Genomic DNA, 125,367 nt, shown 5'->3' on the forward strand with positions numbered 1-125,367 from the left:
CTATACCAGAGTCTTAATTTTTAAACAGTTCTGTTTTAGTTTTGAACATTTCAAGCACCACAAGCTGGCCTCCGACTCACCGCCATCTTTGTCTCTCTGCCTCCTAGGTGCTGAGAGGACCGGTGTGAGCAACCACACCCCAACTCTACACCTTTTTAGACTCATTAATGGTTTTATTTTCAGAAAGGCTAATCAATTGCCTTCCTATCCAGGGGTAAACCTTCGAGAACTGTTTTCTAAAATAAACGTTTCTCAAAATGATTGACAGAATAATATTAAAGTTGTTCCTTTCCCCCCATCATTTAATCAAAGATGGCCGTCATTCACATTTTCTTGGCCCCCTGTGTTTTTGAGGCATCTGTGCATGTCTCTCACCTGTCTCTGTAGAAAACAACTCCCTTTTTTTTTTTTTCCTTTTCCTTAGATGAGACCTTGGTTTAGGATGCGGTTTGCAGAGCTCCAGAAAAGCTGCTTGCAGACCCTGTTGGCTTGGCTTCAGGTTTACAGATCAAAGAGCAGCAGGCAGCACAGGGTTTGGCAAATGGTCCTGCAAATACTGGCGCTGACGCAGAAACTGCAGGGCAGAGGGAGCAAGTGAAGGGGAGCCAGGGCAGCTGCATCATCAGGTCAATGCCACGGACACACCTTCGGCCGTGCTTGGGAGCCAACATCAGAGGTAAGAGGGGAAACAGGCAGAGCAAACAAGTTCTGGTACTACCTGCCTCTGGTAGGTGATGCTTTCCCTCAGCGGGGAAAACAGCAGGCAGGGAGGGAGAGTGTGGGGGAGGACCCAGAGCTATATAGGAAGTTTCCATGACACCAGATAAACTAGACCACGAGTCAAGGCCCAACACGCTTTGACAATCACTAAAGGTTACACCACCAGGCACAGGGAAGTCCTTCCATTGAAAAACTACAGTCTGGGGTGTCTCAAAACAAAACACATAAATTGAATTAATACTTAAGTAAAAGCTAATATTAAAATAAAAGCCAAATGACTTCTAGTGAACTTTCCTAAGTGGAAGGCATCACTTTTGCCGCGAGAAGTGGGTTGTTTGTTCTGGGTCTGTTGTTCTTGTTGCTTATCTTTGGGGGTAGAGACCCTCAGACTCACAATGAAGCCTATCCTATGATGACCCTGAACCTCCTGTTTTTGCCTGTACCTCCCATGTTCTGGCTTTACAGATGCGAGCCTCCGTGCCTGGCATACAAAAGCATATTTAAAATAATTCTACCCCCAGGCGGCTGGAGAGATGGCTCAGCTGTTAAGAGCTTGCAGAGGAAGGGGATTTGGTTTCCAGCACCTACAGAGTTGGCTCACAACCAACTGTAACTTCAGTCCAGGCGATCTGACACCCTCCAAGAACAGACACGTACGTAGTATGCTCAAATACGTACAGGCAAAACACTCCTTACACATAAGATTAAAAAAAAAAAAAACTTTAAAAGTTCTTCAATAATTCTACCAGCTGCAGACAACCATTATCAATCATTGCCTCCCATAGTTAACATTTTGAAATGTGTCTATTGTTCCAGGCGTACATTCCATATCCTTCCTCTCTCGGCGTGGGTCTCATTTGGGGATATTTTATAAGACGTTTTCCTGAGACAATGAAGTTCTTGCTAGTCTGCTTTTTCAAGGTCACCTTCGACCTCGAGGTCTTCATTTTCTAAGTCTGTTCCCACACCTTTCCTCCCTCTGCTGGTGCAATTGGACAGTTGTCTCAAGCAAAGCACTGCAAGCTGTACAAGAGCCGAGTCAGTACACAGTAGTCCTGAGGGATATCTTTGCTTCGCTACCTTCACCTCAGTCGAAGGTAAACACCAAAACGCGTCAGTGGAAGATGGACTTCAAGCCTCAAAATCTGTCTCCAAACTGAAATCTTCTCGTTAGGGGCTAAGTGGGCTGAGATGCGTCTCAATCCCTATGGAAAGCAGAATAGTAGACCCCACAGAGACAGACAACCAGGGAAACCCTAAAGAAAATAACGAACTGGGGCTGGAGAGATGGCACAGCGCACCAGCTGGTTCAATTCATAGCACCCGCCTGGCAGCTCCGTACCGTGTGCAACGTCAGCTCCAGGGGATCTGGCGCCCTCTTCTGACCTTCTTGAGCACTGCACACATGTAGTGCGCAGACAAGATTCAGGCAACGCACTCATACATAAACAAAAATATATTTTTAAAGAAAAAAATAGCCAACTAACTCTGCAGCTGATGCAGGAACCATCCACCCTCCTTTTTCATCTCCCCCCACTAAGTACGTTGTTCTCTTTGCATCCGGAATAATCACCAGTATTACTTGGGTACTGGCTGCATAGGATCATACACATTCTAACTTCCTCAGTGAACTATAATCTCAATTCCTTGTTCTCCATTTATGTCCTTCTTGTCTTACAATGATGCTCTGTATAAGCCACAGTCGGGACATGCACACTGGTTGGCAATAAATAGCACATAAGAGAGAGAGAAATGACCAAAGGAAGATCTGCTGTTTTGTTCATGGTTTGAAGGAATGGGTTTTCAAAGGGCTGCTCACCCTTTAAAGGTTGTGACTTTTCTCTCTACTTCAGGGCTCTAACGTTTAAACGCTAAATAAAATCTTCATCTGTTTGCAGACTGAGGTGCCTGCTGGGTGCCCCAGCTCCTGGAGTTGAGCAAATAACACCACCTTATTTGTTTTGCGTTTTGCATAACTGTGGCAGCCATTTGTCTCCAGGCTGAACTCCGAGTTCTTTTATTTGTGGCTGCATCTGCAATCCAGTCCTCATCCTGCGCATTTTATCAGGGAATAAATTCACCATGACTGGGCTGACAGATGCGAGCCAGAGGAGTAATTCTGAGTGTTCTGAACACAGGCCAGTTCATTATCAGACCTCTCTTGGTACCCTTAGCTTTCAGGAAAGAAATCCAGTGTGCACTTCAGCCAGGGAAGCAGATCAGTGCCTTCCTCAGCCCTCATCAGAGAGGCTTCCTCCTGCAGATGGGACAAATACGGAGACCCACAGCCAGACATTGGGATATCCAGTCTTAAATGGAAAGTCGCTATCAAACCCCTCCCCTCAGGGCTCCACGAACCCTGCAGAAGAGGAAGCAGAAAGAGTGTAAGAGCCAGAGGAGATGGAAGACACCAGGAAAGGAGGCCATCTAAATCAACAGGACTGGTGCACACAGGAACTCACCGTGATTGGGAGTATGCCCAGGGCCGGCACAGGTCTACATCAGATGAGGTCCTAGAGCTGAAAGAAGTGGGCACATGCCCCCATCCCTAACCCAGAAGTTATCACCTCTTGATAAACACTAGCAAATAAAATTTTTGTTTTCTCCAAGGGAGTCTCCATGGAGAAACAAACTACTCTTAGGGGTGGGTAGCATGCCCAGCCAACAGGATACCAACTCAACACTGGAGGTGCCTTGTTTCATAGTGTCATGCCAGGCCTATGATTTTTGTATTTTATTATTTTATTCGTGTTTTTCTCTCCTTTTACCCTACAGGTCCTTTGCATCTATATTATGGCTTCCAGTTTAGTGTTTTTGCGGGATTCCTAAGTGCGTGATCTAGTGGTCTCTGTATTTGTGTCTGTCTCTTGTGCGTTTTCTTGTGTTCCTTCCTTCTGTTAATTTTGTCCTATTCCAGTGTATCAAACTTGTTTTCTTGTGTTATGTTATATTTCACTATTATCCCTTAGAAGCCTGTTTGTTTCCTAATGAGAAAAAGAAAGGGAGTGGATCTGGATAGGAGGAGAGGTAGGGAAAACCTGAGAAGGGTAGAAGGAGGAGAAACCACAATCAGGATATCATATGCGGGGAAACAAGCTGTATGGGAATATAAATAAAGGGGGGGGGGAAGAACTAATAAGATGAAACAATATAAGGGTAAAATTAAAGATAAAAGAAAGTGTGTTTTGCCAAAGAGGGGACACAAAACTATTGGGGTGCTGAACACATAAAGAAGCCATCTTGGATGGCCAGCCCATCTGAGCCCGTTGCTGGCTTTGGACCAAGATGTCTATGACCGCATGCGAACCCCAAGCGAACTCCATGAAAACATTCCCAGTCGCTGCTCAGAAGCACAAGAGGCCACAGACAAGTCCTCTCACAGTCACAAGTGAGAGTCTCTTGTCAAAGTGTCAGGAGGTTGCCTGCGCCATCTGTTTCCTGCTGAGCACCCACAAATCACAGCCCAGAGCTCTAAGAGCCCGCCTCTCGCTTCTCGCTGCAACTGTGAGCATCCCAGCCCTGTGGCTTAGTGGGTACCCGGTCTGCCATCCAGACAAGGCAGGGGCTGATCTGTATGAAATCGTGGAGCACACACTTGGCCAAGAAACATGGAATGTTCCAGAGTTTCGCTGCTGACCTACCCCAGTGAAACCTCGGGGTCACTCGTTCCCTACCCTGCCTGGTAACAAACGCCAGCGATTATGCAAGTTCACAATCTTTATCCAGACTCACTGTGGAACCTACGGAGGGGAGAGAACCATCAATGGGGGCCAAACCACAGTGAATTACTCAAATCTAGGACATCAAGTTCCCTGCCACAGGACTACAAGCAAAACAAAGTCAGAGAGAGGGTTCTGGGGTCTCGTTACTCAAAGGATATTAGTTTTACCAGAGGAAAGTGCCTACACATCATCTCCGTGTACCTTCCAGCAAGGGGGCGGGTGGGTGAGACTATATCTAACTGCCAACTGTCCAGCATCAAAACTAAGAGGCTATTAACACATTTGTTGTCTTGGTCTATTATTATTTTGTTTTGATTTTTGTTCAAAAGAAAAGATGCTGGTCAGTCAGTGTGAGATGAATGTCAGTTATGAGGATTTTTTTTTTTTTTTTTTAGATAAGGTTGTGGCTGACCTGTCTTGGAACTCACTATGTAGCCAGATGACTTTAAACTTCTGACCCTCCTGCCTCCACCACCTGGGTGCCACCAGACCCAGTTTTATGCAGTACTGAAGATCAAACTCAGGATCTAATATATGCTTAGGTAAGCATTCTACCAACCAAGTCACATAATCCCCAGCCCTGAGAATTTTTTTTTTTTAACTGAAGCAAGGTCTTGCAATGAGCTTAGGCTAGCCTTGAACCTGCAACCTTCTGCCTCGGCCTCCTGAATACTAGAATTACAAATGTTTTAACATCTGGAAAAATGGATATTTTTAAATCAGTAAAAAATATAGTACACATTTTACATGTTGTAATTATTATTTATTTACCCCCGATAGAATATTAATTCCATGAGAGCAGAACATTTATTTATCACTGTTTTGTGATATAGCCTTGCTGTCCAGCATACAGCAGATGCTCAAAAATATGTCTGAATGAATAAGTGGCTGATGATGAGATATAGTAAATCTTTATTGGACACCTATGATGAGCACTTTTCTTTCTTTTTTTTTAAATACTTTTTATTAGGTATTTTCCTCATTTACATTTCCAATGCTATCCCAAAAGTCCCCCATACCCTCCCACCCACTCCCACTTTTTGGCCCTGGTGTTCCCCTGTACTGGAGCATATAAAGTTTGCAAGTCCAATGGGCCTCTCTTTCCAGTGATGGCCAACTAGGCCATCTTTTGATACATATGCAGCTAGAGTCAAGAGCTCCGGGGTACTGGTTAGTTCATCATGTTGTTCCAACTATAGGGTTGCAGATCCCTTTAGCTCCTTGGGTACTTTCTCTAGCTCCTCCATTGGGGGCCCTGTGATCCATCCAATAGCAGACTGTGAGCATCCACTTCTGTGTTTGCTAGGCCCCGGCATAGTCTCACAAGAGACAGCTATATCTGGGTCCTTTCAGCAAAATCTTGCTAATATATGCAATGGTGTCAGCGTTTGGAAGTTGATTATGGGATGGAACCCTGGATATGGCAGGTGATGAGCACTTTTCGAAGAGCTTGTATTAACTCCTTAAATGGTGTTGAATATTGTATGAGAATGAGAAGTTAAGCTTCTGTGTTCTTGGCACTTGGCAATTCTAAGTCTGTATTGCTTTGATCCCCACCATGTGGTAGGTATTATAATAATCACATTTGAAAAATGCAGAAACCCAAGCATAGGAGGGTTAAATAACTTTGCCCAAATGCCACACAGCTACTAAGGAACCAAACCCCAGGCCAAAGTGTTCTCCTCTGACAGCTGTAGTTAAACTCTGGGCCACTCTGCCTCATTTGCAGAAAACCAGGAGGCCCTATGTTTGATTAACTGTTACTTAAATCAGTTAAGCAACCAGGATCATTAACTTTTATAACCAGAGATCCTCTGGGCCCCATATGATTGGGCTACTCAGTGGTCTGCCTGTTGAATAGGAGGCAACTAGAACCAGGAAAATGTTAATCTCAACTACACGAAGACTTCGCTTCATCCTGGCCATGCGTGATGGCATCGCCAAGAAAGAGAAAGCCATAAATGGGCTGGGAATGTTGACTGAAGAGTAAAAGAGCTTTCCTAGCAGACTTGAGGCAGAGAGAGACAGACAGAGACAGAGACAGAAAGAAAATATAAATATACAGGCAGAATGGAACCTTCATATATTATTGGTGGGAATGTAAATTAATATACCCAAACGGAAATTATTATAGGTTCTAAAAATAGAATCACCTTGCGATCTAGCTATACCACTCTCAGGTATGTCCTGGGAGGAGCCGAAGTCAGCATACCGCTGAGATTTCTGCACATCTGTGTTGCTGTATTCATAATAGGCAGACTGTGCAATTAGCCTAAGTCTCCATCCACAGAGAAATGGATAAAGAAGATGTGACACACATACACAGTGGAGTTCTGTTCAACACTAAAGGATGGAATGACAGCATTCGCAGGAAAATGGACAGAGCGTTTTGTTAAGTAAGAGAAGACAGACTGAGGAAGACCAGCATCTCATGTTTTCACTCAGAGGCAGAATCTCGATTTAGAGAAAAGAAAAGGGCACGACGGCAGAAGAGTAGCTATTTCAGAAGAGGAAGGAGAAAAATGGGACCACGATGTAATGGAGAAAGAATATCATCAAAGCACATTACAGAGGGCTGGGGATGTAGGTCAGTGGTGGAGCATTTGCCTTAGTATACACAGGCTCTGAGTTCAATAGCCAGTACTGTAAAAATGATTTCATGATGAAGATATGGAAATTTCATAATGGAAACCTATTATTCTCTAAAATTAATATGTGTTTTTTTAAGGAAGCAAATCTCAGCTCTGGGGAAGCTGTGGCAAAAATAAATACAAGTTTAGGAAGAGCCTAGGACTGCATAGCAAGACTGTATCCAACACACACACACACACAACTTAGAGGATAAGTAAATAAATAAAGTAAGTAAGCCAGGTTCAGTGGTACACTCATTTAATCTCAGCACTCAGGAGGTACATAGCCAGATGATCCTTGTGAGTTTGAGGCCAACCTGCTCAAAGAAAGAAAGTTCCAAGCCAGCCAAGGCTACATAGACATACTCTATCTCAAGTTGGCCCCATTGCGTTGACACCCATCGGGTGTCTTCCTGGACACCACTCTGCTGACTCCTGGGAATGGATGGACACGGCCAGGGCTCCACATGGAGAGGCGAGAGGCTTATAGATCAGTGTTCACCTGGTACAGAGATCTATAAGAAGTTCAGGAGGAGCCGCAAAGCAGAGGGGGCTTCATCTAACTCTGAGCTGACACCTGAACGAGGAATCCCCATTTGCCAAGTGGTCTAGCACTATAAATGGCTGAGCCTGCTGCCCAGTAGACCTCGTGCCCTGCAGACCCAGTGCTGGCTCCACCCACTCCCCTTAGATTTCCAGAAGAGTTTCAGTCCCTTAGAACAAAAGACCGGCTCTCCCTCCCTCCCTCCCTCCCTCCCTCTGCCAGAGCAAACATTGGGAAACACCTGGTTCAGTGACTTCACTCTTGCACTTGGTTGCGTGTCTCACAGCAACAGATCCACTCTCCTCACCTGCCCTACCTCGCCCACTGCAAACGAGCATCAGGTGACTGAGGCAAGACCTAGCCCTGGGGATAACGAAGGGAAAGAGGGGACTCTCCTGGACACAGTTCCCTGTCCAGAGTACACACAGATGATGACAGAATGCTGCCTCATGTCAGAGCAGTCATCAGAAACTCCAAGCAATGGGTATACCAGTTCTCCTGGGGGGGGGGGTGCCCCATCTCCTTTCTTTGAGAAAGCACTACATAAAGTAATGGTTAGAGGAACATATGTGCATGCGCAAATCAGTGCTTCCTCAAATTTTAGTGACCCATCCTCCAAAATGACCTATGGATTTTTTTGTTTTGGTTTGGGGTTTTTTTTTGGTTTTTTTGGGGGGGGGGTTTTGGGGGGGTTGTTTTTTGGTTTTTGAGACAGGGTTTCTCTGTATAGTCCTGGCTGTCCTGGAACTCACTCTGTAGACCAGGTGGGTATCGAAATCAGAAATCCACCTGCATCTGCCTCCCGAGTGCTGGGATTAAAGGCGTGTGCCACCACGCCCTGCTTATTTTTTTTTAAGTAGCTGCTTTTGCTGCTCTGTTGATTCAACTGCCACTCACATGTCGGTGAGTCCCAACATGAAAATTATTAACTGTGATGCTTAGGGGGTCTTGTAAATATTTGATCATTGTCCCTAGCTTGTGGTTTCACCAAAGTGCGTACCAAGAAAGCGGAAGTCTGTTTCATTTCGTGTGTGTGTGTGCATTTCTGAGGGCAAGGGTCATATTTATTTAACTTGTTTTATGTGATGTTAAAGAGTGTCGTGTACAATGGTGTGTTTAAAAAATAAGTCTATCGACTCAGGAGGTAAATGTTTATCTCCTAGAAAGGGTTAAAATGCAAGCACATCACCCATCATTTTTTTTTAAATCAGAAGACAAATATAATGTTGCAATGTTGACTTGCAAGTGTCAAATAAGCCAACCAAAATAGACAACTTGATTAAATGTGGTATTTTGAACAAGCTCACCTATTCTACCTGGCTGGCAGTGAATGGGATCTAGTCCTAGAGAAAGGATTAGAATCTGATGTAGAAAAAAAACACAAACCAAAAAAACAAAAAAACCATCTGATATAGAAGTGTCTGAAGGAATTTCTAGCATAGGACCGGGAGAGATACTTCAGTGCAAAAAACACTTGACTCACATACACAAGGACCTGAGTTTAACCCCACAGCACAGATTTTAAAAGACAAAAAGGGAAAACAAAAAATACTGGGCATGGTGGTGTGGGAGTCTGGGATGGTGATGCCAGCACTGGGGACGGAGAGACAAGCAGAGGTCTGGATTCACTGGCCAGTCAGCCAGCCTCCTTGGCTGCCCCCAGGGGAAGACAGACCCTATCAACATCAACAACAGTATTTATGGCCCGTGTAATGACATCTGACGTTGTCCACACACAGCCGCATGTACTTGCACATGTGTGAACAAGCACACACGTGGAGAGAAGTTTCCAGCATGGCTGTGGTCTATCAGCCTCCAGTCACCCTTTGTCATGGTTTTGCCTCATCTGTGAGACACCTGCTTGCAACTTGGCATAACTGAGAAGTAAACATTAATTGTATTAGGTCAATTTAATTTTTAAAAAAATTTTTTTGCCTTCACCTCCTGTGCAAAACATGAGGGAGTTGAGGTATTAACTGACAAAGGAGAAAATAGACATGACACTTGACACTAACAACCCCAATTTAAAATGTTTTAAATATATTAAATCACACAAAATTTTACAACTACCCTATAAGGTCAGTTTCACCACTGTGCACAATTTCAGTGAAGAACTTTTCATCAGAGGAAAATTAGGTCCAAAATAATTAAATATCCTTAGGTGCCCAAATCAGTCACACACACACACACACACAAACCCAAATGACATACTAAAAAAAAAAAAAAGGAATAAGCAGCCAAAATCTCGGACGAGACCTGAGCTCTTTCTCCAGTCTCGTCTAATCTTCTAGCTCTTGCAAATCCTCTTTTCATTACTGATGGCTCCAGAGGAACTTAAGGGAACATTGCAGAAGAGGAGGCAGGAAGACCATAAGAGCCAGGGGTAGAGAAGGACCATGGTAAAATATGTTTCCAGGACATGACAGAGCTGTGGCACTCATGAGCTCACAGAAGCTCTGGCTGTCTATACAACACCTACACAAGATCCAACAATATCAATATGGATGGATGAAGGTCAAGAGTCCCCACCCCAAGCTAAGAGCAATTGGCCACTGATGCTACTGGAGAACGAAGAATCCGTTTCCTTCAGAGATATGGCCTGTCCAAGGTTGCCCATGAGTCCTTGGATGGCCCTTTATCCATGCATGAAGAGGCAACACTGACTGGACTCAGTAGGTTATAAATAAAAAAATAAACAAGACAATATGACATATGATCTTGGAGGAGCGGGAGTTGGGGAGATCAAAATGCATTGTATACATGAAATTCTCAATGAGTAGATAAATAAATCTTAAAAATGTAAAGTTACTTTGTAACATATCCATATGTTTAAGCCTATTAGCATTAGCTAATGTAGCAGTCTCCAGTGTCAGTGAATTGATAGAACTAATGCTTACTTCTAAGTCACATAGAGTCAAGAGTAAGTCTTCATGACAGTGCTGCCCTGGGAGACTTTCTTCCAAGCAGTGATTGTCCCAGGCCCCTCTTGTGTGATGTATATTTGTTACTTTGGAGTAGCTCTGACTAAGGTACCTGAGAGAGCTTAAAGGGGGAAGAGTTTATTTTGCTCATGGTTTTGGAGGATTCAGTCCATGGTCGATTAGCCTCATGCCAAATGTTTTGTAAACAAGAATGTTGTGGCAAAGGTTCCTTACTTCATGATGGAAGAAATAGGGAAGAGGTAATTGGAAACTCTTACATACCTATTTCCTCCAATATCCTGAAGTTTCCAGAACCTCTCAAAGTAGCACAATTCCCTGGAGATCCAGTATCCAATATTTGACCATGTGTGAGTCATTTCATATTCAACGCATAACAGTGTGGTTCATCTGTTTTTCAGTATCAAATGAAAAATGTTTGTCATCTCAATGACATTCTGGTCTTGGGGAAATAGAGAAGTTAGAGACTATAGAGAAAGAAGATGAAACCATTTGTTTTTATAAGACAAGGTCTCATTATGTTTCCCAGGCTGGCTTTGAACTTCTGTGTTACCAGGTGGGTGAGACTATGAGTGAACATCACAGCACTCAACTAGCAATTTCCTTCTGAAGTGTCTCCTTTGATAGTTCTTGTAAGGCAAAATTGCTAGCAGAAGTATCTTAATCACTAGGTACGTTATTAGTACCTGTCAGTAATTACTGAGGCAGAAGTATCATGAGTTTAAAACCAGACTGGGCTATGTAGTTAAATCCTTCCAAAACAAATCAGACAGACAGACAGACAGACAGACAGACAGACAGGGACAGACAGACAGGGACAGACAGATAGACAGAGACAGACTATCTATAAAGTCTTTACTTTCATCTTTAAAGACTAGTTTTACTAGGTATAAAATTCATTCTTTCTTTTCTTTAGTATTCCCAATATGGTGCCCCAGATTCTTGTGGGCTAACACTGTTTCAAGTGAGAAATCTGTCATTGATCTTATTGTTGTTCTTTTAACTTGATATGACATTTTCCTTTAGAACATTCAAGATTTTTTCTCATTATTTTTGGCCTTCGCTTGACCGCGTTGTGTCTAAGTGTCTTACTCAACATTTGATTGTAATGTTGCCCATCAGATTTGAGATTGCTTTGAGCCTCTTTTGTCAAAAGTTTCCTACCTCTTTCTCAGTCTCTTTTTCTATGACTCTTCTGGATATACCAAAATTTCGTATTCAGCCAGGGACAAGCTTCTACACGGGGCTTGTGAGACCCCCGACTGTACATGGGCTCATCAAAACTCACTATGAATCTCTGTCTCATTTTCTGTCTTGCCCGTCAAATTCTGGCTAACTTGTCGATCTGTTTCCCACTCTAGCCCTTAGGACAACAAACATGTTTGTTACTAAGGTCACTACTATTTTTTTTTCTCACATTCCTGTGCTCTGTTAACTACATACCCCACCAGCAGGGAAACCAATGGTTTTCTAGTTTACTCTCTCAGATGAAATTATTAACCAAGGATGAAGAGATGAGAATAGTCTCAGTAAGACCACCATGACCTTTCACGCCTGAGATATTAGCAGTTTTCTTTCCTAGGAGTACCACAACAAAGCCCCCCAAACTTGACAGCTTAAACAACAGAAACACATTGTTTCTTAGCCCAGGGGAGATGTCCAAAGTCAAGGTGTCAACCTTGGTTCCTTCTGGAGAAAGAGGAAGGACCTGTTCTGTGCCTCTCTATACCCAGCTCCTGCCCCAACCATCTTTGATGTTCTTTGGTGTGGACCAGCATCACCCCGACCTCTGTCTTCATCTTATCATGGAGTTCTCTCCAAGTCCTCTTTTTTTTCTTTTTTTTTTTTAAAGGGAAATCAGTCCTAAAGAAGTAGATTAGACTAGTGACCACATGCACTTCAGTAGCATCTCATCTCAACTAGTTATAATGTTTCCAAATATAGTCACGTTCCCAGGTACAGGAAGCTGAGGCTCCAGTGTATGAATTTGAGAAGATACCGTTCAGCTTACACTAGGGAGCAAACAGCAGTATTGGTTTGATGAAATGGAAAGAAACGAAAGAGAATTCCTCAGGTCCCAGGATCTGTCGACCTTGAGCAACCGAGCTCTGTTTCCCTATCCGCAAAATAGGGAGATGTCTGAGAATAACATCAGGGCATCCCACCTCAACCATTCTTAAAATACCACTTCTGAGACAAGTCTTAAGGTGCAAGCTTTAAAGTCTTGGCTTTGAAAAATACCTTTGGATTCTGTCTTTAAAAAGAAAAACAAAAAATCTCAGGATGACAAGGTGGCTCAGCAGGTAAAGGCAACTGGCTACCAACTCTGACAGCCTGAGCTCAATCCTTGAGAGAAGCACTTGGTGGAAAGAAAGAACTGACCACTAAGAGTTGTCCTCTGACCTGCACAGTTGTGCCATGGTATACATATGCACACATACACAGAGATGATAGATAGATAGATAGATAGATAGATAGATAGATAGATAGATAGATAGATAAACTTCTTTATAAAATCTTAGGAAAGTCCTCCTCTGCAGGCACTGTAACCATCCAGACGAGGAAGTTCATGACCAACCGTCTGCTTCAGAGGAAACAGATGGTCATTGATGTCCTTCATCCTGGGAAGGAAAACAGCACCAAAGACGGAAATTCGGGAACAGCTGGTCAATATGTACAAAACTTCACCAGATGTTATCCTTGTATTTAGATTCAGAACTCACTTCGGTGGTGGCAAGACAACTACTGGCTTTGGCATGATCTGTGATTCTTTAGATTATACAAAGAAGAATGAGCCTACACACAGACTTGCAAGACACAGTACCTCTATGAGAAGAAAAAAAAGACCTCCCCAGAACAGCGAAAAGAACACAAGATCAGAATGAAGAAGGTCGGGGGGACTGCAAAGGCCAACGTTGGTCCTGGGAAAAAGCCAAAGGAGTAGATCTGTGGTGACTTGATCTGCTGTGATGTGCAGATTTCTGAGAGGACAAATAAACTAAAAAGTTTCTCTCTCTCTCTCTCACACACATACACACACACACACACACACACACACACACACACACCCTTCAGGGAAGGACCTTGCTGGCTTGATGTCTTTTTTGTTTGTTTGTTTGTTTGTTTGTTTTGTTTTTCGAGACAGGGTTTCTCTGTGTAGCCCTGGCTGTCCTGAAACTCACTCTGTAGACCAGGCTGGCCTCAAACTCAGAGATCCACCTGCCTCTGCCTCCCAAGTGCTGGGATTAAAGGCGTGTACCACCACTGCCCGGCATTGATGTCATTTTAATGTGTTCCCAAATGGCCCACATCCTAGAAAATTGGTCTCCTGTGTGGTGGTGCTGATGGGGTGAAGCCTTTAAGAGGTGGGACCTGGTATGAGGTCACCACACTCAAAGATTTCATGAGGTTCTCACAGGTTCTCACATGGCTTTGGCCCTTCCGTGGGTGATTCTCCACCATGTAATCATGTTGCTGGGTAGGGAAGGGTTTACCAGGGCTGGCTCCGTGCTCGTTGGACTTTTGAGCCACCAGAATTGTGAGCCAAATACTGGGTTTTTGTTTTCATTCTTGTTCTTTTTATTACCTGGTTTAAGGCTTTGGTGCAACCAGCTAAGGCAGACCTTTGCTAGGACTGATGTCTAAAGAGTTTCTGCCCAGAAGAAGCAGGGTGTCCAGCTCTGATTTGCCAGATGGTCTGTCCTCACACCTGTGTCATGGTGACCCTGCCTTGGGCATGGGAGTTTCGAAACCCACTGCATTTGTGTGTGTTTGCTTGGTGCTGCAGTTAGCTTCTCTGAGAGCTGGAGGAACTGCCAAGCATAGATTTACTTTTAAAAATTAATTTGGTTTTGCAAAGTTCACCACATTCTAAGATAACACTCTCTGAGGCTGAGGGAAGAGGGAGCAGGTGGCCTCTGGGCCCTGGAAGAGCTGGAGGTACAAACACCTAAAAACCACCCCCAAGGGCTCTGTTTAGGAAATTATAAACCATTATTTTTTATTTTTGCACCTTACATCAGCTGAAAGTCCTTCGTAATACCAGATATATAGATTAGAAGTCAGTTACTCGGGAAAAAAAAATGTTATTTAGAATAAGGACTAGTAGATTGATGAATGGGTATTTTTTATTAAACTAATAAAATTTCTTTTAAAATATGCAACTCAGTTATCGACAATTTTTTTTATGTATATGTGCTTGCTCTGGTCAACCCCACTTGCTCCTGTTGGCCTTGCTCGCTCAGGCCCAAAGATTTATTTATTTATTATTATAATTAAGTACATTGTAGCTGTCTTCAGACTCACCAGAAGAGGGTGTCAGATCTCATTATGGGTGGTTGTGAGCCACCCTGTGGTTGCTGGGATTTGAACTCAGGACCTTCGGTAGAACAGTCAGTGCTCTTAACCGCTGAGCCATCTTGCAGCCCCCAGAATTGACATTTTTTTTAAGTCATCAAAATAACTTATAATAGTTAAATGCCTCTTAAATATACATGATATCTTTATCTGAAGCTAAAAGTAATATGCACTCAACCAGTTTTTTTTAACTTTTTTTTCAAAGATTTATTCATTATATGTAAGTACACTGTAGCTGTCTTCAGACACACAAGAAGAGGGCATCAAGCCGGGCGTGGTGGCACACGCCTTTAATCCCAGCCCTCGGGAGGCAGAGGCAGGCGGATTTCTGAGTTCGAGGCCAGCCTGGTCTACAAAGTGAGTTCCAGGACAGCCAGGGCTATACAGAGAAACCCTGTCTCAAAAACAAACAAACAAACAAACAAAACCCAAAAAAAGAAGAGGGCATCAGATCCCATTACAGATGGTTGTAAGCCACCATGTGGTTGCTGGGATTTGAACTCTGGACCTCTGGAAGAGCAGTCAGTGCTCTTAACAGCTGAGCCATCTCTCCAGCCCCCTCACCCAGTTTTTAAAATCTATTTGAAACATTAAACATGATAGAAGTAGAAAAAAATCTCTTATGAAGTCCTCTCTGAAAGGAAATTGTGAAAAAGTTCCTGATTAGACAGAAACTGTTCCATCTCCAAGGGAGAATACGCAGCGTAAGTGTGGCAATGAATGGTGATTTAACGGGTGATTTTAATTTCTTCTCTAGTTTTTGTGGGAAAACTCTGCTAGTTAAGGTTGAAGTCTACCATGACCGGACAGCCTCTGAGCTCCGTGCAAAATGGAGACTCCCTGGTTAGCAGATTTTCTCTGACCTTGTCTGGGGGATGCTAAGCCCCCACACTCACCTGAGGAATATCAGGTAGTCTTAGAGGATCAAGTCCCTTTCTCCTGACAAAACCTGTTCGGCCAGGACCTGAGATTCCTGACTTGCTTCCCATGCTAATGAGGTGTGCCAGGTACCCTAAGCCCCCAGCCGGTGACCTTTACCCATCCTGGGTGTCCCTGCCCTCAGTGCCCCAAAACTTTATAAGCCTTCAATCACCCTATGTAAAGTTGATCTGCCTCCTGACGAGTTGTCCCGGTGTGGTCTTCACTGTACATACACACAGGGGTTCCAACCCCACCCCACCCCGTCACCATTTCTGTTCCCTCTGCCCTCGTGGACTAAGGTTAGTTCCATTATCAGAAGTTTCTATGGTAAAATTGTTGTTAATCTAAAACAATGATAAAATATTGAATTGTGTGTTTGTAGCTTAATGTGTATGCTTTGTGTGTGTGTGTATTTGTGCATGTGTGTGCATGTGCCTGTGCGTGTGTGTGGGTGGGTGTGTGTGTGTGTGTACATGAATGCCAAGCCAGAGGCCAATGCCGTCTCTCTCTACCTTGTTTTGAGACGGAGCCTCTTACTGAAACTAGAGCTCACCAATCTTGCTGGCTATAAGGTCCCAGGGATACTTTTGTCTCTCCGCCCCAGTACTAGTTCTTCAGCCTAAGACACCACACCGGACTTCTTTATGTGGATTCTGGGAATTCAAATTTGGGTCCTCCTGCTTGCAAAGATGCCTACAGAGCCTTTATCTGCCGCGCCAAATCACAGGCCTTGATTTCTCTTATCCTCGATCTTTATTATCTTAATTAGCACAGATAGTTCTTGGCCACCTTTTGCTTACCTTTCCTAACCGCATCTGCAACTAACTGAATTCTGGGTATCTTGTCTATCACTATGGCTCGGAGGAGGAAAGGAAATGGAGAAGGATCTTTACCTTACTTAGACCTGCGCGACATCTAGTGGTAGAAAAGTAGAATTGCAAGTTTTCCCTTTAATGTCCCTAGCCTGTTTGTTATAAGCAATTGGGCCCTTGTTACCCACTAAGCCCTGTGAATGGTGTAGCTCGCCGAGCATTTGACCCAGGGTCAGGTTGTTCTTCAGCGTTTCATACTATTGGTTATTCACCCTCTCTGTTCTCAATAGCTCTCAATGCCAGAGTTTGGGTTAGGGCTTGCTCTCCTTCCAGAATATTCTAGAATTTCCCCCTGTAACAACTTTAAAGCACTTCTCTCCTTAAAAGTCCCCTCTGGAAGGGGCCTGGCATAGCTCAGCGGCAGAGTGCTTGCATAGCAAACACAATGCCCTCATTCAATTCCAGTTTAAAAAAAAAAAAAAGTCCCCTCTGGGGCCAGCGAGGGGGCTCAGTGGATGCATGTACTTGCTGCAAAAACCCGATGACCTGAGTTCAATCCCCAGGACCCACTGTGAAAGGAGAGAACTGACACGCAAAAGTTGTTCTCTGACCTCTACCTGTGCACAGAGGTACCGCCCACACAACATGCATACTAATAGTAATAATAATTAACAAATGTTTTAAAAGTTTAAAGCTGTCTCTGGTGGCTCTATGAAGTCTCTAGACTCAAGCCCAACGTGCAAGCCCACGTGCAAACATTTATCCATACATGACATGCTCGCACCACTACACTAGAAGATCAGTAACACCATAAATTCGAGTCAGGAAAAAAAAAAAAAAACTAACAACATTCATAGATTGAGTAAAAGCACCAACGAGTCTCCTCTGTACCATAGTAGAGGTTGTGGCACTGTTTGGGGACAATGGGCTACCGTAGTAAGTGGTATGGCGAATGCCTAGCCAGGAAAGCTTCTTGGGACCCGTCCTCGCCCATCTTTTCAACCTCCGTTCCCCTCACTTCCTGTCTCGCTCCCAGCCCTGCTCTCCAAATGGAACATTTGGACTCGAAGGTCTCCTCTAACGTTCTTCCCCGCCTTGGCTTCCCCGATTCCAAAGCTTTCCATCTTCCCAAACCCTTTCCTAACCATCATCCTAGTCGGGAAGCTGTTTTGCGTTACTTCTGCCTCCACACCCCACGTCCATCTTTTTCATCTCAGCCTTTCCTAGCTGCCTTCTGCTGAGTCTGCAAGCTCTGAGGGCACAGGGCTATCTTAATTCGTGTCGTAATTTTGTGCGGTGTGAGCGGTAAACACAGGAGCAACGCAGGAAAGGGGCGGGTAATTCGGCGTCACGTGTGACAGCCTGCTCTTTGGGCTTACCTCAGTTTCTCTTCCTGCTCCTGTGGCAAAAGCAGTTTAAAGGAGTAAGGAAGTGCTTTATTTGTCTGGTCTTTATGAAGTTGGTGCCATCGCCGCTTCTCAGATGAGGACACTTGTTGCCCGGAGCTTGGGTGACTTCCCAAGCTCATCCAGGGACGAAATGAAGGTCGGGAAATTGAGTGCGCTGACCTGAACTTCTGGTATTTTAGTCTAAACTACAACAGGTGGATCTAGGTGAGGGCACGCAGTTGTGTTCTGGCACAGATAGTGGAGCCTGAGCTGCCCTCTGCTGGTTGGCTCTGCCTTCCTAGGACTGTCTATCCCTTCTAAGGCCCCTGCCTGGAAAGAGGGGCCTCCAGAAGCTCTTTCTGACCCCACAGCTTGAAGATGGGAACATTCAGCAAGCAAAGGGTGCTCTAAGGGATAAAGAGCCAGCAGATCATGGGAGAATATTCAAGGACCAGAGAGAGCAACTTGTGGCTCAGTGAAACTGCTCAAAGAATCAAATCGGGAAAATAAACTCTTTGCCTAGGAATGCCATAGATTGCACTAAAATAAAAATACCTGTTTTTAAAAGTATTTAAGTATTTGGATCCTCCCTGGCACTGAGTCCTCCTTTAGGGTGGAAAGGTGCAAGGTTTATTTATTGCTATACTTCATAAGTGCACTTCATGTGTTAGGGATTTGTTCTCCGGTGTGATGGTAGCATCGAAGAGATGCAGGTCAGGGAAAGTAATGAGGCTCTAGCCCACCGGTTAGATTGGTGCAGGACTCGTGGGAATGGATTGGTTCCCACAGGAGCAGGCTGCTTTAAAAAGAGCAGCCTGTCTTCCCTCTCCCTTCCCCTCATTTCGTGCTTCCCCTAGTGGATACCAGCCCTACACTCGAAAACCTTCAGAACTGTGACCCAAATGAATCTATCTTCCTCATGAAGTTCCAAGTGTTGGGTGTTTTGTTATCACAACACAAAATAGACCGTGACTCATGTTCGACACGCTAGTTCTTAGAGAGGTGCCTTGTGGAACCATTTCAAAGTGCGGGTGTCAGGGCTGGGGAGATGGTTTGGTGGGTAAAGTGCTCAACATGAAAGCGTGGGGTCCTGAGTTTGAATCTCCAACTCTCTTGTAAAACCCACATAGCGTCTGTGGTCCCAGCACAGAGGAGGTAGAGACAGGGGAATTCTCAGGATTCATGTGTTGACTGCAAGCTTCAGGTTCAGGAAAGAGACCCTCAAGATGGAGCTGGACGCCTTTGATCTCAGCACTTGAGAGGCAGAGGCAGGTGGATCACTGTGAGTTTGAGACCAGCCTGGTCTACATAGTAAGTTCTAGGACAGCCAGGGCTATGTAGAGAGACCATGTCTCAAAAAAGAGGAGGAAGAAGAAGAGGAGGAGGAGGAGGAGGAAGAGGGAGAAGAAGAAGAAGAAGAAGAAGAAGAAGAAGAACAAGAACAAGAACAAGAACAAGAAGAACAAGAAGAACAAGAACAAGAACAAGAAGAACAAGAAGAAGAAGAAGAACAAGAAGAAGAAGAAGAAGAAGAAGAAGAACAAGAGGAAGAACAAGAACAAGAACAAGAAGAAAGAAGAAGAAGGAGGAGGAGGAGGAAGAGGAGGAGGGGGGAGGGGGAGGAGGAAGAGGGAGAAGATGAAGAAGAAGAAGAAGAAGAAGAAGAAGAAGAAGAAGAAGAAGAAGAAGAAGAAGAAGAAGAAGAAAGAAGAAGGAGGAGGAGGGGGAGGGGGAGGAGGAAGAGGAAAAGGGAGAAGATGAAGAAGAAGAAGAAGAAGATGAAGAAGAAGAAGAAGAAGAAGAATCAGAATCAGATGGAGAGTGTTAGAGGGAGACACCCCAACCCCCAACATTAACTTGTGCCTCCCACGCATGTCCACACATCAACACAAGTGAAAAGACTTTTTTTTTAAAAAGCAGATATCTAGGCCTTAATCACTTGAAACAATCCCACTAAAATCAGGGACTAGACAAGGCTGCCCACTTTCTCCCTATCTATTCAATATAGTACTTGAAGTCCTAGCCAGAACAATTAGACAACAAAAGGAGATCAAAGGGATACAAATTGGAAAGGAAGAAGTCAAAATATCACTATTTGCAGATGATATGATAGTATATATAAGTGACCCCAAAAATTCCACCAGAGAATTCCTAAACCCAATAAACAACTTCAGTGAAGTAGCTGGATATAAAATTAACTCAAACAAATCAGTAGCCTTTCTCTACACAAAGGATAAACGGGCTGAGAAAGGAAGTAGGGAAACAACACCCTTCACAATAGTCACAAATAATATAAAATACCTTGGTGTGACTCTAACTAAGGAAGAGAAAGATCTGTAAAAAAAACTTCAAGTCTCTGAAGAAAGAAATCGAAGATCTCAGAAGATGGAAAAAAATCTCCCATGCTCATGGATTGGCAGGATTAATATAGTCAAAATGGCTATCTTGCCAAAACCAATCTACAGACTCAATGCAATCCCCATCAAAATTCCAACTCAATTCTTCACAGAGTTAGAAAGGGCAATTTGCAAATTCATCTAGAATAACAAAAAATCTAGGATAACAAAAACTATTCTCAACAATAAAAGAACTCTGGTGGAATCACTATGCCTGACCTCAAGCTGTACTACAGAGCAATTGTGATAAAAACTGCATGGTACTGGTGCAGTGACAGACAGGTAGATCAATGGAATAGAACTGAAGACCCAGAAATGAACCCACACACCTATGGTCACTTGATCTTTGACAAAGGAGCTAAATCCATCCAGTGGAAAGAAGACAGCATCTTCAACAAATGGTGCTGGCTCAACTGGCAGTTACCATGTAGAAGAATGTGAATTGATCCATTCTTATCTCCTTGTACAAAGCTCAGATCTAAGTGGATCAAGGAATTCCACATAAAACCAGAGACACTGAAACTTATAGAGGAGAAAGTGGGGAAGAGCCTTGAAGATATGACCACAGAGGAAAGATTCCTGAACAGAACAGCAATGACTTGTGCTATAAGATCAAGAATCGACAAATGGGACCTCATAAAAATTGCAAAGCTTCTGAAAGGCAAAGGACACCGTCAATAAGACAAAAAGGCCACCAACAGATTGGAAAAAGATCTTCACCACTCCTAAATCTGATAGGGGGCTAATATCCAATATATATAAAGAACTCAAGAAATTGGACTCCAGAAAACCAAATAACCCTATTAAAAATGGGGTACAGAGCTAAACAAAGAATTCTCAACTGAGGAATACCAAATGGCTGAGAAGCACCTGGAAAAATGTTCAACATCCTTAATCATCAGGGAAATGCACATCAAAACAACCTTGAGATTCCACCTCACACCAGTCAGAATGGCTAAGACCAAAAACTCAGATGACAGCAAATGCTGGCAAGGATGTTGAGAAAGATGTATACTCCTCCATTGCTGGTGGGATTGCAAGCTGGTACAACCACTCTGGAAATCAGTTTGGACAACCACTCTGGAAATCAGTTTGGTGGTTCCTCAGAAAATTGGATATAGTTCTACAGGAAGATCCAGCAATACCTCTCCTGGGCATATACCCAGAAGATGTTCCAACTTGTAATAAGGACACATGTTCCACTATGTTTATAGCAGCTTTATTTATAATAGCCAGAAGCTGGAAAGAACCCAGATGTCCCTCAACAGAGGAATGGATACAGAAAATACGGTACATTTCCACAATAGAATACGTCACAGCTATTAAAAACAATGAATTTATGAAATTCTTAGACAAATGGATGGATTTGGAGGGTATCATCCTAAGTGAGGTAACCCAATCACAAAAGAACACACATGATATGCACTCACTGATAAGTGGATATTGGCCCAGAAACTCAGAATCCTTCTTAGAAGGGGGAACAAAATACCCATGGAAGGAGTTACAGAGACAAAGTTTGGAGCAGAGACTGAAGGAACAACCATCCAGAGACTGCCTCACTTAGGGATCCATCCCATAAACAACCACCAAAACCCAGACACTATGGTAGATGCCAACAAGAGCTTGCTGACAGGAGCCTGATATAGCAGTCTTCTGAGAAGCTCTGCCAGTTCCTGGCTAATACAGAAGTGGATGCTCACAGTCATCCTTTGGACGGAGCACAGGATCCCCAATGAAGGAGCTAGAGAAAGTTCCCAAGGAGCTGAAGGGGTTTGCAGCCCCATCGGAGGAACATCAATATGAACTAACCAGTATCCCAGAGCTCCCAGGGACTAAACCACCAATCAAAGAAAACACATGGAGGGACTCATGGCTCTAGATGCATATATAGCAGAGGATGGTCTAATTGGTCATCAATGGGAGGAAAGGCCCTTGGTTCTGTGAAGGTTCTATGCCCCAGTATAGGGGAATGCCAGGGCCAGGAATGGGAGTGGGTGAGTTGGGGACCAGGGGGAGGGGGAGGGGATGGGGATTTTTGGAGGGGAAACTAGGAAAGGGGATAACATTTGAAATGTAAATAAAGAAAATATCTAATTTTAAAAAGTGAGAAAAAAAGATGTGAGAGAGAAAAAAAGAAAAGATAATTAAATCAAAGTCACCAGTAGACACTTCTCAGCACTAGCCTCAGAGAAAAGCCCCCTGACCCAACAGCTAAGAGTTTTTAACATCCCCATTTTCTGGATGAAGTGGGCCTTTCCACTTCAGTGAGAAGCGGCCACAGGTGGAAGGCACACTCAGGTCATCTGACGCATATTTTTTTCTTGACTAGTGGCAATTTTAACAACTCAGCAAATTGTAGGTAACTAGTAGTGATATAAAACAAAACAAAAAAGGTTCTTGTCTATAGACATGCAAATTACATGTTGCTTTTGAAAACTGATTTTTTTTCCTTTTTGGAGGGGAAAAGGTTCTTTGTGTGTTCACTTCATTTCATTATCCCCGATGACCTATAAATGAGTCTGTTCTACAAAGTTCTCACTGCATACCCTTGACTGGCCTGAAACTTGATGTGGCCATGAATTTGACTAGCCAACAGCTGAGACTAACCATGTGCCACCATAGCTGGACTTCATAGTTTGTTTTTTTAGGTCCTGTTGTTACATGTGCCTAGTTCCCTAAATGATCATTGAGTTAAATAAAATTCTGAACACAAGTTCCATGTTCTTTTCTTTTTTTTTCTTTCTTAAAAAAAAAAAAATCAACTTGAGCATGTCAATGGTGTTTCCTTCTTTTTCTCTTAAGCGCTGCATCGCCCCAGAGAATTTTCTGAGAAAAGAATTCCCACCTGTGCTGCCCTTCCACCCTGCCCCAAACATCTGACCAGAAGCGCCTAGAGAACAGAAGAACAAGCAGAGATGCTGTTTACTTTGTTTGATTTTTCTTACGTGCATGTGTGTGCTTGCCCACGTGTATGTCTGGGCTCCACATGAGTGTCTGGTGCCTACAGAGGTATCAAATCCCCTGGGACTGGAGTCACAGACAGCTGTGGGCCACATACAGATGCAGGAGATTGAACATGGATCCTCTGGAAAAAGCTGGCCATGGCTCTTTAACACCAGGGCCACCTCTCCAGCCCTGGGGCTGTATTTGTAATTAGACGAAGGCAATAAAATAACATAAGATAGAAATGAGGAACCCCCTTTCCTCTGGCGGCGGCCATCAGGTGAGCCAAGATGGGTGCATACAAATACATCCAGGAGCTATGGAGGAAGAAGCAGTCCGACATGATGCGCTTTCTTCTGAGGGTCCGCTGCTGGCAATACCGCCAGCTCTCTGCCTGCACAGGGCTCCCCGCCCCACCCAGCCTGATAAAGCTCGAAGACTGGGGTACAAGGCTAAGCAAGGCTGTCATTTACAGGATTCGTGTCCGCTGTGGTGGTCATAAACGCCCAGTTCCTAAGGGTGCAACTTACGGCAAGCCTGTCCACCATGATGTTAACCAGCTGAAATTTGCCCGAAGCCTTCAGTCTGTTGCTGAGGAGAGAGCTGGGCGCCATTGTGGGGCTTTGAGAGTCCTGAATTCCTACTGGGTTGGTGAAGATTCCACATATAAATTTTTTGAGGTTATCCTCATTGATCCGTTCCATAAAGCTATCAGAAGAAATCCTGACACCCAGTGGATCACCAAACCAGTCCACAAACACAGAGAGATGCGTGGGCTGACATCTGCTGGCCGAAAGAGCCGTGGCCTTGGAAAGGGCCACAAGTTCCACCACACTATTGGTGGTTCCCGCCGTGCAGCCTGGAGAAGGCGCAATATTCTCCAGCTCCACCTTTACGCTAATAAACGTGATATTTGTAAAATTCATATCCAATAAACAATTTAGGACAGTCAAAAAAAAAAAGAAGAAGAAGAAGAAATGAGGAAACCCCTGGCTGCATATTGGACCTCCATCCACTCTTAGTTCTTCCTCCTTTGAGTATCTGGCAGTTCATGAAAGCCTCCACATTCTAGGATCGTCCGTTTTACTTTTTAAAAGTTTTTTTTTAATTACATTTTTACCTATCAAAAGGTGGGGGGGAGCAGGGGTCAGAGTGGGTCTCCAAGCAGGCACTTCCTTAGAACTCCATTACTTTGAAAACCACGAAGCGTAGCCCACTCTGACCCCTTCCAGTGTCGAACTTACACGGAGATCACAGGCTGGAATTGCAGGTGTGATCACGGGCGATACCTGGCTGGGGTTTTACTCTTGATTTCGGGCTGGAAAGGGATTTCAGAGAGTAGTGTTCGGCGTGATGGTGATGGAGCCATGGAGCGGGTGCCGGGGTGAGGAGGGGCAGCCACTGGGAGTTTGTGGGGCTCCAGCTCTGCATCTTGTACCCTCGGTGGTGACGTTGACAGAACTTGGCATAGAGCCAGGCAGCAAAGCCTCTGCAGAAGTGGCCAGAGGCCAGTTTATAACATTCTCAAAGTGAGGTAACTGCACGGAGGGGCCAAAGACAGTTACAGCTCTTTTGCCAACGCCCATTCTCCATGGATGGGAGCCTCAGAGGGCGATACTTCCAGCTTCCATAAGAAATGAAATGCCAAGAGCTTTATACAAAGCTCAGGAAAGGCATTGCCTATGGCCATGACCCTTCCTTAGAGCTCACCAGAGGGTCACCTCTCTGCCCTGCTGGAACATGAGCATCCAGGCACCACGGTGAGGGCTGTAGACACAGGAGGTGTCACCAGATTCACATACGTGGGGATACAGGGGTCAGTTTCAGTCTCCAACTCGGCCCATTCTCCCTGATTCTACTCAGGGATGTGTGGCTATCTGACTGTGTGGGTGAATGGCTGAGAAGAAGGGTGAATGATGAGTACGCTCTGGGGAAGCAAACTCAAGACGCTTTGTAAGTTGGTCGACAGGAAATCACCACTACTGGCTTCAGTTAGGGGAACTCATCATAGCAGCTAGGAGTGAGGTCACCCCACCCAAGTTTAGATCAGTGGAGTTACCAACTCCTCCCCCTAATGAGCTCTCTATCGAAAGGCTCAAATCCATGCCCGGAACTGTATTAGTGAGTTTAATGATCTTCGTTTGGGGCTGGGAATATAGCTCAGTGGTACCATGCTCACCTATACATGCAAGGCCCTGGGATTCAAACCCAGTACCATGAAAGTAAAGAAATAAATGATTGGTCTGGCGTCCTAATAGCTCTAGCAAGAGACAGCCTTTGAAGGCTGAGCTGATTTGGTCACATCCTTTTGCCTGCTCCCTGGGCCATTTCCCTTTGATAATCCTATAAAACCTAGGACTGACAGCTATTTCAGCAAGAATCCACCTCCCACTCTCCACCCCTCGCCCACCCCACTCCCACCCCCATCCCCTCTGCCCGCACCACGACTGCCCCCTGGCGGCCAGGGGCAGGTGCGCCCTCTCCGGGCCGCTGGAGGGCAAGTGCGCGTGCGCACAGGTGAGCTACTACCGCCCGGTCCTTGAGCTTGGCCACCTGCCTGAGAAACTTGTGGTTGGTTGTCGCCCTCGGATCGTTTCCGGGCCGGGACAGGAATCCGGCCATGAAAAATACTTCGGGACACCGTGAGCCCCGGACCCGTCCGAGAGAAAGAGACCCGGACCGGCGCCCGCACCCGGACCGAGACCGCCACGTCGAGCGGTCGCGGGACCGAGGCGGGGACAGGCACAGGGAGAGGAACGGTGACGTGAGAGGAAACGGGGACCGTCAGGCGGGCCGAGAACAGAGAAGGGACCGAGACCAGCGCCAGGACAGACACAGGGACGCGAGCCATCGCGCATCCGAACAAAGAGCCTTGGAGAAGTCCCGTCAAAGCCGTGCGCCGCCCGAGCCCTGGGGACCCAGTTGGGACGCAGCCCCGACTCCGGGACCCGCACCCTGGGGGCCCCCAGAGCTGTCGCAGAAGCATGGCCTCGGGCGCCGCGGGTTGGAGAGGTGAGGGGTGCACCTGCTAGGGATCAGGGACCGCCGGGGGTGGAGGAGAGATGACATTACGACGTCCCAACCCTATGTTTGAACTTGGTTACCAAAGAAAAAGTGGGAAAGCCTGAGAACCAGAGGAAGGAGGAGAGTTTCAGGACCGAAACTGGAACGGTTTAGAAGGCTAGGTAGGTGGGGCTAGCCTGAGGGCCACAGACTCTTAAGTCTTGTTCCCTAGTTTTCCCTCTATACCTTTCAAAGTCCAGCTTCCAGGTATCGGGGGACTGAATAAAGTTAGCCCAACGAAGAGTTAATAGTTGGACTCGCTCTTCCTGACAAGGCTATATACACGCAGCAGACTGCTAGCAGAAGCTGAAGTTTTAAACGCGAAACTAAGCCCACCTAAAAGTTCTCAGGTGATGTGTAACAAAGTCAGTGAGGTCTTTCTCAGCAGCTTGTTTCAGACCGTAGGTTTGTTTAAACCCCACCTCATGAATGGACGAACTTGGTCTGTAGGTCCCGAAATTCCCCTGTGTCTTGGAAGGTTTTGCGAATGAGGGTAGAAAGGACTAGCAGGGGACCGGTCGCCATACCCCCTCCTAGAGACTTAGGGCACCATCCAGTTCCGCAGATGTGGAACCAGGCTCTGGGGAGTGAGTAAATAGAATAAAAGAGGTGTCCCTGAGGGCAAAAAGTGTGTGTGTGTGTGTGTAGTTGTCAAAACGGTGCATTCTTTTCCCTGGAGACAACTCTTCTAGCTGATGATCCCCAGCCTCTGCCATTAGACTTCCACACATCAGGGAAAGCTGCTATCATGAGTTTATGTTACATTACCTAAAGCCAACTCACCTCGCGAAAGCTGCGCTCAAATTTGGGCTGCTCTTTCAGTCTTTGACACTAGCTATTGTTTCCCTGGCTGCACCCATCTTGGACTGCAACCACAGGAGTAGAAAAACAAGAGGTACATTTGTGCATTTCCTCTTAAAACCAGAGTCCTCATTACCCTGCCTCACCCCAGAGTGAATAAAAGACATGCAATTGCTCGTGGCTTATTTAAAGGTTTAAGGCCAAAGGGCAGCTTCTCTCTGTCTGCTCTCCTTCTAAGCATTTATTGGAGGGAGGGAATGCAGGGACCCACATGCAGTAACTTACTGTCAGCGTTCAGAGACTGACTGGCAGTGAAAACAGCCACCAGAGGCTCAGGATGCCAAGGAAGGTGACCTAGAGCTGAGTTCTGTGGAAGGAAGACAGAAGACAGTAGAAGGCGATTCAAGTAGAAAAACAGCTTCTTCCGTGCCCCAGAAGCCTGGGTTGTTTAGGGGTGGAGGGCAGCTCACTGCGGCTGGCTCGGTACGCCTAGGTCGTAAGTGTGCACAGTACCAGAGTCTCCTGTGTGCTGATGAAAGGTTTAAAGATTTCAAACCAAAGAGAGACAGGGTGGCTTCTATGTCCCCAAAGCAGAATGCAGCCTCTTGTTGAATCTTGGGCAGAGCCTGGCATATGTTAGGCAAATGGAAACAGAAGGTGCCGGGGTGGCCAAAGGAGAGATATCAGTAAGATATCAAAAGTAGATGGCTGGATGTGGTAGTACATGACTATAATCTCAGCTAGTGGAGGTTAGAGGCAAGAGAATCAGGGGCCAAAGGTCAAGCTCGTTATTGAGAGTTCCAATACCACTGGCCATGGCAGCACACACGACTGTGACCTAGCTCTTGGGAAGCTGAAGCAGGAGGATCACATGTTTGAGGCAAGCCTAGGCTTCATTCTGTGAAATTTTTCAAAAAAAAAAATAAATGAAGGCCTAATATTAAACAAACCGTTGAGTTACAGGCCTGTCCCTAATGTCTCTGCGCTCCTTGGTTGCAGCGAACGGGCTTTGGAAAGATACGTGCCAACCTACTCCGTGCCTGCTCTCCAGAAAGAGGAATATTACCAGTCGGAAGCGGAGGGACTCCTGGATTGCCACAAATGCAGATACTTGTGCACAGGGAGAGGTGAGCCTTGGGGGACCCTGTCGAACCATTTCTATTGCAAATGGCTTGAGGAGAGGCAAGGTGGCAGGTGGAGGGATGAGCGCTGGTGAGTTGGCAGATCGTTCAGTTTTTCCTCTTAGGTTCCATTTCCATGTTGCATGGAGTTCTTGCTCAAGAAAGAAAGAAAGAAAGAAAGAAAGAGAGAGAGAGAGAGAGAGAGAGAGAGAGAGAGAGAGAGAGAGAAAGAAAGAGACAGAGACAGAAAGAAAAGAAAGAAGGAGGGAAAGAAGGAAAGGGAGGAAGGGGAAAAAAGAAAGAACAGAAGAGAAGAAAGAATACAGGAAGGTCTGAACTCTGCCATGAGGCTCTCCCCACACTTATCCAATGTGCATGCGTAGCTCTGAGCTTGGCTCAAGCTCGCTTCCCCTTCCCAGCCGGCTGGTGAAACTTTGTACTTTCAATGTGCTGTAAGCTGCCTGTGGTGGCCACTGGCTCCTCTTCCATAGCCAGCTGAGGCCACAGAGGGAACATGACCCCAGCAGGGTTCATCCTCAAACCAAACGTACAGGCAGGGTGGTCTTCTCAGAGAGCTGACGCCCAATCAGTCACTGGCTTTCACTCTTCATTGCCTGAGATGCATAGTAAGAACATATATTACATTAAGAACAAGTTCACAGCCTAGCATGGTGTCTTACGTGCCCATAATCCCAGCCGAGGCAAGATTGCTGTGAGTTCTCCACCATCGTGGGCGGCAGAGGAAGACCCTGTCTCAAATAATAAACAACACATCAAGTCACAGAGAAAAACAAAAATCTCATGAAACTACTCAGCCCTTATGCACACCCAGTGCATTAATATTTTCTCTTTCAGTAAAAGCAAAAGCCAGGGACCAGTGTGATGGCTAAGGGGTGCCTGCAGCCAAGCCTGTCAGCCTGAGTTCAATCCTTGGGACCTACTTGGTAAAAGGAGAGAACCAGCTTCCCCAAGTTGTCCTCTGACCTCCACACACATGCCATATAGACAAGCCAAATTTAAAAAGGAGTAAAACTCAAGCGTGTGGTCAGTGGGTGTAGGAGGGCCAGGAGTTCAAGGCCAGCCGGAGCTGTAGGAGACTGTGTCTCAACTTAAACAAAACCCAACAAAACAAAATCAACATACTGAGCATTTAAAACTTACAGTTAAAACTTACTCCCAGGTTCTCAGCTCAGCCCAGGTCCAGGCCTTGCCAGCCAGGAGGAAACTCTGGTTTGTCAGGGTGAACTCCTCGCAGGCAGGCTGCCCATGACTAAGAGAAGAAACATCCCAGCCTGGGGGGGGGAGGGGTGGGAGGGGAGGCGGGGATCACGGACCCACAGCTGAAGCTGTGTCACAGGGAGGAAGGAGTAGCAATTATAAGATTATGAAGAGCTCTGCTGAAAGGCCTCTCTGCCACCTGAGCGCGGGAATCTTCATCACCTACTTTACATACCGTTCTGCCACAGAGATGCCTTTAACAACCCCTGAGGCTCAGAGAGGCCCAGCAAGTTACCCAGGTCCCACAGCCATTAAGTAAAGGCCCTGGAACTGAAACTTGGAGCCCCAGCCTAAGGCATCGAAGTGTTTCCTGGCAGAACGTTCTTCTCTTGGTACTGTAAATAACAGGAACAAGCCAGAGGCTGCTGGCTAACAGGTTTCTTTCTAGGCTTTCTTTTTCTTTTCTTTTCTTTTCTTTTTTTTTTTCTGCGATTGATTTACCAAGAGGAAAAAACAGGGCCTGTACTTCTTACCAAAACACACCTATATTTAGGCTTGATTGCTTCTGGCTTTTTGGCTTTGAGCCTAGCGGTTGGGAATGGAAGTCCCGGATTGGAGAGCTTGGAGATGGGGGATGGGGAGGGGTGGGGTTTGAGAACAGAGGAGGCGGGGCAGGGGTGTGTGTGAAGTTCAGAGCTCCAGGCAGGTGCACAGAGGAGCACTGTTCGGAGAGACACAGCCCTGTGCATCAGGGCTGGCTAGAGCAGGAAAGATGAACCTGGACGCAGGTCAGCTGATGGCTTTTGAGTCCACATTAGAGTGGATCCTTTGTGGCTTTTTCTTTGTCGGTGAAACCACCACGTCATCTCCCCACCCCTACCCCCACCCCAATCCCTCCCAGCAAACAAGTCACCCCGCAGTCCTCTGGGGACTGTGGTTCAGCCCTATAAAGTTCAATGAGATCCTGAGACCAACAGAAAGAGATAGGCCCTAACCACTTTTGCCAGAAAGAAATCTCAGATTGAAACATCTTCAGGGACTGGAACTAAAGATGAGATTGACAGACAGCAGGTGCTTTCAATCACCACCCGCTCGAGGCTTCCCTTGACCCCGCCCCTAGCCTGCGTGGGTGTGGGTTCTGTTTATTCGCAGTATGGAGGGCCCCGTGTAGAGTAGAGCTAGTTCCGGATTAGAAGATGTGAGTCTCAGCTCATTTGCATATGGAACACTCCTCCCTCCCCACTCCTCTTGTCCTTACCCTCTGGGTTCTAGAAGCTTAGTCCTTAAACCACAGCGGTTTGTATTTACTAAGAGCTTTCTGGCCATTATTGCTAAGTGTCTCTGAAAGTCTAATTTTACAGTCAGGCATGGAGGCACACAGCAGCAGTCCCAGCTGGTTCCGCTACACAGGAGGCTGAGGTTGGAGGTCATTTGAGTCCATGATTTAGATGAACCAATGACAACATAGTGAGACCGAGACCAGTAGTCGCAAAACAACAGACAAGGATGCTGGGTGGGAACATACTTGAAATTCTAGCACTTGGAGAGGCTGAGATGGGAGAGTTAACAAGTTTCAGGGGAGCCTAGAAGATGCTTTCTCAAAAGACTAAACTAAAATTTTAAAAAAAAATTTTTTTCCTCCCAATTTAAACTGTTACCCCCTCCCTCCCCACTCCCCATTCCCCCTCCCTCTTGTATATGAGTGTGTGCAACTCAACGCCAGCATCATTCCTCAAGTGCAGTCCACCTTGGGTTTTGAGGCAGGGTCTCTCATTGACCTGAGACTTACCCACAGGTGCAGCCAGGATATTACATGCGGCGGATCTCTCCAGTGCCTGGAATTGGGTCTTCTGTAGTCCAGAGTGCTGGTCTTTGGCTCGGAACCTCCTCCCGGGTGTCGTTGTTGAGGGTATTTTGGGTTTGCATTTCAAAGGGACAGTTTCATAAGAGGAATTTGATCCCGCCCCCGTCCATGTTGTGTAGCTTTGTCTACATACATACAACAAGAAATGGTGCTGTGGTTTAAAACATAATAACTGAACAAAACAGCCCCGGGGAGTGGAGATCAAGGGTCATGGTCTCGGAGGTTTTAGCCATGAAGATGGGGAGTCTGTGGGATCAGTTCATTTCCTGGCTGCGGGGAAGCAGAGGCAGGGGAGGGGACAGGGATGAGGAGACTTTCTGCAGTGGAGTTCCTCCCTTCCATTTTTTTGTTCCATCTAGCATATTGGTTGGCGCTGCCAGCATTAGGTGGGGAGGGGAGAGTTTTAAGCTTCTGACCTCTCTGGAAAGGTCACAGACACCCTCAGAAGCTCATTGTCCTAGCCTCCGAGGTTCTTGTCAGCTCAGGTTGACAGTCACCACCAACCATCATACTCTCCCCAGCCAAGAGGGGAAGGACAGGGACCATGTTGACAGTGCATTAGTTTCTGATCTCCTGAGAGGGTCACGGTAGAAACTTGTGTGGGCGCTTTTTCTAATTTATATTCTCAAGCTCTTCTTTTTAATAACTAATGCCTTGATATAGTACCGGTTGGATCTGAACTGGGGTTAATTCGAAAGGGGATCCAGGGACTTGCCTGAGCCAGAGGTTGGACGACTGCCCTGGGAAGAATGAGTGTCAGGGAAGGCCTGTGAGCCTGGTGCTTTTGTTTTAAGGATGACAATTGATCTACATAGCCCTGCTTATTTTGTGAACCTACTAAGTCTAACAGAGGAGGAAGGAACTCCATAGGACTCTAGGCCTTCTGCTGTTTCACTAGGAAATGTTCTCTGGCAGGAGGTGAGGCCCTGATTTCCCATCCCTTGTAACACACACACACACACACACACACACACACAAATTATCACATCACAATGTACTGGAGAAACCTAAATGTCCCTTTGTCCCACTGAAGTTGTTAAATTCACTGCCGTGCCAGGAATACTGGCTTGCACTTGTAACCCCAGAATGGAAGGATCAAGAGTTTCAGGCTAGCCTGTGCTACATGGTGAAACTACTTTGAATACTTTTTACATTTTTTAATGTTCTGAAGCAGGGCTGGAGAGATGTCCCGGGGGTTGACAGTGCTTGCTACTGTGTCATAAGGACCGGCACCACATCAAGTGGCCCAGAAATGGCTGAAACTCAGCTCCTTCTGTTTTTTTGTGGGTTTTTTTTGGGGGGGGGGGGACTTTCACACACATGCATATACAATCACACACACACAAATAATAAAAATTAGAAATAAATCTATATGGTAGATCTATGTTTACTGACATATAAAAATATATTTAGAATTGAAATTTAGATTTACTGAGATAGAAAAAGTATGTGTATCTATAGAGGAGGGTGGCTCTCATATAATCCAGGCTAATTTCAAGTTTACTATGTAGTTGAGGCTAGCCAAGAACTCCTGACCTTCCTGCCTCTGCCTCCCAAGTACTAGGATAGCAACCGTGTACCACCATGCCTGTTATTTTATGTGGGTGCTGGGAACTGGTTCTCGTGCTTACAAGGTGAACACTTTACTGACAGCCATCCCCACTTGGCTTATTTGAACGTTATGCTTTTCAGTCAAAAGGATTTGAAGAAAGCACAGGTCCCCACTGCCATCTAACACTAACTGGGCAGCCCCTTTACTGCCCACTGGGGCAGAGAAAGGAAGCAGTGGGCTGAGAGCTTCCTGGGAAGGATGAACCTTGAGATGAAAGCGTCTCCTAGCAACCGCAGCATCTCCAAACAGTAACGCCCTTTTCTTGCAGCCTGCTGCCAGATGCTGGAGGCTCTGCTGAACTTGCTGATCTTGGCCTGCAGCTCTGTCTCTTACAATTCCACGGGGGGCTACACGGGCATCACCAGCCTGGGGGGGATTTACTACTACCAGTATGGAGGGGCCTATAGTGGCTTTGACGGTGCGGACGGGGAGAGAGCCCAGCAGTTGGACGTCCAGTTTTACCAGCTCAAGCTGCCTACGGTCACTGCAGCCATGGCCTACAGCGGAGCCCTCATGACCTTCTCCTGTCTCACCCTCCTCGCGGGTGCCTTGCGGGTCCCTTGGCACTGTCCACTATGGCTGGTGATTGAGGGCTTAATGGATGCACTCATTGCTGGGGCCTATGTTCCAGGCTTGTACTTCTTCTTCCAACACCTCTCTGCCGCCTATAGCTCAGATGTGTGCAAGGAGAGGGAGACCCTGTACCAGAGCAAAGGTTATAGTGGCTTCAACTGTGGTGTCCATGGGGGAGATATAGGAGCAGGAGTCTTTGCAGCCATGGCCATTGGGGTCTTTGCCGTGGGAGCTGTCCTGGCCTTTAGGGGTTACCGAAAAGTCAAGAAGCTGAAGGAGAAGCCCACAGAAATGCTTGAGTTTTAGACTTCTAGAATGTTCTGCCACTTATACGTGATAGACGTCACTTTCAACCACAATCATTCATAAGAATTCTTCAATGTGGAACTCACTAATGCTTCCAAAATACCAAGCCAGTGTGGGTATGCCGGGCTTAGCTCCTGGTTGCATGGAGCAGTAAATATTCTCTGTGATAACAAGCTCTGGTTTCTGCAATCCTCTGTGGATGTGGAACTAACAAACAGCATATCAAAACGCCAAACACTGGAGCCAGCCAGGTGGTACAGACTTAGAACCCTATAATCCTAGCACCGAGGCTGAGACAGGAGAATCTTGAGTTCCAGGCTAGCATGGACTGACTACATAGCAAGACTCCGGCTCCAAAGCAGATAATCAGCAACAATGAAGGACTGTAGTAGAGGCTGGGACTCCCAGGAGCAAGGCAAAGTATACTTCATGATCAGGGCAGAAACAATTGCACTGGAAAAGCTACATCAACAGAAGACAGCTCAGTCTCAACTCTCCTAAACTCAGCCCTCTTCAGCAGACACATGGGGCATCTCCAGACTGCGTATCCAAGCCCTACACCCCATTAACTGTATGAATTCTGGGGGATTTCCCCAGAAAAACTTAAGTTTGAGTGGGTGTGTGGTAAGGAAAAGAGAATCAGATTAAGCTTGCTGAGCTGCAAAGAAACCCTTCTACTGGCCCCTGGGAGCGCTCAGTAAGCATTTGTACCTCCCGTAAATGTGCCATTGTATGAAGAATCCAACCCCACAGCTGGTTCAGGATCTGCTCCAAGGAAAAGAATGTGAAGCCCCTTTCCCAACAGAAGAACGTTACTTTTGGCCAGACAACTTCACAGGCTAGATGACCTGTTGAATCATGGCTTGGGACCATCACTGTATATTCTGGTACAAATGACTATGTTCTTTGTTTGATGCAAATCCAAGCATCCCAAAGAAAAAGCTTAACTTGGAGGCAGAGTTCTTCTTTATGTTCATGATACTTTATTCACTTAAACTCCGTCGACTGATGTAGAAGACTTCAGCCTTAGGGACAGAACTGTATACCCGTGTCGTACATGGTTAGAAATTCTCTTGAACACTGTGAGAAGTTTTGCGCAAAGAAAAGGGGGGTGGGGTAAATTTTTCACTCTATAGAGACTATGACTGCACATATTCATTTTATTTTCACAAAAATAAAAAAGATCAAACTGACTTCCTTGCCTTGGATTTTTTTCCCTCCTCAGGATAGTTATGTACAGTGCAAAGACAGAGGTAGATATAGATTTAAACTGGGTGCTATATGGTCAACCAAAAAAAAAAATCAGCTTCCCTCAGAAAGGTGCTGAGGATCCAGTAGGCTGCTGCTTCCACAGACCTTTGTGTGACATCTTTCTGGGGACCTGACCCACACCAACTTGGAAATAAAGTGCAACATCTGCCTTTTCTTCCTTCCCTCTGATGTTCATCTTTGTGCATTAACAGCATGCTTAAAGACAGCTGTCACTTTGAGTAGCTTCACTAAGGCAACTCAGGCTAGCTAGTGCCCGGAATAACACCCTGCAGCCATTCCCTCAACAGACCCAGGATCACTGGATCTAGCAGAAGGCACAGAAGGCTAGATTTCTTCCACTTCAGCCCAGAGATGCATGCTGTGTGTACCAGAAGGAAAGGGCTCCTACTTCCCATCTCTTGTATCAGTACAGTGTTTCTGTTTCTATCGCTGATGGAAGAAAAATCGGGCTTGGGAAAGATGTAGAGTGTGGGAGATAGCCGTCCCCCCACCCCCATGACATCTGGGCTGGTTCGTCGTTTGCTGTACTTACAGAGCCTGGTTGAGGAGTGGGCAGTTAGAATCTAATGTTGAATTTCAAATTAGAGCGATACAGTTTCTCGGCTCTCTGATCCCCACGCTGTCGTGTCCCCTGGATTTTCAGGAATTCATGTGGGCATGCAGAAGACGGGCTCTGCTAGCTGGGTCTGGGGATAGAACTGGCTGCTGTCCCTTGACTGCCTCAATGATAAAGATCACACCATTAGTGTAATGGATAGTTGTGCGCTAATCTCTGGGAAACAGCACGCTTTCAAAGTTCTCTCCATTTCTTCTTGCATTTCATACTACTCTCCGGGAAGCCTTACTGTACATTTATGATTTTCAAGAAATTTTAGTCATGTATTAGTGTCTACAGGAATTGGCCCCAGAATCCCTCCCAATGCAGAAATCTGAGAGTGCTGTGGTCTTCCATATAAAATGGCATGAATGCTATTTGTGTATAACATAACCTCCTGTATACTCTATCTCAGGATTACTTACTCCTACCATAATATAAATGCTATGCAAACAGTTGCTAGGCTGTATTGTTTAGGAGACACTCCTGTCTTTGTTCCATGGTCAGATGCAGTTCAGTCCTCAATGGATTCTCCCAGTGCAGGCGCTGTAAAGGAAGGGCTGGCTGTTCTCCCTTCCTTTTTATCCTTTCCACAGGACTGTGTGGGAGGGAGGCAGAGTGGGTCTGGAGGCTTTAACTTCATTCATCAGATAAAATATCTAAAGCTTAGGAGGACTTTGGAAAACAGGGAAAGAGCAGATACTGGAATCCGGTATTTGAATTTGGGGTTCATTTGCATTCCTCTATGTCTCTCAAAATTCTCATCTCTGCACCCCGAGGATCTGAGGATGATAACCGAACTTTCAGAAGTGCAGCCTGAAGTTTCTGTCGGGAGCCGACGGCAGGGGATCTTAGGCACAAGGTGTTTGGCCTCGACCCACCTGTTGGGTCTCACTGCCTTGTGGAATCTGCAGATCTTTCAGACTTCTAAGAAACTCTCTCCAAGTGAACAGTCCAAGTATCTATTTGTAGAAACCCGGTTGAGCGAACTGGTCCATCCATACAACCAAACTGGAAGTCTCATGATAAGTGATGTAGCCACGCTGCAGACTCATCTAGAGTTGGTGTATAGTAAATGAAACCAGCAAGATGCTTGGTGGTATATGTGCTATATTTAGGGGTGTGTGTGTGTGTGTGTGTGTGTGTGGAGAGAGAGAGAGAGAGAGAGAGAGAGAGAGAGAGAGAGAGAGAGAGAGAGAAGCACGAAGCTGAATGCTTAAAGAAAGAAGCAGGTGAGCAGATGGCCCAGTGGATAATGTGTTTGCCTCACAACCATGAGGACCTGAGTCCAGAGACTCAGAATGTGTGTCAAAAGCCAGGCTCGGTGGTGAATGCCTGTATCCAGTGCTGGTGAGATGGGGGTGGGGGTGGGGGGCAGAGACTGGTGGGTCCTTGGAACTCACTGGTAGGTAGCTAGCTATTCCAGCCTTTTTGGTGAAGTACCAGATCTGAGACAGACCTGCCTCAAACAGAAGGTGGAAAATACCTGAGGAATGAATGTCACCTGAGGCTGTCCTCTGAACTACCACAAGCATGCAGAGAGACAGAGACAGAGACAGAGACAGAGACAAGGAAGCAGGAGGAGCCTATTAGAAACTTAAAAAACTGCTTGGAGTCCCGGTGACTGGGTCAGAGTCTAAGGCCATCTGGGACACACAGAGAGACTGTACTTTGGGTGTGAGAGATGGAGGACATCGATGAAAATGTTCAGTTTATACTTCATTAGTCTTTGGGTTTGTTTTGTCTTGTTTTTTCACCAACCTTAAATTTGAAATTTCACAAGAAGTCACAAGGGCGGCGTAGCGCAATCTTTTGGGCCCTTCTGCAGCTTTCTGCAGCTGTCGTCTCAAACAAGGATCTCAGATCCAGGAAAACGGCGATCTCCGAGTTGTCACAGATCTCATTTGCTGGCGCACACTCCTCTGTGCAGGATTCCGCGAGGTTTTGTGATTGGTAGATTCTTGTGATCTCCGCAACGGAACCGGAAGCGTTCCATCCCAGCAGACGCCCCTATTGCTTCCTCTTTAAAGCCACATACACCCTCTTCACCCTCTCATCCCATGTAGCCCTGTCCCCGGTCACCACCTGTGTGCCACATCTCCAGAACTCTGTTCCACTGAGACTACTCCACAGATGGAGTCACGCATTATGTCACCCTTTGAGACCAGAACTTCTTTCTCACAATCACCTTGAAACTCACCCAGATCGCTCCCTGTCCATTCCGCTGACCCAGTCACAGACAAGTTCTCCCTGCATTTGGCTCTTACAAATAAAGCTACTACTGTCAAGACTCACCAACGTGTTTTTTGTGTGGACATAAAGCTCTCTTTCTTTTTTTAAATTTTGAAGCTGGCTCTCAGTATGTAGCCCAGGCAGGCCTCCTCCTCAAGGTTCTCCTCAAACTGCCAAGTAGCTTTTTATTTCTTTAGGGTTAATGCCTAAGAGTACAATTGTGGAGCCACACGGTACACACATGTTTAACTGTCTTAACTTCTCTAAGGCAGTTACAGCACTGCATGCTTGTAATCCTAATACTTTGGAGACTGGGGCAGGTAGATAGTGATTTTCTTTTCTTTCTTTCTTTCTTTTTTTTTTTTTTAAAGATTTATTTATTGTTCTATGTAAGTACACTGTAGCTATCTTCAGACACACCAGAAGAGGGCATCAGATCCCATTACAGATGGTTGTGAGCCACCATGTGGTTGCTGGGAATTGAACTCAGGATCTTTGGAAGAGCAGCCAGTGCTCTCAACCGCTGAGCCCGGCATTGATTTTTCTATGTGAATATTTATTTTATGTATATGAGAGTTTTTTGTGTGCACTGTTTGTATATCTGATGCCTGTGGAGATCAGAAGAGGGCACTGGATTCCCTGGAACCAGAATTAAATAGGCCTAAGAGCTGGCGCATGGGTACTGGGAACCCAACCCAGGTCCTCTGTAAGGGCAACAATTACACTTACTGCTGAGCCAACACTCCACCCACCCAGTCAGCAATGATATTTTAAAGTACGTTTTAGAAACAGAACACCTGGGCTGGGGTTGTTCAGCTCATATGTAGAGCACTTCATGCTTGCATCCTGGGTCCCACCACAAGCACTGGGACTTTTTAAAATGACATAGGGTGTTTTGTTTTGTTTTTTAAAGACAAAACCAGGGGGCTGGAGTGATAGCTCAGTGGGATAAGAGCACTGACTGTTCTTCCAGAGGTCCTAAGTTCAATTCCTAGCAACCACATGGTGGCTCACAAGCATCCTCATGGGATCTGATGCTCTCTTCTGGTGTGCATGAAGACAGCTACAGTGTGCTCACATACATGAAATAAATAGATCTTAAAAAAAATAAAAAAGACAAAACCAAGAATGTTGACAATGTTGCTGAGTCAGATCATTTATTTTAAGGATCCTGGGAACCCCTACCTTGATCAGGTGAGTGATCCAACCTTAAACCGGACTCTCTCTTCCCCTAGGTGTGGTGCAGATAATGGAGGTGATTTTGAATGCCATGGTTCTCATATGCATCGTGGCTTCCTATTTTGTCCTGGCCGGATTCAGCGCCAGCTTTGCCAGCGGCAGCGGCTTCGGGAATAACTATTACTCACCTTTTGAGGGCACCGAGTTGGAGCAGGTTCGGCAGCTGGACCAGCAGTACACGATCCTGCGGTCGCCCCTGATCTATGGCGGCGTGGCTGTCTCCCTGGGGCTGGGCGTCCTCACTATGGGCGTTTTACTGCAGGGAGCTAAGAGTCTAAGGAAGCTGCCCGGGAGATGGCTGCTGCTGGAGGCCGCCTTCAGCCTCCTGGCCGCAGTGGGCTACTGCGTCGCCATTGGCTTTTACCTATACGCGGCGTTGCGCATCAATTCCACCGACACTTGCAAAACCAGAGAAAGAGTCTACGCCCGCAAGGGCCTCACCTGGATGAACTGCCAGCTGGCGGGCACCGATGGGGCAGCAGCTACCTTCGCTTGTCTTCTAGTGATTTTATACGCGGCCAGCGTGGTGCTGGCCCTGCGGGCCTACCGAGAACAGAAGCACTACAAAGACAGCCAGGAACAACACAGAAATTACCGTGATGTTCCAGAATACCTGTGGTCCGGGACGCTCTAAGGAGAGCTGGAACCTCCTTTGTTTCTCCCCTACAAGCACAATGTGATTTCCCATACTTGATTCCTAAGCTCCCTCAGGCACCTGAGCAGAGTAAAGTTGTGAAAGGAGACCAATCAGTCTGCTGGACCACTCCAATGAAAGCTTAGGGGGCGGAGGTGGGGCGGGGCGAGACCATTCGTTGAAAATAGGGCTCTTGCCTTGTGGTAAGGCTATAGTGTTAATTAAGTAGGAGACCAGCCACATCAGAGGGTAGGTAGCATGTGCCGTGCTACAGTAGAACTCAAACTGTAAATAACGGTAGTGGTAAACGCATAAAGGCAATGGGGAGGAGGGGCTGGAGAGATGGCTCAGCTGTTAGGGGCACTGGCTGCTCTTGCAGAAGACCCAGGTACCCTTCCCAGTACCCACCGTGTCTCACAATGGTCCTCAAGTCCAGTCTGGGAAAGGAGGGATCCATCGCCCTCTTCTGGACTTCAAGGGCACTGCATGAATGCCGTGTACCTATACGCAAGCACTCATGCATACATACAATTTTACACTTTTTCTTCTTTTTCTTTCTTTTTTTTGGGGGGGGGCAACAGCACACTACTAGGCAGTTGTGGGGCTGGGTTCAAATGAGTAACTCGCAGTGTCCAGGGGAAAATATTTTCCACTAGCTGTGCCATGGTCGTTTGTGGGGAGGAAGGTTATACTGTTGGAATTACCTTTTGATTTTTCTCTTTTAAAATATAAGTCCTTGATGGCCAGAGGGATGGCTCAGCAGGTGAAGGTGCCTGCTGCCAAGCCAGATAGACGGTCTGAGTCTGACCCCTGGGGCCCACATGGTGGAGAATGGACTCCCTCAGGCTGTTCTCCAAGCTGACACCCTGACATCTGCACTCACACCCCATGTAGAAATCGGAAGACAGGGGCTGGAGAGAGATGGCTAGCTGGTGGAGAGCCCTTTACTGCTCTTGCAGAGGACTCTAGGTTCAGTTCCCAGCCCCTAACATAGCAGCTCACAACCATCTGTAACTCCGGCTCCAAGGATCCAAGCTGCCTGAGGGCACAGGCACACAGATCATGCACATGCAGGCAGGCAGGCGAACATCCAAACATAAAATAAAAACGAAGAGATACTTAAGAAATGAGGCAAAGCTCAGGGAGAATTAATCAGGGAAATCTCTATTGTCACCCTTGGCCTGATAGTGACTAGTGTCCCACACTAAGACTTGATAAGTGACAAAGAAACTTTGACAATCGCCAAATCACATGTGTGCCCTACAGCAAAAGACTGGCACCCCCAGGGCACTATTGATTTCTCCGTGTTCCTATATTGTTATCTCTGCCCACCTTGGATCTTTCACTGGATAAGGGAAACTGACTATGTGACCCCAGCCCTGTGTCCTGTTGGCTCCTGGGTGGCAGCTCCTCTTCTGATTAGAACCCATCAGGGAGTAAACTAGCCACACTGCCACACACAAGTCCAGAGTTCAGTGCTAGAAACCCTCTAGCAAACCCGATGGGATTCACTATTTGTCGGGTTACGCTGACTTGTCATCCGTGTGCTACAAATGAGGAGGCAAGGTCCAAGAAGGGCAAGGGCTGATGTTCCTTACCAGCGACTCACTGCAGAACATTATTGTTCAGAGGTGTAGAAATACTTCCTATCTACCATTTTGGCACAGATGACCGAAGCTGTGACTTCTGTTCAATGTTAAACTGCTTTAAACGGGTTAACTTTCCCACAGTCACAAAACCTGTAAGCAGCGGAGATAAGACTTGGACACAGACTAGAGGGATGGCTTAGCAGTTATGAGGATGCTTTCCCCAGCATCCAATCAGGTGGCTCCCAACCTCCTATAACTAAACCTCCAGGGGACCTGCTATCTTCCTCTGGAGTCCACAAGCACACATGCACACAAACGCGCGCGCAGGCGCGCGCACACACACACACACATAATTAAAAAGAAAAATAGATCTTACACACACACACACACCACCACCACCACCACCACCACCACCACCACCACCCCCCCCCCACGGCCCTCTGAGTCAGACTAGAGGTGTGTTACAAGTAACAGACAAGTCCTTGTGGCCTTCAGGACACCGTGGAATATCACTGGCACTGGAAAAAGAACTTGAGAGTACCACTTGTGCCACCTCAGCCCATATATCACATGGGACAGAGGTATCAAGAAGTGGGGGTACAGTGTTTGCCTGGCAGGCACACTGAAAGAGCTTAGTGTGCTGCCAAGAAATCAAGTGTTTAAAATGTTAACTCCGGATGAAGAAGAAGCCTGAAAGATGACTTCAACATGGCCTTTACTTGGAGTGAGAGATAGCTGATCTTGTTTGAAATCCACAGACTAGAAGACACTCGGTGAGAGCAGAGATAGCACCAAGTTGGAGGCTTAACTGGATGCTAATTCTCTTGGAAACCAACACTCACCAAGTCTTGGAGTCCTAATGCTCCACTTTAACCTTATGGAAAGAATGCTGACCAGGACTGGTTAGCTACCTGACTCCTGTGTTGCCAACAGCTGTGATATACTTAAGGAACTGTAATGGCTCATAAACCGTTTTCCTCAGCCCTCATTTGACAACTATGCTGCCTATAGTGACGTTTTTTTAAAGTGTCTTACTCGCCCCAAGCCATGGCTGGCTTCAGACTTCTGAGCCTCCTGCCTCCACCTCCTAAGTGCATTTCTTCAACCATAAACTTTAGTGAGTCATATCTGTTGCCATTCCAGCAAAAACGGTGCTATGGATTGGGTGTGGTCTGTGTTCTCTACTGTCACTGAAGCCTTGGCCCGTAAGATGCCTGGTGCTCTTAGAAACATGACTCACTGGTTACGAGGGTTGACCAGGTCTATCTGGCTGAGCGGTGACCCCTTCCTTCTCCACTCTTCCCTGCGTCACTCCAGAAACAAGTCTGCTAGAACTCCCAAGTCAGCTCTTAACCCTGTGAGGCAAACCAGCACCTTCCTCTTCACGAGCTGCCTGGGTCAGACGCTCTGTTATAAGGACACAATGCTGACTCGCAGAAAAAACATATGCGCTATTTTCATTCATTTTGGAGGTCTCCCACGCTCTGGGCCCACACCCACGAAGGATGGGCAGCAGTAACTGGACCTAACAGGAAGTTATAAAGCAAAATGAGGTTGAGAGGGGTAAACTGGAGGGCAAAAGTGGGGAACAGCCACGATCATATTTCCTTGTATACCTGTATGAGGTGCTTAACAATAAAGCAAGCATTTTTTTCACTGCCTTCATGGTGTCAGAAAATAGGTCTTCCATGTTCTTTTTCCCCCGAAGTAGAAAAATGCTAAACATACTTTTAGTAAATAACCTAGTTATATATAATTACAGTTCCTCATAAAAATATTCATAAAGCACAGGCATGGAAAAGATATCCCATTGTATTTTATTTATTGTTTATTATTATTTTTTACAAACAATAGATTTGCTGCAACATGCTCTGGCTCATATTATTGAATTAAAAAATTTAACACATTTCAAAAATATCAAAAATACACTATAATGAGTCTTAGGACTACAATACGACAATGATTGCACAAAAACCATAAGATATGAGCCCACTGTTTGGATGACATCCACTGGCAACAGTGAGAAGACCCGATACAGCATCTGGGAGAGGTGCTTGAGAGTTAGACACAGGGAGTGAATGCTGACTGGCTCATCACCAATGACAGAACACAGCAGATGTGACGCAGCCGCTTCTCTCAGTCTGGGGAGTGCTTGCCCAACCTCGGGGCCAAGTTACTACCTGGAGAGAAAGATTAGCCTGCCTTGGGGAGTCTAAAAGGCTCCACCCAAAGGGAAGTGAAGAGTGACACGGGACAGTTTACAGTGATGCTGCACACATCACCGGATGGCTTGGAGACGGGTTCTTTAGTAGTTGGTACATTTATCAGTAACAGCCAAGTGCTCCCTTATGGAGGTCTCTTCATTAGTAATTATTGAATAGATAGAGAAGGTGAACCTGTGGTTTCCAAGTACCTGCTTTTGCTGAAGGTCTACACAGAAAGAAGAGCACGGTTTGATAGTCACAAGGTTAGCCCAACCTAACTGCCTGGAAACAGCACTCGTGAAACGCACTGTGATAGCACCCAGAGATCACACGCTGCTCGGGCGGCTCTTCTGTCCACCAGGGATCGAGTTCACTGATTATTGCACGTGTATACTCCACAGTAGTGTAGTCAAGCCTCGCTGGTGTCAGGAGTGGCCAGGGATGACTCCATGGTGGCACCACACTTTATTTCCTATCAACACTGTCATTTCCAGTTATCTGTCACTGGGTTAAAACCTTGACTGGGGCCACAGACATTCTGCCAGTGAGCTTCCTGAACTGCACCCAACAGCCGAGTGCTCTTTCTTCAGAAACCCTGTTTGTTTGGTTTTGAGGCTGGGACTCACGTATACCAGACTGGATTTGAACTCTCTGTAGCCAAGGCTAACCCTCATTCCTGATTCTCCTGCTTTAATCTCCCAGGTGCGTGCAGATTTGCAGGTGTGAGCCACTGTGCCACCACACCTGGCCTCAGAGATTTGTTTAAATTAACTGAACGGGAGATGTGGGCAGAGACCAAGAATCATATAGAGGGAGGGTAGGTTCTCTGTGTAAGAAGTAACCTGTCCTCTGACCACCTGGAGAACGTACCCTCTGGGTATGGGGAAGGAATCACACTCACCTGACAGCCTACTCAGATAAAAACATCAGCAAATCACCTCACTGCTACAAGAGGTGTGTATTATGTTTTGGGGAATGGACTATGGCCTTTTAACCCTCTGTTTTTTAATACAGAGTATAATAGGACATGAAAGAAAGACAATTACAAAACCAGAACCATCCATTTTGGTCTGGCCTACAGTGAGGTTTCTCAACACAACCTAAGGAGCCCTGAAAACTCCCCCACAAAGGACACTGGACCCCAGAGTTCCGCTCGCTAACCAGAAGGTAATGTTTATGTTTGTCAAGATCCGTGTAGAACTGAGTTTTGAGGCGACTTTAGTGAATGGGGCGGTAAACAAACAGAGGATAAGAAAACAGTTCACATATAATAAAAAGACAATTGTTCTAAGACTAGACTACCGAAGTGCTGCTTTTCCACATAACTGGTTTCTCATAATCACCACCTCTCGTTCTTCAGCTCAAAGACTCTGCTGAGCAGGAGGCTCTCTGCAGCATCCTCACCTTGTGTTTTTCCTTCACTCTCATTTTCTTTCTTTTTTGTCAAGTTTCCCATATAAAAATAAGGTGGGAACACAAGATGGTGCAATGGTCTCTCCTCCCTGCAGCACACCTACAATCTGTGTAAGTCTCTGGGTCCCCACCTCAAATCAAGCACCTGAGTTCTAACGTTTCCCAGTGACTGACAGAAGGAAGCTGAGTGTCCCGGCCTGGGGGCTCACGTTCAGATTCTTGAGAACTGAATTATTAGGCAGATGCTGCAGTGATAGAGCATCCTCCACCCCCACCCCACCCCCAGTGTAACCACTAACGTGCACATGAGCACAGGGCCTCTGAGGACAGAATTATCTGTCTGCTTTTTAGTATTGCTTTAAACAAAAACTTCCTCCTCAAAAACAAAGGAAAAATAGACATTTTCAATCTTATATTTAACAATTTGTTTCTATAAAGGAAAAATTTTAAAAATGCTCCAATCTATTTTTTTAGTTGTGCAACATTCTAAAAATTCAAAGCACATTTTTCAACTGAGTAAAATCAAGCAACGCCAAAATTTACATCAATAAATAGGAATTAGTTTCCTTAGTAATCTAACGGAAAGAGCAACAGAAATATACAAGAAATGGTCATTTGCTAGAGTTAAGAGGAATGTGAAAAAAAAATTACAGGTTTTCTGTAAGTTTAGCAATCGCTCAGTTGAATACTCTTTCTTCCTCTGTGTTGAGGCCAGCACTTTGAACCATGTCACCATGTCAGGGGACTCAGCAATATTCAGAAGGGCACAGTGCCAAACAACACAGGGTGAGCATTCAACTCAACTACAACATTCTAGAAACATCCTGAGAGAAGGAGGGAGGGAGGGAGAGAGAGAGAGAGAGAGAGAAGAAAGAAAGAAAGAAAGAGAGAAAGAGAGGAGAGGAGAGGAGAGGAGAGGAGAGGAGAGGAGAGAAGAGAAGAGAAGAGAAGAGAAGAGAAGAGAAGAGAAGAGAAGAGAAGAGAAGAGAAGAGAAGAGAAGAGAAGAGAAGAGAAGAGAAGAGAAGAGAAGAGAAGAGAAGAGGAGCAAGTCTAACTTGTGAGATCTGGTTGCCCATATATGTTCCCAGCTGGTCTCCTGTTGTACTCACTTGCTATAATTCAAGGAGTCAGCCCACCTGTCAAGAGGCTGGCTAGCTGCCAAGTCTACCACATTGAGGAAAAGAGGCAAATCCACAAGTCCCTGCCTTGGGATCCTAGTTCCTAGCAGGGGTCAGCTTACTCAGGGCTGAGTCTCTGACTTGACTTTCGGGAAGAAGCCTTAGTTCTCACTCCTCCCCCATCTTATAAATCCCCACCCACCCACCCCAAGTTTCTCAGGAGCTTTCCCAGTCTGACATCCAACACATCAATTTCCAGGACCCTCCCAAGCACCTTCAAAGAGGCTCCAACGCTCAATGACTTCTACCTAGGGACAAAGGAGCTGGGCTGCCTCTAAGAAGATTGGCTCCGAGTGCAGATTCAAAAATAAAAGGTTCACAGTCAATGAAAAGTGCTCTCGTTACATAACATGACATACATAAGTCACCTGCTTGATTGGTTCTGTATCTCCAGTAGACATTTGATAGGCTGTATTCTCCTAGAGAATAAAAAGCCATGTGACTAGTCACATCACATCCCACTAGTTAGTCTGAGAGATAAGGTGATTTCTCTTGTCACAGAGATCCATCAGCAGCAATTAGTAAAGGGAATCAACCTTCAGTTACTTCCTCCACAGAAATAGTCCCTTTCCTGCCCAGGCAGGCAATTTCTCAAATGATCCTAGGAGAGAAAGGGTTAATGGCAGGTGGCAGGACTGACACAGAACATCTGCTGTCTCCCAGCAACGCTGGGAGTCCAACCAAAGTCCAATGTGAAGCTTAACACTGATGGCGGTCTGAGCCCATCAAGAGCCAGACCCTGCTAGTGCTCAACTTTTTGGCTCCAAATTCTACTCCACATTATCTATGGTTTGAAACACTGAGGCAAATATCTCCTGAAGGTCCCTTCCCCAATACCACACAGCCCTCCCTCAGGCTGTGTCCACACGAGGTACAATCACAGTGCTGTATCAAACTCCTCCAGGGGCTCTGTCCGCTCCTCTCCCCGGGGCTCGGACTCAGGCCTGCCCTCCTGGTGCTGCTTCATCTGCTCCTTCACTTCATCTTCCAGGTCGCGAGGGACGACAAACTGATCCTCTGGTTCCAGCTGAGTGGGGGCAGCAAAGTAGCCAGTTTTCCTTTTGGGTGCTTCTGTGGCCACCTCAATGAGGTTCAGGCTGTCCTCTAGGGGCACAATGGAGCCATTGGAGAGTTTCTTTCCATACAGACAAGAAGTGGAGGGAGACTTCTGCAACTCCATTTTGTCTCTGTTTGCTGGCACAAGTATACCACTGTTCACACTGTTCTGTCTTCTGATCCCAAACCCCGCCCCCCTAGCATGCTCCTCTGAATAGGGGTTGGAAGAGTTCTTTGGGAGCAGAGGGGAACTCTCAGGCTCTCTGCCTCGGCAGCAATGGATGTCTACCTCTACTTCAACCCTGCTGCCGTTGGTTATGACTCCTTCAACAGGCTGGTCATCGTCACTGTCCAGGCCATTGTCAGACTGATTGCTGGAAAAAGTAGCACAAGAAGGCTGGCGCTGGAACACCCCTGCGGAGGGCGCTGGGTGCAGACTGCAGCGCCTCTCTGGCCTGGGCAGCAAGCTCGCCTCCAGGCCCACAGTGTTGTGCTCATCCGAGGCCGTGGAGCCCACTTCACTGCTCACCTCTGAGGTGGACATTTCACTGCTGAACTCGGAGGCAATCCCACTACTGGAGGAAGGAGTGGTTGGCTTGGGAGCATCCTTGAGGGTTGCAGTTGAAGCAAATCCCACAGGGCCTGGAAGGGTGAGCCCATTCATTTCACAGGTACAGCCTTCTTCACCAATGTTCAAATAAACCACCATTGCCCCCACGTTGTCCTGACAACCGTAGCTCTGCGCTAATGTGCACAGCTTCTTAGCAGCAGCTAATGGGTCTTGTACGTGACGTACTGCATTGACAGCTTCGAGATATGACAAGTGTTCCCAAAGTGCTTTGTTTCCCAAAATCAGCAATTCATCTTGAATGGTGAGTGGAGTGGAAGCTATGTGGGGCTTGGGGAGGATCCATGGGTAGAGGTATGTGCACCCCAGCAGCCGGGTGCAGCAGGTTACTCCGTTCACCTTGTTGTCCTAGAGGTGAGAAAAAAGCAACAGTGATAGGCAACTGGGGCTTTTTCTACATCACAGTGTTTAGGGGGAGAACTGGGCCTTGCATGGGTTTTTCTAACCTCAAATCCCACTCAATAAACACACCTCCTCCAACAAGGCCACACCTAGTACTCCTCAACTAGTGCCACTCTCTCATGACTAAGCATGGGGCTCAAACCACCACAGGAATGTATCATAAAATCAAATTTAGCTGGGTAGTGGTGGCGCACGCCTTTAATCCCAGCACTTGGGAGGCAGGGGCAGACGGATCTCTGAGTTCGAGGCCAGCCTGGTCTACAGAGTGAGTTCCAGGACAGCCAGGGCTACATATACAGACCCTGTCTCAAGCAAAAGCAAACAAACAAAACCCATCAGGCCTCTGAGCTGGGGAGTGCTAAGAGCACTTGCTATGCAAGACTGACTACTTGAGTTGGGTTCTCAGAACCTATGGAAGAAAAAGAGACTCCCAAAAGCTGTCCTCTTACATACATGGCCATATGGAGCTGTACACCCATATTCACGTATCTTACACACACACACACACACACACACACACACACACACGTAGAACAGTAACTGATTTAAGAAGAGGTCATGAATTTGAGGGGGAGAAAACACAGGAAGGGTTAGGGGACAGAGGAATAGAAATAATGTATAATACTCGTGAATAAAATTCTCAAAAAATAAATTGAAAATTAACTTTAGAAACTGAGAAAAAAATTTAATTACAAAAGCAAAACAAAGACTCAAGAGTTTGTGCTTTCTGGAAACTAATTCAAATTAGACCACAGATCCAAATGTTTTATAGCTTCTACAGAGCTATAAAACTTCTAGAAGATAAAGTAGACAAAAACAAGTAATCTTGGGTTTGTTGGTGTAGTTTCATGTTATCACTATGAAACAAAAAGCAGACAGAATTTTAGTCATTAAAACTACTCAGGACAGCCAGGTAGTGGTAGTACATGCCAGTAATCCAAGCACTTAGGAGGCAGAGGCAGGGAGTTCAAGGCTAGCCTGATTTACAGAGTAATTTCCAGGATAGTCAGAACTACAAAGTAAGACCCTGCCTTGAAACAAAACAAAACAAAACGAAACAAACAAAACAAACAAAACAAACAAAACAAAACAAAACAAAACAAAACAAAACACACCTCAGGTCTACAAGTTCAACCTCAACAAGAAAGGTGCATGCTGTGAGGCCAGGAGCCCTGAGCTGGATCCCTAGACCCCACACAAAGGAGAAAGGAGAGAACTGACCTCAGGAGTAGCCCTCTGCCCTCCAAACACAGGCTGTGGCTGTTCGTCCACCCACTCCTAATTCACAACATACATACACATGTAATAATAAATAAAGGAGACAAATTAAAATTCCCTTTTTGCTAAGGCAGTGGTTCCCAACCTTCCTAATGCTGCAACCCTTTAACACCATTCCTCATGTTGTGGTGACTCCAACTATAAAATTATTTTTGTTGCTACTTCATAACTGTAATTTTGCTACTATTATGAATCATAATGCACATATTTGTGTTTTCCAAAGGTCTTGGGTGAACCCTCTGAAAGGGTCACAACCAATAAAGGCACTGTTTCGAGAATGGAAAGATAAACTAGAGACTGAGAAATATTTGTTGAGCAAATATCTAATAAAAGACTTTTTTCTAAAATACACAAAGAAATCTCTTAATACTCAACCATAAACAAAGTACCAATCCACTTTAAAATGGACATAAGACATGAATTTTTTGCAGTAAACAAATATTCATATATAACTAATTGCAGAAGCAAAAGGTTATGCTAATTTCTTTTTTTTTAAGATTTATTTATTTGTTTTATGTAAGTACACTGTCACTTAAGGCACACTTAAGGGCATCAGATTCTACTACAGATGGTTGTAAGCCACCATGTGGTTGCTGGTAATTGAACTCATGATCTCTGGAAGAGTAGTCAGTGCTCTTAACCATTGAGCCATCTCTCTAGCCCCAGCTAAAAATTTCTAAAAGAGAAGAAAAACTATAAATAGCTGCTTAACACAACATATAAATAGCTGTTACAAAGACACAACACAAGTGCAGTAAACTGTGCAATGAACGTAGGAACAAGATGGAGACTCTGCACCTCAGCAGGTTTGCTGAGGATAACAAAGCCGGATGAGCTGGTGACGCGCTAAGGCAACTGCAACCTTCATTACCCGCCAGCCATCATCCACACCTTCTCAGCTTTGCTCTCTGCTAGCCACTAACTGCTCAGCAGATTTTGTTTCATTCTGAGACATGGTCACACTGTGTAGCCCAGCCTTAACCTTGGAGATCCACCTGTCTCTCCCTTCCAAGTGCTGGGATTCACAGCATTCGCCACATCAGCCTATACATTTCTTTTTTTTTTTTTTTTTTTTTTTTTGGTTTTTCGAGACAGGGTTTTTCTGTGTAGCCCTGGCTGTCCTGGCACTCACTTTGTAGACCAGGCTGGCCTCGAACTCAGAAATCCGCCTGCCTCTGCCTCCCGAGTGCTGGGATTAAAGGCGTGCGCCACCACGCCCGGCTATACATTTCTTTTAATGCTGACCTTGAAGCCATATGAACTAAAGGAGATGGACACAATTTACAAGTCATGAGAGGAAGAAAACAGACCCTCTCTACTTCTATTCAAACAGCTTTCAGTAGATCTGGGGAGGGGATGTGACTGCCAGAGAGCAAGAGGTACCTCTGTTATGATGGCTTTCTGGTCTTTCACCCTCTGAGCCTCCTCTGGGTCATGCTCCAAGCTGAAGACTTTAGAAAGAGGTACTGGCTTCCCACCTCGGCACAGGACAGCTTGGCACATGCCAACATTGGCTACAGTCAAGCTAAAGCTACTTGTTGGGTCGGCAGTGTCAGGTCGAATATAGCACAGGAGAGCTGAAGAACCCAGCTTCTGGCCAGCCATTCCTAATTTCCTGTGTAGAAAGAAAAGAAAATGAAGACACGGCAAAGTTTTATAGTGAACTACTCACCCGTATCCAACCATGGCAGATACTTGCAGTGGTAGTGGTGGTGGTGGGAAGAGGAGGAGGAGGAGGAGGAGGAGGAGGAAGCGTTGTCTAGCCTACCACTTTCAGCTACGAAGACTTTAAAGGGGGTTCCAAGGCAAATAGGGGCATCTTGCTCCACTGCTTCTGTGCCTGTCCAGAGACATCCTCATTCTAGAGCTTTCAGACTTCAGCGCATCAGTGCACACAGTGCACAGTGCACACAGCGCATCAGTGCACACAGAGGGCCTGATCACAGATCACAGTTAGAGCAGAATGTGGGCCTGGCTCCAACCATAGAGCTTCTGATCTGGGGCGAGAAGCCGGCCCTGCATGGCTAACAAGTTTCTAGTACGCATGCTGAGAATGCTGGGAAACACTGTGAGAAGCACCTTGGCTGTAAATTCTGAGAGAGAGAGAGAGAGAGACAGAGACAGAGACAGAGACAGACAGACACCATGTATTCAGCAACCTGGAGGCAATGGAACACACACTAGATACCACCAGAAGAATTTCATTCCAAATTTCCCTTTCATATTTGTTAACTGTAAAATCTCAGCAAGTTCTTTCTGTAAGAAATCAAACTGATAAAATTTCTACCTATTTGACTGTTTTGAAAGATAAGGATGAAAACTGTATGGTATAGTTCTTGGTCCTTGGTAGATACAATCTTCAGAGTTCCCTCTTTCAAACTGTTACTCTGCCAAGTCTCTAGCTTAATTCTACTGAAAAAACGAACTCTTTCCCCAATACCCTGCTTTTGAACATGTGAAATTAAGACCAGATCCAGCTACAAGTTGTTCCAGTCTTGGCTGTTCACGTTTATGATCTCAGCACTCTGCATCCTTTAGGCTGCCTACCCGAGGTACAGGGCACTCTCTGCTACTTAGAGAGCTTCAGGAGTTGGGATGCAAAGGTTTTGCTTGAAAATGGCTGAAATGTTAATGAGGAAGAGGAGTTGGATAAATCCCAGTACTAATTCTTCTAACACACAAATCTGACGAGTGCTGTGCTGGCCTTCTGTAGGCCGAGAGCTAAGTGATAATCTGAGGAAAGCAGGCAGCCTTCTTCCCCTGCCTGCTCACACAGCCAGGCACATAACCTTTAGCCTTATGGCGCTAGTCTTCCCGGAGTAGGCGAGAGCAGGCAGAGGACGCCACCACTTCTTCACACTCTGCTGATGCCAAGAGAATGTGCTACAGGAAGCTGTAACAGCTCTCTGTCCTGAATCTGTAAGCAATGGCCTTCAATTTCTGGGATCTACTTTCTAGAAGCAAAGTGGAGCTAGGGATTATTCAACCCACCTGCTTACCTGTGAGATACCAAGAAGGTATTGGTCATGAAGACTGTGTCATTTGTTGAGTGCTGTACTTCTTCCAAAAGCACATCTGCCATTGTACACTGCAGCAGACGAGGGAGTTCTTCATTCCGGTCCCCATCAAACATGCCGTACACAGCTCCCACACCCTCTGCAAAGTTATCCATAGCCAGGGCAGACACACAGAGTCTGGAACAAAGATGAGAAACATAATCACAAGAGAAGGTTACTGGCAAAGATTATTCTTCAGGAAGTTTTTTTTTTTTTTTTTAAAGTATTAACTGAAGATGGACAGTCATCATGGTAAGTCTATGTCCAAAAGAAGGCGACTCCTAGACAAGATAGTCAGGCAGCAGCTAACAGAGACAGCCTCCTAAGGCAAGGGGAGTCAGCAATATTCACAGGCAGTACACAGTAATTTTGCAATGCTACCAAAATCTGGAAAAATGCATTTTTTTTTCTGTTCATGGTGATCAAGAACTGATGTTGTCAATGTCTTTCAGCAAGAGACCATTAGAGCACACCTGCTGATAAACGTGGGTTTATTCTCCTTGCTCGCCACAGAACAGTGTATAGAGAAAATCTTAGTATAGACTTGGGCTTTGGCTGGACCATTCGGAGGAAGTCTACAGGAGCAGAGGATCAGATTGGGGGCAGCTGAAAATCAGTGCGATATATGACTGGGCCTTGCTATAAATTTCACTCATAGGAAAGGAGGAAATATATCCATAAGGAAACATTGGAGGTATTTAGTACTTTGTGGGCTGCGTGTCTATTTTATCCTTTCTCTATCATGGCTTTAGAAGGACTTTATCTCATGCTGAAGCTCTGAGCCTTATGATGGTGGGCAGCAGAGCTGGCCTAGGAGGCCATTGCATGCCTTTCTCGCAGGCTCCAGGCCAACAGACTCACTTATTCCTCTGCCCTGCCATCTCGGCCAGGCCATGGCTCCAAAAGGTTGATGTGACTGTGGAGTCTGTGGCTGGCAAAGGCTTCTGATCAATCTTCAGGGCTGTGATGTGGCTGTGGGAGGGAACAAGGCAAGGTTAAATCAGTCGCTTCTGTCGGTCATCACAACTATCATAATCATAACGCGCTTTACAAAGTCATCTTCTGACAGACGAAGACACGTTTCCAGGAAGAATGAATCCAAGTGGGATGGCGAGCCTGTGGCTCTGATGTCGGAGAACAGAAAGTATAAGAGAGACAGCAGCTAAGTAAGTGCAGGCTCAACTGAGGCGTCACAATGGTCTCTAAGCTGTGTAAGTGCCTACTTTTTAAGCAATACAAAAGACCTTGAAACAATACCTAGGCATTGTCACTTAGAGGTCACTTTGTAGACCAGGCTGGCCTCAAACTCAGAAATCCTCCTGCCTCTGCCTCCTGAGTGCTGGGATTAAAGGCGTGTGCCACTACTGCCTGGCTCACGTTTTTTTTCCTTACCTAAACATGTCCAAAGTCTTGTGTTCCAGGACCAGATTTGTATTTCCTGTCAGATCAAGGTCTTGTAAAGTAGCAGGCAGAGCTTCTGGAATTAGGATTTCTGTCAAGTCGTTGCAACTCAGGTCTACAAACTGAGAAGAAATAGAGAAATCAAAAAAGAATACATTATATTACAACCTCTATTCCCAAACATTCAATCTTCCCTTATAGCCTCAACTGGGAACTTATTTCTTTCCAGGAATGAATTAAGTATAGCCAGATTTTAAATTGAGCATACGACAAGAGAGCAAGACCCACTCTTTATCTCTGAAGAAAAGGGGGATTCAGCCATATTCATGGGCAGTACATATTAGCTTTGCAAAGCTACAAAGATGTCTGGTCATGCTGTTTTAGCAGTAGTTTTGTCAATATTCTTCAGCCAAACACCTCTCGGGCACACCTGTGGTTAAAGTTGGTTGATTCTCGTCATAGTAATAGAAAATGCTCACCTTTGGGGTGTATAGGGAAGAAACCTAATCTAGGATTGGGGTTTTGACTTGGCCATTTGAGGGAGATCTAAGAAAGTAGAGGACTGTACCCTATTTGGGGCTATCAGAAAGCAGCACAGCTACACAGTTCTCTCCCTCAGTGAATCTTCCTGGTAGGGAGGAAAATGTGCTCAGGAGAAAGTCGTGAGGGGAAGCAATCTCATTCACACTCCTTGCTTCCGTCCTTTAAAAGAGGCACCTGACTCTCACCCTTGCCGCTCGGCGGCAGTGGATAGCAGGCTGCCTCACCCAAGTACCTGAATCTGAGGCAGCTGCAGGATCTCTGGGAAAATGCTGATGTTGTTGGCGTGGGCGACAAGGGTGTGCAGCCTTTTGCAGTTGGCTATGGTTGTGGGAATAGCTGTAAGTTTGTTCCCACTTAGATTCAGCTCTTCCAGCTGCTCCAGTTTATTTAGCTTGCTGAAAAAAGAGACATCACAACATCATGGTGCATCAGAAAAGAGCAGCTGCCAAGCTGCACTATTTTATAGCAGCAACAGAGTAAAGACAACTTGATTTACTGCAGAGAACCTCGTGTGTAGGGAATAATCAGCCATGCTCAGTTTACCGTCGCAACCAAACCTGCTACCTGTCCGCATGACAGACAGCCTCTCAGCACTCAGGGTTTCGAGGCTGGCCCTGTGTTCCTTACAGAGGTGAAATAAGTATCTTGCTTGACTTACAGGAAGTCTCTGAAAAAGTACTGGCCAGGCCGGGCAGTGATGGCGTATGCCTTTAATCCCAGCACTCAGGAAGCAGAGACAGGAGGATTTCTGAGTTCGAGGCCAGCCTGGTCTACAGAGTGAGTAGAAAGCAGCACGATGTCCTTGCTGCAGCCCTGATAAGGCTGCAGAATCCTATGTAAGCAAACAGCAGTGGATCTTGACTGTGTGCTATAAACTGAAGACGCTGAACCAAGTCTCGCTGCAGTTTTACACGTCTATAGGTGCCAACTGGCGGCACCCCCACCACTAACCACCAAGTTCTTGTACATAGCACCCTGCTCGGCACAAGGCAACTATTTACACCACTCCGATTATAAAGCTTTTTATATGTTAACCAAAATATCCTAAGCCTAATGTCTCCATTAACAAACATCTCTTAATTTCTTTGGAAACAATAAATGTATAAAGTTTAGAAAATAAATCACCAATAGTACTAGCAATCTGAAGGAATTACTGTTACACAAAACTTCCCACCAGACTTCTCATGATGGTTTTTAGACTCTCTCTCTCTCTCTCTCTCTCTCTTCACACATATTTGTGTTTGCCTGCATGGCCCATGGAGGCCAGAGAGGCCAGATGTTTACAGCTGAGAGGCATAGACTAGAAACTGATCCCAGGTCCTCTGCTTTCAACTGGTAAGCCATCTTCAGTTCCTTACATTACGACTTTGTATGAATTTTCCACCATACTTTTCTTTTCTTTTTTTTTTTAGTTTTTCGAGACAGGGTTTCTCTGTGTAGCCCTGGCTGTCCTGGAACTCACTCTGTAGACCAGGCTGGCCTCGAACTCAGAAATCCGCCTGCCTCTGCCTCCCGAGTGCTGGGATTAAAGGTATGCGCCACCACCACCACGCCTGGCTCCACCATACTTTTCTAATACATCACAGTTTCAACTGCTAGGAAATTCCTACTTTGCGAGTGCACCTCATCACAAGATACACACCTATATTACACAGAAAAAAAAAACCTCACACATTTAATAAGTAAGCTTAGAAAATTGTTCTTTTGTACTGTGTGATAATACATGTACACTTAAAGGAACTGGAAATAAAGACAAATAGAAACATTATTTGTGTGTGTGCGTTTGTACAACTTTATGTGCACATTCAGGTGTGTGTGCACAAATAGAAGCCAGGAGTCAACCCTGGGTATCATCTTGTTTTGAGACAGGGGCCCAACTTAACCTGAAGCTCACTGACTTGCCTGAACTAGCTGGCCTGCAAGCCCCAGAGAGCCTCCTGTTTCTACTTCCCCTGCGCTGGGATCAGTAACACACTGCCCTTTATGTGGGTTCTAGTGATCTGAACTTAGTATGCACACAAGCTTTGCCACAACTCCCCCAAAACCTTTTAACCCAACCACGATAAATAATCACATAATGAGGACTATTTGATGAAATGTCAGTCATGTTAAAGGCATTTAGGAAGACTTGGGAACAATGACAAATGCGTAATGGAGGGTAACACAGCATCATGAGTGTCTACTTGGACCCCATGGTGACATGCACCACCACAACCCAGCTTTTTAAATAATTTTTTTATTATGCATTGGTGTTTACCTGCATGTGTGTCTGTGTGAGGGTAACAGGTCCCCTGGAAGTAGAGTTGCAGACAGTTGTGAGCTGCCATGTGGGCACTGGGAATTAAGCCTGAGTCCTCTGGACAAGCAGCCAGTACTCGTAACCACTGAGCCCTATTCTCTTTTCCTCTCTTCCCAGCCTAGGCTCACTACCCACGTCCTAAGTCAGCTGCTTAGTGACTGCGTATACAACTGTGCCTAGATTCTAAAGCCAGGCTGATAGGTCTGTGGATAAAGGAAGACATCTGATGCCAAGCTTGACTACCTGACTTTGATCCGTAGGACCCACCTGGTAGAAAGAAGAAGCCAATTCCTACAAGATGGTCAGCAGACCTACAATAAGAAACTGTAGAATGACCTGCCCTAAATGGGACATACATATCATATGCCTGTCACCAAGACCTGGGGAATCTTTGCAGAAGAGAGGGCAGAGATAGGAGCCAGACAGAGTAGGAACATCAAGGAAACAATGTCTTCTAGACAAAACATATGATCTCACAACAACTACCATGCTATGCATAAGACTTGCACAGGCTCAAGCTAGGTAAAACCCCCAGTATGGAAAGGGCAAGGTGGGCAGGAAATTCTGCCACTAACTGAAGAACTACTGGCATTTGGTAGCCACTGGGAGAGTCAATTTGCTTTAAAGATGTGACCCATGTTAGGACAAAAACACTCACCAGGCAGGCCTCCCTCCCTAAGACTATTTGGGCGTTACAGACTGAAGTTGAGAGGGATTAAAAACGAACTCACAGAACTGGGTGAGAGGCGGCTGGGAGTGGCGAGAGTAGTTATGGCACATTGTATTAAAGAATAAAAATACCATAAAGCCAGCATAGCGCCCCAGGCCTTCACTCTCGGCATTTTGGAAATAGAGGCAGGCAGATCTCTGTGGTCTACATATTGAGCTCCAGAATATCTAGGGCTACAATATTTATATATACACATTATTTTTTGAAGACAATAGGAAGAGAAAATGAATGATAACAAATGTAATGACACATATTTGTGAAGATGCTATAACAAAACCCATAAGCTAACCTAAAAAACTTAACAAAGAAAAAATATTTTGTTTTTTTAATTTGCTTATTGATTAATTTATTAAACATGTATTTTATGTGCATTGGTGTTTTGTCTGCACAGTTAACTGTGTGAAGGTATCAAAACCCTTGACCTAGAGTTACAGACAGTGGTGAGCTGTCATGTGGATTCTGGGAACTTAATCCAGGTCTTCTGGGAGAAGAGTCAGTGCTCTTAACTGCTGAGCCATCTTTCCAGCCTCAGAAATGTTATATATTTTTTAATGATAGAATCTTGGGAATGGGTATAGGGAGCAGGGTCTTGTGTATTCCAGGTTGATTTCGAACTTGCTACGTGGTTGAAAATGGCCTTTATTTCTGACCCTCCTGCTTCTATCTCTCCAGTGCTGGGGTTACAGGTGTGTGCTACCATAGTTGTCCTATGCAGGGCTGGGGACGGAGCACGGGGCTTGTGAACACCAGGCAAGAACCCTAGCAACTGAGTTACATTACCAGGCCCAAGTCTCTTTTTAAGTCAAATTTATTTTGAAATATATTAATTCTTCCATGGTCACTGTTTCCATTTTGACTTCTTGTAGTTACAGAATGTTAACTATTATTCCTCACTCCTCCAGGCCTAACGCCGAGCTGGCAACCTTCTTTTAAAATTTCCGTTTGCTTATATGTCTGTGTGGGTGTATGCCAGAAGAGAGAATTAGATCTCTCCTCAGAGCTGATTGAGCCACGCATATGAGTGCTGGGAACTGGACTTGGCCTTCTGGAAGAGAGGCGAGCACTCTTGACTAAGTCATCTTTCCAGCTCCTAAACTGGAATCTTTAATGTCTTGGACTTCTTACGCTACATGGAAACTGCCTAGACCAGAGGTTCTTAATCTATGATTTACAACACCTTTGGCAAACCTTTCATCTCCAAAAATATTTACATTAGGATTCATAACAGTAGCAAAATTAAAGTTATGAATGAAGTAGCAATGAAAATACTTTTATGGCTTGGGGTCCCCACAACATGAGGAACTGTATTAAAGGGTCGCAGCGTTAGAAAAGTGAGAACCGCTCCAAGATGCTTATCTATCCCAATCTGATTGTAGGTTCAAGGACAGAGGCACATAACACAGTATGTGACACATATCTCGCATTTTATAGAAGTACACATAAAGAGATTTAAATTTTATTTCATAACCTTGTACTTTTCTGGGTAGAATATTCTCAGATTATTATTAAATAATTAAAACAAAATAAAACACATTTCAACTGCAATTTGTCTAGTTATTCCCCACCTAACCAGGCACAAACTAAGCAAGGCCTTCCTGTGGAGGTGATGAAGTCCAATGTGTCACGGTTAGACAGCTGAGACGTCACGCAGAGTCTGGGTTTACTCTGAAAGGACCAGCCCTGTGCTCACTCACTCACCTTGCAGGAAAGGTCTGGAGCTGGTTGTTTGCAAGGTGCAGAACTCGCAGGTGTGGGTGCCCGACCAAAACTGGTATGCACTGATCCGTCAGAAGGTTGCTGGTCAGGTACAGCAGCTGCAGCACACTCAGACTCTCCTCTCCAGCACTCGCAGAAGGCAAAGACCCCAGACTATTTGCAGATGCATTCAAGTACCTGAGACTGACAGAACATCACTCCCTATGAGTCTGTGACCTTCTTAAGTAGAAACCTTCATGCCCGTGCAACAGGGAATGAGGCTGCCAAGCTCCCAAAGTCAAGAATAAGTTCCCCCAGGAAGTCTTCTCTATCTATGTAACTCAAAACCAGATGACAAGAAGGAACACAGGCATGGCTATTTTTCTAGCATTCTGTAATGGCTGCATGCAAAACCACCTGTTCCCATTGCCAAGGACACCGTAGAATACCACCATAACATACATCTGAGCTATAAAGGTAACCTCACAACATTCTGTTTCTCTGTAACAAATCATAATGTATTTAACGAACCCCATGATACTGATGGTACATCTAGAGTATTTACACTTTCATACATATATCAGTATAGACACTCAATGACAATCTTGTATTATTAGCCAACTGTTTTCCTAGTGTACAGTTCTAAAAACAGAATTTATGGGATCAAGGGAATACATGGTTTTTAATGGCTTTTAAAAATATACTGCCTGTTTAACTTAAGGCCCAGAAAAGCTATATCAAATAGCAATTGTGTTGTTTCTTGGCATTTTGGCTAAGATTAAGTCCAAATTGCACTTATACAAGAAGAATGCAACCACATTTTTATCTACAGTATCGTATGTCAATTTAATCTTTGTCAATCTAGCAAACCATGGTATAATTTTAATAATGGGCCAAATACAATGTTTATAAACATAGAATATCCTCAATGAAAGGAAGCATCACATTAAACTTGTGTTTCATGTATGTGTGTGTGTAGACAAGAGGATGATCCTGAGTGTCATCTTCAGAAATGCCACCCTTAGGATGGTGACATGACCTAGCAGGTAAAGGCTCTTTCTATCAACACTGATAACCTGTTTAATCCCCAGAACCCACAAGGCAGGAAAGAACTGACTCCACAAAACAGTATCTGACCTTCACATGTATGCTATAGTACATGCATAGGCACACGTGTACACATACACACACAGAATAAATGTAATTTTAAAAAATGCTGCCTACGTTCTCTGAGGTAGGAATCTCTCATTGGCCTCAGGGCTACCAATTAGACTAAAGTGGCTGGCCAAGCCCCAGGGGTCCACATGTCTCCACCACATGTGCACCAGAGCAATTGCACACACTACCATGCCCTGCAGTTTGACGGAGTTGTAGGTAACTGACCTCAAGTCCGTGAGCCTGGGAGGGAAGCACTCTACCTACCATCCGAGCTCCCTACTCACCGCGTGCCGTTAAACGGCGGGCGACGTGCTTCCTGCTCAGCACCCCAGTGAGCTTGGAAGTTTGTGAGGACAATGTGTGTCAGTTCTGACAGCACTGCGTTAGCTCTCTTCAGTCACTTAGGATTCCATTCTAGGTTATGGTAGGCAAGACTACATGCTTGTTAATAACTTCAACACGTCACAGAAACTTGAAGATTCCTCCCAAACAATGTCATTTCATATGTTTTTAACTGCTGTTGTTTTTCGCTTCCTAAAGATTTTATTTTGAGGAATATCCAGCTAAGAATATTATGATAAGAGATGCATAAGCTGGAAATCAGGAAACAAGAAACCTGTGCACTCCTGCTGGGGGTCTCAAACTGTGAGCCTGGGTCAACGGCCGCTCCTCGCCTGTTTCTCTGGCTCTACACTCCCTTCTTACTGTAAAGACTGCCATTAAAACCAGCCTTCCTGGGCTAGGACTGGTGAACTGTAGAGCAGTGCTTACTAAGAGTAATACTCTGAACTTAATCCCTAGCACCACACACACACACACACACACACACACACACACGCACACGCACACGCGCACACGCGCACACGCACACACGCACACGCGCACACGCACGCACACACAATCTACTTTTTCTTTAAAGATGACATTCAGGAAACCTGATTATAAATATTAGAACAGGAAGACATACCGTGTACTTACTAATTTACAAGATGGCAAACAATATCCTCTAGAAGGATATTATGTGTAAATTCATGTTTTTATTATTTTTTTATTTTTTAAATTCATGTTTTTCAAAGCAAGTAACTACGTTCTGGAAGTCAGGAAAACATCACTCAAAGACTACTTGATCAAGCTAAAATAAAATTGACTTTAGTAGTGTGTCCTTTTTTTCTCAGTGCAAAGCTGAAATTCATTAAAGGCTTCACCTGACGCTATTTCTCTCTGAACACAGTGAAGCCCTGAGTGTGCCCAGCCGGCTGAAATCATCTACCACATACATAATTAAGTACTGGATAGTTACTTCAACTCAGAGCTGGAGTGTGAGGAAAACTATAAACACAGAGATGACTCAGGCGGGGTGGGCAGGTGGGGAGGCGATGACCCCTCCTCTGCAGCACTCACTTTAAGGCCTTGGAGAAGAGCGTGTCCGGCAGCCTGGAGAGAGTGTTGTGCTGGATATCCAGTACCTCGAGGGGAATGTGCTCCACCAGAGCGGGAAGGACATGGATGTGATTGTGTCCTACCATCAGTTTCCGAAGACTCAGACTACTCAGAATTCTAAGAGGAAACAAAGGAAACAAAAGCTCACTCCAACCCTTTTTAGTCTGTTATAGGCCAGAGTTAATTAAAATCAATCAACAAACCTACTTTTAAAATATGCAACCATTGACAAGTGACTGAGCCAAGAAAATTGTCATAAGAACACATGCTCCACTATGTTCATAGCAGCCTTATTTATAATAGCCAGAAGCTGGAAAGAACCCAGATGCCCCTCAACAGAGGAATGGATACAGAAAATGTGGTACATTTACAGAATGGAGTACTACTCAGCTATTAAAAAGAATGAATTTATGAAATTCCTAGTCAAATGGATGGATCTGGAGGGCATCATCCTGAGTGAGGTAACCCAATCACAAAAGAACTCAAATGATATGTACTCACTAATAAGTGGATATTAGCCCAGAAACTTAGTATATCCAAGATACAACTTGCAAAACACATGAAACTCAAGAAGAAGGAAGAGCAAAGTGTAGACAATTCGCCCCTTCTTAGAATTGGGAACAAAACATCCATGGAAGGAGTTACAGAGACAAAGTCTGGAGCTGAGACAAAAGGATGGACCATCCAGAGACTGCCCCACCTGGGGACCCATCCCATAACCAGCCACCAAACGCAGACACTATTGCATACGTCAGCAAGATTTTGCTGAAGGGACCCTGAGATAGCTGTCTCTTGTGAGGCTAAGCCAGTGCCTGGCAAACACAGAAGTGGATGCTCACAGTCAGCTATTGGATAGAACACAGGGCCCCCAATGGAGGAGCTAGAGAAAGTACCCAAGGAGCTGAAGGGGTCTGCAACCCTATAGGTGGAACAACAATATGAACTAACCAGTACCCCGGAGCTCATGTCTCTAGCTGCATATGTATCAAAAGATGGCCTATTCGGCCATCACTGGAAAGAGAGGCCCCTTGGTCTTGCAAACTTTATATGCCCCAGTACAGGGGAACCCAGTCAGGAATAAGAAGTGGGAATGGGTGGGTAGGGGAGCGGGGGGGGGGGGGTGGGGGGTATAGGGGACTTTCGGGATAGCATTTGAAATGTAAATGAAGAAAATATCTAATAAAAAATTGGAAGAGAAAAAAAAAGAAAAAGAAAATTGTCACATACATCACCTAGCACCCACCCAGGAGTCACAATGAGATCTTTAGTATAAGTGGCGCAGAGTCTAATCCTGGGGGTCAAATGACCCTTTCACAGGAGTCACCTAAGACCATCGGAAAACACAAATATTTACATTATGATTCATAACAGCAGCAAAGTTATAGCTATGAAGTGTTGGGATAATCTTGTGCACTGTGAAAAAGCTGTCTTTGTATTATTCAAATGTTGATTTCTGTGCCAGCAGAGAGCTGAGTACTGTCTGGACTTTGGTATTGTTATCTTTATGAAGCATCACCTGTCTCAATTTTGTAAACTTTCTTCTCCATCACCTGAAAGGTTTAATAAAGAGCTGAACAGCCTATAACTGCGGCAGGAGAGGACAGGCAGAAGAGCTGAGAAGAAATAGGAACTGTGGGAAAGAATCAAGTGTGTTGAAGGGAGGGCGAGAGGATTCGCCAGCCAGCCACAGAGGAAGGAACAGGTGCCCGGGTTGAAGAGAGGTAACAGGCTGCATGGCAGAAGGTAGATTATAATAAACGAGTTAATTAAGCTATGCGAGCTAGCTGGAAACAAGCCTAAGCTCTAAGACCTAAGCATCATAAACAAATATAAGTCTCTGTGTCATTACTGGAAACTGGCAGGTCAAGACAGTCTGGCGATAATGAAGTAACAACAAAAATAATTTTATGGTGGGGGTCACCACAACATGAGGAACTGTATTAAAGGGTCGAAGCATTACGAAGGTTGAAAATCACTGGTAAAGGAGCTTCTAGAATCTATTTTAACTTAAGTCTAGGCAGAAATGAAGTCTGGACAGCATTTATCTATACTAATAACTCAAGTCTGTTTCTTAATATAATTCCATAATGAAAATTTTATCACAATAAAATTATTAAGAGTTTAAAATATACTATGACTAGGCTGTTACCAATAAAATCCAAAAAGTGTTAATGACTTTCCAAAGATGTAGTGATCTGTCGAAGATTCCCACTGAACTGATAACATCGTCTGGGTGTGAAGATCAGAGGCTTGGTGCAGACCTACTGTGCTACAAAGCCTCTATTTTAATTTTTAAAACTCCAAAGCACACGTTTTACATTTAAGTACTTTGGAATATATAGTATAACATCCTCACCTATCTCCTTCCTCAAGTTAGGTAAATCTCACCATCTGGTAATGGTGAACTCAAATGCCATCTTACCACAAAGCACTCTCTGATTATTTAAAGTTCTCCTGACATTCAGAAACAACTGATCAATGTCGTGTTTAAGAGTAAGCCTCAGCCGGGCGTGGTGGCGCACGCCTTTAATCCCAGCACTCGGGAGGCAGAGGCAGGCGGATTTCTGAGTTCGAGGCCAGCCTGGTCTACAAAGTGAGTGCCAGGACAGCCAGGGCTATACAGAGAAACCCTGTCTCGAAAAAAAAAAAAAAAAAAAAAAAAAAGAGTAAGCCTCCAGAGGAAGATGGCTACATTTAACTGATAGCTCCCTGGTGAACTGTCGCCTCGGACAGGCTCCCTGACTGTTCTTAGTTTCCTCATTCGAATCTAAGGTGAGGCTGACAGCACTACAGACGAGGGATGAAAGGATGAGTTAGATCACAGGACTTAAGCCCTCAGGACAGTTCCAGCTCACTGTAAGTCACCCTACCATAGCACTAACCATGCCAGAGGCTGACAGCACACACTAGCAATTCTCTGCATATACGTCAGAGTCTTACTGCGTTTCCTGTAGGCTGAGGCCATGCACGTCTCATCGCTAGTCCCTTACAGGACCTCCTACTCAGCAGGCCCCTCCTCAACAGTCGCCAACAATGAAAGGCAACCCAAATCTAGAGAATCACTTAAACACATGTATCATGCATGCATGTATCCACATACCTCATGGGAACCTCTGTAAGAAGATTGTGGCTTATATCTAGTATTTCCAGCTTTTTTGCTTCACAGGCCCAGTCAGGGACACACTCCAGCAAGTTTCTGCAGAAAATAAGAATCATCACTTAAGGGAAGAAGTCACATGGCTTGGATATTAAATGTCTCCCTTACAGACAATACTACTGCAGTTGTTCTAGTAGCCTGCGGTGTACTACAAATTGGTGAGATGGAGAGTGGATTAGTGGTATAGAGCACTGGCTGCTCTTCCAGAGGACCAAGGTTCAATTCCTAGCATCTACATATCAGCTTACAACCATCTCTGCAGTCTCCGGGCACCAGGCATACATGTGGTATTAGAGACATACACACAGGCAAAATATCCACACACAGAAATTTTTTTGAAAGTTAATTAAAAACAAATTAACTGATGGGATTAAGCCAGGGTGACAGTTCATACTGTAATCCTAGCACTTGGGAGGCTAAGGCAAGCATGAGGATCATAAGTTTAAGGCCAGCCTGGGTTAAATATGGAAGCTATCTTAAAAAACAAACAGAAGAAAGATAAAAAGGGTAAGGAAAATGAGGGAGCAAAAAAGTGAGAAGGAAGGAAGAGCTCAAAGGAGATCTGGCCTTTTCTCAGTTGTCATGAAGTAAGCCACTATGAGCTGCCACCATATAACTATTGTACTGGCTATTTTTGTGTCAACTTGACACAGCTGGAGTTATCACAGAGAAAGGAGCTTCAGTTGAGGAAATGCCTCCATGAGATCCAGCTGTAAGGCATTTTCTCAATTAGTGATCAAGGGGGAAAGGCCCCTTGTGGGTGGGACCATCCCTGGGCTGGTAGTCTTGGGTTCTATAAGAGAGCAGGCTGAGCAAACCAGGGGAGGCAAGCCAGTAAAGAACATCCCTCCATGGCTTCTGCATCAGCTCCTGCTTTCTGACCTGTTTGAGTTCCAGTCCTGACTTCCTTTGGTGATGAACAGCAGCATGGAAGTGTAAGCCGAATAAACCCTTTCCTCCCCAACTTGCTTCTTGGTCATGATGTTTGTGCAGGAATAGAAACCCTGACTAAGACAACTATATACTTCCCCAAAGGCCCAAGGTGACATGGTTAAGTGGCCAAGGATCTGAAATTGCAAGCTAAAAATAGACTTTACTTCTTTTAAATTGCTTATTTCAGGTATTTTGTCATAGTTATGAAAATCTAAATAACAAACAATGGAACTCATTTCAGTAGACTCTAGTGTGTATATTAAGTCACCTATAAGAACCTTAGGGCAGGGACACCATTTCTAAGGAAGAATCTGGGATGCTGCCAGAAATCCAGGCATCAATCAGAGAATGCTGTTAAAGTAGAAAGGGAGAGACCAGTACTCAAATGTGCACAGCAATGTGGACCAACTGTGTTACATCACACGTTCAGAGAAGACTTCAAACAGAAGCAACAGGATGCAGTGAGACATGATGAGGAGAGATTTGGGAGAAGTGGCATCAAAGATAACCAGGGATCCCATAGGTAATGACGGAGAGAAAAGAAGCAAATTCTCAGAGAAACAGAAGGAGTGACCGTGAGAAAGTAGACGCAACAGGCAATCAGCAGCAGGGCAAAGGTTCCAGCCACTGGAAAACAAACCCGAAATAGTTATACAGCTCCGCCCGCACCGCACAGACTTCTGTTGTCAGAGGTCACCTACCCCTTCCAGATCCCAAGGTGTTTATCAGTTAGGTGGCAGGCTGAAGTGAGAGCTATATAGGAGAAACAGACTTTGCTGTGACAAGTTTGTGAAAAGAAAACTTGGCCTGAAATAGCCAAGGCCAGTGGTGCTCAAAAACATGACATCTGGGCTGGAGAGATGGCTCAGTGGTTAAGAGCACTGACTGCTCTTCCAGAGGTCCTAAGTTCAATTCCCAGCAACCACATAATGGCTCACAACCATCTGCAATGAGATCTGACGCCCTCTTCTGGTGTGCCTGAAGACAGTGATAGTGTACTCACATAACATAAAATAAATAAAATCTTAAAAACAAAAAAAATGACATGACACCTGGGTTAGATTCTGTGACCTTACATGAAAATACTTAAGCAGCAGAGATGCCAACTTGAGTCACAGCACAGAGATATGGCAAGGATGGGAGGCCAAGCATGGAGTGACTGCAAACAGGGAAAGTTAGGCTGGAACCAGGTCTAACCCACGTCTGCAAAGTTCTTACTCGATCCTATATGTGTAGGGCCTACCTCAAGCGTTTATAAACAGTATACAGATGATGTCAGCTATGTGCTTTAAATACATTGCTGGTAGATGCAGCCCAATAAAGATGATTCTGCCGAGAAGAAAGAGAAGAAAGAAGAAGAAGGAAGGAAGGGAGGAGGAGAGAAGAATGAGAGTCAGGGATGACTCGGGCCTGAGTGAGCAGTCATTCAGCTGAAGGAGAGGCAGGAATTCCAGCACTGCCCAGGGCCAGCAATGACGATGACTCAGAGAAGGATTAGATAAAGGAAGGAGGACAGAATAAAAGATGGAAGGAAGCTACTGTCAGGCCCCGGCCTGGCTGACCAGGCCATGACGGTGCTGAGTTATGAACGGACGCAGGAAACAAGTCCCAAGCAGTGGAAGATGAGTTAACTTTACAGAGGTTTGAGGCTCCTGGGGTGTGGGTAGCAAAACCAACTGGTGAAGAACTGGATACACAAGCCTAACCCGAGAGGAGAGGCTCAGTCTAGAAAACTGTGGATGGCAACGCTCAGTGACTCAAATCACTGGACTCAATGAGACTGCATCTGCAACAGGGCAGTGTGCCAATTCAGAACTGGGGGGTGACTGCCTGCAGGAGAACACAACAGAACCAAAGACACAGAAGCAGCGACTGACATGGCATTACAAAGAACATGGACAGTTTGAAAGCTGCCTTTTAAAAAAAAAAAAAGGAGTAAGTGTCATCAGGGAAAAGTGCACTAGAGATGGTCAAAAGTGAGCTGCTGATGAGATAAGTAAACGGCAAGTAAGCCAACAGCTCTCCTGAGAAATTGAGACAGAAAGGTGAAGACAGTGGAATTAAGCAACACTTTGTTTATTCAGACAGCAGAGATCTAATTCCCCTTACCCTCCTTCCTTTAGCCACGAAATAGTATCTCTCCCCCTCCCCTGAAACAGCACCCCCTCCCCAATCAAAACAAGCTCCACCTTTATGAAGAGACTCACTGGGAGAGCTCCAAAGACGTGAGCAGGCTGGGCACTGGATACACATTCACCGCTGTCAGCCCTGTGAGAAAACAGACAACATGCTAGCAATGGTCTCCGACAAAGAGAGCAAGAACTAGAGAGGGTTAGAGAGCTGGCTCAGTGGTTAAGAATATCTACTGCTCTTCCAGAGGACCCACGTTCAGGTTCCAGCACTACAGCGGGTAGTTCATGACAGCCTGTTAATTCCCATTTCCCGGGGCTGGGATGCTGCCGGCCTCCATGGGCACCTGCACGTTCCCACACACGTATACACAGGTTTTAAAGGAATAGCTGGTAAACAAGCAACAGTGGTTTTGTAGAGATGACGAAAGATAAAAACTCCTGGCAGCTCACTCTGACTGACATTCAACCCTAGTCTGTCTTTGCAAACATACACAACTACTAACTTTGGGGTCTTTCGCATTTACACTACATCACTAATGTTAACAGTACCACTTAGTTTATAACTTGAAAAATGAATACTTAGGTTTTTAAAAAGCATTTCTTTTTAATTACATGTATGAGTGTGGCATGAACATACCGTGCAGGAGTCCCCAGAGAGCAGAGAAACTGGATGTCCCCGGGGGTGGGGTTAGCAGGTAACTCTGAGAGCCTCCCCGGGTGCTAGAGACCTAACTCAGGTCCTCTTCAGGAGCACCTAGAACTCTTAACCACTGAGCCATCTCTCCAGGACAATAGCTACATTTTTGGTAAAAATAATGTCACTTTTAATTGAAGTATAATGCAGCTAGAGAACCAATCTTAAGTGTATTGATCAGTGAAATGGAACAGCAGTGAGCCAACGCTCAGACCATCCACAAGGTATTACCACCTCCTGAGCATTTCCTCATCTCCTCTTCTAGCCACCACACACTCAAACGTACCCTTTTCTACCCTGGTTACAAACAGCAGACAACACTTGCCAGTTATAAAACCAAACTGTCCTCCATGCCCCACCCAACAGGAGGTTTCTGGGTAGCCCAGGTGGCTTTGAACTCATAATCTTGCTTTACGTTCCCAAATACTGGGAGATAATTGGGTCCATGATGGCTGGAGAGGCAGCTCGGTCGGCCACATGCTGCTGACCCAGCACGGAGGAAGCCCTGTGCTCTAACCCAGCACTGCATGAATCAAGCACGGTGGTGCACATTTTTAATCCCAGACATACTTTGCTATCTTCTGTTTCATTTTGAGGCAAGGTCTCATGTAGCCCAGGCTGGCCCTGAACTTACTATGTACCCGAGGATGGCCTTGGACTCCTGATTCTCTTCTTTCGCCTTCCTACATATGCTTTGGTCTGACTCCACATTATGCTCTGTTCACACCATTGCATGTGGTCATATCTTTTGAATGTTCTTTTTGTGTGTGTGAATACGAAACACATCTGAGAGATTCATTCTTTCATAAGGCTCTGAACAGGTTTTGAACTTTGTTAAAGTGTTATAATACCTGGCAAAAATCACTACTAGTATTAATGATGTTACTTAAATTCTTACTGTAAGCATCCCTTCTAATATTTGTTTTCTTGTAAAAAGGGAAAGGTGTTGGGAGATAAAGCAATTTGGTGTCTTAACTGGCAGATGCTGGACTCTCCCTTGCTGCCCCCGACTGTGTTAAGCAAAATGATTATCAGTTAGTCAAATGACTTTAGGCCAGCACCGACCTTTATAACCATACCAAGAAACCTACAAGAAATATATGACAACTGTGCGGCTATTTACTGCAGCTTTTAAAGGGGCTCCTGAGGTGAATCCTCAAGCCAGGGCTGTTTCAAACAGTTTACATGCGACTTTTTCCTGTCACAAGTCTTAATGAATCCTAGATGTCTCTATAACCACTCCCACCCGAAGCCAGAGACTCTTAACCCTAGCGGCCTAGCAGAGGGACCATTAAGAGTGGTATAGATACAAACCTTCCTTCGCATGAGAGGTTTGCTGTGACTGGAGCCACAACAATTAGCTCTAATACAAGATTTCTCTCAAGTTATTTTTTCTTGCCTCCCTTACCAGAAGCGGCTAAGCTGGTTACAGAGAAAGCAGCAGCAGGGACAGTGGAGCAGCAGTGGTAGCTGGGGCAGCACATCAGGACAGTGGAGCATGCTAAGCTTAAAGATGACAAAGCTGTCTTCTTGAGAACTGAGGAAGAAGCTCAGGAGAGCCACAAGCTTGGCAGCCCAGTGGTTTCCTGGGACGCTAACTAACAAGAGGCAGCTGAGGAGCAAGCCAGGCCAGGGACAAGGATGGCAGAGGAGCAAGCCAGGCCAGGGACAAGGATGGCAGAGGAAGTACAGAGAAGGCAAAAGAGGGTAGAGAGCTGATCTGGAACAAAGCAGGGGCTATAAAGAGGCAGAAAAAAGCACCTGCAAGCTCTAGTTGCTGGAAGAATAGCAGCAAGCTATTAAGTCTTCAGACATCCCAGGTCTGGAAGCTATAACAGTGGCTGCTATCAAGGGATGAGGACTCCTGACATTTAGGTCTGTCTAGAAGCTACAATGCCAACTGCTGCTGCAGGCCGAGGAATCCTGACTTCCTAGGCAGTGCTTCACCTGCAGGGCTAAGGGCTCTACGACAAAGACCTATGTAGGAGTTGTAACACTAGAGGGAGCCACCAGGCCTGGCTACCCAACTCACTGCCATGTCATGGGGTACAAAAGTTGCTGAAGCCAGCACTCCTCCTTGTCTAGAGGTGGCTTCTAGGTTGGTAGAACGTAAGGACCCTGACAGCCGACTGATGGCAAATACTCCATGACTACTTAATGTAGAGCTGCTGGGCACGTAGGTAGGGCTGCTCCAATTCAGAGTGACTATGAATCTATCATCCACACACATGTGAACTGATCTATGCATAGATGATGAATATGAACCAAGAGAGGAACCTCAGGCATATCAATAAACAGTGCCAGTTAGCACTCAAGACATTGCTGTTGTTGTTGTTTTGGCTTTTCTAGGGTAGTGGTAGGCTGAAGTAGAATTTGACTCTGTGTCTCAAGCTAGCCCGAAACCCCTGATCCTCCCAACTACTGGGGTTACAAGTGTGGCCACAGCACACAGTTTCTACTCAACAAGCTCTTTGTTATTATCACACTTCCTTATCTCTGCATGCATGTATGTCTGTGTCTGTATGCAGGTGCCATATGGTGGCCAGAGGACAACTTGTGGAAACTGGTTCTCTCTTTCCACCCTGTAGGTCCAAGGGACAGAACTCAGGTCGTCAGGCTTGGCTGTGATAAGTTCTTTTACCTACAGAGTCACCCCGCAGTCCTGCTCAACAGCTAGATCTTCTGATTCAGGAGACTCATCTGAGCCATGAGTGAACCTCCATAACATGATGCAAGACAATAAAACGGAAGTCTCTAGCAACATATTCCAACACAGAAAAACAAAGAAAAAAAAGCAGCTTTCCGCCATCATCAGTTAGCTCTTAACACACTGATGCCTGCCTTGTATGCTCTGCCTTAGCACCAAGAAGCAAATATTTCCCTGAATGTATCATTTGTGGTACAGTTTTAACCCAGAAAATGCTGTTTCTGTGTTTAGGCTTTGGTATAACTTATACAGTACACTATGATCATGCAATTTTGTTTCTTAGTCAAAAACTGCTTCCAAGATTTATTTGCACCAGTAGGCAAAGCTTTAGTCCATCCATTTCCACTATTGTACAAAATCTACCATGTAAATCTATCATTGCTGATTTAGCCATTTTCCTGTTAACAGTCCTACGTTTTCACCACAACACAACACTGTGACAATCCTTCTGTGTGTAGGTAGCTCTGTGATAAATGGCAGCAGGAAATCACTGTTCACACAACTCTGCCACTTCTCTGACATGGTCACCTTCTCCTGAGGTGGTTTCATGTCAAATTCTCACTGGCTATAGCGAGGACTCCAGGAGAGAGATACCAAGTCTAGTCTCTGGTCACACTTAGCACGTCCCCTTTCAAACTGAGGATGATAAAGTAGTTAAATCGTCATTTCTGTCAGTTAGCGAAAGTGAACATGTGCTTTTGCTTCCCTTCCTTAAACACAGAAAACTGCCAAGCATGGTAAGTACACCTACACTCTCAGTACTTGGAGGCAACCTGGGTGGTACAGTGAAACTTCCTTAAAACACCAAAACCTAAACAAAATACATAACAAGCCTAACTGGTAAAGAACTCTCCATAAAAATGGCTTCAACATCATGAGACTGTCTCAAATAGACAAAACAGTGGTCTCTATAAACACAAGGCCTTTTACCCTGAAAAGCATTCCCACAGACCATCTCTAGTTACTGATGAAGCTAATCTCTGCTCTAAGTCATCCCACGCTGTATGAAGAAGAGTGGTTTTTCAGGCTGTGAACAGCAGCTCTGACTCCATTTTGAGGAAGAAGGATGACTCCAACCCCTGGGTAACCCAGGTATCAGCCACCACCAATCCAGCACAGACTGATAAATGACTTATTCCTGGGGACCAAAAGGGAGCTACCCTGTTAAGTTTATTGGGATTAATTGAGACTGTAGGGGCATATGGACATATTAAAATCACATCAAGAAAACCAGGCCCAATAACTTATTGGACATGTCAGGCCAAGAAAAGGGTATGACTCACTTATCTGGAACCCATAAAGGTGACAGACATTAAACACTGTGATGGTACGGGCTTCATACCAACCTACCATCTGATTCCTGGTGTGTGTGTGTGTGTGTGTGTGTGTGTGTATTTGTGTGTAGAACAAATGCCTCCCCTAGTACTCCTTGACCTTCAGCTCAGGTAGACCCCATTCCTTTTTTTTTTTTTTAAGATTTATTTATTTATTATATGTAAGTACACTGTAGCTGTCCTCAGACACACCAGAAGAGGGCGTCAGATCTCATTTTGGGTGGTTGTGAGCCACCATGTGGTTGCTGGGATTTGAACTCTGGACCTTCGGAAGAGCAGTTGGGTGCTCTTACCCACTGAGCCATCTCACCAGCCCCCTAGACCCCAATTCTTTATGTAGTCTGTGACTACCTGTTTGCCTTTCTGGACCTGGACCTGCCTGACATGCTGTTTCCTGCTCTTAATCTGTTCCCGACTCTCTGTCTATGATTTTGCTTAGCCTTTCACCTTGCAGCTGAAGTCTGTCGCTTTGCTCTCAAACCTAACTACAGCAGGTCTCTCCTGGCATTCGTCTGGTTCATTACCATTAATACAGACTCTCTGAAACCTCTTAAATTCTGCAGCAGCCTCTTTAACTTATATTCATTCTATAAACCACATATGTATATGCATATATACATATATACTGCCTACTGTATGGCATGAGAGTTTGTATTAGTAATTAAGACTGGAATAAAAGAACTTGCATTCACTGCAGCCAGACTACCAAGGTAGGCAGGATATATAATGTTTCTGTCCTTGCGGATTTACTGTTACTATGTCAATTGCTACACTCACTGTAGAAAGCACAGTCATGTCTGTTTCTGGCATGTGTGCTCCCTACACTACTGGAACAGGGTCTATTCATTCACACTAGAACTCAGGAAACGTGTGCTTCTCCATGAGGGCTGAAAGCAATCCTTTGTGGTTTGTAGACTGGAACAGTGTCTTGCTCCTATAATTTTGACACAGCAACATGAAAACAGTGATACAAAAATGCAAACCTATTAGTGTGTACTAATAACACTTGGTTTATGAATATGAAAGCTTAAATTTCATGTAATTTTCAAGTCACAAATATTATTCCAATTTTTAACCCAACTTTTTAAAAATATAAAAACCATTTGTACTGGCTGGTTTTGCATGTCAACTTGACACAACTGAAGTTATCACAGAGAAAGGAGCTTTAGTTGAGAAAATGCCTCCATGAGATCCAGCTGTAAGGCATTTTCTCAATTAGTAATCAAAGTGGGAGAGCCCACTGTAGGTGGTGCCATCCCTGGGCTGGTGGCCCTGGGTTCTATAAAAAGGCAAGCTGAGCAAGCCAGGGAAAGCAATCCAGTAAGCAGCACCCTCCATGGCCTCTGTATCAGCTCCTGCCTCCAGGTTCCTGCCCTGTGTGAGCTCCTGTCCTGACTTTCTTCAGTGATGAACCACAATGTGGAAGTGTATGCTGAATAAACCCTTTCCTCCCTGACTTGCTCTTTGATCATGGTGTTGGTTGCAGTAATAGAAACTCTTAACTAAGAAACCATTCTTTACAGACTATACAAAAAGCAGGGGTGGGACCTATTTAGCCCTAGGCTGTAAGGATCCAACATGTACTTCCTAACAGAGACTCTGGTCTGAACAGGCTCAGCCACCTAAGCAAGCCTATGATTCTGTAAGGCCTCTTCCTGTACACAGTGAATCTCAGGGTACCCAGCCATGTCTTTTTATGTATATATCCATTGCTTCAGGGCTAACATCAAAGAAAAAAAGAAGCTCAAGGAGCCACAACTCTCTTCTGCAGAGTGGCTGAAGACCACAGGCACCACCCTTCTTAGAAGGCTCAGATGAGAGGAAGAGCTAAAACAGGAGGTTGGATAGAGAACTCACTGTTCCAACTGGCGTAGAGGGTTCGAAGGGAGAAGCCGCTGAGTGTCAGCTCCCTCAGCTGGTTCCGCTCACAGTGCAGCTGCTCCAAGCTACATAAGGAGCTAAGGTCCAAATCAGTCAACTGATTGTCCCGCAAATCCATGTGCGTGATATGTTTATTTCCTTCCATATTTTCAATAATCACCGTTTTCAAGTGGTTCATCCTTAATATTCAGAAATAGGAAAATAAATGAAGAGAATTTCTCTTACGGGCTTAGGAACGTTGTAGAGAGGGCTGATCCTTTCCTCTCTTTACCAAGCGTGAGAATTTCACTACTTGCTTCATTTTTCAAGATACTACATAGAGAAAACAACCAGTTAATTCTTAGAAAAAGAAGCCATGATCGAGCTAAGTTAGAACCAGTAAATGCATACACAAACTAGACAGAAAAAAGGCAATATTCACTAAGAGGTAAGTGCTTCTATCCAAGCACCTCAGAAGGTCAGGTGGGGCATGGGAGGACAAGAAAATGGGCAGGCTCTGCGGTGAGCAGGACACTAAGGCAGGAGCAGCTTCCCTTCCCTGGGGTTACGCCTCCTTTTAATCTAGTGCTAAGACTCGCATGTACTAAGGAGAAAACAGACTGAATGCATAGGAATGGTTCAGACACAAACTTCATACAATGTTTCTGCCTCTTGTCTCCTCACCTACATGACTTAGCACAAACCAGCCCTGTTCTCGTCCTCGTGTGTGCTCCTAAATCCCAGTCTGTGTCTTTACAGGGCTCAGCATCACCTTCCTGAAATGTCAGAACATGTAGGTAGGTAACTTTGACCACCTTTCTTTAGAGAGAGATGGTCACTATAAAGTAAAACTCATGAGGTCTTAGTAGTGACGCCTTGAATAGCTCAACTACAACACAATGTTATTAAGAAAAAAATAAGTGACTCAACAGAAAAATTGCCAAATTTATAGAAAACTAAAGACCGCTAGTCCACATACAAAATGATGTTCAACATCACTCATAAATAAGCCAATGCTCATCAAAACAATGAACTGCAATGGTGAACCTTCTACTGCCAGTAAAGGAAAGAAAGACTGCTGAATCCAGTACAATAAAGGTTCAAGGGGATGGAAATTCTCATAAATATTGCTGAAAGAGTAAGTCAAGACAACCTTGGGCAATTTAAGTCTGTCACTGACAAACCCACCAGATCCTTTCTCTCTCTGCTACTGGATGAGTAACGAAGTTTTACTGCAGATCTGAGAACATCTACTGCTCTAAATTCCTAATGTTCTAAAGAAACATTATGAGGAGAAGACATCAAGGCCCATCCCAGCAAAGCTAAACAAGCCCACAGAGCGCCTCACCTCAGGTCCACGTGCTTAACCTGGCTCATCCTGGTCAGCACGCCTAGGTTCAGGACTTCCAAATGGTTTCCTGCCATAACCACTTTATCTAACATGGTGAGTTTCTCCAAAACTTCAGGAATTTGACTAAAATTGTTGAAGGAAATTCCCAGAGAAGTGAGCTGCTGCAGGTTTCCCAACTCATCTGGCAGAGCCGTGAGGACGTTGCCATCGAGGCTGAGGGTCTGAAGACTGGAAAACAAACAAGCCCGTACTGTGGAACAGCTCACGCACACAGAGCCAACAAAAGAAGTTGTAACTCATTACTAAGCCTGGACAGTAATTATTAACAATTCAAACATTACAAAACTCCCCCACATCTTGGCCCATGGAGAGTAAACAGAAATTAGACATAATTTCTAAGGTTGGGCCTTCAGACACTACATAAAGATCCAGGGTCTCTGCTGCTGATATGAAAAGAATGGGTCACTGCTTGGTGGCATGGTCACGTCTGGTATCAAGAGCCATTACTTAACAGAATCTTGATAAGAATGTGACTTATCTCACTGTGAAAGTTCAAAGTGCTAACTGCATTCTGAGACTAGAGGAAGTCTCCTGCAAAAGAAGAATCTAGAAAAAGCCGACACTTACTTTAGCAGTTTACCAATCTGACTTGGCAAGTCATGAAATCCATTACAAGAAAGGTTGAGTTCAGTCAGGGTAGAAATCTCACACAGCAACACAGGAAACAGTCCAAGTTTATTATGGGACAAGTTCAGGCCCTTCAGTTGAGAAAATCTAAAGAACAAAGGCACAATACAGACTATATTTCCATAAACCCACTGTGATGGTGTGAATAACTAAGACATCCACTGTATGTCTTTACAGGGACCATCAATGGACTGTGACAATATATATATATATATATATATATATATTTTTTTTTTTTTTTTTTTTACTGTTTTATTATTGCTGTTGGAGACCTTCTATGTAGCCCCAGCTGGCCTAGAACTCACAACACAGCATAGACTGGTCTCAAACTCAAAATATTGCCTCAATTTGCAAAGTGGTGGGATTATGGACATGTGTTACCACAACCAGCTAAATGATCTATATAGAAAATGATCTATATAACATACATATAATTTGTTCTAAAAACATGTTTTCACTATGTGCTAGCAAATGCTGTGTGGACACAGGACAGCAAAGTGGTTAAAACACAGAGCATGCTGCCAATGGGTCAAGAGAGTTCTAAAATGAGGCAGGAAATGCACATGGGGGCTCATGCTGTCACGGTGCCTTTCTATTCATCAAGTCACACTTGATCCCTTTAAACTCATTTTACTAAATGTCTACATGGAATATATAGAAGTTAATCGACTCAGATACCACAAGAGCTAACAAATACACAGCACGTTAAAAGCTACTCTTTCTGTACTGCAATTATAGTGGCTTGACTGTCCCAATAAAGGGACCACAGGTGAGCTTGAAAATGGGGGCAGCCTTGTGCTATGAAGTGTGTGAGCCACATGAAGCCTATGCTGTTGCCATCTGTGCAGTCACAGCTTCTATATTATCTGACGTCGAGATAGCGTGGCCATAGGATGGGTGTGTGGAACATCAGGGTTTATATCATACAAACGAAATGATAAGCCAAAGGCACTGTTCTCCTGCTTTGAAAATGGAACCCATGGAACCTAACACTAAGGCTCCTCTCTGAAACCTTCCCTTCTGACTTCCAGGTGGCCTGAGTCTCAGCACTTCCTATCCTTTGCCTCGGTGCCTTGACTTCAGAGTCTCTGGCAAGCTCTCTAACTGGATCAATGCTAAAGACTGACTTCCTTAATATTATACCTTATCATAATTTACTATTCAAATATAAGTCAAATGCTTGTATCATTGCTAAATATCTTAATATTACTTGTATCTGTAAAAGATGAAGTTGTAAATACCCGTGCTTTCTGAATATTACACTCGGATTATGAGAATTACATTATTAGCATGAGTAAACAAAACGTCGTTTTAATGTGTTATTTCTCATTCACCATGCAATGCACAACACTTCGCTTTGATTTTCAATTTCTCCCCAGCAGAAGCCACAATCACACCTTGCCATTATTCATGGGTATTCAGTTTTGTTTTGTTTTGTTTTGTTTTGTTTTTCGAGACAGGAATTCTCTGTGTAGCCCTGGCTAGCCTGGAACTCACTCTGTAGACCAGGCTGGCCTTGAACTCAGAAATCTGCCTGCCTCTGCCTCCCAAGTGCTGGGTTTAAAGGCTTGCGCCACCAACTGCCTGGTGGGTATCAAGTTTCTGTCTTGGGTAGTTTCTTGAGACAGGGTGTCATTTAACATAGCCCAGGCTAGTCTCTCAGTCATTTAACATAGCCCAGGCTGGCCTCTCACTCATTTAACATAGCCCAGGCTGGTCTCTCATGTTGTTTTAGGTGAAAATTTGAGGTGGGAATTGGGGAAAACAGGAAGGCAAAATACGGTCTAAGAAAGAAAATAAACACATGGCTCACAGTCTTGGAGGGTGAGATGGCTTATCAAGAGAAAGGTTTCACAGATGACGAAGGACTCAAGAACAGGTGGGAGTGAATACACAGGAGAGAGAAGGCCTGCCCCAGCCTGAAGCCATTTCAATTAGAAACTTTTGATTAAAAAACTGTCCACGTGTGGAACCTCACATCTGCCATAGATGCAGGTGATGATGATCGCAAGCCTGGTTTAGTGGTGCAGGCCTTTAAGGCCAGCATCCTGAAGGCTGAGGCAGGCAGATCTCTGAGTTCAAGGTCACCTTGGTCTACATAAGTGAGTTCCAGGCCAGTTTGAGACCCTATTTCATAACAAAAGAAAAACAACCCACCAAAAATTAGTATCAAAATCAATGGCAAGAATGAGAATACTGGTTTAGTAAGCACAGGGTTCTGGGCTCAGTCCATACCCAACCTCACTAAAATAAACAAACCAATAGATAAAAGAGGAAGAGGAAGTAATTAAGTCACTAAATACTCTGTCCTGGGAAAGGATTACACAGTGAGTTAGTTCCCAAGAGAATGGGTTGCTCTAAGACAGTCAGCATGGACCGCTGACTATCCCTGGTCTCCTGTCTTGCCATCCCACCTCTCCTATCATGTGGGCTCCTACCATCCACCATGCTGCAGCAAAGCCACCATCTTTGACATTTAAACCTCTTCTCTTTACACATTATCCACCCTCGGGTTACTCTGTTATACAAGTGAGGAATGATGTAATCCAGTAAACTTGTCCACTTGAGATATGACCCACTAAGCTACTAATTATAATTCATTTTCAACATACTAGTCTGGAAACCTCTTCCCTACATACTTGTGAAGTGTGTCAAGGCCCCCTGGTCTTTCTAGCTGCATGAAGTTGTGCCGCAGGTTGAGGTAGGTGATGTCTTGGCTGTAGAAGAGATGCTCAGGAACCTCCTCAAGGCTGTAGCATGAGAGGTCCACAGTGCTGATCCGCTGCGACACCACCTGGGGAAGACAGACAGGAACACCTCCTGAGCTCACGCCTGCTTCACAGCCCAGGCCAGAGTGGCTCACTCAAAAGGTGCTGACTAAACTAGAGAGGGGAAAACGGAGAGATTCTACTACTCATTTATAAAAACCAGTTGAATTTTACTTTTCTCTAAAACTACAAGCTGCTTAAGAAAACAAAGGTATAGGCTTGTAATTCTAGCACTGGGGAAGTGGAAGCAGGATGGTCAGTCAATCAAACCTATGTAACCCTTGGTTACATAGAGAAATTAAGGCCAGCCTATCAAAAAACAAGAAACCTAAAACAAAAACCCTCTGGTACAACAAGTAGAGTGGGTCCATGCTTACATCTGTCACTTGGGAGACGGAGGAGGAGGAGGAGGAGGATCACTACAAACAGCTACCCTAGGCCACAGAATAAATTTCAGGCTAGCCAATAAAATATGTGAGCCCCTGTCTTTAATAAAAAGAAAAGAAGGAAGGAAAAGAAAAAAAAGCTGCTCATGTCTCTATAAGGAAGGGGTTAAATTTTCACATTCCAAATCAGAAGCAATGTTAAGATAATTCAAAATAGCTAAGTTTTAATAAGAGACAGTGTGGGACAAAATGCCTTTTGTAGCCACACGCCTCTGCTGATTATTCACAAAAAGTCTTTTCTTCTACTGAAAGCATACACAACATTGCCGAATATGCCAGAGATGCCCAGGAAGCAGTAACTTCTCCTGAACGAGGCAGAAGGATCCAAGTTACTCACAACTAAAACCAGCTTTTATGAAAAACAGATTGGCTGATATAGCAACAAAAGACCAATAAACTGAATCGTCTTCAAAATCCATGTGTTTAAAAACACATGAGGAAAGTCACTTGTGTCCTGAGACATGAAAAATCCAAAGAGCACAAGTTTTAGAGATGCAGTGCACTTCAGTGTCATATCTTCAATAGCTAAGCAGAGCTATGCTGAAATGCCAATTACCCTCAACATACCAGAAGACGGATTTGTGACAGAATCACAGGTCATGTCCCATCAGTAAGTTCACCTTTTCAGTGGTTCATCGAGGCTGTTCTAACAAAGTACAGAGCACGAAGTACCAGGTACACGCTAGGGAGTAGGTGTGTCAACCAGTGACTACTGTGGCAGATGGGAAGCAATGGAGATCTCAGGTCTCAGTTCCTTTAAAAGTCTAATTTCATTATGCCATAACTCTGTCTAAGACCCACCTCACAAACATGGTACAGACAGAAATGTACCTGAAAACATCTGATACCATTTTCTACTATAATACAAAAAAGTAAAGACCCAGTGAAATTCCATTATTATATTCATTGTGCACTAAGAAAGACCAAGTGTGACACTAAGGATGGTCACTTGCTGCTATATCCTCATCTCTATCCAAGCTTCCAACCTTAGACGCCTGCCGTTGCCATCTCTGGTACTCAGTCAAAGTCTCAAAGCTGACATGATAGGTCTGAGCTTGGGCTCCAGCTGAGCTGAAAGCAAGGGAGTGCTGCCGGCGCTTCACTTCTTCTATCTGAAGAGAGGAGGGAAAAAGTCACAACTACTAATCAGAAAGGATGGTCAAAAAGCAGTAATGAACAGACTGTTTAAAATGGCAAAGAATCTGAGCAGACATTTCTCCAAATAATATACACGAATAACCAACAAGAACATGAAACAATGATCAACATCAACAGCCATTACGGAGAGGTAAACCACACTACAACAAAGGCTGGATGTGGGGGTACATGCCTGTAATCCCAGTACCCAGGAAGCAATGCAGAGAGAATTCTAGGTCTGTCTGGGCTACCTAAACATCCTTGTCTCAAAAAGGACTTTTCCCTAAACTGCAACAACTCCACTTAACACCGACCGATATGCTAAAGACACTCTTCCTACCGCCATGGAGTCACTTCTATCTTTGGCATCTTACTTTGGATGACATTGCTTCTGAATCTTGGCAGACAAGCTACAATTTACAAGTTATACTTGCAAATCAATACATTCTAGTGCTTACTAAAGATAGAACCTAGTGGCAGAAACATAAAATACTTTGAGCAAAAAAGAAGCACACTGTAAAGATTCAATAAAACTAAATTTTTGGTAACATTTAACTATAATATTCACAACATAATCATTGTTCATTGGTAAGAAATCAATACAACTATAGAAACTGGTAACAAAACAAATAATTTCATTGAAACCAACAGATAATATTCTAGGATAATCTTTTAAATATACTGCTATGGAGAACTGGAGAGATGGCTCAGTAATTAAGAGCACTTGCTGCTCTTGCAGAGGACCAGAGCTCTGATCCTAACATGTTGGCTGGTTCACAGTCATCTCTAACTCCAGTCCCGTGGGATCTGATGCCCTCTCTAGCCCGGAAGAGCATCAGGTACACATGTGGTGCATATACACACATATAGACAAAACTCATACACATAAAATAAAATAGAAAAGGAAAATAATTTCTTAAAACTTAAGTGAACTTCATTTTAGATATATTAAATTAACCTCTGTACAATTTAAGGAAGGAAAAAAAAGACTTTGCCAGGTGGTGTGGCATTTATCTTTAATTCCAGCACTGAGAGGCAGAAAAAGACAGATCTCTAGGAGTTCCAGGCTTGCCAGGGATATACAGTGAGACAGACCCTGTGTCAAACAAACAAACAAACAAACAAACAGGATAATGGAAAAAGCTTTGTAGCAGTAAGTCCCACTACAAAATAATAAAAGAAGAAAACTCACCATTTGTAGTTAATAATTTTCAAAGTTGTACATATGTAAAATTAGGAGGTCAATTCACATAATACAAAATTAATATAATTACATAGAAATAGTGGCTTTAAAAGCTGCTAATGAGTAATTCACGAAACTTTCTCAGTATTTGACTATGTATGATTCTCTAAACTAAGTATTCCAATGTAAAATATATTTTTTTAGATTTTAGCTTTCATTTGTTTAATGTGTATGTGGCTGTGGCTATGTGTGTCTGCACATGTTCTGGGCCCATGAAGGCCAGCAGAGAGTGTGGGCCTCCCTGGGACTGGAGTTAAAGATGGATGTGAGCTGTCATGTGGGTGCCACTTGGAATTGAACCTGAGTCCTCTCTAAGAACAGCCAATGCTGAGCCATGTCTACAGCCCATTATTTTTAAATTTGAGTAATAATATTTCTATTCCCAAGGTTTGCACTGACTCCTCCCCAGGATTCTGATTTCAGAATTATTGTTGTTGTTGTTGTATTCTGTCTCACAACATCCTAAACGTACTTATTCTCAAGGTTTTTCAGTGCATGCACTGATTTCTACCTCAGTCTGAAATGAGTTTATTTTTTGGTTATTGCACTTGGCAGCAAGCACTTTTGCCCTCTGAGTCATCTCTCTAGTCCACATTATCTGTCTTTTTAATACACATATTATGTCTATACTGCTGTGTATTTAGACCAATCACACATTTCAAAGGTCATTTTGTCATAATGGTCTTCAGTTCACACTGGTTATGCCAATCAAGCTTCAAAACATTATAGTGTCCTATGAGTCCTAAGCTGTCACTGTTTAACTAGCAATGAGCTTTTCTTCACAGATACAGACACACCATATTCCCCTGGCTGTTGACTTGGGGCTTATGACCACCCAACTCTTATATTTTAAACTAACAAGCAAAAAGAAGACACCTGAAAGAATCTATCTTGGCGAAGGCTCTAGGCAGCTACTTCTAGTTCCCAAAGGCCATTTCTCTGTAGCACCCTGGTGACACCGCCTTGGTGTCTTCAGCCACAGCACCTGGTTCCTAGGTGTGAAAGCACACAGTTCTACAACAGCACGTGGGGAATAGAGTGTTCTGGAACCTCCCAAGAGTCTCTGACAACATTGTATGATGTTCCTATTGGCATCCACGAAAACCAGGCAGGATGTTTCCTTTCCTTTCCCCTTCCCTTCCCTTTCTTCTCTCCTTTCTCTTCCTCTTTCTTCCCTCTTCTTCCTTCTCCTCTCCTCGACTCTCCTCCCCTCGCCTCTCCTTTCCTTTGTTTCCTTAAATGCTAAGGAGAAAATCCAGGGACTCAAACATGCTAAGCATTGTACCACTGAGCTACAGTCAACCTGTATGTGTGTGTGTGTGTGTGTGTGTGTGTGTATACATGTGGAGGCCAGAGAACCACCTGGGAAGCCATTCCTCAGGAGCAGTACACCTTGTTTGTTGAACCAAAGTCTCTGGTTCCCCTGAAGCTTGATAATAAGGCTAGGCTGGCAGGGCGACAAGCCCAGGGACCTGCCTGTCACTGCTTCCTCAGCACTCAGAATACAAGCATGCTCCAGCACCCTTGGATTTGCTGCTGTTGTTGTTATTGGTTCATTTGGTTTTTAAACAGGGGCTTTGAAGATCAAATGGAGGCCCCCACATCCTCCTTCACCAACTGAGTGAGCAATTTCCCCAGCACACCCTTGACATTTCTAAATAAGCAAGGTAATATTTAAAATCTGTAAATCTTACCTTTCCCCCAACCAGAGGCAAAATGTGCATCTTTCCAGTTTGACAATCCTTCACTGAGGAAACAATAAGGCAGGTACCACAGAGAACAACAAGGCGCTCAGCCCATTTGTGCAGCTGGGTTTTTCCTTTGCGTACATTATAGATGCCAGACAGTAGGATTCGATCCAGATGATCCATCTGGCACGGTTTTTCTGAATAGAAAACAGTGTTTCAGAATGTACCATTAAAGAAACGTAACACTGAAAGAGAAAAGGAAAATGTGTGTGCCAACATCCAGTAGCCCTATTTATAGATATGAGGAACGAAGCAATATGGGTTTTACAAAATAAGATCTTGGTCCTAAAATAACATCTACCACTGCACTTATACAGTGGAAATAGGCTTTACCTCGTATGTCACTGTTAACCCTTCTGCAGACTGCCACCTTTCTCGAAAGGGCTAGCTAGATCATGGACTTTGGGTTCAGATACCTGGAGCCTGAATACAAGTTATACCACTCCCTTCAATTTCCTGGCCCAGTGAGCTTACGTCCCTCACGGAGCTTAGATCAGATTCTTTCATCCTATGCTGTCTTAAATTTTATTAACCCATCTTCCAGAGTACTCATGTGAAAAAGTAAAATAACATGAAATTAAGCATAATGAGGCTACAAAAGATGTATAAAATTAAATGACAATCATTATTAACATCAATCTACTTTATAATGAAGAGTGTACGATGTAAAAGAGTTCTCTAACTCTGTCTATAATCTCCACCTCTCTGGCTCCTGCAAGAAAAGCCTGTGAGTAGTAATTCAATCAACTGCTCGCTGCACAGGAGCAGAAGCAGAGCATACCCAGGAGCCTCTTCCTTTAGGTACCCTCCTTTCCATCATGTTCATATGACTGAGATACAATGAGCAAAGCACAACACTGAGGCGCAAAGCTCTTTGTAAAGGCACAAAGACAAGTGGGGCTCGGCTGTTAGAAGTGCCTAAATTGAACCCCAAATTCCACAATGGAAGGACAGAATCAATTCCTACAAGTTGTCCCAACTCCACATTTGCACCATGGAAAAAATGTGCGTGCACACACACACATCATCAGGGAAGCAGCAAGAATGACAAATGGGACAAAGAGCAGACAGCTCTGCAGAGATGAGCACATGACTGGCCGACCCTGTGCCCTCAGGACCACTCTGCCCTTCCCAAGCCTTTCTGCACACGCAAGATGAAGAAGTGGGCCACAGACCTCAGACTCCACCACACTTCTCAAAAAGGCTGTTAACAGCAGACTCACGAATTAGCTAAGCTAATCCTCGGCCTGCATTCTAGTTTCCTCTCCTTAGGAAGTCTGGGTTTCCCAGATCTGTATTTCCTAAGTTTCCTCTACCAGCCAGACATTGCCAACTAAGTGTTCACCAACACTTAAAATGAAGAGATACATACTAAACTGACAATAGGGACTATTGATTAAAAGTTAATGAGCTTGAGAAGTATAAAAAATTAAATACATATAATGACATTTTATTTTATTTGTGTAATTAAACAAGATTTCCTGAAAGGTAAAATATGAGTGCAAAAATTATAAATATACAATATGCATATAAAATAAAAAAATACAGACTATAAAAGTAATGTATTGTGTAGTGGGATGTTTTCTCTAGAGAGTATATCTACATTTTCAAGAATTATTTTTATGATTTGTTAAATTGTGTGTGTGTGTGTACATGAATAAACATGGCTGCAGAAGCTAAAGGCATCAGCTCTCCCTGCAGCTGGAGCTAGAGACAGCTGTGAGCCACCTCATGTGGGTACTGGGGCTCAGGTCCTCTCCAAGAGCAGGGGCTGCTCTTAACCACAAAGCGAGCTCTCCAGTCCCAGCACTACTATATTTTAACAAATACGTTTCAGATATACAAATTAACCTGAGGCAATATGTATGTTGCAATTCTGAGGAAAAAAAATACATTTTTAAAGTTTATTTTATGTATGTAAGTACACTGTCACTATCTTCAGATACACCATAAGAGGGCATCAGATCACATTACAGATTGTTGTGAGCCACCATGTGGATGCTAGGAATTGAATGCAGGACCCCTAGAAGAGCAGCCCATGTTCTTAACAGCTGAGCCACCTCTCTAGCTGCCCCCCCCCAAATTAATTTTTAACAATGTTACTTGATACTGAAAGAAATATAGAAAACCAAGTACTCTCAAGTTCTATTGAACAAAGTGCTTACTGGTACCACATATTCGTGCAATTTAGGAACATTTAGTCAAAATGTACAATGTATGCCTATAATACCTCCAAAGTTCTGCTCATGTGACTTACACTCAGTAAGTCAGCCTCTTCCCTCTCTCCAGTCATCTCCTGCTCTCTTTAGATTTGTCATCTCTAATGCATATATCCCATATAGTACAGGTTAAACCACCACAACAGGACAAAATGGCTCAAACCTAACTTCTAACTCTGCTCAGATGGGCATTCTGGGTAGCAAGAGATCCATACTCTTTGTTACTCAGAAGCGAGGGTGGCCGTTTCCCTGTAACATCTGGCTGCTGTTACCCAGACCTTCAAAGGAGGGAAAGAGCACTGAGGAACAGAACACGGTGTAGAAGCGGCACTCACCAATTCCACTTCCTATACTGAAAAAACACAGTCTGGGCAATCAGATGCAATCTATAACTCTGCTACTCAGGACCCAAATATACAAACTATTGCCTCGAGCCCTCACTCTTCCAAACAGTAAATAAACACAAAATGTGTGTGTTTGAACTTTTGGGTGTTCAGGGGTCTTGTTGTTGTATTGGGTTTTTTTGGTTTTTTGGTTTTTGTTTTTTTGAAACAGTATCAGAATACCACAGACTGCTCTTAACTTAAAATGTAGCCAAGATCTCCCTTCAACTCCTGATCCTCCTGCTTCTACTACCCAAGTGCTGAGAGTATAGCTCTGGGCCACCTTGCCCTGCTGGTTTGTGAACTTTAAATGAAAACATACTGTGTGATTTATGAGAGTTAAGCATCAACTTGACTGGATTTAGAATCATCATAGAAACATATCTCTGAATGTGTCTATTAAGAGACCCTCAGAAAGGTTTAGTGGAAGAGGACGTCTCACACTAAATGTGGGCAGCCCCAGCCCATGGCCTAGGTTCACAGAGAGAGAACTGAGCACCAGCTTCCTCCTGCTTCCTGTGGACGCAATCCTACTGCCAAGACCTCCCCTCCAACTGGGAGGCAAAAGAAACTTCTTCTCTAAGTCCCCTGTTGCAAGTGGCAGGCTCACTGTCACCCTGGCGTCATTCTGACAGGTGTCTTACCACAACAAGGACAGTGACTAACACAGAATTCTTGTTCATGGCTTCCCAGTGGCATTTATATTCTTCACACAAAGTATTTTAAACAATGTAGGCAGATACCACGGTGAAGAAAAGAGGTACCCTGAGCTGCTCGCAACAAACCGCAACTTCTCAACAAATCACATCCTTGAGATTCCATTTCTTCTCAAACAAATAAAAGGGTAAAAGAACGTATTTCAAACCTTCAGGGGAAAATGTATTCCTGTGTCTGCCACCCTATCCTGACAGCACTGGGAAGAGAACCCAGAGCGTCACCCAAGCAGGCAAGCATGCTACCACTGAGCTTCATCCGGAAGTCTTTCCCAGTCTTTGTACTGGCCATCCTTCGTAGCTAGGGAACACAAAAAAGCTAACTGGTTTGAACTTAGGCCCTCATGACCTCAACGACTATGTTCTATGTAATCTATATTCATAGATTACAACTTTACCAACCAACACCTTTATACATGAAATATTAAAACTGATTACTTAGCATTTTGCTCACAGATAATACTGGAAACATTTTCTTTCCTTCTGTTAACTCTGACTTGTCTCTGGACTTGGGAACTGAGAAGAGGGAAACAGCCTTTCACTGGTCGTGTTGAGGTGTGTCCCGCCTTCTCTGGCTCTGGCCTTCCTTCCTCTTCTGAAATGCAGGCTATGGTCGATGACTCAGGTTGTTTGCTTGTTTGTTTAAGATTTTAAATTTGTTTTTGAAAATCATTTGTGTGTGCAAGTGAGTGCAGGTGCCCAGAGACCAGAGGGGGCGGCGTCTGACCCCTGCAACTGGAGTTACAGGTGATTCACATTTGCCTGATATGGGTATTGGAAGCCTAACTTGTGTCCTTAGAGCAGTAAGCATTCTTAACAGATGAGCCATCTCTCCAACCTCAATAAACAGACGATGCTAAAAATGATGGTAACTTGTCAAAAAGAAACTGAGGCCTACATGTGTGTACATGGTAGATGTGGGGGTCACCCTGAGTAAATTAGCTGCCATAGCTAAGACGCAGATAGGAGGTTCATGGAAAGTCTACAGAGCAGGGAACTAAGGAGTCCTACTAATGGTCAGTAAGGAACCGAGGCCCCTAACCAACAGCCTTTAATTAAGCCACAGTAAAAGTGAACCCTCAAGGCTGGGGAGCTGCCTCTGAGGGTAAAGCTGCCTGCTTCAAGCCCGGCCAAGCTGATTTGAATCCCTAGGACCTGCATGATGGAAGGAGAGAACTGACTCCCACAGGCTGCCCTTTGATCTTCCCATGCACACCATGGATATGCATACATGTGCATGAGCATACACATATATGCAAACACACACAAATGTAATACAAAGAACTTTTCAGTGCTTGGGCTAGAGAGATGACTCAGCAACTAAGAACAGACAATTCAACCAGGAGAGCCTACCCTTTCTAAAAGACTCCAGTGTACTAGGCATGCAGAGGATAGGTGCATGTACATACATGTAAAATAAAAATTAGCAGAAGAAAAAAAGAGAGGTGGGAATCTTCAAGCCCCAGATAACTGTTACATGTCCCTAAAACCTGAACAATCAGCTAAAGCTATTCCTGTATTTCCAACCCATAGAAAGTACTAAATATCCAGTGTACAGTACTGTGTTTGAGGCAATTTGTTCCATAGTGAAGAGACCCTTCACTGGCCTACCACCTTCCACAAGAGACCCTTCACTGGCCTACCACCTTCCTCTTCTTGTTCCATAGTCAAGAGACCCTTCACTGGCCTACCACCTTCCACAAGAGACCCTTCACTGGCCTACCACCTTCCTCTTCCTGCTCACCTATCTTCTTGTAACTTTGGGTTTGGTCACCAAATGCAGACATTGCCTTTTTTTAAAATTACTTTCAAAATTCCCTTTACTGAACATAAATTTCTCATTCAAATTACATTAGCTTATCTAAACTAATAGAGCATCTTTTAAAATCCCCTGTCTAGCACTGCCATACCCACCATCAAACACAAACTTAATCTTGTAGTTTACACTGGAACTTAAAGGCATATTAAGATTCTGGTCATAGGATGATTTATAGAGAAGATTGGTGGCATGAGAGCCAACAGCTGTGCTATAGCCTTGTGTGTAAAAGAAATCCCGAGGCTCAGCTTTCATCCTGGAATCAAAACATTGACTACATAAAGAACCCAGTTCAGTCACAGTCAGGAAAGGAACATGCTGTTATTTCAACTCGGGGATTTTAGTATTGTTTTATTAACTTCATTTTGTATATCTGGGTATGTGCATTTGGGAACTGGGGCCCTAGAGGCCTGAAGAAGGAGTTACTGGTAGTTGGTTTTGACTCAACCACTGTAGTTATGTGCAACAAACCAAGGTCAGGTCCCGGTAAAAAGAGCATATGCTCTTAACCTCTGAGCCCTGCCGGTAGCCCTCAGCTTGGGTTTGTTAGGGTTTTTTTGTATTTTTTTTTTAAGATAGATTTATTTATTATATGTGAATACACTGTAGCTGTCTTCAGACACACCAGAAGAGGCATCAGATCTCATTACAGACAGTCCTGAGCAACCATGTGGTTACTGGGATTTGAACTCAGGACCTTCAGAAGAACAGTTAGTGCTCTTAACAGCTGAGCCATCTCTCCAGCCCCAAGCTTGGGCTTTTAAAAGCAAGTTTTATAGCAACAGATGAGTTCAATCTGGTCCTACTTTTTCTCCAATTTGATTTCAAACTATCAACTATTCTCCCTCCACAAATCACCAAAGGATTTTATCTGCATTTCTCTCTCCTGGTACACAGGCATACACTTGCGTGTACACACACACACACACATACACACTCACACACTCACTCTCATGTCTCTCAAGAATATGTACCTAAATGTATTAATTCCTATTCTGCTTACTTTTTGTACCTTCCATTTCTGATTACCTGAAGGCAATATGCACCACTTCAGTTTGTAAAAAACAATATATATACACTATACCCAGCAAAACTCTTAATTACCATAGAGGGAGAAACCAAGATATTCCATGACAAAAACAAATTTACACAATATCTTTCAAAAAATCCAGCCCTACAAAGAATAATAGATGGAAACCGCCAACACAAGGAGGGAAACTACACCCTAGAAAAAGCAAGAAAGTAATCTTCTTTCAACAAATCAAATAAAAGATAACCACACAAACATAAAAATAACATCAATAATAACAGGGAGCAACAACCACTATTCCTTAATATCTCTTAACGTCAACTGACTCAATTCCCCAATAAAGAGACATAGAATAACAGAGTGGATTTATAAACAGGACCCAGCATTTTGCTGCATATAGGAAACACACCTCAATGACAAAGACAGACACTACCTCAGAGTAAAGGGCTGGAAAACAATTTCCCAAGCAAATGGTCCCAAGAAACAAGCTGGAGTAGCCATCCCCCCCCCTTTTTTTTTTTAAGATTTACTTATTTATTTTATGTATGTGAGTACACTGTAGCTATTCAGATGGTTGTGAGCCTTCATATGGTTGTTGGGAATTGAATTTTAGGACCTTTGCTTGTTCCAGTCAACTCTGCTTGCTCTGGCCCAAAGATTTATTTATTATATGTAAGTACACTGTCGCTATCTTCAGACACACCAGAAGAGGGCATCAGATCTCATTATGGGTGGTTGTGAGCCATAATGGAATTTGAATTCAGGACCTCCGGAAGAGCAGTCAGTGCTCTTACCCGCTGAGCCAGCTTGCCAGCCCTGGAGTAGCCATTCTAATATCGAATAAAATCAACTTTCAACCAAAAGTTATCAAAAAGGATAAGGAAGGACACTTCATACTCATAAAGGAAAAAATCTACCAAGAAGATCTCTCAATTCTGAACATCTATGCTCCAAATGCAAGGGCACCCACATTCATAAAAGAAACTTTACGAAAGCTCAAAGCACACATTGTACCTCACATAACAATAGTGGGAGACTTCAATACCCCACTCTCATCAATGGACAGATCATAGGAACAGAAACTAAACAGAGACACAGTGAAACTAACAGAAGTTATGAATCAAATGGATTTAACAGATATATAGAACATTTAATCCTAAAACAAAAGAATATACCTTCTTCTCAGCACCTCACGGTACCTTCTCCAAAATTGACCATATAATTGGTCACTAAACAGACCTCAACAGATATAAAATGACTGAAATAATCCCACACCTTCTATCAGATCACTACGGATTAAGGTTGGTCTTCAATAGCAACAAAAACAACAGAAAGCCCACATACACATGGAAGTTGAACAACACCCTACTCAATGATTACTTGGTCAAGGAAGAAAGCAGTGCTAAGAGGAAAACGCAGCTCTGAGTGCCTCCAAAAAGAAACTGGAGAGAGCATACACTAGCAGCTTAACAGCACACCTGAAAGCTCTAGAACAAAAAGAAGCAAATTCACCTAAGAGGAGTAGACCGCAGAAAATAATCAAACTCAGGACTGAAATCAACCAAGTAGAAACAAAAAGAACTATACAAAGAATCAACAAAACCAGGAGCTGGTTCTTTGAGAAAATCAACAAGAGGGATGAACCCATAGCCAGACTAACCAGAGGGCACAGAGATAGTATCCAAATTAACAAAATCAGAAATGAAAAGGGAGATATAACAACAGAAACTGAGGAAATTAAAAAAAATCATCAGATCCTCCTACAAAAGCCTATAGTCAACAAAACTGAAAAATCCGGATAAAATGGGCAATTTCCTAGACAGATACCAAATACCAAAATTAAATCGGGTCAGATAAACCATCTAAACAGTCTCATAACCCCTCAAGAAATAGAAGCAGTCATTAAAAGTCTCCCAACAACAACAACAACAAAAAAGCCCAGGACCAGATGGGTTTAGTGCAGAATTCTATCAGACCTTCAAAGAAGACCTAATACTAATATTCTTCAAATTATTCCACAAAATAGAAACAGAAGGTACTCTACCCAATTCATTCTACGAAGCCACAGTTATGCTGTGCATTCTCCCTTGGAGATGAAATGTTTTCTGTCTAATCAGGAACTTTTCACAATTTCCTTTCATAGAGGACTTCATAAGAGATTTTTTTTTCTACTTCTATGATGTTTAATGATCCAAATAGATTTTAAAAACTGGTTGAGTACATATTACTTTTAGCTTCAGAAGATATCATGTATATTTAAGATGCATTTTAACCATTATAAATTATTGTGGCCGGGTGTGGTGGCGCACGCCTTTAATCCCAGCACTCGGGAGGCAGAGGCAGGCGGATTTCTGAGTGCGAGGCCAGCCTGGTCTACAAAGTGAGTTCCAGGACAGCCAGGGCTATACAGAGAAACCCTGTCTCGAAAAACAAAACAAAACAAAAAAATTATTCTGATGACTTAAAAAGTGTCAATATCTTATTAATATATAATGTATAAATCTTATTTTTTTAAAAATTAAAATAAATCTTATTATTTTTTTAAAAAATTAAAAAACATACTATCACCCATCCAACATCTTTTCTGATTTCTAAGAGTACCACAGATATGTGCACATGCAACATACATATATACACACACACACACACACACACACACACACTTTTTTTCCCAAGACAAGGTTTCTCTGTGTAGCCCTGGCTGACCTGGAACTGATTCTGTAGCGCTGCTGGCCTCAAACTCAGAGATCTGTCAGTCTCTGCCTCCCAAGTGCAGGGATTAAAGGTATATGCCAGCCACTGCCTCAAGGCTAACAAAAATAAATCTTAAAAAACAGAAATAAAGCTAACCTGGGAAAGATATAAAAATAATTGTATTTGGAAAAAATACTAATAAACATTTAAAGAGAAGATATTTTTACTGGTATTTTGCTAATTTTAAAAAATCTTCCTTTACTACTTTTTCTTATACTTATTTATGTTTCGTTTCATTTAACTGACTTAAAAATAGTTTTTGTTTATAGCAAATACTTTTAGCACACAGAAAGTGAAAATACAAATAACCAATTTAAAAGTAGTTAACATATTCACAAAGCTACTGATAAATTCTTACCACCATAAAATCGAATCATACAGCTGAGGTCAGGGTTCGTAGCCTCCTCCTGTATGCGCACGGGATCTTCAAATCCCAGCCTGGATAAGTAATCGTAAACAATCTGGAGAGGCCGTTCAGTGGGCTCCAGTCTCCTGCTTGCACAATTCAAAACATAATACATGGTAAGTAATAAAAATGTGTTTATTTTCCTCAGATCTTGATTTCTTCTTTATTTTTTGTTCCTAGATCAAATAAAACTCTGTGTGTGTGTGTGTGAGTGTGTGTGTCTGTGAGAGAGCGTGTGTGCGTGTGTGAGTGTATGTGTGTGTGTGTGTGAGTGTGTGTGTCTGTGAGAGAGCGTGTGTGAGTGTATGTGTGTGTGCGCGCGTGCTCACAGTGAGCACTGTCACATGAGTGTAAAGGTGCACAGAGGGCAGTGGGCGATGTCAAGGGTCTTCCTCTATGATCCCCATTTATTCCCTGAGACAGTTCCCTTGCTGCCTTGCCTTGGGGCTGGACTTGGCTGGTCAACAAGCTCTTGGGAGCCTCCTACTTCTCCCTTCCAGTGCTGGGCTACAGGCACAGGCAGACGTGCTCAGCTGCTCATGTGGGGAGTGGACTTCCAACCCTGGTACTCAAGCTTGTAGAGTAAGCCCTCTTGCCCACTGGGCTGTCTACATAGCCACGATCTGCTTTAATGCCATACAACTAATCTATACAAGTGGTTTTCATAAGGAGTCTTAGGAGTCCTTTTGACATTGTGAGGACCACAGAAGCTTCTGTTCACACACACTCTATTCACTGATATAACTGAATGAGAAATTAAAGTTAAGAATTTCCAAAGATTTATCTTAAAACAGTTATACCTACTGTATAGTAACATGAATTACTTAAAATATATTTTCAAAAACAGAGTTTAGTTTAAAAAGTGACACTCGATGCTTTTCACTTTTGTGAATATTTCTTTTTAGGTTTTTGTTTTATTGAGAAAGGGTCTCATGTAAGCTAGGCTGGCCTAGAACTCAGTATGCAGCCGAGAAAGAACTTAAACTCCTGATTCTCCTGCCTTTACCTCCAAGTGCTAGGATTATAGATCTATGTCACCATGCCCAGTCATTGTTTTTTTAATGTTTTAACAGATGGTTTGACAGGCATAGCTGAAATTTCTCTCTATCTCCTCCTCTAGTTGGTCTGTTGAGGTAGTCTCCAGGTAGGTTCTGGAAAGCATTACTGCATCCTTACAAGGGACTGTAAACAAAAAGGAAAAGAAATACTATTTCACAGAGTGCTTCCAACCTCACGTACCTCTCTAAAGCAACTCTGCTGGGATGTGCCTCAAAAAGCCCAGCACTGTGGTCAGGCAGGAGGATTCAGAGGTTGAGGTTGGTCTGAGCTATGAGATCCTGACTCAAAACACAAACAAACCAACAAACAGGGGTTGGGAAAACTCTCAGAGGGCTCCTGGGGTCCTCTGAATGTTTCTGATATAGATTTGAAGACAGAAATAATAACAACAGAAATGTGAAATATAAATTATGCTCATCCATAACTAATTTCAAACAAGCTGCACACACAGACATGCATGTACATTGTGTTTCCTCTCCGCTCAGGGCACCGTGTGTCCCTACTGGCTTTACAGAAGATATTTTCAAAACACCTAAGAATGAACGCCACAATAACACCTACCCCTAAAAATTTTTTACTAAACTAAAAGCTAAGGTTCCTGGTGATTGTTCATTTTAAATCAGATTTAAGATACTTTAAAAATATAAAAGTTGTGGGGTTTAGGGGTTCAGCAGTTGCAATAGCAGACAGATCTTCAGATAATTCTTCTTATCAAAAAGCAAATAGTAACAGATGTAGTAGCTACAGACTCAGTTCTACCATTATCATCTGCCTGACCTGCTTTTTTTTTTTAAAGATTTATTTATTTTATGTATATGAATACATTGTAGCTGTCCTCAGACACATCAGAAGAGGGTATCAGATCCCATTACAGATGGCTGTGAGTCTCCATATGGTTGCTGGGAATTGAACTTAGGACCTCTGGAAGAGCAGTCAGTGCTCTTAACCACAGAGTCCTCTCTTCAGCCCCCTGACCTGCTTATTTAACCTTCCTGCATTAAATTCTTTACTAGTAGAATGAGAATGAAAATTCAGTCCATGGGGCTGCTATAAAGACTACCTGCTTTCTTATGAGAACTATATAGCATGTGAAGTGCTTAGCACACTCTCTTGCATGTCATGTGTGCCCAAACATACTGACAAGTGTAATTCCAAAAGAATTTAGGAATGAGATGGGTGAGACCAGACCTGATCACCTGACTGTGATTCCTAGGACTCACAGGGGAGAGAGAGAGAGAGAGTCAGCTCCCACAAGCTGTCCTCTGACCTCTACACCCCACACTAGCATACATGTGCCCACAACACACACACACACACAAGAAAAGTTAAGAGTGATAATACATTTTATTATAATTAGAATAAAAAGAAAGCATCTCTTAGACATGAAAACCTAATAAACAAGCAGTACATCAAAGTCTAGGTGTATCTTCAAAAGGTCTTAAAGAACATTTAGGAAGTACACTGATTAAAAAGATATGAAAGCCAGTGCTGGTTTGAATGAAAATGGCCCCCACAGGCTCTCAGGGAGTGGCACTAATAGGAGGCGTGGCCTTGTTTGAGTAGGTATCGTCTTGTGGGAGTCACTGGGAGTAAGCTTTGGAGTTTCAGAAGCTCAAGCCAGGCCCAGTGGCTCACTCACACTCCCTGTTATCTACCAAAGCAGATATATCCAACTGTGAGGCGCCTTTCCAGCACCACATCTGCCAGCCTGCCACCGTACTCCGCATCAACCATGATGACAATGGGCAAACCTATAAACTGTAAGCCAGCCCAAGTTAAATGTTTTCCTTATAAAAAAGTTGCTATGGTTACGGTATCTCTTTACAGCAACAGAAACCCTGACTAAGAGCCAGATATTGTGGTGCACACCTTTAGTCCCAGCTCTTCGGAGGCAGAGTGAGTTCTGTGAGTTCAAGGCTAGCCTGGTCTACATAGAGAGTTCCAAGACAGCCAAAGCTACAAAGTAAGACCTTGATTCAAAAAAATAAAATAAGCCGGGCGTGGTGGCGCACGCCTTTAATCCCAGCACTCGGGAGGCAGAGGCAGGCGGATTTCTGAGTTCGAGGCCAGCCTGGTCTACAAAGTGAGTGCCAGGACAGTCAGGGCTACACAGAGAAACCCGTCTCGAAAAACCTAAATAAATAAATAAATAAATAAATAAATAAATAAATAAAATAAAACTAATACAACAACAAATAAAAAAGAAATATAACAGGCTAGAGAGATGGCTCAGTGGTTAAGAGCACCAACTGCTCTTCCAAAAGTCCTGAGTTCAAATCCCAGCAACAACATGGTGGCTCACAACCATCCGTAATGAGATCTGACGCCCTCTTCTGGAGTGTCTGAAGACAGCTACAGTGTACTTAGATATAATAATAAATCTTTTTTAAAAAGAATTAAAAAAAAAAAGAAGTATAAACATACTTACCTATAAAGACAAGTTATAAAGGTTAGTCTTTTATATTTGAGTAACTATAGTACACAACAGGATTTAAGTAAAAAAAAAATATACACACACACACACACACACATATACATATATATACACATGTGTATATATATATGTATATATATATACATATACATACACACATATATATAATGAAAACAGTAATCACTACAAAAGCTGTATACAAACATCTGCATCAAAATAAGAACCAAAGAGGAGATGGCACACTGCTGTACAAAGCACAGCAAAAATAAACCAACACCTGGGCTTGCTTCCTCCTGCTCAGTTTAGTTGTCTGTTGTGCTTGCTGTCATAACCCATGCTAGCATAGAAATCCTGACAATTGTGCCTTAGCCTCCAAAGTAGTGGACTTCTAAATCTGTCCTACCATGTCCAGCTCAATATGTCTTCTAATTACCAGTTGTTGTTGCTGCTGCTGCTGCTGCTGCTACTAACAAGGGGGCCAGAGGAGAACATGCAGCACATAAGACACAGAGTATTAAACTTTTTATCAGTACTTATTTAGGCAGCACAGTTTTCTGAGACAAGGCCTAGATACAGAGAACTGGCTGCCCTGGAACTCACTGTGGAGTCCGGATTCACCTCAATCTTGCAGTGGCTCTGCTCTCTACATCTCCCAACAACTGGAATTTTAAGTACAGGCCACTGTAATGGTTTGTGTACATGCTCAGCCCAGGGAGTGGCAATATTAGAAGGTGTGGCCCTGTTGGAGTGGGTGTGGCACTGTGAACGAGGGCTTTAAGACCCTCATCCTAGCTGCCTGGAAGCCAGTCTTCCACTAGCAGCCTTCAGATGAAGATGTAGAACTCTCAGCTCTGCCTGCACCATCCCTGCCTGGATGCTGCCATGCTTTCACCTTGAGGATAACGGACTGAACCTCTGAACCTGAAAACCAGCCATAAATATAAGTTGTCCTTTATAAGACTTGCCTCAGCCGGGCGTGGTGGTGCACGCCTTTAATCCCAGCACTCGCGAGGCAGAGGCAGGCGGATTTCTGAGTTCGAGGCCAGCCTGGTCTACAAAGTGAGTGCCAGGACAGCCAGGGCTATACAGAGAAACCCTGTCTCGAAAAACCTAAAAAAAAAAAAAAAGACTTGCCTTGGTCATGGGTTCTACTCACAGCAGTAAAACCATAACTAATACAAAAATTGGTACCAGGAGTGGGGTACTGCTGTGATAGACCTGACCATACTTTTGTCTGGAAGTTTGGGGACCTTGGATTTGGGAAGCAGTGGAATGTTTTAAACGGGGCTTGCTTGATGGGCTATCCTAGTAGGAATATGGAAGGCTTTATTAGTAAGAGTGATTTGAATTCTGCAGACCTCGCCCAAGAGGTTTCAGTGGAGAATTTCTATATGTAGCCTAGAGACTGGTTTTGTGGTATTTTGGTGAAGAATGTGGTTACTTTTTGCCCTTGTCTGAAGAGTCTGTTGAGGCTGAGTGAAGAGACTCAAATTAAACTGCAATGACAAAGGAGGTCTCAAAAAAGCCCAGCAGAGACTGTGTACTCTGGTTAAGTTTCATGAAGAACATTGTAAACAAGCATAGCAAGCTGAAAAAAGAAAAATACAAAATATATGGTTCGAGTATTAAAGGGGCACAAGCAAGTGAAAATGGAGTTGAATCCTGTGTTCAAGGATATTAAATTGAATTAAGGGAGTAGTGAGTGACCTAGGGGCAAGATCCCATCCAGCGAAATTTAGATCAAGGCATGCTACTACAAGCCTTTAATCCCAGGAGGCAAAGACAAGCAAATCTCTGAATTCAAGGCCAGCCTAGAACAGAGCAAGTTCTAGGTGAAGAAAAACTTAAATCAAGGCTTGGTGGATCACATCTTTAATCCCAGTGCTTAGGAGACAGGCATGCAGATCTCTGAGTTCAAAGTCAGTCTACAGAGCAAGTTCCAGGACAGCCAAGCTTAGGCAGTGAAACAGTTAGAAAACAGAAGGCTGGTGATAATGTAATATAGCAAGGGGGTCATGTTCCAGCCCCAGCAAATGGCAGCTTTGGCCATGTGGCTCTGGCTTTAGAGTCCAGAATAGAAAGGACTACTGGGACTATTGATGCTGGTTAGCTGCAGCTAAGAAATTAGTGGTGATTAAGAAGAGACCAGCATTACTGAGGTGAAATCTTCTGGGAAGTATTCTCTGAGAGCACAAAGCTTTGTTCCAGAGATAGCCAAGGTTGTACCTCGTGCTGCAACTGTAGTTGGTAATGTATAAGAGTTACCCAGGTGGTACTGGTTTTGAAGGCATGAAGGGGTCATGGAGAGCAGCTGAGGTTTGGTACTGTGAGAGGTCATGAAAGACCATTGGTGAAGGTGTAGCCTCAGTTACAGTTGACAGCCTAGGACTGAAGGGGTCATGCAAAGGATTTGAGGCTTGGCAACATGAAGAGAGCCTATGAGAGGCTATTTGTTGGTGAAGCCTAGTTGCAGCTGAAGACCCCAGTGTATTGAAAATGCCAGTACCATGGGAGATCACCAAGAACAGCAGCAGCAGTGGAGTGGATCAACCTGAGCTTAGAGTGCTACAGAGGGCAGAGCTGGAGAAGCGATGCCAGCCCTTGGGAGGAGCCCAGAAGATCATAAGTGGATCCAGACAGTGAAGTTGCCTTGGAGACCCCAAGATTTTGAGATGCCAGATCAGTGGGCTATCTGCTGAGAAAAGCTGCTAACAGGGAGTAGAACCAGCCCAGGAGAAAGAAGTTTGTTGCAGTCAACAAAGATGAAAAAGGAGTTGGAGATCTGAAGACTGCTTTGACATCAGCCATGGAGATACAGAGTTTGGAGTTTGCCCAGCTGGTTTCCTGTCTTGCTTTGGGAATTACAGTTAAGTGATTGGATGAATCTCAGAAGAGACTGAACTTTGGACTTCCTGAACTTTTAACATTGTTGAGACTGCTATAGACTACAGGGACTTTGGAAGTTGGACTAAATATATTTTGCATTATGCTAAGTTTATGTATGGCCCCTATAGACTCATATGTTTAAACAAACCTATAGGGGCCAAGGAGTGGGAATGTAATGGTTTGTATGCTTGGCCCAGGGTGTGGCACTGTTGGGAGGTGTGGCCTTTTTGGAATAGGTGTGGCCTTGTGGATATGGGCTTCAATACCCTTGTAGCTACCTGGGAGCCAGTCTTCTAAGCAACCTTCAGATGAATATGTAGAACTTTCAGCTCTTCCTGCACCAATGGAGGGCACTCCCATGCCTGCCTGGATGCTGCCATGTTCCTGCCTTGATGATACCGGACTGAACCTCTGAACCTGTAAGCCAGCCCCAATTAAATGTTGTCCTTTAAGACTTGCCTTGCTCATAGTGTCTGTTCACAGCAGTAAAATCCTAAGACACTTGTAGACATGGACTTTTATACTAAGCATAAATAAGGGTTCTATACAAGCTCAGGAAAGCTTCCTGGTTGGTAAAACACATAGGTGGGGATTCTCCCAAACCCTGCCTTGCTTTTCTTCAGGTGTGGTTCTGACTTGCATCCTTTATATCCAAACTCTATTTCTGCCTACAGTACTTTCCTCCCTTCTGCTGAGTCTTCCAGGAAACTACTGAACTTGAGCAGCTCATGGGAACTTCCGATTTATATCTAGTTCTGCAGACACGCACATGGCCTGGGTACCCCAGAAGAGCTGCACCATTCTGAAATAACTACATTCCTCTCTTAAAAAAGATTTATTTATTTTATGTATGTGAGTACACTGTAGCTGTCTTCAGACACACCAGAAGAGGGCATCAGATCCCATTACAGATGGTTATGAGCTACCAAGTAGTTGCTGGGAATTGAACTCAGGCCCTTTGGAAGAGCAGCCAGTGCTCTTAACTGAGCCATCTCTCCAGCCCAACTATCTGTGATATTTTTACTACCTTTTTTTTTTTTAATTGTAAAACAGGGCAAAGTTCTTTAATGTCAGTAAAATGTAAGGGATTTCACAGATTGCAACTCCTTCAAACAGGGACTAAGCTTAGTTTCTCAAGTCATCATTAACCCTGGCACATGAAGAACATTGCAGTGCCAGGCGTGGTGGCTACACAGAGAAACCCTGTCTCAAAAAACAAAAAGAAAAAAGAAAACAAAAGGAAACGAGTGTCCTCAGTGACCCCCAGTAGGAGGCTCCTGGCTTTGGAGGGAGGATAATCTGCTGTGAACACTGCAGTGAATGAGATGGTATCAGAACAAGCATTACAGGAGAACAGTCACTCCAGCTAAACTATCACCTGCTAGTGACTGTAAAATACATACTGACTTTACAAGTATCAAAAAGCAAAAGTTTGAAAATAAGTTATTTATATTGATTTTACACTATACAGCACAGTGAATATTCATGTATATTATGTAACACATCTGTATGTAGCATGTATGTAGCTATATGTTCACATGAATGATGTATATAGTGGCCAGAGGACAACCTTGGGTATTATTTCTCCAGTACCACCCACGTTTTCATTGAGACAGAGTCTCTGACCAGCCGAGATTCACCAAGTAGCCTGCAGAGTTGGCCAGTGATCCCCGAACTCACGGTCTCCAGCACTCAGAACCCAGGCCACAGCCATGCCCAGCTCTGTCACATGGGTTCTGGGTCCAACTCAAGCCCTCATGCTTGTACTTTACTTGGTTACTATTTACAGTCCAGGAGTCACTAAGCTCTCTCCAGCCTAACACATTTGTTCTTTCAAAGTCTTAAAAGAGTTCTAAAGCCAGTTTGGTGGCATACGCCTGTAATCACAGCAAATGGGAGGTGAAGGCAGGAGGTAGTTAAAGACAGATGACACTCCTGGGCAAGGTCATTCTTGGCTACACAGCAAGTTCAACGCCAGCCTGGGCTACGTGAGGCATAATCTCAAAAACAGGGTGCTGAAATGTGACGACAACACCAATCTCCTTTTCTTCTTTCAGTAACAGTCTGATACAGACCCTGAAACAAGAAGTTTCACTCTACCTCATCACAGTATGGTAAAGAGGGATAAGACTTTAGCTCATAGGGGAACTGAACCTTCGGATCATCCTTAAATCTGACCCTCAGCACCGCACTGAGGGGAGAAAAGGAAACGTATGGTACGGATATGGGTGTGTGTCTATAGGTGTGTATCTATATAAAACAGTTTTGATGACTTGTAAAAAGTCACACAGCAGTGACAGACAGATTAGAACTTGGGAGCTCAAATCCCTCCAGTGTTATCTTCTGCTGTAACCAGCCTATCAACTCTCAGAGCTTACCTTAAAGGACAGCTATTACACACTTGACATCTTAGTCATTTTGGTCACTAAGAACAAAAGCAGATATATGACAGGGTCAAAGGGCGATCTGTTTTTATTATGTATGATCTTGTTACAACTTTTTAGCCTGAAGGGAACGATTACTAAGCTTCACTGAGGAGTCATTTAAACTTAAGCAGAAAGAGACAAGGCCAAACATGCAAGGGAAAGAATACACTGAGATGGAAATACTTTTTCCCAGTGCAACTTTGCCATCAATCAACTACATGAACATCATCTAACCAATCCTCTGGGCTTCTTGCACATTTATAAAAGGAGCTGAGCAGTTGTGGTGCACGCCTTTAATCCCAGCACTTGAGAGGCAGAGGCAGGTGGATTTCTGAGTTCGAGGCCAGCCTGGTCTATAGAGTGAGTTCCAGGACAGCTAGGGCTACACAGAGAAACCCTGTCTTGAAAAACCAAAAAAATAAAAAAATAAAAAAGGAAGTAAACGGCCTCAGTGACCCCAGTGGGAGGCTCCTGGCTTTGGAGGGAGGATAATCTGCTGTGCCACACATTTGAGATACTAAACTTTTCTTTCTCTTGCCCCCTAAACACTGGGTAACATCCCAGCAGTTGACACAACCAAGAACCCCCACCCCAACACACAATGGATATGAAGGTGCTGTTGGGTTGTATATACTTGTTTACTGCACTAGTAGATGATCTCTCAAAGGTTCCTTCAAGTGCTACAATTCTATAAGTCTGTAACCCTTCTAGTATAACTGAGTCACAAGCTGTCTTAGTCATTGTTACTGTGAAGAGACACCATGACCAAAGCAACTCTCATAAAAGAAAGCATTTAGTTGGGCGCTCGCTTACAGTTTCAGAGGTGTAGTAAATTGTCATCATAGTGGGGGACAATGTGGCAGGCAGGCAGGTGCTGGAGCAGTAGCTGAAAGCTATAGTCTGATCCTCAGGCAGAGAGACTCTGGGCTTGGTAAGTGCTTTTGAAACTTCAAAGCCAACTCCCAGGGACACACTTCTTCCAACAAGGTCACACCTCCTAATCCTTCTAATTCTTTCAAATAGGGTCACTCTCTGGTAACCAAGCATTCAAATACATGAACCAATAGAAGCCATTCCTATTCAAACCACCACACAAGCCCCTAACTGGGAAAAGACAATAGTGAAGGAAATGAAATGAACAGATAAATACAACTCAAAAGGAAAGAAAAAATGAATAACTTAGAGAAAACAGATTGCCTGGACCTAGCCAGGATTCCATGCAGTGGTTTAGCTAACAAAATACTACTTTTAAGAGTTGAATGATTGGAAACAACCCACATAGGGAATGATTGGAAACAACCCACACAGGGAATGATTGGAGACAACCCACATAGGGAATGATTGGAGACAACCCACACAGGGAATGATTGGAGACAACCCACATAGGGAATGATTGGAGACAACCCACACAGGGAATGATTGGAGACAACCCACATAGGGAATGATTGGAAACAACCCACATAGGGAATGATTGGAGACAACCCACACAGGGAATGATTGGAGACAACCCACATAGGGAATGATTGGAGACAACCCACACAGGGAATGATTGGAGACAACCCACATAGGGAATGATTGGAGACAACCCACACAGGGAATGATTGGAGACAACCCACACAGGGAATGATTGGAGACAACCCACACAGGGAATGATTGGAGACAACCCACACAGGGAATGATTGGAGACAACCCACATAGGGAATGATTGGAGACAACCCACATAGGGAATGATTGGAGACAACCCACACAGGGAATGATTGGAGACAACCCACACAGGGAATGATTGGAGACAACCCACACAGGGAATGATTGGAGACAACCCACACAGGGAATGATTGGAGACAACCCACATAGGGAATGATTGGAGACAACCCACACAGGGAATGATTGGAGACAACCCACACAGGGAATGATTGGAGACAACCCACATAGGGAATGATTGGAGACAACCCACATAGGGAATGATTGGAGACAACCCACATAGGGAATGATTGGAGACAACCCACATAGGGAATGATTGGAGACAACCCACATAGGGAATGATTGGAGACAACCCACCCAGGGAATGATTGGAGACAACCCACACAGGGAATGATTGGAGACAACCCACACAGGGAATGATTGGAGACAACCCACACAGGGAATGATTGGAGACAACCCACACAGGGAATGATTGGAGACAACCCACATAGGGAATGATTGGAGACAACCCACATAGGGAATGATTGGAGACAACCCACATAGGGAATGATTGGAGACAACCCACACAGGGAATGATTGGAGACAACCCACATAGGGAATGATTGGAGACAACCCACATAGGGAATGATTGGAGACAACCCACATAGGGAATGATTGGAGACAACCCACATAGGGAATGATTGGAGACAACCCACACAGGGAATGATTGGAGACAACCCACATAGGGAATGATTGGAGACAACCCACACAGGGAATGATTGGAGACAACCCACACAGGGAATGATTGGAGACAACCCACATAGGGAATGATTGGAGACAACCCACATAGGGAATGATTGGAGACAACCCACACAGGGAATGATTGGAGACAACCCACATAGGGAATGATTGGAGACAACCCACACAGGGAATGATTGGAGACAACCCACATAGGGAATGATTGGAGACAACCCACATAGGGAGCACTTACTAAGCACTAGGCTGGGAAAATAGCTCAGTGGCTGAGCACACGCTTACCACACATGGCCCTAAGTGAGGTGGAATGCAGGAATACTTATTAGGTAGTACCAGACAACATTCTAAGTGCTAGACTTTAAGTGCTGTGTATCACATAGGAGCTTAGTAGGGCTACTATCTCAAAAGTCAGGTGTGGTGATGAATAACTGTAATCTCAGCACTCATAAGGCAAGGTTGAAGCAGGAGGACTGCTGTGAGTTCAAAGCCACAATGAGCTACACAGAAAAGTACCTGGCCAACCAGGACTACACAGCAAAACCCTACCTGACAAAAACCAACCAATGAGACAAATCAGAAGTATGATCTCAGGCTCTTGTAATCTTCTGGATCAGAATCTACATTCATTCTATCTATCTATCTATCTATCTATCTATCTATCTATCTATCTATCTATCTACCAACCTACCTACCTACCTACCTACCTATTTTATCTATCTATCTATCTATCTATCTATCTATCTATCTATCTATCTACCTACCTACCTAATTTTATCTATCTATCTATCTACCTATCTTATCTTATCTATCTATCTATCTATCTATCTATCTATCTATCTATCTATCTATCTATAATTTTCAAGACAGGTTTTTCTGTGTAGCTTTGGCTGACCTGGAACTCAATCTGTAGACCAGGTTAGCCTCCAACTCATAAAAATCCACCTGCCTCTGCCTCTGCCACTCAAGTGCTGGGATTAAAGGTATGCATTACCACCACACAGCCAGAATCTATACCTTACAGTTTAATAAGTGTTACTTACAAGTAGTAACTCATTACTTTTCATATCAGATACAGTGGATTTAATCTTATGAAAAACAATAAAAATATTCTCCATTCCACAAATCCATAAGGCACAGAACATTATGAACTTGCATGGTAAATTGTCAGGGACAGGATTTGAACCATACTTCTTCATTCTATAATCCAATCTAAGTATATTAAGTCTCAATTATCTTTTCAGTTTCAGAGATAAGGTCTCAGGTAGTGTGGGCTGGCCTCCAACATCCTGTGTAGCTGCGGGATGACCAGGAACTCTCATCTTCCTGCCTCAGTCTCAGGACTGGGACGACAGGTGAATATCAACACAGCTAACTTTGCTCTCAAAAAAGAAAAAAAAAGTTTTATATTTAGTGTGTATGTATATGCATACACACACCATGGTGTGCATGTCCACTATGTGAAGCCCAGAGATCCAACTTGTCTGGCTTGGCAACAAGTGCCTTTACGTGCTGAATCATCTTCCCGGCCCCCAACACTCAATTTTTAAACAACTTATAAAATACTTATAAGATAGAATAATCTGTTCCTATTAAAACTGGCATCTAAAGTCAAAGTTTTAATAACACAGTAAAATTAAGATGATCTTATATTAAGAGAATTATAAGGATATAAAATGACTATACAATATGAGCTCAAATATATAATTATTAAGAAGTGTATGTGTGATTGTAAAATATTTAGTGACAAAAAGTTACAACTACAGGTTGTGAGGACAGGATCTGGTATTAGAGCGCCAGAGCTCAAGCTCCAGCCCCATCACGTCCTAGCTGATTACTCTTAGGCCAGTATTCCCTCTTAGATCACTTACTATGCCTATGCAATGAAAGCCATTTACTTCACAAGACTCTGGATTTAATAAGGTAATCTATATAAGGCATACATGATGAATATGCTTTTTCATTTTCCAAAATTTCTTCAATAAGCACACAGAACCCGTCAGTAATCAGCAAGAAAGGTTCTCAGAAACAACACTGCTTCAGCAATTATCAACTACCTTACAAAGGGCTACTATGAAGGAAGGACCTACTCCTCTGATCAGACAACAGAAGACTAAACTCAAGCCATTAACAACTAAGTAAGAGATCTATCTTATGGATCTGGGAGCAGACGTGATTAGGCAGTAAAACTGAGTATGAAGAGTTGCTGTGCCAGCTCCTCTCCTCTAAGACCTTTACTCAGAAGGAAGTCCTTGAGTGTGAATCAGGCCCATCAAGTGCCGAGCGATCTCTGCCTGACCTTGGACCCACTCATAGCATCAATCTTCCTCACATAAAAGGAAAGAGGCAACCTCAAAGTTCTTGTAAAGATGTAATGAGAAAAAATGGGTAATATACTAAAAGACTGATATTGCAAATAAGCTCAGGGACTTGGTTGAGACCAGGCGCCCTCTTGCTCCTCCTTAGATGTGTAAGGTCCTGGGCTCCTCCTCCTGTAATAAAAGCACACCTATTTTATCCATCCAAAGTTTGACACTGTTTTCAATATTTTCTAATAAATTATACCTTTAAAGAGCTACTTCACTATTAATTATCAAAGCTACAGGGCTAATAAGAGGTAAACTTTCCATTTAAATTACAATTTACATTCTCATGTTAATAAACATTTGAATTCTTAACTAATTACACAACTAGTGGGAACATAATGTGGAGGGTGTGTTTTTTCAAGTTCCTGGCATCTTCTAATGCAAACACTGGTAGGTGAATAAGACATCTGCTTAAACAAGTGAGCACCATCAGTCACTACAGCTACAATCTAGGTCAAGGCTTCCCCTGATAAAATTAGATCAGATTCGCATTAAGACTTACAAGAGCCTAAGGATCACCCCCTCTGATCCTTTTTATTATACAAAAGGATTTAGGGAACCTGTTAACTTGGGAACAGGGAAAACATTCAACTGCTAATCTCCTTTTTCAGGATTTCCCCCAGCTCCTAAAAGAATCCCAGCAAACCTCAGTTCACACTTTGAGAGGCATCAGCTCAGGGCTCAGCTAAAGCTGTTACTATTATTACCACACCTCTAAGGTGTAAGAAACTCCTTCATGTACATACTTCAAGAATGCTGAATCCACAGCTTGGACTTCTGTTTCAGTTTACTAGTGAAAAGGACAAAAACATATATTCAAGTATTTAAAGAACTAATTTTATTTTTTAACATTGAAATAAGAGTTCAGATGCACAGTATAAAAATCTATAGTGGTGGTTTGAATGAAATTGATCCTCATAGGTCCACAGGGAGTGGCACTTCTAGGAGGTGTGGTCTTGTTGGAAGAAGTCACTGCCCTCACAAGCCAGGCCCAGGGGTTCAGTCCTTCTTCCTGCTGCCTGTCCATCCAGATGTAGACGTCTCAGCTACCTCTCTAGCACTATGTGCTGTCATGCTTCCTGCCAGGACAATAATGGACTGAACTTCTGAATTAGAAGCCAGCCCAAATTAATATGTTGTCCCTTGTAAGAGTAGCTGTGATCATGGTATCTCTTCACAACAATAGAAACCCTAAGACAGAAGTTGGTACCAGGAGAACTGAGGTATTGCTGGGATAGGCTGGACCTGGCTTTTGTTTGGAGGAATGTGGCCTTTGGAATTTTAGATAATCTTTTTAAAAAGATAGTGAACACTTTAAGTGAGGCTTTATGGGGTCATACTAGTAGATCCACGCAAGCAGTGGTGCAGGGGGTAATTTGAGCTATAGGGGTCCAACTCAACATGTTTCAGAGAAGAATTGTAGTGTGTGGCCTACAGACTGTTCTCATATATTTTGGCAAAGAATGTGGCTGCTTTTTGCCTTTGTCTGAAAAGTCTCCTTCGGAGTTTTGGATTAATTTCACTGACAGAGAAAAATCCCAAAACAGCCCAATATTGACTCTGTTGTATGGTTACTAGTGTTCACTCTTATGCAGATCTAAAATGAAATGGAGCAAGCTGAGCAAGAAAAAATATAAAACGTACAGTTTGAGGGGACAGGGGACATCAGAAAGTAGAATAGAGGTAAGTTCTGTGTTCAGGGCGATAAACCGATTAAAGAAAAGCCTGATGCCAAATGGAATAAAGTAGTGCTGGTGTCAGGACAAGATCCCACCCAGCTAAGCCTCCAACTCCTGAGAAGGAATTAAAGGGGAACTAAAGAAAAGCTTAGGAAAAGCCAGGAACTATGGTGCACACCTATCATCCCAGCACACAGAAGGCAGAGGCTGGCAGATCTCTAAATTCAAGGCCAGTCTGGGCTATAGATTGAGTTCCAGGACAGCCAAGCTTAAGCAGTGAAGGACAACAGAAAGCTGGTGAAGATGTAATTGAACAAGTGGGCCATGTTCCAGCCCCAGCAAGCAGCAGAACATGGCAGATGTGGTCACATGGTTCTCAATTTAGAGTCAAAGACAGAGAAGAAAGGAGTAATGAACTCTCCCTCCACAACTAAGGAAAGCAGCTGAGACCAGGCATATGTCAGGGGTGCGCCTGCATGAAGGCCTAAAGGCCACAGTGTAAAGCAATGAAGGTGAAGCCTGGATTGCCTTGGAGACTACAAAATGTTGGAGATGCCAGAGCTGTGGGATACCTACCCAGGAGGACTGCTAACAGGAAGTGGAACCAGCCCAAGAGAGAGAAGTGTGCTGCAGCCAACCAAGCTGAAAGGAGCTGAAGATCTAAAGGGCACTTTGACATCAGACCTGGAGCGTAGTCTGGTGTCTGCACAGCTGGGTTTGGTCTGGCTTCGGTCCAGTATTTCCTCACTATGCTCCCGCCCCCTCTTTGGAATGGTAATACATGAATATCCTGTGCCATTCATTATATGCTGGAAATATGTATTTTGCTTTTTCACTTTGACTTTATAGGGGATCACAGTTAAGAGACCGCATGAGTCTCAGAAGAGACTTTGAACTTTAGACTTTTTAACAATGCTGATACTGTGATAGACTATGGGGACTTCTGAATTGGACTATGATATGGCTGCTATGGGAGCCAGGAAGTGGAATGCGGTGGTCTGAATGAAAAAGGCCCCCACAGGTCCACAAAGAGTGGCACTACTAGGAAGTATGGTCTTGTTGGAAGAAGTATGTCATGGGGGTGGGGGGGAGTGGGCTTTGAGTTCTCAGAATCTCAAGCCAGGCCCAGTGGCTCATTTGTTCTTCCTGCTGCCTGTCCATCCAGATGTAGAAGTCTCAGCTACCTCTCTAGCACCATGTCTGCCTGCATGCTGCCATGCTTCCTGCCAAGACCATAATGGACTGAACCTCTGAAAGTATAAACCAACCCCAATTAAGGCTATGTTGTAGTGTTTCTTCACCGCAATAGAAACCCTAACTAAGGCAAAGACTATTTGTCTTTATATTTATATAAAAAAATTAAGACACAAATTACTTTTAAGTTTGTGCAAATATGCTCAACTTCACTCATTAAGAAAATAAATATTGCCGGGCGTGGTGGCGCACGCCTTTAGTCCCAGCACTCGGGAGGCAGAGGCAGGCGGATTTCTGAGTTCGAGGCCAGCCTGGTCTACAAAGTGAGTGCCAGGACAGCCAGGGCTACACAGAGAAACCCTGTCTCGAAAAAACCAAAAAAAAAAAATAAATAAATAAATAAATAAATAAATATTAAAGCAACAGAATAGCAAAATTCCCATTTAAGCCTGGTGCACACTTGTGATCCCAGGCGTCTGGGAGGAAAATGCAGAAGGATGAGGAATTCAAGGCTAACCTCAGCTACATGAGACCCTGTCTCAGAAAGAACCAGAAAACCTCCTATTCAATTTCCAGTAGGGTTAGAAAAGGATTGTCTTTGGAAAGCTGACGTCAGGAGTCTCTTACTTGAAAACTGCCAACAAAGTCTAGAAGCATCTCTCAGTGTACAGTGCTTGTCTAATATGGTTGAGGCCTTGAGTTTAAATCCAGAAACGTAAATAAATAAATGAACAACAAACAAATAATTGGTATTTTTTATAAGCAGGTTCAGCTCATGCAAAAGTATGTATCTACACTTACATATAAAACTTAATACTAACATTTTGGAGAAAATAAAGAAAAAATGGGTATATTTTATATTTTATTTCTGGGATTTTTTAATTAAAAAAAATAAGGAGCCGGGCGGTGGTGGTGCACGCCTTTAATCCCAGCACTTGGGAGGCAGAGGCAGGTGGATTTCTGAGTTCAAGGCCAGCCTGGTCTACAAAGTGAGTTCCAGGACAGCCAGGGCTACACAGAGAAACCCTGTCTCAAAAAACCAAAAAAATAAGGACTTATTTTCATACATGGATGTTTTGCCGACATGGATGTCTGTGTACCATGTGTATGCCTGATGCTCAAGGCAGCCAGAAGAGGATGCTGAGTCCCCGACACTGGAGTTACAGATGTTTGAGAACCATCATATCAGTGCTAGGAACTGAACCTAGATCCTCTAGAAAGGCAGCTAGGTGTTCTTAGCTACTCAACCATCTCTCTAGCCCAGTATTTTTCTATTTTAGATGGGAATATAACCTCTATGAAGGAGTTGAAGATATCTATCAAAATTATAAATGGTCATATTCCTTTGACTAAGGATAACTGTGCTTCTATGGGCTCACCCTCCAGAGAAACCCCTCTGTGTGAGAGAAAAGATACAGAGGAACTCATCTGTGGTGATGTTTGCTGTGCTAACAACTGGTAGCAGGCTAATATCCATAATGAGAGATTAGGGAAATTAGTTAAAATTATGGTGGCCCATAAAGTAGAATAGCCATGTAGATAGTAAGTAAAATGATATTTATATAAATATGGAGATGAGATATCTCTCAGAGATAGTAAGTCAACAATGTGTTGGGCTGGAGAGATGGCTCAGCGGTTAAGAGCACTGACTACTCTTCTGGAGGTCCTGAGTTCAAATCCCAGCATCCACATGGTGGCTCACAACCATCTGTAATGAGATCTGACGCCCTCTTCTGGTGTGCCTGAAGACAGCTACAATGTACTTACATATAATAATAAATGAGTAAATCTTAAAAAACAAACAAACAAAAAGAAAACCAATGTGTTGTGTACAGCATTATTGCTTTAAGATGTGGCTGTGCAGGTATAAGAACATGTATGCTTGAGAAACATAATAGCAACTGTCTTCATGGAAAGCTGTAGCTGGCTCCAGACTGGTGGGCAGAGGACTTACTTCTCACTCTGTACTCTTGGATATTCTACTTACAATTCCCCAAAAGGGAACTTTTTAAATCTTTAAATTTGTATAAAGGACCACAATGTATTCCAGATAGAAGAACTATCAGATTTTCCTTCATTATGGTTTTTGACTGAAACTCGTAAAGCACGAGACCGGAAAGATGCTTAGTCAGGGAAGCGTCCACCATGGAAGCAGGAAGGCCTGAGTCTGGACCCCCAGCACCCACACACAGGCCCGGTTTGATGCCTGACGCATGCCTGTAACACTAGCACTAGAGGCAGAGAGAGACTGGCAGAGACCCAGGGCTCACTGATCAGTCAGTCTACCAGTTGGTGAGCTCCCAGCTACCTCAAAATACAGGGCTGGAGAGATCCCTTAGCAGTTAGGAGCACTTGCTGCTGGTCCAGAGGACCTGAGCTAGGTTCCTACCACATAAGTCAGACAGCGCATATGTGCACACACACACACATACACACACACACACACACACACACACCCTTAAACATAGTTCAAAATAAACCTTTACGAAACAATAGAGGAAGACACTTGCCATCAACCTCTGACCTACAGGCACATTCATAAATATGTGGACCCACTACATACAAAACAGTAATTTTTAAAAACATTAATTATTCCAAGGACAAATCTTATTCAAGCCCATTGACTATAAAACCACCATCACTTACAGAATGTGCTTTAATCCTCAAGCCCATTTCCGATCAGACAGACAAGTTACTAATATCACAGTAGGATCAGTGTTAAGACTCAGAGCTCAGCTCAGTATAGCAGTGCATGCCTAAAATCCTAGCACTTCAGAGACCGAAGCATAACTGTGAGTTTGAGAACACACTAGTGAAGGAGAGCAGCTCTTGACTCAAAACAAAAGAAAACATCAACAGGAAGGAAACCTCTAGGCCTCACCTGACCAGATCTCCATGAAGCTGTAGATAGAGGCTTTCTCTTCCCTCTCCAGCACATATTTCTGATGCTGGTGTCTCTACTGTGCAAAGGACAAGATGTAAATCAGAAGAGGAGGAGGAGGTGGTGGTTGTAGTGGCAGTGGTCGTGTCTGCTCCATAAAGGTAAACACAGCCTCTCTTCACATCTTCTCTTAGCCAGTCTCTTTCTCGAGAACCAAACCTACTTCTTCTATTCAAACAAGTTCTGCTCCCATTGTGTTTCATATTTCTCTGAAAAGTACCAAGAGAAAGAAATCATTAACAAGAACATTGGTCTGAATTGCATGTGTTCCGTCCTTATACTCAACGCTGGCTGGTCAGGCATCCCCTCGGCAGTGGCTGATCTTGTCAACTTGGCAACATCTAGAATCAACTAGGCCCACATTGCAGCCCAGCAGTGAGAAAGGGCTTTTCTTAAACAGATTACTGAAGCAGGTACATTCACCCTAAACCTGGGCCACACCTATTGGCAGCTCACGTAAAAGGACACAAAGAAGGAAGCTTTGCTACTGTCTGCCTGCCTGCCCTGACTTTGCTGGCAAGTTTGTCTATCCTGTTACTGTAACTGGTATTAAATCCAACTTCTTCAAGATTCCAACACAGACTGACAATGAACAGTTTTTCAAGAACCTCCCCAGACTCTAGCACTAGATTCAGACTGCTGAGACATCTAGTCCTGGGGGCTCAACAACTACCAGAGTCTCAGCCTTTTGTTGTGAGATAGCTATTGCTGAACTGTCTGCACTCCATCCTGGAAGTCCCTTTGATATCAGTTGTCTCAGCTCTGCTCCTTTAGAGAACCCTACAACGCTGCCCTTTACGCTTCCATCTACCATCCCATTTGAGCCTGTTTTGTTTTCAGGAATATGCTAACAAAATATAGATATACTACCTGCCTTGGGCAAATTTTCAACATTCTGACTTAGTAGTTCAGATCTGTTATGGGCTGAATCTGAACTATCGCAAGACAAACATTCAAAGGCTGGTTCCTGGCTAGCCATGAGGACATACACCATTATTCCTAGAATTCAAAGGGAAATGCAGGCAAATCTGAGTTCAAGGCCTGCCTGGTCTGCAAACTTCCAGGCAAACCAGCACTACATAGTGAGACCCTGTCTTACACACACACACACACACACACACACACACACACATACACACACACACACAGACAGTGCTTACTCCCCAGATGATGTGCTATTCAGTAGGAGGCAGGGACTAAGCTGGCAATGGCAGCTCACAGGGGTGAGTCTAGCCCTTCCTTCTAAGGTGCTTTCTACTTCCTGATTCAACATCCAGTGAGCATAAACTGCCTTCCCCATCTTGATGCCTTCAGACCCTCTAAAACCATGAGCCAAAAGAAACCTCTCCCCACCTAAGTTGCTTCTCTCGGCTACCCAGTCCTAGCAATGTAAGCGTAACTCACTCATCATTATTCTAAAGAACAGAACAGTAGTCAATCATATATGTGTGTATAACAGCAAATGTACACATTATAGTATAGCAAAGAAAAGAGAACAAGAGAATATATGGAGTGAATGCTGCTGCTAATGGATACAAGTTTATATATATATATATATATATATACACATATATATATATATATAAAAAGATAAATGTTTTTCTAGTTCTAATTCTGATAAATAGTTTTTTGGAGGGGTCTTGGTGGTGGATAAGTGCATAAAATAAATAAATTTAATACCAAAAGTGTCAAATTTAATGTGAAGTTTCTGTTTTGTATGCCAATTCTAACTATATATAAGTTCATTAAGTTGTACAGACTTTGGGTCTGGTTAATGTCAGTGTCTGATGCTTTTATTTCCAAAGGGGTTTTAATAGTAAAAAAAAATCAAAATAATAATTACTAATTCACATTTCAGATAGAATCTGATACATATAAAGTAAGCCTTTCACACCATGAAGTCACTTAGTAACAACCTCTCTCTTTAACTTGGCCCCCAGACCTCAGTGCAAACCAGCACGGAGAGCACTAAACAGCACAGTCTTATATACAGGAGCTGTCCGACTCCTGGCACGCTTCAAAATAACTACTGCTGGCTATAGGGTGGGAAACTCACATACGTACTGTGCAGTCAAGCCACATTACGGCAAGAACTGTTAAGAACCAACATGAAACAAATGTCCAGCCTGACAAGGTGAGGCAAGGCACTGCTATAATTTAACAGTCAGGCCGCAGAGCAAGGAGAGTATCTTGAGTGTCAGGAAAACCTTAGCCTCCATGAGTGCGCCCCAAGCTGGCCTGGCCTACACAGTGAGGTTGTTTCAAAACAAACAAAAATGAAAACAGCAGCAAACCATTTCTAAAAGTCACCATTTGCCTGTTGTTTTCACGATGGAACATTTATATTCAACAAAATGGAAACGTCCACTGACTTCCCACTACCCTTTGCCATGTGTCACTCCTCTCTAGCCATCTGTGTCCCTTAGCTAGTTAACCATTCCACTACACTGTGGCATGTCTAAAACATCTTCAACTTATTCACATGCTTGTTCTCCAAAGCCCTACTCAAACGCAGGGCTCACTCTGGAACCTTCCACAGCTCCCACCATGCCTAGCATCAAGATCCTGCTCTCAACAGAACACTTCCCCTTGAGTAGAGTCTACTACACAGGCTTGGCCATGAATGCAATCGTTTCTGTGGCTTCTCATTCCCTTCACCAGACACCCTGGAGAGCGTTTTTAATGTAGATTGTCACAGACACAGATGCAAAGACCAGGTACCACCACGGGAATTGACACCCATTCTCCACTTTAGCTTCACTAATTAGCTATAACAAGGAATTGAATAAACTTAAAAAGGAAGTCTCAGGTGGGCATGGTGGTTCACGCCTTTAATCCCAGCACTCAGGAGGCAGAGGCAAGCGAATTTCGAGGCCAGCATGGTCTACAAAGTGAGTTCTAGGACAGCCAGGGCTATTCTGAGAAACCCTGTCTCGAAAAACCAAAAAAAAAAAAAAAAAAAAGGAAGTCTCATTTTTTGTAAAATAAATAATTTTTATCTCCAAAGTCAAAATAAATAAAACCATTTTTACTAGTATTCCTCATTAGAAAACAGAAATACATATAAAGAAAGTATTAGTTTGAGAGAGAGCAGCTACTTAAGAACAACTGTAAATGAAGCCAGGCATAGAGACATAGGTCTGTAATCCCAGATGCTGGAGACCCAAGTTAGAGGCAAGAGAGGATCAAGTCCAAGACTACATCAAAACTAGTAAACAGTAAAAGCCAGGGTAAGCAGGCATGTGGTGACTTTAAAACAAGAAGATGAATGCCCTCACTTTAAAATTTAGGGTACACAGGTAAATTGGCTTTTGAAAAACAGTCCCCTGGATTGACCGCAGCCCTGACACAGCAGATGGGCACTCGACAACTGAAGGCCACTTTCAGCCTTCACTGACCGATCTTCCTGCAGCTCTTCAAGGTCTTACAATTATTCAAAATTATACAAATGTAGCCCTGACAGGTGGAAATCAGGCCCTTTCCCTCCAAGCTCAATCTCAGCTTATTCTGTGAATCAATAAAGGGCTTTCAAGTGTTCATCTCAAACATACAAGAGCCATCATGTTTGTACCACTAAGAGACTGTAACCACTGAATAGCCCACCTGCAGCTAATTTTGAAAAACGATTTATTTCCTAATCCCTGATAAAGACTACTAACAAGTCCCTCTGGCCAGTGTTCTCTGTGGTAGAGTAAGATTTACACAAAGAGGCTCTGCATCCTACACTAAAGTAGAAAGGAAGAGTGAGTAGACACACCCTGCACACCACCGAGACTGACGCACACATTTGTGCTCTCAGAACTCAAGAGGCTGAGACAGAAAGACTGTTACAAGTTTGAGCCCTGACAGTCAGGCCTACAAAGTGAAATCCTGCTGCCAAAAGAACAATAAAAATATAATGAGTTAGCAGGTCAAATAATGATTCACTGATCTCCATGGTCTTAGAAAAAGTCTAGAAAGACCAAGAAGTATTATAAATTTTATTCCAAGAACTGTTTGTTTGAGATGGGATCCTATGTACCCCATGTTGGCCTCCAAATCACTCTGTAGGTGAGGCCAACCCTGACTCTTTGATCCCTCTCCCAAGTACAGAGATTACAGTGTGTACCACCACACCCAGCATCTACTGGTTACCTGTGCACATGCATTCCTCTAAGACTATACATTTTGTAAAGAGCTTTATGTTATCAAAACACACGTTTGTGGGTCATCTCAAGATCTGACTATCTATAATTCTACACTCTAGACTCTCTGAAGTAAAACTCTGAGGAGCTAGAGATAGGATTTACCTGCATTTCACCAACAGCCATTTACAGGCCTTGAAAACAAGCAAAGCAAAGATGTCCATATAGCAACAATAACAAAGATAGAGTGTTGAGCTATTATTAGCCACCACTAAATTACCTAGTGCTTCCTTCTTCTCAGGAATGTCTTGCTCCACTGCCTACCTCATGAGGAAGGAACTGCTGGAGAGAACTCCCGAGCGGGCAGTGCTGCAGTGGCACTGTCCTCTAGGCAGCTTCGACTTCTAAGAGTCAGCGAGCTCCGGGCTGCTCGTCTGTGGATAGTTTGCTTTCTGCTTTACTTTTATGAAAGCTGTTATCACAAACTTACCCAGAAGGGAATACAATTACAACCACACATCACATCACACACACAGACAAAGACTCACCATCTAAAGGTCAGGGCTAGAGAGCTACATCAGCAGTTACAACCCCTGATGCTCTTGCAGAGGACCCAGGTTCAATTCTCAGCACCCACACAAGTAACTCATAACCAACCATAAAACAGGAGACCTGAAGCCTTCTTCTGACTTCCACAGGCACCAGCATGCCTGTAGTGCACATATATACATGCAAGCAAAACACTCAGCCCATAAGATAATATAAACCTAAAAAACTGTTTTAAATATTAAAATCTGTCTACAAAGCCAACCGTTTTCAGACCATGAGCTGAGTAGCCACCACTTGTGTTTAATACTTTTAATTCTAAGAATAAAGATAATATATGAGGACTAAGGTCAGCTCAAAGGTAGTCTCATGCTCTGGCCTGACCAACCCATCAGAATGTAGAACACTTTAAGGTCGATGTTTCTGCCTTCAAGATCTAAAATAATAACAGTTTTAAACAGTATTACGTTATGAAGTGTTTCTAAGGGACCAGAAAGAGTACGACAACAGGGAGAGGAAGAACCTTTCAGCTCATTAGAAATGTTTTGGAATTGGTTGTTTAGAACCCATATGGCATTCAGGAAGCAAAGGCAGGACTGAAGTTCTGCAAGTTCTAGATCAATATGGAATATATAACAAGTTCCAGACCAGCCAGGGCTACACAACAGTCAGGGCTGAGCAGACAGCTGAATCAGTGATGTGCTTGGCACGGAAGCACAAGATCTGAGTTCAAGTCACTACACATGAGTAAACTCAGGACCTGGCAGTAAATACAGGCAACCCCAGTGCTGGAAGATGGAGACCCAAAGGCCAGTCTAGTAGAGTTGGTTCAGTTAGAAAGCCAGTCTCAAACAAAAAGGTGAAGAGCAATAGATAAAGACATCTGACATCCACCCCTGGCCTCCATACACAGGCACACAAACATGCAGGCACCTAAACACAACTTCAAAGACATCTAGTTTGATAAAAACAAAAGACAAATATTCAAACCAGATAGGCTGTAACTTCCTATCATCTCCTGATTGATTAAACTAAACCATAATCTCAAAAGCATAGGGAACATCTGAAACTCTTGAGCCTGATTCAGGAACTTGAGAAAGTTTTAGAACTTTGACATACATTCTACGTTGCTCAAGCTGGCCTTAGACCCTGAGGCTTAAGTGTGATCTCATGTCAACCTTCTGAATAGCAGAGGCCATAGGTACGAACCAAGAGCCTTGGCTTAGCAGTATATTTAGAATAAAATGCTCCAGTGTCCTACGGTCCTTGATATAATCTGAATAAATTATGTTGACTCAGTCATGTAGGGCTTTTATGAAGAGCTTTTTATGAAAACTTGAGAATAATGTTCATGATTTGGGTGTAAGTATAAAGGAATAAAAAGTCTTTTTGTTTATTTGTTTTGTTTTTCAAGACAGGGGTTCTCTCTGTATCTCTGGCTGTTCTGGAACTCTGTAGATCAGGCTGCCCTAGAACTCAGAGATCTGCCTGCCTCTGCTTCCCAAGTGCTAAGATTAAGGCATGCACCAACTTTTTATAAGTATTTTGATGCTTGAGCTGAGGAATAGAACCAGAGCCTTGTATGTTGGAGGGCTGCTGACCCTCTAGCACTGAGCAACACTCCTAACCCAGAGCCATGCTCCTAGGCTAGAGAAGTCTTTACAAACATCTCCAGAGAAAAACTTGTGAGCAAACATGACATTCTTCAAGGTTCAGAAAGTCTGCTGCTCACTCCCCTCTTGTACTCTTTATAGGCTACAATTGAGAGAGCGAACCACTCCGCAACCCCAGAGGACTTCTGCTTGTGGGACACACAAGGCCTGTTTCCATCACCATCTATCCCACTTATTTACGAGGATCAGTGTCAACTAATTCAGGAAAGAAGGCCAGGAAGGTCTTTCAGAAAGACTTTCATGGCAAGAGCTCAATTCTGACCAAGAATCAAGACTGACCGACCCATCACTGGAATCTAATGATCCCAAGATGAGAGCTTCGGGAACCAGGGGAAGACAGCCTTCAATAAAGATTTCCATTCATGCAATTGGCCATTTCAACATGACCCAAAAGAGTTACAAGGAAAGTTTTTTTTTTTTTTAAATTGACCATCCTTTGCATACCAAAAGACATTTGATATCTCTCAAAACTATTTCCTCATAAGTTAGTCCTGCAGATTACTGAATCCACTCACAATTTACAGTTCGTTATTTGTTATCATTTTAAATATCTAGAAGACTTTGAGTAATTACACTTGGATTTATGCTTGAGTAAACTCCAGTGTGGGTAACAGTTATGAAGTTAGTCTAAAGTAAACTATGCATTAACACTGGGAGGTGCCAGAAAATAAGATTTCAGTCTACTGAGTATTGGTTTTATGAATTCACTAAGTACAAGAAATAAAATTTTCTGCTGCTCCCATCTTTGTGCTACTTTACTAATAATCTTAATAAAAGGAAATATTACTCAACAACAATCTCATTTAATTACTTAAGGTTTGCTTTTAACATTAAGTATCTTCGATGTTTGGCAGACTGTTTTCGAAACACATTAAATCTCAATTTTCTTCCTCTTCTTCTTTGGCAAGTTTTAAATCCTGCCAATTGCTGCTCTTCTAGAACTCTAGAGGAATTCCATTCCACTATTCCAGTTCGTTTATATACCGAACCTACAGAAAAAAAATGTCTCTGCACTATTTCAGAGGTTAGCAGAGAACTCCACCCAGTTAGCCACCCTTTAGCCATCTCTGCTGACCTCACCTCAGCTCACCTTCTGCATTCTTCCTGCATAGAAACTTCTTGTCATCACTCACCTTCAAGGCTCCACTCCCCTTTCCCCTGCATCTGTTTTCCAATCCTCCTACTCCCCTGATTCTACCAAAAAGCCCCGCTTAGCTGCCTGTTGCATAACGGCTCCCCCACTGCCTTCTCCCCGGATTGTCAGCCAAGCAGGAGTGCCCCTTTGGGCTCTGCTCCCCCACCCCCGCCCCCCAAACCCTGCAACACGCCCAGCAGGTCCACAGGCAGCAGATCCTCCGGGACTGTCCCCGGAGCGGGAAGCGCTGGGTGTTGCGTCTTGGAGCCGAGAGCCGGTTCGGAACTCCCGTAGCCAGTCCCGAGGGCAGCGTGGCCGCTCCCGCCGGCGCAGCCCGCGCACACCACGGCGCCTGGCCAATCGCCGCCGCCATCCTCCAGCTGGGGTGATGTCTTCAGGTGTCCGCCGAGTCCTGCGTACTCTCGCCGCCTGACTCCCGCCAGGCGCGGCCGGCCCTCGGAGCCCCCCGGAACCCGTCCCGGGGCCCCGGGCTAGGCCCAGCGAGGAGACGGAGGTCCCGGGGATGCGGGGAGGAAGGAAGGTGGGGGCAGCGGCTGCCCGAAGGCGTGGGCCTGCCGGGCGGCGGTCAGGGATGGACAGCGCCGGGAAGCGGGGCGGCCGAGGCCAGGGCGGGGACTCGGCCCGGAGGCCCCACAGCAGGCCCGCGGCGGCCGGGCCAAGTGCAAGCGGCCCAGGGACGCAGGGCGGGGGGCGCCCGCCGCCTCGAGCAGCTTAGCGAAGGCGGCCACGGCCCTCTTGCTTCCTCCCTCCCCCTGCCGTCTCACCTTTAGGACCCGAATCCCTCCAGGCCGGCGAGGTACCGCCGCTTCAGGTGGCTCCGGGGGCTCCAGCGGGCCCGCGGGCACGGGCTCCACCTCCCCCATTGGCGGCCAAGGATTTACAGAGACGCCCGGCCCGGCGCGACAGCGCGAGCCTCGGAGGCGCGCGCGAGCAGCGGGAGGCCTCGCCCCTCCGCCTAGACCCCGCCCCTAAACAAGACGCTCCGCCCCCTTCTGTCCCGCCCCGGCCCGCTGGACCTGCGTAGTCGCCGGCCTGGCGAGGCCGGAGTAGAATTGTGGGAGGCTGGCGCCACTGCAGGTGGAGTAAGCCTCCGCTGCGCTCCACCCTGAGATCGGAGGACCAGGGCGCAGGGAGAGCAATTTGGTGCTTTCTGGGTCCTCCAAGAAGCGGCCAGAGGAAAAGACAGGTAAGGCCTGCACCTGTTAAAATAGACAAGATACAACCCTCCACCAGGGGCGGCGCTGGAATTCTCCATCCAAGATGCTTCCTGCTCCCAAATGTGTCTTGTCCCCTGGCACCCACTGGCGGTGAAAGAACTGTTGCTTATACTCACCTCTTAGGGATAGCTGGCGACCTTCTTCATCAAACCACCTCAAGTACACTAAGCTTTCCAGGCACAGTTTAGTGTCCTTTTCCTGTAATCAAAGTATCAGATTTCCTTTCTCATCCTCAACCGGTAACATGGTGTGTAAGCCCGCTTTCTATTTTACAAGTCTTAATTCACCGAAGACTATTTTAAAAGCTGACTCTTTTAGTTCCTGGAGTGATAGATAGTTTTGTGGTTAGTGGGCCAAATTATATCTGCCTAATTCCAAATCTCAATTGTACTTTTTTTTTTTTTTTTTTGGTTTTTCGAGACAGGGTTTCTCTATGTAGCCCTGGCTGTCCTGGAACTCACTTTGTAGACCAGGCTGGCCTCGAACTCAGAAATCCGCCTGCCTCTGCTTCCCGAGTGCTGGGATTAAAGGCGTGCACCACCACGCCCGGCTAATTGTACTCATTATTAGATCTATACATTCTATACGTGTACAAATTACTTGATCTAATTCTTTCGGATTTTTTTTTTTTTTGAGACAGAAAATTACACATAGCCCAGGCAGACCGGAACTCACTATATAACCAAAACTGGCCTTAAACTTTTAGAGTCTCCTGTCTCCACCTCCCCAGTGCAGATATGCACCACTATGCCCAGCTTCAGGTGGGTCTTTCGTGTTGTTATGGGTATTAAGTCTATGCAACACGTGTATGACTGATGATAGGGGCCAGAAGACAGTGTCAGATCCTCTGTACCTGGAGTTATAGATGGTTGTAAATTGACAGGTGGGTGAGCTCTGGGAGTTGACCCTGGGTTCTCTGGAAGAGCAGCCAGTGCTCTGAACCACTAAGCCATCTCTCTAGACCCTTGCATTGGTTCTTAAGGAGTGAATGAACTAGATTAACATCTGCCTGGCCATTATCAAGGTGGAGTGGACAGCACACACAAAGAGCCTAACTCATATTAAAGATTCATAGTAGCCACTGTAATTCTGAAATTCTAAGTTTCCCAAAAGGTGATTAGCATTAAACTGCTCCTACATTTTGTAAGAAGCCTTCTAGATCTCTTCATTTTTAGGGCTTCCTCTCTTATGTATGTGTTGAATATTCAGCCAACTTGTAAGGGATTAAAAAGCAAAACAACTTCTAAGATAACCGACAAAGGGTCATCTATTACCCATTGCTTCAGTTTGGCCTGTGCAACTACTTGTCTGGAGTATTTTAACTGTAGGCTTAAAAGCAACAGCATTCAAGATAGAACTGGCCCTGTCTTAAGATGTTTTGTTCAATTTGGAGCTAATTGACATGTCAAGATAAAACTTTGCGGGCTGGCAAGATGGCTCAGCGGTTGAGAGCACTGACTGCTCTTCCGAAGGTCCTGAGTTCAATTCCCAGCAACCACATGGCTCACAACCACCCATAATGAGATCTGACATCCTTTTCTGGTGTGTCTAAAGTCAACTACAGTGTACTTACATATAACAATATATAAATCTTAAAAAAAAAAAAAGATAAAACTTTGCTTCAAAGATTCTGCCTCATACAAATCATTTCTTCTATAAAAGGCGTTTTTCTGCCTTCCTCTACCACAGTCCCAATCTCCCTTTCTTGCTTTTCTTTTACTACAATAAGCATAGTTTCTCTCTGCGAAGTTTAATAAAAGGTGAAAGAAAAGCTACGTCCCAGGGCTTTCTTTCTACTTTGAAATTATTTCAGACACCTACCTGATTTAGTTGGATTTCTAACCCTGGTTGATTTCACAGCAAACACACTGGTTTTTGTTTTGTTTTTTCATTTTTAATGGACCAGGCACCAACATGAAGACAGAAGTAGATAGCCAAGGGCAGGGAAATAGTTGGAGATGGTTTCCAAAAGCCACTTTCTTCAGGTACTACCGATTACCTTTTACAGATCGCATGTGACTTATCACTTTGCTGTCCCAAGTCCAGCAATGAGTTCATTCTGGGGAACAGCAATGTTTTGTAGATGGTTATCTTTTTCCTTATCTGGATAGTAGCCTACACCATACACCATCAATTCAAAATGAATCCATATGCTAGAAGCTAAGATTTACTACTTCAAACTAGCAACACCACTTATAAAAAAAAAAAAAAAATAGCCCAAGAGCACTGGCCGGAAGGTCTCAGAGAAATCAGTTTTTCCTAAGCAGCTACCTTTAAAGGTCCCCACTACTTCAGATCCAGTTCATCAGCAATAATCAACTGATGTCTCCTTTTCAGATTATGGACTGCCATTAACATAGCACACTGTCACAAAGGTCACAATTGATGCTCTCCCCCAGGTCAAGGCAACATGTATGCCAAGTGTTATGTAACCATAATTTCTGGAAATGGTGAACAGCTGAGACTAACCCTAAAAATAAATTCCTCTGGGATGTATGTATGTGTGGGGTGGGTGTGTGTATCCACAAAACCATCTGCTGTCACTGCAGGCTCCTCACTACACATCATCCTAAGGCAAAGAAGCATTAGGACCCCGCCTCTCCTTCCTCTTGGGTTCCACACGCACACTACCTCTCTAGAACACTGTGGAGAAAGATCCATAATGTCAGACTACAGTAGAGGAGCCTGGAACTTCAGATCCGTTTACTGATACCTAGCTCCCAATCTTTCGGTGACCACAAAGTCTTCTTTAGGTCCAACCCCAATGTTATGTGACCACAGGATAAGCAGGCTTAGGTGTTCTGTCCTCTGGTTCCAGTGTTTACCTGATTTCAAAGTTCGAAGGAATTTTTTTTCTGTTTCTCCTTTTAAAGTGTGCCTAGGGCTTCATATAAGCTAGGCAAGTACTAAGCTGCACCTCCAACCACTGAACAGTTTTTCTCCCCCACATATAAAGACAGCTGAACTGGAGATCACAGAATAATAAGCCATTCAAGTGATTAAAATTAATCTTGTAGTTCTGGAATGACATTTAAACCTAGGCACAAACCATCCATCATACGGTTAAGTAAACGTCTAGTCTCTGTTTACTGTAGCTTTTACAGTTTCACCTATGTTTAGATTTCCATCAGTTAAACTTAAATACAGAAACGATGTATTTTAACTACTCCAAGTAGAAAACAAGTTTATAGAAATGTTATCAAACGGTGCCAAAGGGCACTGCTGCATAAAGGAGATAACCTACCCAGGCCCACATCCTTCCCCTCTTCAACCTAGAAACTGTCCTATCTTCTTCATTCTCAATTAAGGGAACGTTAGGGATAGTGAGAGCTAAGAGAAAACCAAGAGCTTTCAACCTTCACCAAAAAACTTATCAAGTTTGTGAAGATAATTTGCCATGCCAGCATGAGGACCTGGACTCCTCAAAGCAGGTCTAATATAATCACAGCCCCTGGGATGTGGAGACTCGGTAGCCACCCAGCTTTGTCTAATGGGTGAACCCCAGGTCCTAGTGAGTGACTATTTCAAATAACAAGCAGAATGGCTCCTGAGGAACACCACCTTTACACAACAGAGGCTGCCCTTTCACCTGCCTCCAAGTAAAAAAGGAATTCACGTGTTATGCAAAATAAGCCATGGAATGTCATTCATTTGGGCTAGTTAGGCCTTTCTCTATCAAGTCACCAAAACAACTCACCAAAATCAGCCAAGCAATCAAACAAAACAGGAACCCTAACTTACAA

At 44.2% G+C, this 125,367-nt stretch overlaps 2 protein-coding genes, 1 long non-coding RNA gene and 2 pseudogenes across 5 annotated transcripts in view; 3 read left to right on the forward strand and 2 right to left on the reverse strand.

The window, feature by feature from the left end:
• Window positions 1-722, reverse strand: part of LOC147002344 (uncharacterized) — a 3,470-nt gene extending 2,748 nt beyond the window's left edge. The window contains exon 1 of the long non-coding RNA XR_015048598.1: window positions 376-722. This is a non-coding gene — a long non-coding RNA (uncharacterized LOC147002344). The remainder of the gene's footprint in view (window positions 1-375) is intronic.
• A 12,381-nt stretch (window positions 723-13,103) lies between these two features.
• Window positions 13,104-13,499, forward strand: LOC110300910 (small ribosomal subunit protein eS24 pseudogene; annotated as a pseudogene).
• Window positions 13,500-23,632: 10,133 nt separating this feature from the next.
• On the forward strand, window positions 23,633-24,306 carry LOC110300909 (large ribosomal subunit protein eL15 pseudogene; annotated as a pseudogene).
• Window positions 24,307-25,894: 1,588 nt separating this feature from the next.
• Marveld3 (MARVEL domain containing 3) lies at window positions 25,895-40,014 on the forward strand. 2 transcript variants are annotated; one of them, XM_021170745.2, is made up of 3 exons: window positions 25,895-26,383; window positions 28,235-28,362; window positions 39,264-40,014. In XM_021170745.2, exons 1-3 carry the CDS (start codon window positions 25,992-25,994, stop codon window positions 39,899-39,901), a joined length of 1,158 nt encoding a protein of 385 aa, XP_021026404.1. In that variant the 5' UTR covers window positions 25,895-25,991; the 3' UTR covers window positions 39,902-40,014. The 2 variants fall into 2 exon arrangements, with proteins under 2 accessions (XP_021026404.1, XP_021026405.1); XM_021170746.2 differs by lacking the exon at window positions 39,264-40,014 and adding an exon at window positions 33,319-35,193.
• Window positions 40,015-46,462: 6,448 nt separating this feature from the next.
• On the reverse strand, window positions 46,463-121,347 carry Phlpp2 (PH domain and leucine rich repeat protein phosphatase 2). Of its 2 annotated transcripts, XM_021170074.3 has the most exons (19): window positions 121,172-121,347; window positions 112,849-113,117; window positions 93,443-93,576; window positions 84,116-84,306; window positions 81,028-81,153; window positions 79,467-79,621; window positions 76,768-76,914; window positions 76,138-76,368; window positions 74,787-74,989; window positions 68,270-68,330; window positions 65,073-65,168; window positions 61,934-62,089; window positions 59,378-59,578; window positions 54,883-55,045; window positions 54,099-54,229; window positions 53,568-53,678; window positions 52,650-52,844; window positions 51,034-51,265; window positions 46,463-48,318 (listed from the first exon to the last, which is right to left on the reverse strand). In XM_021170074.3, the coding sequence occupies exons 1-19, from the start codon at window positions 121,268-121,270 to the stop codon at window positions 47,164-47,166; spliced, it is 4,056 nt and encodes a 1,351-aa protein (XP_021025733.1). In that variant the 5' UTR covers window positions 121,271-121,347; the 3' UTR covers window positions 46,463-47,163. The 2 variants fall into 2 exon arrangements, with proteins under 2 accessions (XP_021025733.1, XP_029336746.1); XM_029480886.2 differs by lacking the exon at window positions 81,028-81,153.
• Between the last annotated feature and the right edge of the window lie 4,020 nt (window positions 121,348-125,367).

Source organism: Mus caroli, unplaced genomic scaffold, assembly GCF_978045245.1.
Source record: "Mus caroli unplaced genomic scaffold, Mus_caroli_1 scaffold_10, whole genome shotgun sequence".
Classification (NCBI taxonomy): Eukaryota; Metazoa; Chordata; class Mammalia; order Rodentia; family Muridae; genus Mus; species Mus caroli.

What these genes read in the sequence shown, in the direction of transcription:
- Marveld3 (XM_021170745.2), top strand. Translation starts at nt 25,992, where the DNA reads ATGAAAAATACTTCGGGACACCGTGAGCCCCGGACCCGTCCGAGAGAA. An exon ending in GGGCGCCGCGGGTTGGAGAG is followed by an intron (nt 26,384 to 28,234) that starts GTGAGGGGTGCA and finishes CCTTGGTTGCAG; the next exon opens with CGAACGGGCTTTGGAAAGAT. An exon ending in ATACTTGTGCACAGGGAGAG is followed by an intron (nt 28,363 to 39,263) that starts GTGAGCCTTGGG and finishes CTCTTCCCCTAG; the next exon opens with GTGTGGTGCAGATAATGGAG.
- Phlpp2 (XM_021170074.3), bottom strand. Translation starts at nt 121,270, where the DNA reads ATGGGGGAGGTGGAGCCCGTGCCCGCGGGCCCGCTGGAGCCCCCGGAG. An exon ending in GAGGGATTCGGGTCCTAAAG is followed by an intron (nt 113,118 to 121,171) that starts GTGAGACGGCAG and finishes GGTACTTTTCAG; the next exon opens with AGAAATATGAAACACAATGG. An exon ending in GGCCTTGACACACTTCACAA is followed by an intron (nt 76,915 to 79,466) that starts GTATGTAGGGAA and finishes TTTGTTCTTTAG; the next exon opens with ATTTTCTCAACTGAAGGGCC.